General features: G+C 35.5%; 1 protein-coding gene and 1 long non-coding RNA gene across 3 annotated transcripts in view; both read right to left on the bottom strand.

Annotated features, from left to right (window-relative positions):
* LOC110401834 overlaps positions 1 to 2,181 on the bottom strand; it is a 3,810-nt gene extending 1,629 nt beyond the window's left edge. The window contains exon 1 of the long non-coding RNA XR_002440646.1: positions 1,753 to 2,181. This is a non-coding gene — a long non-coding RNA (uncharacterized LOC110401834). The remainder of the gene's footprint in view (positions 1 to 1,752) is intronic.
* LRRC4C (leucine rich repeat containing 4C) lies at positions 6,992 to 105,368 on the bottom strand. 2 transcript variants are annotated; one of them, XM_021403424.1, is made up of 4 exons: positions 105,284 to 105,368; positions 103,992 to 104,129; positions 59,494 to 59,626; positions 6,992 to 9,570 (listed from the first exon to the last, which is right to left on the bottom strand). In XM_021403424.1, exon 4 carries the CDS (start codon positions 9,526 to 9,528, stop codon positions 7,612 to 7,614), a length of 1,917 nt encoding a protein of 638 aa, XP_021259099.1. In that variant the 5' UTR covers positions 9,529 to 9,570; positions 59,494 to 59,626; positions 103,992 to 104,129; positions 105,284 to 105,368; the 3' UTR covers positions 6,992 to 7,611. The 2 variants fall into 2 exon arrangements, with proteins under 2 accessions (XP_021259099.1, XP_021259100.1); XM_021403425.1 differs by lacking the exons at positions 103,992 to 104,129; positions 105,284 to 105,368 and adding an exon at positions 96,348 to 98,226.

The following is a 144,179-nucleotide window of genomic DNA, read 5'->3' on the forward strand; positions in this document are numbered from 1 at the left end:
CATCCACTTCTGCTACATCCTTAAAGTCAAAGCTGCAATGCTGTCAGAGTGAAGCAATGTGAAGAATACAATTCTCTGCCAAGCACTTCTCTTAGGACATAAATAACATTTAAAAGAATAAAATAACTCCCTCTACCAAACTATTATAGCAGCATGCCAAGTTACACCTTTAAATTTAAAATAAACAAAAAGACCACTGTCAGTAGATTAGATACCATGATGTGCAGATGCATAACCATAAAATTCTGGCATTGTTTATAGTAATGTATTTCCGTAAACATGCTATCAGTTAAGTACAGTTATTTTATAAAAGACCCATAGTTAACTGTGGTCAGCAGAAGGAAAATGCTTTTAAAAACAAGCTGCTCTGACACATCACTGGTGTTGAATAAATACCAGTCTTGCAGCACCTCCATCAACAATGCATGAAGTGTGATTGCAGAAATCAAAATCATCAGTGGAGCTGAGAAATTGTAAGTAAACAACTTAATACAAACGAACATTTCCTTGTTACTGTGGATGCCTGAAAATCTTTAGAGGAGAAAGGGTGCTCTTCTTTTCAGAGAAAGCATCTTCCAATGCTCCAATAGACACAAGAGATGAATTACCTCACACCAGTGGGGCTGTTCTGCTGTTTTTCTGTGGCCAAACCCCAATCACTGCATAAGCCTGGAAACTGAATTTACAGAGTTTTGCTCTTAAGCCTTGAAGCACATGCTGGACATTTTGTACTCCTCCACCCTTCCATTAAACAGCAACACTGTGTAGAAGTATGCTTTAGGGACTGACTCTCAATAAGACACAAATTACGATACAACTAAATAATGATACTGACTGATAGCAGAAACTAAACTTCAGCCCTGCCAGGAAGTCAGGGAAGACAAGAAACAGGAAAGCTCAGACTTAGATCCTACTACAATGCATCACAGAAAAAAAATGTGAAAAAAGACTCATCTTTTGAGAAAATATGGTGACTGAAAACTGAAAGGCTGAGATTGTAAAAAGAGGCAAGGAAAAAGGCTTATAATCCATAACATAATAAAATCCATAGAAAATATCTTTGTTCAGTGGTAGAAAAAATCATATTCAAAAATTGGAAAATCATGAGAAAAGAAATTATAAGAAGGATGTAATTAGTCTTCCTAGCCCTTTGTGACAGCAAAGAAGAATGAAATTAAGGAAATGGTAAGTGCATATAAAACTTGCACATTCACAAGCTTCAATGTAGAGTTGTTTTTTATCTTCCCTTTTCATTTCCTTAAATTATATTTGTTTGTAGAAGAAAGAAGAAGCAACTTTGAGCAAAAAAACAAAAGTAAACTACCAAAAAATAAAACACTGCAGGAAACACTGTTTCTTTAGGCATTTGCTTTCTAGAAATTAAAAATCATTGTTATTTATTGTCATTTTTTTTTTAAAAGTGTAGTTCTATACAATTTGCAATAATTTTATAGCCTAGATATTCAAAGATATTGCTATTCTTTCTCCAGCTCTTCAGAATTTGATCAAATACTTAATCACAAAGAATGCTGTGTTCCAATATGGGAAAAGAAAAAATCACAGTATTTCAATCTCAAAGATGGATAGTTAATTAACATGGCAGGTGATAACAAACAATCATATACAAGATTCAAAAACACATAAATGATTTATGAACCTACTTTGCAGTATAAAATAGGAATTAGCTTTTTAGGAGTTAGAATACTTAAACACTTAGTAACCAGAGGCTCTACTTAGCGTTACAACACTGACCTGCTGTCTGTCCCATTGACTACTGGAATTCAATTTGAAGACAGGGTGGAGAGGTGAGTGCCTTATGAAGACTGCTTCAGAAAACAGTTGAACAGTGTGACGTGAATGGCAAACCAAAGACAGGGAAAGAGAAGACAATGGGTACTGTCAAAAAAAGAGCTTAGATTCCCACTGACTCAGATCAGTCAAGTATCTGTTCTTTTGAGAAATTAAATGAGGAAATTAAATCAAGCTGAATTATACATTACATAATTAAATTATGCATAGGAGTTGGATTAACTCTGTGATCTACTAACTCCAGTTCCATTTTACCAGGTTCTCTCCCAGGTAACTTATTCCATCATTCTTTATTTATGCATTCTCTGTTATGCATTTCTTCTGTTCTTTTTATCTCATTTGCAGAATCACTTTTTAAATATTACACACATCTAGACCCATAGGTCATAGGTTTAGCTTATTTTTAATTTTATATTATTATTCTTATTTGTAATTTAGTTGTGTTTAACAAATTCTGTGAAAGGAACATCAGCACTTTTTAGTAAACAGAATTCAACATTGTCTACCAAAATAAAATAAAATTTCCATTTTTTATATTAAATCTGGTGAAAATCTGTATGAAACCATCTTCTCCAGACTGATACATGACACATACATTGCATTTGAACTAGAGGATCAAAGTGAGGAATCTTTCACTGCATAAGCCATTTCAAGACTGAGGAAAGCCCAAGAAAATATTAAACATGAACCTGCAATGGATGAAGTGTGGATGGACTGTCTAAGAAACTGTTCCAGAGCTGAAAGATTACATTATACATATACTGCAACATTCAAATGAAAATGGAAATTTGTGGATAGGGCAGCCAGAAATCTCTAACATTCTTAATGATAGATAAAAAAGTCACTCAAATTTTTGTTTTCATATTGTGCTGTTAGAAAAGATGTAAAGATTACCTATATTATCTGACTTCCAGGAATCATTACATTTACTGTTATTTTCAAAAATGTTCTGATTTCTTTTTCTTTTTCAAACTACTTTCTACTTTTGCATAAGATTGGGTTTTCAATGTTCTCAAAAATGAGACATTATTTTCCTTTTTCTTGTACAAAAGATAGCCCTACAATCATCATCTAATGATGTCATCATTGCAATATCTCCTTGTCATTCCAAAATTGAGAACATCATTAGAATTACAGTACAGAAAAGACTTATCTCTTATAAAAGTCACTCAGGGTTCACCGATTTAGCCCTTTTGAGATTACTCTGAATAACATCCTAGGTATAAGTTTATAAAAGTACAAAAGACAAAACTAGAACCAAGACAAATTAAACACGGTGTTTTGTCCAATAAAACTCACACAAGCAAATCATGAGTTATTCTTTCTGAAGCAAATAGCACATAATTACTCCAGTATAGACCTCATTTGTTCCTAAGAGTTCTTAATACTGCAAAGACTTACGCAAATTTCTTCAAACAAGTTTACCATTTTGTTGAAGTATAATGACTTAGTTGTTTGGGTAAAATTTACACTGTAGACCTGTGGCTTTTTTGTTGTTGTTGTTAATTTTTTAAGGTTTAATGTTGTTTAATGTGCACTAAACATTAAATCCAATAAACAAGAAAAATAATTCCCTCATTTCTAGTCATGTGCTGCATGTCAGAAGCTGAGTTGTTTTACCATACTGTTAGGTGGGGAGTAGTCAAGGAAGTTGCTCCCATCTCACAGCTTTTCTACCATATCATGCTCTTTCAGCCCCAAAGTACACACAACCACAGTGTTTCCATGAGACACCACCACAGAAGGAGGCTGCAAGGCCAACAGACATTTACCAGATAGGTTTTCCGGAGTCTCCTCAGGCCCATTCCCTTCTCATGAACCTGCTGGAAGCACTACCATATTTCAGTAGTGGTAACTGTGGATGCTATTCTACCACAGTACCAATATATAATACCACCTCCAAAATAAAATGTCAACTACTATATTCAGCCAAACTGTAGACTGAATTTCATGTACAAGTTTGAGCTGAAGATTTCTTGGGCATCTGCACAAATGAGAAAAAGATACATTAAATAATTATAGCAAGGAAAACAGAAACTCAAATACTGAAGTCTAACTCTCCTTATTGCATCTTGAAGATAAGAATTCATTACTTCTTTGTTTACTTTTTTTTTTTTTTTTTTTTAATATGAAATTACAAAGTAGCTCCTAAGATCTCCTAGTCCTTCACTGCCTGGACTTGGAAAAAAAAATATGAAAATTTCAAAATATGCTGTACATAACTCATATAAAAATGGGACGATAGGGAGAATAGGTTGGAAAGCTTTTCCACTCATTATGGAATGACTACAGGAATGGTCATATCTGACATATAAAATCTGTTATTAAATACTTCTAAAAGAATAAGAAGCTAGTACATTTAAATGAAATATTAATTTGATTATCTTTTCTCAAATGCTGTGATTAACCTATAATGCCATCAGTGGGGAAAGGAAATCTTGAAAATACTACATATGATTTTAATGCATTAAAATATTTTAGCAAAAAAACACAATTACTTTTCATACATTTAGCCCTTCTCAAAGTAAAATAAAATGTCTTATCTTGTATAGTGAATTGAATGGAACTCACTTGTTTTGCTTTTCACATGCAATTTCTGTATGAGAAAAGATCTGCAAAACCTAATGACAATGCTTTGTTCTTTGTATTCATATAGGACAACAGGCAAACATCATCAAATCTGATCATATGATCTGAAAAATAACTTCTCATGAGCCCACTAAAAAGTAATAGTTCTTAAGGTCACTTTTTTTCCCACAACTCTTCTGCATTGTGTGTTCATCCAGAATGTCACCTGCAAGAGATAGTTCATTAGAGCTTACTATCAATTATTCTCTGCCATATAGGAGACTCAGGCTTCATATTTAACACCGTAGTCTTTGAAGTAGCAGCAGGCTGCATTAGCTTGATCTCAAAACTAAAACAAGAGAATGCATAGCACTCTTTTCATATTATTGCAGAACTCAGTTTAAAGTTTAAGCTGTGATGTTCTCTAACTCTGGTATTTAAATAATCTGCAAAAATAATCTCTGTAATTCCAAGGATAGGGAAGATATTGAGAAAGTCATAACTAGTATCGTTCCTCCTTAATATATATCTTATCGCAAGCAAACACACTAAAATGCCTTTTCTTTATCCCTATAATAAGTGAACAGGAATATAGTGTTTTTTTGGATTGTTTTTAGTATTATTCAGTTAGCCAGTATAACCTGATTAATACTCAATAAGAATGTTTATATTGTTAAAAATAGTCACTGATACTATTTTGCATTACTTCACTGTATTACTGTCACTGACACTGTGTCCTGCTTTGTAATAACCTCCAAAACCTAACCTTTAGGAGTTAGTAAAAACTACACATTTATAAAATCACGGTGACCATAAGTGCTTTAGCAAATAGATGTTAAATAGTAGACATAGTGTTTTAACCTTTTGATTACAGATTTAGGATTCCTGCAAACAATTTTTTCAATTGTCAGATGAGCATTGGCCACAGACATATTTATAACCAGAGGGATAGGTAAAATACAAATTGCAATGTGTTGGCAGGGTTTCTGTACAGAATTTATCACAATGCTGAAAAGAAATCAGCAATAAAATTCTGTAATGCACTTTGAAGAAGTAGGCAAAGAGAGGAATCGCTACTTCAGCATTTTACATTCATGTCCATCTTTGTCCTCTATTAAAATTCTCTTAGAGTAGATATTATTTTTCATGTAGTACATCAAAGGATAATGTCTTGCCAAATGTTTCTTTGAGATTATTATAGAACTTTGTGTTTCGTTCTGTATTATACTTATCAGACTCCTTGCAGAGTGTGATTCATTGTCACATATCTTCAGTGTCCTTTTTAAATCAGGCCTTCTTGCAACATTCACTTGCAACCTTGAGAAGTGTGCACCCAATGAGAGGTTTTTACCCCCTCAACTTATCTGGCAGATATTCGTTCTTAATTTTAGAGAACAGAAGTATACCATTCAGGAGGATCTTTTTCCTGCATGCTGTAGCATAACAGAATGGTCTAAAGAGATTTTGATAAGAACTAAGTACATTGTTCACCTGGAACAGGATCCTGAATCTCACAGCATGAGTAGTTAAATACAGAAATCAGTGAAGACATTTAGAACTGATATTTAATATATAATTCCTTTTCTTAATCTAAATTGTCTTAAAGTGCTTCCACTTAGTTGCCAATGTATAAAGTAGTTTAATTTGGAAGAACTTCTACACTTGAAAGAATACAGTGTCCTGAATCTGTTTTTTCTTATGCAAAGACTTCCTTTTAGCTTTCAACATACAAGGTATACTCCATCCTTACAACAAGCTAAATCCAGAGAATGAATATAAATAGAAAGGAAAAGGATGTACACTTCCTACTGGTAAACAAGTCTGAATTTTAATTTAAACAGGCTGATTATGCTAATTGTCATGCAAATGACATTAACCTATTCTCTTCTGATTTGGCCAAGTTTGTTCTTTTTGATTTTTGTTTTTGGTTGAGCGGTTGTTCTTTTTTGTGTTTTTGTTTGTTTGTTTTTAATCAAAATTCTTGAATTTCCTCATAGTTAGAGCTTCAAAAGAATTTTGATTTAATTTTGTACATAGAGATACAGCTCTGATTATGGATTGTATAGATATCTAAACATATTTCATATTTATGTCTAGAAGTACCAGAACAACTAAGCTGGAAACTACTAGCTTTGATACAAAAATGAATTTTCTTATTGGCTGACAGTTATAGATAGCAAAAAAACAGAACATAGTTTTCACCTTTGTCTAGTAAATTCAGTGATACCTGAAACTTTTTGTATAACTTTTCCTGGTATTGTGGAATATACATTGTGATATAAAAGAGAAATTATAACACCATTAAAAGAAATCATCATAATTTTGCAGTAAAATTTTGGCAACCTTGTTTGACAGTGTGCTGCTTATGTACACTAAAATGAAAACTATACTATTCTTCAGTAATGATCCAAAGTACTTTAATTATTCTTTTTAAAGCAATTCTTTTTTTGGACCATCAAAGCAGAATATTGTAAGAATTTTAACAAGCTTTTGATCTGTAAAGTCACACTAAAAATGAACTATATCCAAGTACAGAAAAAAAACCAATATTTTATTTATAATCTCGGTTTAGTGTTTGAACTACAAATTCTGGTTCTAGAATTGCTTAAAAGATCATGGGTTTTATAGGTTTTCACAAGTAAATTATTTTTATTTTTTTTTACTTTTTCTTCCTTTTTTTTTTTTTTTTCACAGAATGCTCCTTTTGGTAAATACAGAGCAAATCATCAAATCATTACATGGAGAAAAAAAAGTTTTGCTTGTATGTTTGCTCACTTGTAAAGTTGCTGCTAATATTCCATTCCCTGTTGAATAATTTCATAAAGGGCATGAGAAAACAAAAGAAGAGAGAAAGAAGTGACAAAATAGACTGAATCTCACCACTAGAATTCACCATAAAAATTCCCAAAGTGTAACAGAATTCTTATAAAACTTCCTAGGCCAGTTCTTTTAGGGAATCAAGATCTCCTATGAAAAATATGGCAAATGGGAACCAGGGTTGGCTGGGAATTAAAAAGGGAAGGAGGAGGGTAAATAAGTGCAGCAAAAAGAGGTTCTGAGGAATACACATAATTTTGTCTGCTTTAGATCACAATAGAATTTTTAATAAATAAATTTCTTTTTCTTTGTAAAGACACTTTTTGAAACAGTAGATTTAGCCCAGTCATTTGTGTCATTTGTTTTATAAACCATATTTTGTTTTTCCCACCCCCACCCCATAATGTCATAAACGTTTTAGATTTGAGTCTCTTGTACATTGTCTTTTGAGTTCATTCGGATCAATAACGGTTCATGCACTGAACTGTGTATTGAATTTATTGTGTTAACTGTTGTTGTGTGGTTGAAAGGAGACTTATAAGAGTTATAGTGATTTAGGTGCTCATGCTCTATTGCTGGCATGGGCAAGTGACTCTCTATGGGTGTGTCACCTGTAAGCTCATCATCCACGTTTATGATTTCTACAGTCCGTGTTGGAGCATGATGGTTCTGCCGGTGATGCTGTTTCCTCATTTTGTAGAAAATTACCAGCATCACAGCAGCCATGAGAGTGATAGCCACAAAACAACCAATTATGATTTTGGTAGTCTTCATAACCTCATCTATTCCTGGAATCCCGTTGTTTGCGTCCGTCACAGGAATGGTGAACGTTTTTTCTGTTGATCTTGTGCTCTGTGGAGTGAGTGAGGTTGTCATGTTAGTGGTCTCCCAGTTGGTAACTGGTGTGGGCCCAACCTGCTCTGTGGTCTGTGCCTCATCCTGAGAAGGTTCCACAGTCTCTACTGTGACAGTCGAAAAATATGTATAGCCGGGGTTATCCAGGGCAGTCACATTCAGTGTGGCAGAAGCTGTGGTATTCCCAACAGAGTTACTCACCATGCATGTATACAAACCCGTGTCTTGCACAGTTACCTTTGTAAAATTTAATGTGCCATCACTTAGCACAGCAATCCGAACTCTGTATGCTCCATGTGTCATAACAGACCCATTTGGAGTAATCCAAGATACAGAGGTCAGGGAGGTTGATGCCCGGCATTTCATCTCTGCAGCCATGCCTTCAGTGACGTTGAGGTCTGCTGGTGGCTCCACTATGACTGGAGCATAACATGTGAAGTAGTTCAGATCCAGCTCACCAATGTACCTTCCTTTCAAACTGGGAGGTGTGTGGCAACGGGCACAGCATGCAGTATTAGAGGGTGCCTTGTCTTTAATCCACCAGCTGAGCCAAAGGATATCACAGTTGCAGTTCCAAGGATTGTGATGCAAGTGGATCCTTTCTAGGCGGAGTGGTGTGAACAGGTCATGAGGCAGTAGTGTTAGATTGTTGTGTGCCAGATTGATCTCCACAAGTGATTGAAGGTTATCAAAAGCATTCCTTTCTATCACTTGGATCTGGGACTGTATCATCCACAATTTCTGAAGATGCATTAACCCTTGGAAGGAACCCGGCCGGATGGCAGTCAAGTGATTTCCAGAAAGGTCTAACTCATCCAGTTTTACAAGTGGGGTGAGGTTAGGAATCTCTCGAAGATTGCACATGGCAAGGTTCAAATATCTCAAGTTGGACAGACCTTCAAAGGCACCTTCTGAGATGTATGAAAGCCTTTTCAATTCCCCCAAATCCAATCTCCGGAGAGAAGGGATTCTGTTAAAAGCATAAGAAGGGATACTCTCAATGGGGTTGTTTCTCAACCAAAGTTCCTTCAGTTTTGACAAGTATACAAAAGCCCCATTTGGGATAGTGGTCAGACGATTGTCAAAGAGTTCCAAAGTATTAAGATTGGCCAGACCATTGAAGGCCCCTATTTCAATTGTTCTGATGTGATTCCTGCTGAGCTGCAGGATTTCTAAGTGCCTCAGATGCTTGAAGCTATTCACTTTAATGATTTGGATCTGGTTCTCATGGAGGTTGAGTAACCGGGTGTTGGTGGAGATGCCGTCTGGCACGTCTCGCAGATTTTTCCGTACACAAATCACTTTACTGAACTGGTTGCTGCAGGAGCAGACTGAAGGGCAAGTTTGAGCCCTCACTAGACCAGCCACCACAAGAAGCTGAAGAGCCAGCAGCACCACAAGCAGGGGGTCAAATAGGGCCCTGTTAAACCTAGGACCTATCATTATCTGCTGTGGATGTAAGGTCATCTTGTTCAACATTCATAATTTATCTAGTGTTGGTCCTTCTGGAGTTTGAATAGTCTGAAAGAAAGAAGGGAGAAGAAGAACATTAAATTAATCTCAAATATTTAAATGCACTCTCCAAATAAAGAGAGACTTCTCAAGTCCTTTCACTCAACTCTACCAATTTAATCAAACTGTAGCACAAATAGCTATGCAAAGTCTAATATTTCAGTTCCTGTACAGTTATGCCACCTGTAATTCACAATGAGATAAGAAATATCCAGACACTAGCTTTTCCTGCTCATTCTAAAGTATAATGCATGTAGTATGATGGCAGATAACTATTTCAGCCACACTCAATACTTAAGAGAAATATTCCAAATCAAGAAGAGAATTGAAAGAAGTAGCAAGCAACCTCCCTCTTCCCCCTCCCCCCCCAAAAAAGTAAGATAATAATCATCAGAATGTTCAAGGTTTCAACTTTCTGGACACATTATGAATAAACCAAAACAATGGATAATATGAAGAGGAAGTGGAGATTCCTGATTTTTTATGGGTGAAACTGTTTGCCTATATAAATGGGATTCCTACATCAGAGTCTGAATAAAAATAAAACTTTTAATACTAAACGTAGTAGATCATGGAAATGTGAGGGCAATATCTTTCCTATTTTAGATTTTAATAACAAAATACAAATGAAACACACTGAGCATCAGTTCTTCCCTATCATTAAACAGCGTCATCCAAATTCACAATATTTCCTCTTCAATTCTTTTGTTTGGCACCAGCAGCAGAGAAACACTCATTAGTGTATGTGTGCCCAACACAGAAATAAGAATAGCCATTTAAATGCTGAAAAATATCTCTGTAGCTGCAGGGTTGACAATTTCATTGGTATCTCTAAAAGAAAAATCCTACAGATCTTACTGTAAGGAGGAAAAAGATCTTTACATCACAAATGATCATTACCATTCTAAGTCTTTCAGTACTGATTCATTTGTGGTAATTCTTCAAGCTCCTAGCCTTCAGTTCACTTTCAATCTGCTGCTTTCTACAAGGTCCCTCTGCTGTAGAGATTAATGAAATTTCCTATAAATAAGCCAAAAGTGAAGTCTTATAAATTACAGGAAGCTTAGAGCATATTTCTAACCTAGAGCACTCAGATACATAATACATGTATTCAGTAAAATAAAATACTAAAAGGCAAAGGCTTTCCACTCCAGGCTCTGAATTGCTTCATTTTGTGTAAAGAAGCTATCTTTCTTTAAAGAATATATACTAACTTGCATCTCACAGATATTCATTTGATGAAAGACTTTCTCTAATTATATATTCAGACAATGTATTTTTTTTAGAATTCATTTCTGCATTTTTTTGAACTTGTTATAATGGTTCAGAGCTAGCAAGAGTTCTCATCTCACTTTTAACAATTTACTGCAGAAAAAAAAAGGCAATATAATGGATAGCTGTGAATGGAAATTGGAAGATCTGGGCTGTTTGTTTGATTCGCTCTGTAAGTGTTATTTATAAAACATCAGTCTTGGTATGAAAGATTCATGAAACTAATGTGTTCTGCAACCTTAAGCATGTCACTCAACTTCCTTCTCTGTGGCTTAAATTCTGTCATGTGATTCTGGAGAACACCACGGCTATAGTGTTAGATGTTACTGCTCCAGCCTCTCCATCCCTTGCCTCTGCCCATAAGAGTACTCCTGAACATTGGTTTCATGGGTTTAGGGTGACATACTTGACTCTGATGAGGGGTGGCTGCTGTAACATCTTCGTTTTCACTGTAGGCTTACAAGGTCATTCAGAAGGTGCTGTTGTGTCGTTATCCCTATCCCAAGCCTTTACTTGTTAAATATAGGGATGAACATTCCCAAACTAATCACTAAAGCATGCTATAAGACAAGGTTTTTTTAAAATTAGAAATCCACTGTAGTTAAAACTATCTGTAAAAAGAGGGATGAAAAGAACCATCTTTCTTACACTGTCATGAAGAGGAAATCTGCCTGTCGTGGTCAGACATCAATGAGTCTAATATCAATTTCAAGGCTCCTTAGCTAAGATCTGTAATCCATGAATTTTGATGCTGAATAATTATTAACCATCTTCTGTGTTAGCTCCTATTATTTTACCTGTATTTTTTGTCCCTAGTTTTGTTTTATTGAGTAGGTTTATCATTTTTCCTGCCTCATTTTTTCTAGTCTTCTAAAACTTATCCCTTAGTGACTTGGAGTGAATAAATCCACTAATGAGTAATAAAACAGATGCAGAACCACACCAAATTAATTATTCTACCACTGCACTGGTGCAGTGTTATTGTCTTCTCAGTAACTGAGACAAAAACTCTGCTCTGTCAAGCTTCTGAGCTGACTGTTGTCCTTGTATGGTTACTGTGGCCTGGGGAGCACATGTGGCTTGTAGAGTGAGAGCTTTCTGTTATGTTCTGTCTCATACCTGCTCACTGTTAAAGGCCAGCTTTGCAACAGGCCATATGACTTCTCTACCTTTCTTTTTACTACTTTGTACTCTCATTCCTGTAAACTGGATTTCCTGAAGGATTAAAACTATTGGATTAGTAAAACAAGAAAGTGCAGCAAACACTACAAAGGTCATACAAACATAAAAGTGTAACAAACTTGAGAGAGCAGGTGTCCTCAACAGCAACCAACATATGCATAAACTATCCTCAGCTGCTTAGCCAGCCTCCATAAAGCCAATCATTTCAACCCATGCTGCAAGACCTGCAAGGCACTTCTTTCCTGTTCCAACTTCTTGGTCCCACCATCTCCCATCATTCTCTTAATACATTCCTTTATCCAGGAAATATTTTTCCATCACTACACACATGCTCCATGGGTTAAAAAAATAATAAAGATAAAATCATTTTATTTGAATACAGTATTGAAGTACAGGGGATCTGATGATATTAAAAAGTCATGTTGGCCAGCAGAAGCTACGCCAGGCAACTTCTTGAAAATCCTCACTTCCAACCTGCAAGATTTGCATGAGGCTAATATACTGTGGTGAGATTCCTTGTGTCAGTAGGAACATACTAATAAACAGCACGTTATTTTATACTGGTGTCATTCCATCACTAAGACCTTAAGTATTCAGGAAGTCTTTGCTCAGTCATTTTTAGTCAGAGTTATTTTAGATAGTCTGGAAACACCTCGGAAAAAGAAATAGCCAGTGCAAAAACACATTAATTTAAAGTCTTGAAGAATATTATGGGAATACGTTAATGGGCTTTACATAAAGATTCATCTGGAACTCAGTACTAGAATAATTTGTTATTCGGTATCTGTCTATTTTGCTAGAGACACAAAGATTTAGCTTTATAAATGGAACAGAGACCATCAACAGGCTTCTTCAGTCTATCTTGACAACTCTGTCTTCTGGGCAATTTGTTTTCATCTGTCTAGTACTAAAATATCAACTCAGTGGTCAGTTCAATAACACTAGTGCCCTCTGCTGTATATATTTAGAATTTGTTTAAAATGCTAAGAATACCCTTACTGTTCAGACTACTCCCCAGACACAATCAGAATTACTAAACTCTTTATAAAGTAATATATTTTTTTCTTTATGCTCACATATATGTACATACATACACACACATATATAGCTTTTGTTTTGTTTTCTGTTTCCATAAAACTCAGAAAATCTTCACTCAGATGGACTCCTGATATGCATGTTCTCTTCTCTGTACTTACTTGATATTTAGTCCTGATATAGTACACATTTTCCTCTAAGCAAAAAGCATTGCCCTCTTAAGTTCCAACACAGAAGATGGAGTAAGGAATGACAAAGCTGATCTATCTCTACAGATCTTTTCTTAGGGACTGCTTGAAGTATACAGCTGTTATGGTACTGAAATTTAACTTTTTTGAGCATGTGTATGCAGAGATGTCAAGATGTCTTCCTTACAGGCATTGTAATGGAATCAGTGGTTCATTTTTCATTCCTTTTTTTTTTCCTCTTTTTTTTCCTTTTTTTTATAATTAGATCTTAGGCTTGATATTAAACTTTCATCACTTCTTGATATTTTACCAGTATGAAGTGACAATACCCACTGTAATCACTGAAGGATTTTCCTTTAACAGTGAACTTTGATTCCAAAAAAAGAAATCCTACACATTTCCCAAAGATCTATCTGATAAGGTCCTAAGTTTGTGAGATCTCAGGATGGATCACTGGCAGTTGCTTTTGGCAGTGCAGCTTTCTATCTAGTCTATAGGCCTTTGAGTAACAGTCTCAACAGTGGAGCAACATGGTGCAAAGGCCATGACTCTAACCTAACATATGGTTTATGATACTGTATAATCTAATACACTTCAGTTGATGCTGCTCATCTGAATTGAAAAAAATAAAAGATGTGTTGCTATATATCTCTACATTGAAAATATGGTAAGAAAGTATCAGATATCAGGTGATTAAATTATTACAGTGCAATTAAATCTTCACAACACTCCGTCAAGTTTATGCCAGAAAATTTCTGGATGAGAAACACTGACGTCACTTTTTACATCTAAGCCAATAAATATGCAGATATTTTCAGAAAAGTCACCTTTTTCTCACTTTATATGGCACAGTTATGTGTGCTGTACACCACACCCATTTAAAGAGCTTATTGAGAGAAAAACCCTTTGCAAAGATATCTGCATATTTTAGTAAACAAGCCACTCTACATTTGCAAATTAAATGGCAGATTTCCAAACATATGAATAGGATCTATGTGTGTCAAGCAGCTAATTATGCTGGGAAGTCTCTTCCGGTAGTATCAGCACTGGAGCATTGCAAATAGTTTCTGTATGGAACACAGCATGGAGAACAGTAATAAAATAGGTCTAAAGCCCAGGATGACCGTATGCAGAAGTGACTGTTTTTACTGTCTTTTGAGTAACTGTGAACGCTCTCAGGGCCTGAGACTGATCCCTTCAGGCAGCAATGGCAGCAGAGGAAGCCAAGAGAATTGCAGTGGAGATACCTGGAGGCAAGCACACAATCTGTTTTAGGTGAACAAAATGCTAAAACACACAAGGGCCAGCCCTCATCCCTGAACAGAGACTGAACTGTGGGCAGGGAGCTCCACTGGGGTCAGAAATCCTCCACCAACATCTGCTCTGCAAATGCTCCTGCAGCTTCAGATGTGTGTCCCCATATGGCTGTTAAGGGTTGGGCTGATGGAACCACATTGCTTCAGATTCACTCACCATACTTTCTTGTTCCTCTTCCTGCCTTTTCTGGCCTGAAATTCTTTCCACCTGACTGAACCTCTGTGGACTAGTGCTGAAGCGTAAAAACTTCGCATGCTCATATACAGTAAAGTGACGTCATTTTTTTAATTCATTGTTTTTGCCACAAACATTATATATAGAGCATCACAATAATAATTATACAAAATCAGCAAATAGATTTGTTAAAGTAGATCTCATGTCTCTCTCTTTCTAGCCTTATTTTTAATCATTGAAACTATATATAGTTGTGTATCTTTTCCTCCGTTCTTAAAAATCAGATTTCCCTTTCCACTGCTATAGGACTTTAAAAGTCTCAACAACAGCTTAGGGAGCCATTGCAACAATGCCTAAAAACCAGGGAGGTTTCAAAGCCCAGCAGCTTTTATCTATTTGTTATTTATTTGTAGTTAAATACAGTGGAGGCCAAAAAGGGCTAGATAGGCAGCACTGCAATGCAAACTGATTACATGTGAGACCAGATAAATCAAGACTCACAACACAAATTATTTTCCTCTTTGCATGTTTCATTGCTTCACTCTGGAACATAGTCAAAATTTCCTACAGCCCCTTGAAGCATGTAAGTGTAGGATGCAGAGTGGGTATTGCTGTATCACAAATGCTTTCCAGTTCTCTTCTGAAAACTCTCTAAGACTTAACTAACAGACTAAACAGAAAGTCCTAAATGTGGATGGACACATTCAATCCTCCTGAATCACCATTCATTTCAGGAGAGTTCAATCAAGGATGAGTTTGATCCAGTCTGTTCTTCCGTTCTTTTATTTCATTTTGTTATACAGAAAACAGCTTTATTTCACCTGATCTCATGTTTCCTCCAGTATGTTTTCCTAGGTTTATAGAGTTTAATTTAAATCAGAGTTTAATCTAAATCAGTTTCACATGTACTTTTATTTATACATTTTTTTTACTCTGAAGTTTGACTTGTACTTTGTCTCCTCAGTCCAACTGAAAACATTTGCTATATTATAGGATAACCAGAGGAAATATCAGGAAACTGATATATCTTTAGGCCATGTTATTTTTATTAAAAGTAATTTGTTGGTTTCTTTATTGATTGTGATACTTTGTGTGGATGTCACCCAAAAGGTGAAAAGAAAAAAGTAATTCTCTTCAGACTACTCACAGTTGTGTGAATGGAAGCAATCTATGAACTTTTCACAATGAAAGAGCTTAAATTCTTTCATAAAAGCCATCACGTTACAGCTTGGTAATAGTCCACCCAGAAACATTCTAGAAATTTAATTGGAATTAACTTTTAAAGTGGGTTAATTATATTGCATTAAATCTTTGTGTGGACACTCTTATTTAGAATTTAATTTAAGCTAAATTGAATCAAGGCCACTGTAATTTCAATTAACAGTGTCCATAAAAGAATGTAATGCAGTTTAGCTAGTCTCTTTTCAAAGTTAATTTGGATTCATTTTCTTGAAACCCCATGTAGACATTAGGAACTTTCATTCTGTATTGACTTGGGCTCGGTTCAAAACCAATTACGTGAAGGTAAAAACGTTTTCTACCACATCACCAATCCCTCAAATTATTCAAGTTTCGTTTTGCTCTTTTCACTAATTCATTTTATAAAACATCATTTCTTTTAACATATTATTTTGCTTTCATCTTGCATATTTTTCTAGGCAGATATTTATGTGGAGTGAACCACATAACTGTATAGAAGAAATTTTGTAATAGCCTGGATACCATAATTCTCTTAATTATTTACAGTAGCATGTCACTACATGCCACTTGTCAACCATGATATAAGCAAAAGTCATATAGCACTTTCAGGAGTTCACCTGAAGGTATGTATTTCTTATAAAAGATATACATCAGTGAACAACCATTAAACTGTAGTATATCAATAATTATCAAAAGGATGCTTTCTCAATCTGTTTTTGGTTTATTATCAAAGCAAAATGACAGTTACCCTTTTCAGAAGGCATCTGTGAACCACAAACAAGTTAGTAAAAAAGAAACCCTTAGTAAAAAATTATATGATATGCTACAGCAGTGCTCCAAAATACTGCAGTCTTCATTCCTGCCACACTAAGGTCACTATTTTGGAGCACTGTAGTACTTTTTTAAAAATTTTTTTAACAGACTAGCAGTGATTTAAGACAACATCTATTTGAAGGTACTACAATAATGCTTAATTCCAAAGGAACCAGTTTTAGTCTGAATTAGTTTAGAATATTATCAGTTGGTACATGGAGATATTAAGCACTGTACATTAGAATAATTTTCAACAACGGGCTATAAGATTTTAAAGAAGCAGGTAAAAATTGTCAGGTTACAAATATAGGATGTTAAGATGTGTGTTTTATATAGATATAAAGGCAAAAAAAAGTGCAAGACTGGTGGATTCCAACACTTCTGCCCTTATTCCTTCCAAAATTGTCTCCATACTCACAAACTATAAGAGATGATGGAAATGTCAGATCAAAACACCACATAGTCTAACAATGCTCACACAGCAATACGCATATAGAACCAGTACAAAGAAGATCAAACAGGAGAAATGGGTATTAGATTATATATCTGTCCCTACAAAAGTTTCATCCAACTGTTATGAAATGCAAGTTCAGATTTTAAAGCCAAAACCAATAGTGTTTAACATTCTTTTCTAAATTACAGTATGTTTATTAATTTACTGAATATGCTAATGGTGGATATTTCTTCTACCAAAACAAAACATCCTTTGATCATTACTGAGTTCTTGACCTCAGGAGCTAATATAATCTAAGAGAGAGAAATATCTTAATTTGATAAAAATATAGTATATTTGTGGATTAGCAGTACTTTCTAAACATTGGCAACAGGGACGCTCTAGTAAAAATTGAATTAATTTAGAAAAATTTTAAGATTTTTTTTGAGATAAGCAGATCAGAGGATTGCCTACTTCACTGGCATTAAGAATAGTGTTTGTGCTTTAAAAAGTGCAGTTTTTCCAAAAACATTTTGTAATATGCAAAACAGAGGAGACTGAAAGATAAAAGCAAATTATCTTAAAGTAGCAATGCAAAGGCTGCATTAATGCTTTTTTTTTTATATCAATTAGAATACACATCTGCCTAAATGCATCTACACTGTAACACTGTGTTAAGAAAAATGCTTTCCTATTTTAAGATATGAATTATTTGATACTGAGCTGGAGAAGTGCTGGGTAAGTATTTCATAACCTTGGTAACTATAGACTGTATTGCTAGTATGCATTATTCTAAAAGACCTTCTGGGAGAAAAGCATCCAGCTAACACACTAAAGCACCAGAGTCCATTTTACACCACTGCATTTGTAGTGGCTAACTGAGTTCAAATTACTCCCTCATTCTGTTAATAAACAAAGAGACAAAGTGAAAAAGAGACAGGAAATAAAAAGTTACGGCTGCGAATAGCCTCGAGTCTGGCAACTGATGGTTAAATTTCTTGTCCTTGGTAACTATGGAAACCCCTTAAGGTAAGAGTGGAACGCAGGCATTTTGTGGTCTGCAATTTACAAGCTGTTTATTTAATTATGAAGGAATATGAAACTGTTAGGGGCAATGCAATTATCATACTGTGATAGCATTTTGAGAGAAAAAATAGGTACAGAGAATTGTAAGAAGTTAATTTTTTGGAAAATTACTTGCTTTAGAACTTTTATGAATCTGCCATGCATTTTATTTTTTTTACTGCGAGTTGAGGTTCTTTGTTGTTGTTGTTGTTGTTGTTGTTATCCCAGAAGGGTCTGAGTAGCCAAAATTAGCAATATGACATTTTGCCATAATATCTCTCAGTAGATTCATAGCAATTATGTCCATTCTATGCCCCATGATCAAAACTAAGGTCAGGGTGTATTTCAATTAAACCTTAGGTTTTACCAAAGTGCAGCACAGCCAGAATAGCAAGCACATTATTACCAAATCTATCACTGCTGGGCAATGAACAGGTCACAGGTGCTCTTGCATCCACTATTTGTGCACTTTGAATATTACAAGTGGGAAAATGACTCAATTTAGGAGGCAGCTAGTGAAATAAAATTAAGAGTGAAACTATGTGATGACTCAGGGGGACTATAACAATTACCTACAAGTGTCTTCCTAGATCTCAACAACAAACTTTGACCTGATACTTCTGTTGTTGGAAGTTGCATGAATGTAGGGGCTGCAGAGCCTTCTGCACCCACTGGAAGTTTTGGCAGCTATCCACCATTGACTGGATTGATTTAATAAGACATCATACACAAACACATCCTCACAAGGTCTCTGGAAAAAGAGACAGGTTATATTCTAGTTCACAACTGAAGAAACTGATGAATTAATGCATTAAATTAGTTGGCAAAATTTAGCATATATCTGCAAGATAATATGCAAGCATGAGCTTCACACTCTGTGCTGACTGGATGTATTGCGCGTTGCTCTAAAAAATGACCATGAATTAGCTCTTTGTTACTGGCCCTAAGCTAAGATGCCTCCCAGTGCTGCTCCAGCCTAGCCACAAGAGCACAAGAGAGTCTGCATCTGAGTGGAGCATGGATGAACTTTGCTCCCAGCAGTACACAGGGGACTAAGCGGATATGCTGGAATCACAGTTGTCAGCAGCAGAGGCAGGACTGGGAGCCAGAACTCCTGCATCACATTTCCATTCAAAAGCGAACTTTATGTACATATGAAAGTGTACACTACTCAAGCTTTAGAAAACCAACATGCTATGACATTTAAAACTAAATTGGATTAAATATTAGAAAATGTTCTGTCCTATTCTGCAGATTCCTCTATTATTCTTATCATAATATTTGTATACCTTCCAGAAATGCATTAAATACCTTATATTTGATATTTTCACCTGCATATCAGAGTCACAGAATGATTTAGGTTGGAAAAGATCTTTAAGATCATCAAGACCAACCATTTACCTAACATTACAAGTAAACCACTAAAAATCATCTCCCTAAGTACCACATCCACATGTGTCTTAATTGCCTCCAGGAATGAGGGCTCCATCACCTCCCTGTTCCAATACATATCACCCCTTCCATGAAGAAATTCTTCCCAATATCCAGTCAAAACCTCCCATGGAATAACTTGAGGCCATTTCCTTGCATCCTATCACTTGTCACCTGAGAAAAGAGACTGACACCCACCTCCCTGCAACTTCTTTCTTTTCCTCCTACAGAAGAACTGCATTCAGATAGGTAAGTATGAGTTCAGAAAAATTTATGATGATTGCTATGCTATTCCTACTTGAAACTCATTGGATATCTCAGGAGAATCGTTCTGCTCTTCAACCTAGAGAACAGGCCACAGATGGTGGTAACATTAGATCACTTGAGACTCAGCTCAGTCCTTCCAACAGTGGGAATAGGCAAGGACCACTGGGGACCTACTGTTTCCAGTTCCCTGTGTATTATCTCCAAAGCTTACTCTAGCCAAGACTTTCCAATTTTTGTGCTATGATCTTCTGATTCTTGGCCGCAGGAAATCTTTCATATATACCTTACGTGAGAGGGGGTTTTGGCAAGCTCTGAACTAGTTTTTAAATATAAATATTTAAAAGAACCTGAAATAAAATTCCTGCCATAGAAATGTTGGCCCATGATGTCAGAGGGGGATGCTGGTAGTATGGCAGTAGAGGTTGAACCTTACCACCAATATTTTGTTCCATTTTGTTGTCATGTGACAGATGGAAGCAGAGGGGCAGTCAGACAAAACGGTGTCTGACAAGAAAGTGAGTATGAACCAAAGGTGTGTCGCTGAATTTCTCCATGTGGAAAAAATTGCACCAACTGACATTCATTGAGGCTTACAGTATGTTTATGGAGACCAAACAGTGGATGTGAGCACAGTGAGGTGGTAGGTGATGTTTCAGCAGTGGCAACAGCGATTGTGAGTCACCTCTACTGGTGCAGGTTTTTACAAGTGTGGCATTCAGGCTCCTGTTTTTCACTGGTGATAATGCATAGCTAATAGTGGTAACTATGTTGGAAAATTGTGTTTTGTAGCTGAGAATTTGCTTTATCAAACAGTGTTATTGTGCTCTTTGTTGTTGTTTCCATGGAAATAAATAGGAGGCATTGCTTTTGGAGCAAACCACGTAGTTAAACAAAATGGTAAAATTTCTAGTAACAGAAGGGCTACCTGCTTGTCCACCAATTCAGATTCTGAAGTACTGATACAGTATTCTAAATTCATGGGTTGACCACAGACTTCCACTTTAACAAGATCTATGAGGGATAATCATGGTAAAAACTGATTCCTACAGAAATCAATGGGAGTTTTTGATTTCACCGGAGTCAGGACTCTATCTCATGAGAATAAGAATTTGAAATGCCAAGCCAACTGCAGACTATTGCTGATGTAAGCACTTCGACTTTGATGGCATACTTTCAGGATAGATTTTAGGGTGATGGAAATTTAATTTTCATTTAATTAAAGTAATAAAGAGGAAAAGTAGTGACTGAGCTAGCTAAAAAGGCAGAGCTCATGTGTGTGACAGCATGCTTTGAAACAAAAGTCATTTAATATTATAAAATGTCAAGATATTAACATACTGGATTATTAAAAGATTCCAAGTAATTATTCTGCTACTTTAAAAATGTTTTAAAGCAAGCGAGGAATCCAAGGTTCAAAATAAATTTGAAAAATATCTGTTCAAAGCAGAATACATTTGATAATTGATGTTATTCGAGGATATAAGTATGCTTGTGTGTAGTAAAAGTTTCAATTTCTATGCTGACTTGACTAGATGATCTTTGAAGTCCCATCCAACCCAAGCCATTCTATAATCAGAGACAGCACTGACACCACCTATTACTAAGGATCTTCAATATCTGCCATTGTGTAATCCTGTTTTTAGTTTCCTACAACTTTGTAAATTTTTAACCATTTACAGATACAATGTTCTGTGCAAGGAATATACCTATACAATAGTCATTGAAAATGTACAGACATGCTCTAGGCAGCTTTGAAGCAGCTGACATCCTTATGGTAAGAAATAGTAACAAAAAAAGGAACACATTACTGATAAATACACAAGTACTAAATTCAGGTTGCTTTTTCGTTCTGTATACTGAGAGACACAGGGCTCCTGTGAGAAAAAAGTCATGTAGTTAAAGTCAATACAAATACACAGGCAGTCAGTGAAGCTTGCACACCAATACTTGCATTTGTTTATGCAAGGATATACCTAATATACTCTGTTAAATATAGTTCAAAATTATTTCTAAAAAATTATGGTTCCTACTAGGAAATAATGTTTTCTGCTTTAATTTCTAACTATTGCTCCAGCCTAAGTACATCAAAAATATAGCTGAATGACAAAAGTATTGATGCACCCAGATCTCTCTGGCTGATAACTATTTCCCGGATTCTTATCTGCATTCACTATTGCAGAACAATGCATGAAGATAAGTATACTAAATATTTTCAGACTGTCATTAGTAAGGGCCATTGAAATACTTCAAGAAGACAAATACACTGATAATGCATCCCCCCTCCTGAAAGTATGCTGGAGGAGATTTCTGGTATCATCAGACCAGTGTATTTCACACCAGCTCCATATGGTTGTGGGCTAAAAAGGACAATGACAAATGTAAGTGATAAGCAATGTAAGTGCTAACATTGCATTGAAATACTGACACCGTACAGTGTATATATCCCCAGCATTTTCTGCCTTACAAACCTGTATCAGATAGTGGGCCATTTAGTCTGGAAGCTTACATGTACATCTAAGCAAGTACACGTAGAGAATCTTTTACTACTTGCCTGATATTTCTGACTATAGCCACTTATGCAAGCGTGCCTAACAGTGGCTATTAGCACCACTAGTTGCCAATATCTGATGTTGAACTGCAAGAATGATTTTAAAACCGTGATCCGAGTAACCTGGGGAAAATATCTTCATTTCTTTACTCAACTTGCTGTCCACATGCTCTATGCTATAGAAAGCTCAAGAACTGTCAAGATATAATAGCAGCAACTATAACCAGTGAAGACTACAGTGATTTACATCTCACAGTGGAACTTCACAGAAATGCAGAGATCCCTTGTACTAGCCCCAGTTTCTAGACTGGAATCTAAATCTCAGAAGGATTTCAGTGAAGACAGGAGAGCGGCTAGGTATCAGAGATAAAGAACATGCACAGATTTAAGAACTTCCTCTAATCTTGCAGTCATAGATTGAAACCTGAGGTATCACTGACACAGAGAAAATGATGGAAAAAAACAATTTTTTTTGTATGCGGTCTTCTCTATGTCTCTGAGGAGGAACAAACAAAAAAAAAAAAAAAAAAAAAAGAAAGAAAAGATGTTTCTGTGGTTTCTTTTCTTTATAACTCTTTCCATTCCAGAAAGGTGAATGCAATATTTTTCTGTGTAATTCTACAGAAATTGACTGAATTTAGTCTAGTTCTCCATTCAACTGGCATTACTCTATGCAATTCAATGAAACCAGAATTATTTTTATTCTAGATGAAGTTTTGAACTTAATCCTCTAAACGAGACTGATCCACTTATTCATAAGGAATATCAGGAGGTTTAGATAGCTAATTGTTAAGAAAATGCAGCTTTTATGAAATAGGCATCAAAAGGTAAAAATAAAACAATTATTATTATTTTTTTTTAGTGCATAGTGAAGGAGATCTGCTTTCTGATTGCTGAAATGCTGAGAGAATGATAAGACTGGATTCAGTTTTAATTCTTAAAAACAAACAAATGAAACAACAGGAACAAAACACACCAACACAACAACAACAAAAACAATGAAAAAAAGCCTTTTCTTTTTTGAAATAATGAGTCATTTCCTTTCTTTTTCTCTTCTTGTTCCTTCCTACCATAAAATACAGAGTTGCAATGGTAACTATGAACTGAAAACAGCTAGCATTGGCTGTGATGAATTAAGAGAGGTCCTTATCTTCAACATTTATAATGTGTTATGTCTGGCGTACATGGAATTTAGGAGGCTTTACAGTGACTAATATATGATAATAGCTTACACTTACACTACAGTTGTACTTTTATCTAGAAGTATCTATACTTATACTACAGTAATATTTTTATCTAGAAGTTTGCTTGTGAGCTTTAAATTCTAAATTGACAGATAACATATGAAGTATATCAGAATTACCTTATTCTCCACTTAAATTCAGCTATTTCTGGAGAGAGACATAGAGGCTTTTTTACAGAATACCATGTGAAGACTGCTGTCTTCAATTCAAACTGAAGCCACAATGGGAACTATATCTCTGTGTTCAAATTTGACCTACTGTACTATGGTAAACTTTCCGAATGTTTTAGAAACTGTATTTTGGAAAGGCAGTTTGACTCATTCACTTGTATCATGTTAACGAGGAGAATTTGTGTTAGTACAGCACCAGAGCACTGCTGTAGGATTATCTTGGAAGAACAATCTGCTTTTATGGAATTCTTACAATAGCTTCTTCAAGCACTCTGTTTTGCTCAGTAGATACAATAGACCTTTTTTTCAGCTCAGACAGAAAGCTAGGTATCCAGCATGTGGAGACCACCATTCTATAACCTTCAGTCAACAGTAACTTATGCATACTGATAATCTAACAGTATTTGCAGAAGGACGCGCTAGAAAATCTCTCGTCCTTGACATCTGTCTTGAGAAAGCCAGGGCAAGACAGATTTCTAGGGAAAGAGCCATGAATTATCTTCTCTCCTCTTACAACTGAAGACAAATACTGCAAGAGAGTAGCCATCATTTGGTGGGAACTATAAAAATTTGGTATCTGCTGTTTAGAATGTCTTCAACAGCTGCTCATTCTTTTCTTACAACAGGTATTATGATACTGCTCAGTGGCAAGTACCGGGATGTAAAGTCCTCTATGTAGGTAACAACAAATACAAGAGAGCAAAGCTGTATCCTACCATCGCTCATTAAAGTTATTTATGGGGGTAGAGCTTGCTTCTGCTCCATGAAGGAACTTAACAATGTAACCTGCAGTATACTGCAGGCAGCAAACAGCCTTAATAGTTTCTCCCTAATGTATTAAGGCAGCATAGCAACTTTCCAATTTAATTAAGGGTCTGCTAGGAACTTGCAAACTTCATTTTTCCTTCTTAAAGGGTACAAAATACTCCTTTGTAAATTTTGTTTTACTTTCAGTCTAGTGTCCAAGTTGTCAGCAATCTTTTTTTCCCTTAAATATAGTACAAATTGCTAAATAGCTTTAAAATTATATAGCAGCAAAAAGAGCAGATTTTTTTTCTTTTAATGGTTTGAGGTGCTTTTCTTTTCCACAGGATCCCTCACATTTACACTAAATACAGCTTCATTTTTCAAAATGAAGTTTAACAAGCAGTACTTATAAGTGAGAAAGGCACTTACTAGACTAAATTCAATTGCACTTCACTATTCTTATCTTTTCTTATCTCCAATTTTTACTGAAAGGTAGAGTAAGAACATACTAGGGAGTGAGAGGAATAATTTCATTAGTTATAGCTGAACAGACAATGCAGACACAGCGGACAGTATACCTGAAAGTTGGTATGAGGCTACTACAGTCCTCTTGAAACTGTTTTTCATATTATTGATACAAGGATTTTGAACACAGATTTGCTGTAACTCCTCTGCAAATTGCAAGGAATAATAGCTGACTCCATTTACAACTTTCTCTTAACTTCACTCTATGTACTGTGGACGTAGGTACGGACACAGACACGGTGGTGGACACAGACTCCAAAGGGATCACTACTGATTAGTTTGGCATTCACTCTTTCCTTTCTCCCAGACTTCTGTATGAACTGTCCCAGGTAGAGGCCTTGTGAAGACCTTCTGTCTTACAAATATAGCATGAAGATTGACTGTAGAAAGTCTTGACTGTGCTGTAATACTATCTACTATCAAAAATAAAATTTACAGACCAGATCCACAGCTTATATTAATCAGTGTATCTTCACTGGCACAAGACCTGGCTCACTGCATCCTTTTATCTTATCAAACACCTCATCTTGAATTTCTGTCCGAGTGCTGGTAACAGACAACTAAGGATTAATTGACCTACACTTAAAAAACATACAGTAAAAAAGGATAACCACATATCTTTCTTCAGTTAATGAAATACTTGTCTCAAAAAAAAAAAAAGATTAATTTTTAAATATGTACTGATTATTTTTATATTTATATAAATACATGTTGGTTCATATTAATTATATTCATATAAAATTATCTAATAAATTATTGCTCAGCAATGTTTGAACTTAACAGCATGGTAAAAAAAAATCACCTACACAACTTTTCACATCTTTTTGTGTCTCTGTTCTTTAGAATGACTACTGGATTTGTGCCACGAAATATCAACAAAAGGATGTTTCTAGGAAGTGTAGATGACAGTTCTGAGCAATTCAGTGCTTGACACCCATGACAGTCTTCTCTCTGGAGTAAAGATATTAAATAGCACACAGTATTTAAGTTCCAATTTTTTTTTTTTTACTCCTCTGGTGATGAATTATGACTTGCTGAAGCCATACCAGAAGTAACTAAAAAATTCAGGATCAGCATTCAAAGTTCAAGCCTACTTTTTTTTTGTCTAATGAATATCATTTTCTAGATAATATTAAGTCTGCCTTCAGCTTCCTTTCACAATCAGGTACTAAATGTTCAATTGTTTTGAACTGTAGAAAACAAATGAATCATTTTTATCTTCCCTATTTGTCTGGAAAGTTCACTCAGGGATAACTCGCACCATTTACCAATGAAGTGATTAAGAGCATTTCAAAAGGGAAATTGGGATGATTGCTTCTTCATATTTCTATTACATTGCTGCCTGTCATTTGTCTGTTTGGGCAAATGCCATACTCCTTACAAATAGCACATTCTCTTATGCAATAAGCAGAAATAGTGCCTTTCTGTTTAAAGATACAGATCCATCTTAAACACAAGTTAACAAAGAATATTGGAGAAGGTCATAGGCTTCCATTATCCTGAATACTTGATCTTAATGAGGTCTGATCACACTTCAACTGAGTGAGAACAAAGTGTATAAAACTATCAGGACTGTATTAGAAAACAGCACCCATAATGTTTGATGTTTGATCTCTTTCTTACTCATACAAAAGCAAGCATAAGGTAATAGATTTTTTTTTGTTGTTGTAATTCAAAGCAGCTAGTTAGAAAATCTGGAAAATGTAAAAACACTTTGTAAAGAAATTGCACTTTGAAATTATTCTAAAGCTGACTGAAGGTCTGAAATTTATTTTCCAAGATTTATTTAAATCTTGGAAAATAAATTTCAGGTGTATTTTCAAACCAACTTTGTCCAAACAAGTCATTCTTTCAGGGATTTATTTTCTCTGTATACATGCCTACGTGCATTATTTGTACCTGTTGTATCTCAGCAATGCTAACAATCAGTTTTGAAGAGTTAAACATGCTATGAGAAAAGATGAGCACTGTATGTAACGTAGCAGAGCATAAGCATAGCATGTAGAAATGTAAGGAAGACTCATGCACACATATACATACTTTATTACTTGAGCAAGTCCATGGACAACTGTATAATATTAAATGAAAGGTTTGTTTCATTTTTTTCCTCATCAAACACCAAAAAGACCTATAACAAATGAAAGCTTTAATTACTTATTCTTTGTCATGAGGGCTTTGTTTTGTTTTGTTTTGTTTTGTTTTGTTTTGTTTTGTTTAAGACCGGGCTTTGAGACTAGCATGAGGGCCTCGTGAAACTCTAGAAAAACTATATAAAAACGGTGTCGATGCTACAGCCCAACTGTTTTTGTAATTATACATAAGAAGGAAAAGAATTTTAAAACAAAAATTGGTCTGTGTGATTATCCAATAGAAATAAAAGTAAAAATATTACTGTTCAGATAAGGTGTAGTGAAATCTAGAGTCAGCAAAAAGTACATTTAAATTTATTTATTTTCTAATTTTATGTTAAAATAGTGGTGTATTTTCAAACCAAATATGCACTCTTAAGCTATAGAATGAATCTGTATCTAATGTCTCAAGTGAAAGTGTACTGGAGTATCTCTGACTGGATTATTAGGGGGAAGTACTTCTGATGGCAGGAGAAATGATCAGTAATTAAAGTTTCAAGTTTTGCTTCAATTCAGGAGAAATGGATGCTAACATTCCATCTTCTGCTCTTCAGACAAAGAACGTAATAAAGTTACACATTCACCAGTTTTTAAAAGGGAAATCTAAAAGCATAGTCTAGGTAACACATATTTAGATCTTAGAATTCTTTAGAACTAAGGGCAGTGGTGGAGCGGAAGTGAATTAGAGATTGAAAATATAAAATAGGTATCTCACATACTGACCTGTGAGCCAAGATCATTCCCATATTCCTAATGCTTCACTCATTTTTTCAATCAATATATAATGATGCCATATGAATTGCTGGTGTTGTGATGCAGATGCAGTAACTTAAATGGCTATAATAAGGAACAGGAAAAGGCGACTAGGTTAGCATTAGTTGAACAGGTTTCTCTTCTCTTGCTCAGAACAAGTACGTCCCTGAGCTTCAAAATACAGTATGAACTGAATGATTTGTCAGCCAAGTCACCTTGTGGCCTCTGCTTCCCTTCAGGGTGATTGGAGGATAAGCACTTATAACTCAAGTTTTAGTTTGCAATTGTAAAATACGTCTTCTCAATACAGTTAAAACATCATCATACCCATTTCTGCAAGATGAACACAGTAGTGAATTTATATGTTCAAGTAGAATTAAAACTTGTCTTCTGTAAGCAGTTTAGGGATTATTTCAGGTTGCCCAAAGAAGGTGTGGATGCCATGCTGAATGGGGACCTGGCCAGCCTGATCTGGTGGGGGGGAACCCTGCCCAAGGAAGGGCGGTTGGAACTCGATGATCTCTTCCAATCCAAGCTTTTCTGTGAATCTATTATTCTATAATTTTATGATTGTATGACTATGATTCTATTTACCCTGCTTTCACCTACAGAGAAGCTGAGCAGTTGCATTTGCAATTAGCTTCAACTCTTATGTGAATAAGATATTCCTATAGCACAACTCACAGAGTTATTCCTGCAATACATGAAGCAGAAGTTTTGTTGCAATACTAAAGATTATAAATTTACATCCTGCTGCTGAAAGATGCTGGGGGGGTCATTACACAGCTAGAGCTGACTCTGATTTGATCTTGAAACTCAGCAGAGTAGCTTCCTGTCTCAAGATCATAGAGTTACATAGTCTTTTTTTTCTAGTGTCAGAGTGAGAATGAAAAAAATAGCTCATCTTGGTTAATTACTGCAGCCATATCTGGCTCATTAGAGCCATTGACTCATGTGGTGTGAAAAAGCAATAACTAAAAAGGTTGCACCCCAGCAAACTAAACTTGTAAAATGCTCTTTTGTAATTATGAATGAAATGGAAACACTTATTTGCTGTTGATTATTCCCTTGACCACCTGATATATATCTACAGTTTAAGGAGTAGACAATGACAAAATACATAGTGTTTGCTGTAGAAAATTAATTTTAATTTTAATTTGATTAGAAGCCATGCTTTCTTTTTAAGATGTCTTCTTAGTATTCTTTTTATTCTTGTTTTTTTACTATTACTATTCTTTTTAATTCATCTCCCCATTCCAAAAACTGCCAGTAGAAAATACTGAACAATAGCCTGTTATGCAATATACTGAAATGTACACAGTGGCTTTGATGATAACAAAGTATTCAGAAGCCTGGAAATACTTTTTGCAGAGCCTGGGGACAGAAATCTAAAGACTTTAATTCCTATAGGCCTTACAAGGGAATTTTAACCACCCTACAAGATAACTCCAAACAACTATCTAAAAGAAATCATTTTTAATTAGGTTCTAAGGAAGAAATGATTTCCCCAGTAAAATCATTAGGAAGACACTTTATTTCCACAAGAGGTTCATTATAGTGCATGTTTTTCAAAGAAAAGAAATGCAGTCCTATTCAATTTCTACAAGTCTCCTATTCTAATCTCTGTTAAAAGTTCTATCCAGACACTCTCCCACTCACATATATTTTCTCATGTATCGGTTACACATAGATTACACATAGATTCTTGGTGATGGAAAGGACTGAGGCCAGCATACTTCATCATGATGATATCTTCAATTCCAAAAGTAGGAATAAGGTATTTACCTAGTTTTGAAGATATGAGCCAGTTACTCTTTGTGACTTACTGCATTATCTGTTGCAATTTTCATGGAGTTTTTAAAGCCATCTTACGTTGGGTTCAGTTGAATAATACATAGAGCGCCTATTTCTAAGTTAGAATGAGAAACATGTTGTGATTTCCTCTATTTCTAATCTGGTCTTGTTGCTTTTTAATTCTTACTAGTGCTGCAGAAACAGGAAAAATGATGGAGATGAGAAAGTACAGAATTATCTTGTGAAATGGATATTTACACAGAGGGTCTGAAATCATTATCAGTCCTTTGAGAGAGTCCTGGGAGACTAGGATTCAACAACTTGAATAGTGTTCCATGCAAATGAAACAATTGCTTCTGGGGAGAGGTAATGAAATGGGAAGATGAGTGTCTTTGTTACCATTTTCTATTTCATAGAATAATCATGCCTTAAAGCTGCTAGGACCAGTTCCTCGGATGCTTGTTTGCAGTGTGGGTTTTCAAACAAATAATGACATTTACAAATGCTATTTTGTCTTGCCAAGGACTTGAGGTCAACTATCTATCCTATTAGTTGAGAGATGAATACACATACATATGGAAATACAAGGCATATGTACATCACAGGCACATATGCTTAAAACAGAAGTAGAATCTAGAATTAAGGTCTCAAAAGAGGAAATTAACTCACCCTAACATAGCCTTTTTGAGGGTAGTCAAATGATAAGTTAATTTGAAATCTAATTATGCTCTACTGCTAAGCACAAATGCAGGGAACTACATGTACCCAAGGAGATATTTCAAAGAGCTTTCCTCCATGGAATGTCTGCAATACCTATTTTTAAATCAAGGATCCAAGATTTTGCCTCCACTGAAATGAAGCTAATATCTGCACAATGAACCAAAAGAGCATTCTCCTAATTAGTGGTGTCTGTATTTAGCCAGACACAAACATGAGAGACTTCCATTCCAGTCCCCAGAATCAATCAAAAACTCCCCCTAATGCATCTTGTGGAATTGACAAATACATGTTCCTGTGTGACTGAAAAATCCCTGTTTTTCAAAGTGGCTAGCTCAATGTTTTCATTACAGTGGCTGATGAAATTTTTGAGCCCTAGTTCATCGTTTGGACAGAACAGCATTGGAAAACAAGTCGAATAACAAAGGAATAAAGATCTGCATAATAAAAAAAAAGAACAAATGAATCAGAAAATCTTTCTTCACTGAAGACCTGGGTGGTGGTGTTTTTTTTTTTAAACACAGTATCCCTATGTCCACAATATAATAGAGATTCTGGATTTTATGTTTCATTTGAAATGGCATCCAGCAGCCTACCAAGGATGAACAGCTTACTGGGGCTGAGATTCAGCATGCACTGAAACATCCTGAATCATTGCATGATCAAAAATTCCATATACATCTCTCACCCGTGATTTTGGTCCTTCTGAGATCCTGAAAATCAAGTGAAATTAAGCACAGAGAACATTTTAGTTTTATTATCACCAGCATATAGAATTTAAGAAAAATTATCACAGCCAATAGCAACAATCAAATATAATTGTTTTTAAAATTACATAATGACTAGAACATGGAAACCACTATCAGTATCTAAGACCATCTGTAGGATGGACAGTGCTTTTATAACCCATTAAAGCTATCTTAATCTGTACATCCCAATCAGGGTTCCACTGTTTCAACAAATTGGTGTTTCAGAGGAGCTTTATCTGAACACACAGTGTTCCATACCAGTGGTCCTGCAATCAGCAATAAAACATAATGAAACAATGTTAACAGCACAGTGTGCTAGTTTGAACAGCATGTAATTCAATAAGTTTTGGTAGTTTGGCCAAGGCAATTCTAACCTGCCTGTAGATTCAGATAGAAAGATAGAAAAGACATTTTCCAGCAAGTCTGAATTGCACATGTACTCTCTCTCACCACGTTTTTTCCCAGACCTGAATTGTTCCGCAGTCCAACTACAGACACAGAAGGGACTGATGCCTCTATAGTCTATAAAAGAAGTAACTATGCTTTCATTTCGTAGGCCAGCAGAGAAGGTAAATTAAATCCTTTTCTTCTGCCACATCCAATTCCCCAGTTACATTGTTAGGTACTTTCAGCTTCATTTGAAACATCAAGTATGGGTCATTGCTTGAAGCAAGATGCTGGATGTCATGGGCTTTGTGACCCGATCCAATACGCTGAAACCTCTACTTGTACAGAGCAGATTGCTAGATCTCTATTTAAGCACAGCTGCTGCCTTCACAATTGCACCCTGTGCAGTAGTGAGTCCGCTGGGGGGGATTCATGGCATGCACTGCAGGCAAGGGGGCAGAGCACCAGGGTGTGGAAACTGTGCAGTGCTAGAAGTCACCTCAGGGTTGTACTGCAGAAAAAAATGAGTGAGGTAGGGAGGGAGCTGATGACAGTCCACACACTGGATGATCGGTTTCTTTCTGAAATGAGGAAAGTAAAACAACACTCAGCAGTGATGAAAAGAAGTAAAAGAGCAGCCCTGAACTATCACTTCTCTCAGTGTTACAGAGACTGGCTGCATGCCCAAGGCAAAATTACATCTAAACTCTCAAAAGCAGCTGAGCGAGAAATGCTGGAGTGTGCAGAGACTGTCTACATTGAAGTTCCCATTCTATTTGATGCTAAAAGCAGCTGAAGATCCTAACCTCAGGATTTGGCCTAAATGTTATAAATATATATTTTTTACAGTCTTGCGCATCCTGATGTAGTGTTATTCAGCAATGCAGAAGTATCCCTATAGAAAACTTAAAACCCTCATTCAAGTAAGCTACAGCTGAGAAATGGTTCCCCAGTGCTCTGCTCTCACATCTGTGCTTCTCTAACGTGAGGGAACCTCTATGAGCAGCGATGCCCTTCCCAGAAAAGCTGTTGGTCTCTGATATTCAACACTGTGCGGTACTACCAATATTGGGAATCATGGAATCATAGAATTACCAAGATTGGAAAAGACCTCCAAGATCATCCAGTCCAACTGTACACCTGTCACCAATGTTCTCCCATTAAACCACATCCCTTAGTACAACATCTAAACACTTCTTGTACACCTCCAGGAATGGTGACTCAACCACCTCTCTCAGCAGCCTGTTCCAGTGCCTGACCACGCTTTCAGAGAAGAAGTTTTTCCTGATATCCAACCTGAATCTGCCGTGGCGCAACTTAAAGCCATCACCTCTCGTCCTGTTGCTAGTTACACAGGAGAAGAGGCTGACCCCCATCTCGCTACAACCTCCTTTCAGGGAGTTGTAGAGATCGATAAGGTGTTCCCCGAGACTCCTGTTCTCCAGACTAAACAATTCCAGTTCCCTCAGCTGCTCCTCATTAGACTTGTGCTCCAGATCCCTCACCAGCTTTGTTGCCTTTCTCTGGGCACACTCCAGGGCCTTGATGTCTTTTTTGTAGTCAGGGGCCCGAAAGTGAACACAGGGATGATCACTTCCCTGCTTCTGCTGGCTGCGCTATTTCTGATACAAGCCAGGATGCCCTTGGCCTTCTTGGTCACCTGGGCATATTTCTGGCTTACGTTCATCCGAGCATCGACCAATGCCCCCAGGTCTGTTTCTTCTACACAGTCTTCCAGCCACTCTGCCTCAAGCCTGTAGTGTTGCTTGAGGTTGTCATGGCCAAAGCGTAGGACCTGGCACTTGATCTTGTTAAACTTCATCCCACTGGCCTCAGCCCAGTGATCCAGCCTGTCCAGATCCCTCTGAAGAGCCTTCCTACCCCCATGCAGATCAGCAGTTCCTCTAAACTTGATGTCATCTGCAAATTTAGTGAGGGTGAACTCAATCCCTTCATCCAGATTATCAATAAATATACTGAAGAGGACAGGCCCCAGTACTGACCCCTGGGGAACACCACTCATGACTTAGATTTAAACACAGGCATCAGGGGGTGTTTGCTGATACTGTGAACATCCAGAGTGATCTGAAACTACAATTTTAATGATGAAAATTTAAAACCTAGAAACGCCTCAGTTTCTAAGCAGGCCCCAATATATTTAAATGAATTTAAAAGAAAACTGTATGCACAGGTTATTTTATAACAGCCATCTGTGCAGGTTTTTTATACTTTCCACTGCAGCAATCCGTACTGCCCACTCCAAGAGACAGGAAACTGGATGAGAATAGTCATGAGGTTGAGCTAGCAAGGCAGTTCTGCAGCTACATCCCTACAGGAGAGACATGGGAGTGAAGCTACAGATTAGTTGCAAGACAAACGGATATTTCATTCTCGAGGATGGGGCCCTGGGCAGCGTGGCAACTCTGCTCATGGCAAGGGGGATAGAACTAGATGATCTTGAAGGTCCTTTCCAACCTAAGCCAGTCTATGATTGAAAGTCTCGTCTTGAAAGTCTCCAGAGATGGGGCATCAACCACCTCTCTGGACAATCTGTTCCAGTGCCTCACCACCCTCACTGCAAAAGACTTTTTCCTTATATCCAATGTAAATCTACCTTCTTGAAGCTTGAAGCCATTTCCCCTAATGTTCCCCTGCGTACATGCGTATGGATAAAGCCTGTATGAAAAAACTGCAACATTATTTGCAATATCCCTTAAACAGCATTCAAAATATTCAGTAAAAGATGATACAGGATCCTCTGGACCACAGCTGTCAAAGTCCATCTTCATATTTTCTGTTACTTAGTATTCCTACAAATTTACACTTATCCGAGTGAATTGATTCCATTAACATCAATTCCCAGCTTTCAAAAGCTATTTTCTTAATTATTCCAGAGAAAGTTAACATCTATAATGCAAGTCTAAGTACCTGAACACAGAATGCTGAAAGTTTATTTCTGAAGTTGTGTTTTATTGATGATGCATATAAAGAGGATTTAAACATTCAAAAACGTAGTAGGATATAGAATTGTTTGACAAAATTAATTTTGTATCTGCTAATTCCCTTTCTTTTGAGCTTAGAGGCAAACTATTTTACCAATTGCTTTTGTAAATCTTTTTTGAGCTTTAGATCTCAGGTTAAAAATATGGCTTTCTCCTGTATACAAACAAAAATGAATTTTTGTTTATTAGAAACATTATGAAGAGTGATGTCAATCTTAATAATTACGAAAAGCCATTGGACGCATTATTACTATTATTTACATATTTATATGTTGCATTAAAGAAAGGAATATTACAAGAATGTAATAAAATTTAATTTAAACCCAAGAGATTATTTGCCTGTTTTTCAGCATTTCTTCTTTGCATTTTAAGATTTCCTGCAATTTTATGATTACAAATAATAGCATTGTGCTGGCACATGAATAAGAGAAACAGAAACTGATTGGTTTTTATTCATTGCCTAAGCTGAAGAAAGTGGAGAGTACATAAAGCACAAGCATTAGCTATAAAAATTCTGTCAGCTTTAATAATTTATTTTATTATTAGTAACACTGTGTGAGCAGGCATGTTTCCCAGGACTCACTAAACACAAGGAGGAGTCCAAAATTTAAGCCTTTCCTGTGATTGGGCTTTATTATTGTGTAGAAAATAACAAAACAACAGTTAAAAATATACATGTTTCTCTATAGACCTCTGTAAACTTAACTGCTGGTAGTTTTCCTCCCTTAGGATGCCTTATTCTCTTCTCTTCAACGGAGCCAATCCTACTTTTTTTATATTTAGGTCATGATAATGAGTTACCTGCCTTGGTGAGTCATTGTGCTGCTATTGACAATTGTTATGATTTTATAACGCAATATTATTTCTAAGTGTCAAACTATATTGCCTAACTGCAGTCAGTCATGATGCTATATCTGTACTTTGAAAATGTCTATTTGCTACGTTTCTATACTGTTTTTTGCTGTAGAAGCAGCTATATGTGTAAATATCCCCTGGTTTTTGTTATTTTTAATAATATTTAAAAACATCAACAGGCCTCACTGAGAGTTAATGGCTACCTCCTACATTTGATTTTATGCTTAGTGGGCTGAATAGTAAGACTGGTCAGGAATTTTACAAGACTTTTTTTTTTATTTAACAGAATCCTTGGCAAAAAGACAAATTTGTTAAGGCTTCCAGTGTAGCTGGAAGCTCAGAAAGCTTGTCAGCCCCATTTTGAGGCTGAATCTAAGACCATCCTTCTACTTGCTGCAAAGTAAAATGCTTGATGACCCTGGAGCATGCAAATTTGAAGCTCGGTGGGCCTGGCTAAAACTGATTATCTAAGAGCTTTTTGTTGCCTATCTTTGCACAAAGGCTTACGGACATTAAGGAATAATGTCCGTTTACTCAACAGCTCAGGAATCTTAATATTTTAACTTTTTTTTTACCCTCGCTTATTTCACATTATCTCAGACTTCCTAGGTCATGTGAAATTTGTAAACTTCATTATGTCATTAATATTTAGTGCTCATATTTTTCACTTTTTTCACTAATGAGTTCCTGTACAGTCAGTTTTAGTGATAAACAGATGGTGACGTGTGAAAAGAATGGGACAGTCTGCAAGAAGTTGAAGATAATGCAGAAAAATGTATTTTGTGAAGGGAGGAAAAGCTCCACAGAGAGGGATTGTGAAGTCATAATAGATAAGTCCATGAAAATTATTTGAGAGCAATCAAAAAATACATTAATATTAGGAATCACTAGAGAAAAAATAGAAAACTAAAACACTGACATTCCCTTTTTAAATGCTTTGCATTCCTACTTCTTGAATAATGTGCCACATTTTAAAAAGATACAGAACAAAGGAGAGTTTACAGTGAATAGCTGAAATGAAAGACATGGAGAAGATTCTGCATGGGACATGACCAAGTGTGCTAGGATTCTGAAAAATAAGCAGAGAAGGGAAAAATAATGAAAGTCTATAAAATAAAAAAGTTATATAGAAAAAAAATCAGGAATTGACCAACTTTTGCCGTTTCTCCCTATAAAAGCATTAGAAAGTTTAAAGTGAATGTATCAGAATACAAGAAGAAATACGATTTCAGAAAACATGTAGTTTTTTGGAAAAACAATCCAGTAAGAGTTGATAAAAATAAATCCACTTTTGGGTCATAAATTCATCTAGGCTCAAAATAGTCAAAGACTGGACAAATACCTAGCTAGGGGAAGAAACCTAGGTAGTTGATCTGCTCTAGATCTTTGGTGTGTTTGTATAATCATGGTTAGAATGAGAATACTGATAAAACAGGTAGTTGAGTAAACTTGCACCAAATACTGTACAAATACAAGCTACTAGAATGAAAACCTACCAAGAACACCTCAACAACAAAATTTCAAAGAAGTCCTAATTTTTATAGTGGGAAGTAAATCAATATACTATTATGCTTGTGTTCTTTTTCTATATTCTTTCCTACATATCGACTCTGTGCTACTACAGGAAAAGGATATAGAATACTGATATAAAGAAATGATTCCAGAAGCAAGAGACCAGAAATATTAGCAATACAATACATTTTAGGTGGTGAAAGGCCTCCTAGTGAAGTGAAAAAGGAGACAGCATGTTGATATCAGAAGAAAATTGAAAGAGCTAATACGTAACCAACATTGTGAGATATATATAGGCCTACCTTTTTGATTTTGAAATTCTGCATCAATTTTGGACTTAAATGTCAAAACAAATGCGTGACTAAAGCGCAAAAAGCAAATGGAGAGCACATCCCACAAGGAGTGAATAATGTTCAAGACAGAACTCTTAAATACTTAACATTGCTGATGATGGAGCTGCGAGAACATAATTAACCCTTTCCTAATTGGATTGGTATCTGCATACTGAGTGGGATCATAGGAACACAGAATGGCTGGGAAGTTTTAATGCTTCTGGTATCAGCTGGCTAAATAAGGTATTGCCTTTTAAAATTTTATATATACATGTATATATTTATCTACACACACACACCCCTCAAAATCTCTCTTTTAATTCAAGCAGTGTAGAAAGATTTGTTGAGGCAATGGAGATGTTTTCTAATAATGAAGTAAAATAAGAGACAATCCTACAAGTGGTCTAGAAGCTTGAAAGAAAACAGACAAACATATCTGGTAGAACGCCGCCAGACAATGCACTATTCACTATTGCAATACAAACAAAATATCTAAGTAATAATAGTATTCCACCCTACCCAGCCCTAGTACTGATGGAAGCAATTTATTTTCCTATGCCTAAACAGTTTATATCCTATCATTGCTACACAGTAAAATAAGAAGACAAATAAAAAACAGTGGATTTCTTTCTCCACACAACATGTTTCAAAGTTAACCTTCATGACTGGAGAATTCAAAGAACAGAAATTTTTTGACTGAAAGTGCTATACAGATGTATATTTGAACACACTTAACACACCTGTGCATGGTGAACACACATAAATTCTTCTTTCCTATTCCCACTGTTTCTGGATTAAGTTTCTGCCTTTTAAATGAAATTGAACAGCTGACAAAAAATGTTTCTTTTGATTGTTGTTTAAGTATTTACTAGGACAAAGTTAGACGCCCACAGGGAAATTATCTCTGTGTTTGAATTCTTGATTATATGATTGTAGCTGTTAAATTTTAAGGGACATGTTAATTGATACTGTAACTTCTTTTGCATTAAATACTATTTCTTTGCTTATATCCCCCAAATTCAATGTAGAAGAATATTACCTAAACTGTCTAACAGCTCAAATTGCAGAGCTGAAAAGAGAGAAATGGAACAAAACCTAAAAGTAGGTAGATAAGCCATTCCCTCAAAACTGCCTACCTTTCCTTGTTTTCTAATATTTATTTTTACTGCATGGCGTAATGTGGCCTTCTCAAAAAAGAAGATGAACTTTAACACAGCTTTGTTACCAGTTCCACTAATTTGACAAAACTGGGGCTAAGATCCCATTTGAAATGGTAAACAGTTGGGTGCATCTCATGCTCGTACAGCATAGTAGTGAGTTTACAGTGAATCCATTAATTTAGGAAAATTTAAATTCAGCTTTCCCCCCTAAATAAAGCTGGGTCAATATCATTAAGCAGTGTCAAAGAGAAATGGACTGCTGGCCATGTGTATTTTCAGAGCATGCAAAGTGTTTCTTTTTTACTTGTGACAGTAAAATTCTCAAAATAATTACAGGTAGATTATCAACTGCATTTCCATTTTTTTTTCCTACAGTAAAAAGATGGCAAACATCTCCTTAAAGTTCTCTGTCCTGCTTTGCGAATCTATCAGATTCCATGTAGTTGTATTTCACATGCAGTTCGAAAGCATTTCCATGTGTGTGCAAAAAAGCTGTGATTCTGAATTTGCCTTTGATGTCAATAAAGAGCAATATTTGATAATAATTTGCAAGTAGAAAATTCTAGAGCTTGCTAGTTTCATATTGAGGAAACATAAAATTACGTAAGTTTAGAAAATATACTTTACATGTAGGAATAAATAGAGGTAACAGTGCAGACAACCAGAACACCAGAGATAAAATGAACAAAAACATCAGTTTCTGATTGTCTGAAAAGGAACTTCCACTTACTTTCTTCTCAAAATTTCTGATTTTTCTACTAAGTTGTTGCTTGTTCATTTTTGCTTTTATTTACTGCTATTTATGTAAGACTGAAATATTTTATGATAGCATTGCAAGGGCACCACACAACATTTAGAGTCACTCAGCATTAGTCTTATGCCAGAGAAATCAATGAAGCGAGAGCAAAGCTGGTTCAATGATAAGTATCTCTCTCCTATTCAGCATAGATCTAGACGTAAACAAAAAATAATTCACATTAAAAAGCCACAGTTAACTTTCACTGAACTGTTTATCTTCTATTCTTAGGAGTTTAAAATATTTTTTAGTTCTATGTTGCAAAATTGCCTGGCTGTTTTTGTGCACTAACAGCTTATTTACATGGGTTTCTCTCCTTTTCTTTCTAGAAGAGCTGTCACGAAGATTAAAATTGTTGTTCAAAGCACATCTAAGCAAGAAGGTGACTTTAGGGTTCATTATCTGATTGATCAAACAACCTGCTAATTAAATGGAACTGGGTCTAATCAAAGTAGAGACAATGCAGAAATACTGAAACTGTCAGCTAGGTGCATGAGACTCAAGCTATTAAAGCAACTAGAGATCAGTATGCTTCTTAATTACATTAAAGCTAAGATTTTCAAACAAGCCCAGCAGAGGGAAATGGCTGTATACCTTATATTGCCCTGCATATCTAAGACCATGGTTTCAGGGTACCTGCATCTTAGCAATAAGCTCTGTTTTATATGACTGCTCTTACCAAGCTTGCTCAGCTCCTACAGTATTCACTCAGTGCAAAGTCTAGGTGGAATTATCTAAGTGAACAGCCTTATTCATTGTTCCATTGGTAAAGCAAAACATACCAAACTGGAATACCTCTTGTGTTCAGTTGAAAAAAAAAAAAACCACAACCTTTTTTCCATAGTTTAAAAGTAACAACCTGCAATAATATATATGCAAAACTGCTATGCCATCTGTCTCTTAATTCTATGAAAAGTAGCACTTTATTTTTCATTAATACAAAAACCTATTCTGAAAATACAAATAAGCAGTTGATGAGGCCTCATTCTTGGATGTGCTCAAGTCCAGGCTGGATGGAGTTATGGGCAACTTGGTCTACTGAAAGGTATCTGTACCCATGGTAGGGGGTTGAAACTACATGATCTTTGAGGTCCTCTTAGCCCAAACAATTCTATAATTTCTACAAATTAAAGCATTTGCTAATGTCTTTAGCTCATCTAGAATGAAAAGATAGGGTGAAGATACAGTATTCTGCTTGAATACTGCTTGTACGTTTTTCCATACTCGGATGATAAAGACCATGAGATCATTTGGGAATACATTTAACAGTGGCTGATAACATGGGTTGGAGCCAGAGGTAATATACACTTACATCTATCTGAACAGTAACAAGTTGGTTTCAATGATTTAAGACTAACCTATTCAATCAAGTGATAAGATACACTGCACTCAAATAGTTCTTAAGCAAAGCTGAACTACATCATTTTTCATTACAGTTATTATACATATTGCAGTAACATCTGGAGGTGCAAATAATGCCTGTTATGCTGAAAGATACCTCAGAATTCACTTTAAAGCTGAGAACAGATGCTAGACGATTTTTGTAATGCTGTGTAATAAATCAGGAGCACAACTATGAGCAAAAACCACTGACATCACTATTCTGCTCTAACTAGTAGGCAAAACTTCATTTGTTTAATGATGCACATAAAAGCTCAAAGGTGTGGCTCTGCCTGGTGTCATTCCTGGTTAGAGATACACTGTACATTGCCACGCTGTACATTGCCCTGGAGCTCATTGTGGTTTTTTTGCCTAATTTTATAGAGTGGTATCTCCAAATGGTAGAATGATAGAAATGGTAGAAATTAGCTGCTAACAGTATTCATACACAGTTTTCCATATATTCATTCATTGGTTCAGTAATCAGAACTTCTGATTACTAAGAAAGATATGTAGCAATAGCCAACAATACACAGAATTATCTTCTGTTAGGTGATTTGCACCGATTTGCCTAAGTAGAGATCTCTGGTAAAAATTCAGATTAAAGTACTTTCAGAAGTCAAAGTAGGATGAACACTCATTCAGTTTTTCAAAAGAAAAGAGAGTTATTCTTGCAAGACAATGAACTGCATATGTAAAGTTAACAAATAAAAATGAAACATGCCTTAACATGTATGTGTAAAGAACATTTTAAAAATATTTTACATTTTCTTTTGGCAATATCAGAAGCATTAGTTCAGAGAGAGAAGTTGTCTGATGTTCCAAAATTTAGTACAACTAGCAGTTTCAGAGTCTACTACTTGGATGAAATGAAGGACACGGATTTGCAGAAGAAACATCATCAGGTAAATCTATAAGGCTGTACAGTACTAAAACTGACAGAAGTGGAGGGATATTATTTAGATTCAGTCAAAACACCCAGTGAGAATTATGTACAAAAATATTGCTTTACTGCACAAGTAGTGCAGAGTCAAGAGAAAATCAAGGAATCAAAAGGGTAGGTAAAATAGGCCACAACAGCAATGTTGGGTCAAGCAATTATACTCATTCTATAGAGTCTGAATCGGCTTTAGGTGGATGTCAACCTTGCTCATTCCAAGATGCCTTTTTTCAATGCTGAAAATCTCAAGAGCTTACTAGAAAAAAGTCTGAGATGATAATCATTTTTCCTCCTACTTCAGTGACAAGGGATTCCCAGTTTGGGTTTTCCATATGCCTAGAGGTTTTTAGAGTTGCATTTTGCATCTTGCCCTCCGGAGACTCTGTAAGAGAAAGATATTTAAATACTTGAATCCAATGTAAATATGTTATTTACTTATTATCTCATGTATAGTAAGAAACATTTTTAAAAGAGGTATCATAGACAAAAGGGTGAGAGCTAGCAATAATGAACTATGCAGTTTTACTGAAGCCAACAGGTTATCAAAGTAAGTTGTTGCTCACAAAAATTAGAAAGGATTTTTTATTTGACTTCAGCTAGCCTTTCAAAAGCATGCAGGAAATCAGTGAGGCAGGAACAGATGACTTATCTTTTGCTCCCGCTTTATGCCTTTGCCAGAACATCACCTTCCTTCCCAACATGAAAGGAGACATCCAGACCCAAAATTCCACCTTTATTAGAACTTAACAGCAATAAAGCGAGTGCAGGTATTAATTGCATCAACATGGCAAAGATCTAGCAGCCTGTGTCTCTCTGTACATAATCAGAAATAGTAAAAATACCAGGAGCAAAGCAGTATACCTACACTCTTTTACTGAAATGCTGGCACTGCATGAAAACATTAACAATCATATTTTAAAACATATCTGGAACATTAAGACGGAAAAAAATAATAGGACTTCCCATAGGGTGGAAACAACATACAGCATCTTGGAAATTAGGTTATTAGATGTTATTTTGAAAAGAGGCATTGCCTGTCCTTTTTCTAGCCAAAGGGGAATCAGAGCAGGGAAAGGTGGGATGCTGTGGCACAGGCTACACTGCATATCAGTGGCAGAACAGGGAGAAGAATTCAGATCTCTGAGTTCCAGACCACTATATTTTCTCCACAACAGATGCATTATCAACTAAAGAAGAGGGAGTAGAGACACCCAGGTCAGTGAGTAATTGCTTGTCTTAATCCAGCAATCTGCATTTCATATTTCTTCACAGTACTGACAAACACAGTGCAAGATGCCCAGCCAAATGAGAATGCTGTTTTAACTTCTTTTGAAAAGTAAATGATCCTTGCATGATTTGCAGTTACTGTATTAATTATGAAAACATCTACTTACTTAGGACTTTCCTAAGCCACTCGGAAAGTAAAACCATTTAAACGTTGATTCAGTTTCAGCGCCTGAGTGAACTGCCCCCAAGGAATCCCAGCCACTGAATTGCTTGAAAACGCCCTTGTAAATTAGCAAGTATCACACAAACACTGATGGCAAATTCAATCATTTCTGTGTCACACTGCATCGTTATCTGCTGCTTACTTAGAGAGATGAAGTTCATTCTTCCTTAATTCCATATAGGCTAGTGAGATTATACAAATGTCTTTGCTTAAGTGGCACTGACTCTATTAATACTTAACTTCAGAGAGTGATAAAAACAGAGCAAAAAGGCTCAGGAATTAAACTATTACTTGCACAGCATTTCCCCATGCTCTCTATTTTTTAAATATCTATTATCTCTTCAACTGTACTTTTCCATTAAAAAAATCTATTGTACAGTAATTATGTTTAATGTAGTGCTGTTAGAAAAAAAGATATGTAGAAGACGAAGGACTCTCAGTCCCTATGGACTAACATTTTTAATTCACACAGAATTTACCAGGGTCAGAATTTTGAAAAACAGATGCCTACGTCTAGGCTGTCATTGGCTTCCTTTACAGCTGATGTTATATCAGCATTTCCATAAATCAGTGCCTTGACAGATGTTAAATTAAATTAAATAAAATCACTCTCTCATTTATTTTTTCACTGTTTGCTTCCCAAATAACAGGAAACTGAAAAAAAAAAACCCTCAAAAGTAAGCTTTTAAATGAAACTGGAATATCAGATACATTCTTCCAACAACAAAGTTAACAATAGCATGTGAAAATGTCAAAACCAAAGAATTAGATTCCTACTATAAACCTGCTCTACACTCCTACAAGGAGCTATTTTTTAAGTGCAAACTCTACAGTTGAAGGATAAAAGTTAAGGTTTGAATTTATTTTTTTTCTCATACCTTACAAAATGTTTCTTTTACATTTCAGGCCTTGTGACTTCATAATGAAATTATTTTGATCAGGACAGAAATGTATCTCAGTGATAAATGATTACATAAACAATTATTCAAACACTTTAAATTAAATATAAATATAGAAAAAAATGGATGTATTTATATTGCTTTCCATTTTCAACCTTAGATAATTTTTCTGAAGATTAGGAAGCAGTCTCTAATTACAACAAAAGACATAGACCATTTTATATAACTAACTTTGTACTGCACAGCTTTTCATTACAAGAGGATTAAAAAAGTTAAGTCTCAGAGGAGTATTGATGATCTAGTTAAAGTCTGCAAACACTATGTTTCCAGTATTCGTAAAGGAACATAAGAGATATGCAGAGTAATTCGTACTATAGTTTTACAAATGTTATTCCCTGAAAGTTTATTAATATTTTCCCCATTTTATTCCCTAAACTCAAATAATTCTAATGTTCTGAGACATATTACAAACCTCCTGCCTCTTCTATTCTTTTAGATTCATAACCTCACAGCATCTGGAGCTGCCTATATTTGTATAGAGAAGTAGATGTTCTTCCTCAGTTCTGGAGTGATCGTTTCTTGCCTGATAAATAGAAATGATAGAGCAACATTTGGACATAGAACTATAGCCCCAGTTGGCTGCCCCTCCTATGAGCTAATATTTCAGCCTTAATGATGTTAGTCATCTTATATTAAATATAATGGTGCCAGGCAAATTGTGAATGATGACAATAACTTGTGTAATTTTCTGAAAAGCCACTTTAGCTGTTAAATTGTCCTACTTCTTAATTCTTGAGGTCTTGGTAATGGAATTGTTTAAAATTATGGCAAGCTAAAAGCATAAATAAGCTATAAATAAAATGGAGTATTTTGCTGTAACACAAGGAGGATGCCATTCCTGAGTCCTGGTCTTACAAGTACTTAATGAAGTCATATATATAATTTTTTACTTACATATGAGATTTATTTACATTGTGAGGTTATTCTTAACATACAAAACTGAAGTAGATTTTAGTATGGGAATGAAATTGATTAACTAATTATTCTTCACTTATGATATTTAAGTAACCTATGACATTTATCAGAATAGAAATGATGACTTCAACTTCAGGAACCTGTTGAAATTCAGATTCCATCAGTCTACAAACTCTACTTACAATTACGGCTGGTTTTAACTTTTCTTTGGTATTTTCTATCGCAACTGCGTATCCTGCATTCATAAATGTTTTCCCTAGACTTAGCTGTGTTTGAGATTGTGACACACATATAGCATTTGTATGGTATTTTTTTTTCCCTCCAGTAAAAAGCATGAACCAAAAAAGCAAGTTGGGATTTGAATATTTCGTGGTACAAAAAAGTATTTATAAGAAATCCTCCTTATGTTTGGCTCATTTAAGACTCTGACTCAGGAATTATGCCTAGCCTACAAAAAGCGTATTTTCACTCCTCACTACCAAACTGCAGGTAAGGTCAAAAGGAAAATAATCTACAATTTTCAAGAGGGTTATTTAATAATTAAAAATTGAAGTAGTTCATATGGAATTCAATATTATATATTTTTAAATCATTTTGGTTATATGTATACACAATAATTATTATTTTGTAGAAGAACAGAGAAATGAACTAGCATAGGTATGACAAGATATGAAGCACCACGTGTGGGGAAAATAAAACAAAAAAGGAAGTCCATAACCCTTAGGATTTGGGGCTTAAATCCAGGAAATTAAATGAATTTAATGTTCTGACTATCACATAACTTTCCAAATGAGCACTGCAAAGGAAGACTTATTTTTCCTAAGGATTCATTAATTAGATCACGATAATCCAGTGAATTAAGTATAATTGTATTTATTTTAAAGACTATTAAACATAAGCATGGACAGCTTAACTGGCATATCTGAGAGTACATAATATAAAACAAAGGTTTAAAAAAAAGTATAAAAAAAGAAAAAAAAACAACTCAGGCATCTTAGTTTTCTTGAAAGCTGAGAGGAGGAACTTAAATTCTCTTTTGTGAAGAATGTCATTGGGAAAAAAAGAGATGGGGTCTCGACCATCACACAAAACTGCAGTAAAGAATCAAAATTCAGAACAGAGCAAAGAGCAGACCAAGTCTAGTAAAAACAAGGAGAACAAATAACAGATTTTATCTGTGAAGTGTGATTCAGTTATTAATCAATAAAAGAATCTAATGGTGAACTTGAGGTGGCATAGAAATTGCATGCAATATTGGGACTTTGATAGAGGACATTTGCTAGACATCCACCTGATCAGAAGAGCCAGAATGAGGAGGAGACAATAACTGAAATGCAAAGCAGGCAGATGAAAAGATGACACCAGGGGCAATCAATGGGAGGTTTGAACAGCTGCTTGAGCGAGTGCTGGAATCCATTAAATTGAATTACAAAATGTCACCAGTGCAGCAACCAGTCAGTTGCAGTTTACAGTAGTGTGACATAGTGGAGAGGTCATGTTTCATTAGGATTAGCTCTGTTTCCTTTTAACATAGTTCCCTGAATATCATGCAAGAAGTGATATAGTTCAGATTTTCAATTCACAAGCTGACAAGTTTCCTGTATGCACCACTGTCATTTTAAATATTCATTTGCACCATATATTATTGTTGTAGCTACACTTGCAGCAATATAATTTCATCTCCTACACTTTATATATCACTAACGCAAGCAGTTAAAATTTTAAAATTCCAAAAGTCTAAATCTAGATTATCATAGTTCTCTTTAAAAAACAGTATAGATGCTTATGTTGTTTCCTTGCACTTGCAGTCTTTCCCATTCTATTCAGTTCTAGATGTTCACCTTTGATCACTTGATGCTTTCAAGTATTGTCCAAACAACTCTGGACACCATCTTCTCAATTCCTCAAACCCTACACTTTCTGAAGATATACATTAAAACAGGATGCCACCAAGCAACCCATACCAGATTCAGTAGTCATGATAGTAGGTATATTTTTTCTTTCACTCATAAGAAAACAAACTTTGAAGAAAAAGCATTTCTTTTAATATTATCTCTTACTATATCATCATTTTCCTTTGAGGCTGTAGCTCCCTCATGACCACCTCATTGCATTGTGAGAGTAATAAGTAAAGCAACACTACTGAATAACTTATCAATTATGTGTGGGTCCAAGCACTTTATGAACTCCGGGTGTAATAGGCACTGTGACAAGGATGAATGAGATGAATATGGTAAGCTTATCTAAAAATCATTTTCTACAGTCTTGGCTCCAAAACACAGCCAATTTTTCCTCTTACGTATGTATTGTGCCAAATAGCTGAGCCTCCAGACAAAAAAAAAAAAAAAAAAAATGGAATGCAGCACTAAAGTACAGGTCTGAATTTTAGATATCACTGATCACTTAAAAGCCTTATAAGTTGAAACAACATAAGAATATTTGGACCCTCACATTATCAGATTTATTATTACTCATACAGGTATAGTAAAACTTCTGTGAGTGTTCTGGGGCTCACAGAAGTTAACTATTTAATGGAATCATACGATCATTTAGGTTGAAAAAGATCCTCAAGGTTGTGAACACCAACTGCCAGCCTGACTTACCAAATCTCTTCATGGAAACATATCCCTTAGTGCCAGCCACATCCACATGTCTCCTAAGTACCTTCAGGGAGGGGACTTCACCACTTTTCTGGACAGCCTGTTCCAATGTTTGTTCATCCCCTCCATGAAGAAATTATTCCTGATATCCAATCTCAGCTTCCTCTGGTGCAACTTGACATTGTTTTCTCTCATCCTATCACATCAACCGCCCTCCAAAGATGATGTGTGTGTTGAAGTAGCACAATGCCTTGCAGGAAATGATTTGATCTAGGGTTTAATCTGATTTCCTTGAGGTTTTCTCAGGAACCTAAAAGTTTTATCCGAGCACATCATATGGGTTGTAATTATAGAATTACTTTGTCAAATTCATTTGTTATTTGAATATATTATGTGTCTGAACACACTGATATAAGTGAAGATAGGAAGTAAAACTTTAGAGAAGAAAAAACATTCCTCATATTCTCTAGAAAGGTGAGAGCAGATACTGCATGACTGAACCAGACATGTAATGGCTCTCATCATAATTACATAATGAAAATATCAAATTTTACCTTGCTACAAACTTGAAAAGAATCAGTGAATATACCCCATTTTATTTCCTCTTTCAAAGCCCACACTCTTATAAGGAGGGATGTCTTACAGCATTGGAATCAGCTTAGAATTTCTGGTGGGAATCATTTACTCTGGTAAGCAATAACAGCAAGAACATTTGAGATAGAGCCAGTTTGGGATCAGCTCCAGTGAGATGCTGAGAAATAATTTAAGCATGCATTTTAGGTCTATATCCCTCAGTTGGCTTGACACACTGTTCCCCAAATATGTGATGTCTCAGGAAACAAGATAGTGTTTAATGAAACATAACAGTTATTCCTCAAGACAAAAATACTCTACAGAATAACCTGTGCGAAGTAAATTTTTAGTGGCTGTTTACCCAATAATTTCTTATAGCAATATATTTAAGCATACCCATGTAGAAACATATTGACAGTACAAGGCCATGCAGTTCTTAAACACTCAGAGTAATAGCTAAATATAGTAATTAATGATTAATTTTAAAGTCTAAGATTAGGAAAATTAATCACACAGTACAGAAAGACTTCACAAGTAGATAAGAAAAATTATACAGGGAAAGGGGATGAGGTTGCACTGCCATTTGCCACACTCTGTGATAGCTCATTAGGTTGGCTTTTGCCAAAGAAGTCAAACCTAAGTATGTGTGTGTAGTAGCTGAAACATAAAAAGCAAGAAGGAAGCTCCTGCTGGGAACATGGGGAAAAGAGCTCTTAGATTTCTCTACATGAGGCTAGAGAAATTTTTGGGAATATGTTCTCCTGTGGAGTTCAATAGCAAAGTAACCATTAAACAGCCAAAATCATGGCACAAGCAGAGGAGAAAGACAAAAGACAAAAAGCCTCTACAGCAGCTCATGTATTGTGTTCATGACAAAAACTACAGCACTGGATCTAATGGTCATTACTGGTATGTTTTTGTTCCACTGAGGTAGATTTGCAAAGAACTAAGAGCAACCACAGGTCTTAAAGTAAGGATAATGGACATTCTTTAGAGGAAATGCAGAATAATTAAAATAAAGATAGAAAAACTGTCCGTGTACGACTATAAAGGAAACAGGTCAGGAAATCTTCCTCTCCTGCTGCTGTAAGTAATAAAAGTTAAAAAAAAAAATACATGAGAAGAAAGTGCTTTCTTGCTTATCCAGAATGTATGGATTTATGGTAAAGGAGCAAAATCACAAATTCTACACTGGAAAGCCAGCTCGACAACATACTTTCTACATGTTAGATAATTCCCACCAAAAATAAAATGCCTGACAAGCCATTATGCTTACAGTGGAACAGGAGCCAACTCCTCCTATAGCAACAGTGGTATGCCATGATTTCATGAAATGTGCATCTTTTTCAGTTAAATAGACTACAAAGATAAGCTGGGATCAAATAGTAGGTAAGAATGTGCCATCTTTGCCCTGAGGCTCCATACAAATGGATTCTACATATCCCAGACTTCCATCTAATGTTTTCTTGTGCCTAGTTATCTTAAGCTGCTTAATGAGCTTCATGCATAGCTTCACACTCCTGCCATAAATCTTCTAGTAAAATAAATACTGCATGTTGCATTTCTCCTATGATTGATGGGGTTCCAAAAGAGAAGAGAAAAGCATATGACACATTTTCTTCACAGAAAGGTGGTGTCTGTGATTAGCAAGGGCACTGGATAAGTATTATTTTCTCTCACTGTGAGCCATAAATCTCTTGGAGGTCATACGAAGGTTTAAAAAGAAAGCTTTCAGGCAGGAACAGCTCAGGCCCTGCAAGTCTGGGAAATAAGAGAGACTGTTATTACTCACTCCAATTTTTGCACTTCCTAGAAAACTTAATTGCTGAAAACAGTTCAGCTCCTTCAAGATGAGGATGTCAATAAGCATAGTTGTTTTTCGTTCTCCTGTTATGGAGGAACTGGTTACTACTGAATGGTGGAGATCACTTAAATGAGCTGAAAGGGCCCTTAACTTACAGAAAGTTGCATAAATGCAATCACAAAGTAAAAGAGCTGGGAATAAATGAGAAGGCAAATACATCATTGTTCCACAGCCATTTCTCTTGGCAGCAGTGCTTTTCTCAGGAAGCTCCTGCCTCCTGTGTCCCCAGACACTGTTTCCATCCTCGGAACAGTCATTTGGTTGTGCTGATATAATTCCACTTGCTCAACAGACCTCGAGGGAATCAAGTTATAACTCCCACATCAACAACAAGCCTCCTCATGAAGGCAGATTAATTTTAAAACAGATTGGTAATCTATCTGTTTCATCATGCAACCTCATAAACATGGACAGGAAATAGGGACAGAATCAACTTAAGCACAATGACCTGCTGAATCACTGTCTCAGGACAGGGAAAGAATAGAGCTAGGGGACAAAGAAGAAGGACTGATTACTAATTAGAACACAGATCTGGAAGACAGAATGACAGTGTCAGTTAACCATAGTACCTATCCAGGGCAGAGAAGGACAGGGAGAGTCAGCAACAAGAGGAAAAAAAAAAAAAAAACATGGTTTGATGCAAATGAAATCAATGAGAATTTGGCAAAATTGTTTCCAAGAAGAATATTTTCTATGTTTTCCACAAGTTCTTTATCAGAACCAAGTATGATGAGGCTACTGAAGCCTGCAAGGACAGAACGGCAAGACCAAATGAATATAGAAGCATTGATTAAATTCAGAGTGAGGAGAGTAAGAGAACATCAAAGGAGACAAAAAGTATCTCTGCAGAATTGAGGGAGGAAAAAAAACAGAAGATTAATCAGTCCCCCTTTTAAATTATATAAATAAAAACAAGGTAAACAACAAAAAATTGTATTGTGAATACATACTTGTTTCTTCTGTAAAGAAACTCAAGGAATATAAAAAAGTGACAGCATAATTCAGGGCATCTGGACTATTTAGCTCTTTACAACCCTTGTCTTTTTACTACCTACTACCAGAGGAAGAAGAGGTCTAGGGAAGCACCTTCCTTTCTCAGGTGCACTGCTGAGCTCAGCTCAACATTCTGATTCCCCTTCAATGCACAGACCTCCAGCTGTTTTTACTGGGAGTTCTTGGCACTCACTGACAGAGTTTTAACTTCCTAATAACAGCAGGATAAAGACTGTGTATGCACTACATGTGAAACACACTACCCCCCAAAAATGTGTTCTTCCCATTGCAAAGACAAACATTCAAAAAATATCCCAGATCCTTACATAGGAACTAAATTGCTTTTGAAGAGAGAAGAAGAAGGTGAATGGCAAATTTCTACTTCAGTGAGGCTTTTCTGAGAAAATGAAGAAAGCAGAAAGCAGAGATGTTAATGCATGAGGACTTTTATTGCAGTTGTCACAGGAGTAACACAGGTTAAAATCTTAAGGTTAAACAGTTCCAGATTATTTAACCTAATGGTAGGTTTTTATATTCATTTGAAGACTTATTATAAGTAATGCGGATATGTATACAGAAGCATAAGGGTGAGCACGGTTGTTTATTTATGCTCAGAATAACTTCTTGTATACAGTAAATTCACAGTCATGACTATGGAATGACTAGGGAATGTGTGGCCTTTTTAAGTAGAAAACGTAATGTATAATAATGACAGTCGATTTGTCCTTGTATTCTGCAGAACACTAGAAATAACTGTGGCATTCTTGGTATTACACTGTCTATACATACATCAATGGTTTTATAAACTCACCATGAACTGAAGGAATTTAGCTTTTTTTTTCCCAAATAAACTTAACTATTATAGACAACAAAAAGCTCTTCTTTCTTCTTCTGAATTCTGTCAGTCCTTCACAGAATAATAGAATCATGAAGGTTGAAAAAAACCACTAAGATCACCTAGTCCAACCATCCACCTACCACCAATATTGCCCATTAAACCATGTTCCTTAATACAACATCTACACTTTTCTTGAACACCTCCAGGGACAGTGACTCAATTACCATACTGGGCAGCTCATTTCAGTGCCTGACCACGCTTTCAGAGAAGCTGCTTTCCCTAATATCCAGCCTGAATTTCCCCTGGTGCAACTTAAAGCCATCACCTCTCATCCTGTTGCTAGTTACACAGGAGAAGAGACCAACCCCCACCTTGCCACAACCTCTTTTCAGGGAGTTGTAGAGAGCGATAAGATGTTCTCGGAGCCTCCTCTTCTCCAAACTGAACAATCCTAGTTCCCTCAGCCACTCCTCATAAGACTTGAGCTCCAGGCCCCTCACCAGCTTTGTTGCCCTTCTCAGGATATGCTCCAGGGCCTCAATGTCTCTCTTGAAATGGGGGGCCCAAAACTGAGTGCAGTACTCGAGGTGTGGCTACAGCTGAGTACAGGGAGACAACCACTTCCCTGCTTCTGCTGGCAACACTATTTCTGATACAAGCCAGGATGCTGTTGGCCTTCTTGGTCACCTGGGCACACTGCTGGCTCACATTCATCTGGAGAACTACAAGACTGTCAGCCTGACTTTGGTGCCGGAAGTGTTATGGAACAGGTATTCTTGAGTGAGATCACACAGCATGTGCAGGGCAGCTGGGGGATCTGACCCAGTCAGCATGGGTTCATGAAAGGCAGGTCCTGCTTGACCAACCTTATCTCCTCCTATGACCAGGTGACCTGCCTGGTGAAAGAGAGAAAGGCTGTTGATGTAGTCTGCCTAGACTTCAACAAGGCCTTTGACTCTGTCTCCCACAGTATCCTCCTGGGGAAGCTGGCAGCCCATGGCTTGGACAGATACACTCCTTGCTGGGTGAAGAAATGGAAATGCCCAGAGAGTGGTGTTGAAAGGAGTTAAATCCAGCTGATGACTGGTCATGAGTGGTATTCCCCAGGGGCTGGTATCAAGGCCTGTCCTGTCCTGTTTAATATTACTTCTCCACCACATTAAGAAAAACGCATGCAAGTTCAAATAAGACGCATGTAATAGAAGATCATGTTTACATTTCCCTCACATCATATTAAATCCTTTGAAAATCAGATTTTACTCTTCAACTTTTAAAACATTTCTCACACTGTGATTTTAATCAACCTGAAACAGAAAATAAAAAGAAAACAATACAACTGCTGCAAATGTCTGTACTTCTAGCTTATTCAGATTTTCTTAGTGATCTTTTTATGCTATTTGAATTTCATAAGTTTGTTAATTGGGACACTGGAAAGGTCATTAGAAAAACATTTCTGGTGGCACTCTTTCTGAAACACAATTATACAAAATGAATTATGTAACTATAACAGAAAAATAAAAAAAAAAGCAAGGAAGAAAATCTTCCAAAACACAGAGTTCAGGAAAGGTGAAAGCTACTATTTCATCTTGAATTAATATGGAAGAGGTGCTTTAGCTAGTAGAAGCTGGTTACCTGACTATGACACAGTAGAGTATGGCAGGTTCAGCAATGGTGTCGTTATTATTTCAACACAAATTCCTATTTTTTTTTATCTTGTAAATTATAATTTTGATCTAAGCAAGTGAATAACCATTGATTTCAGTTTGGTCAAGTTGGATGCATAAATTTTATATGCAGCTTGAATTTGATTTGTTATTGCTAATATAGGTCAACTCTTATTTGTTGTATGAGACCAATTTTTCACTTTTTTTTTTCTTTTTGGACTATGATAACTTGAAATTCAATTATTAAATGAACATCAGTTCAGTCTCAAATTACTTATTCTGCTAAAAGAACACTTACTGTTCATCTTGTTAATTTTAAATCTAACATTTTGCTTCAGTAAAGTAAAGGATTACAGTAGCTTTCAGATCTGTCACTAGTGAAAAAGAGTCCTAACTCAAATTTCTTAATCCTTCATCTGTGTGCCTCAGCTTGTTTGCTTGTAAAATAGGAATAATGATCAAGAAGTACAAGCTGTGAAGATAAAAAAATGATCTACTCACTTTTAGAAAATATTGCTTTTAAGCATGATGTCTTGCTAAATAAAGCCATTTCTGAGTACAGTGTTCAGAGAAATTGAGCATTTTTGTGCTGATTGGTTATTTAACATCTTAGCGAGCATGTTGCCATTTGCATTATGATGTAGTGTATTTTTGAGTATTGATCAGAAGCTCACTGTGTTCAGGGAGGCATCTCTTGTTTCCTTAAGCATCAAAAGGAATTAATGACTGTGAAGTAGTCAAATACTGCTGTAATCAGCACAGAAAGAAAAATCACAGATATACATCAAGAAGATTAAATAAAGGAACCACCACCCTCATTTTGGCATAAATCTGAATAATGTAGAGCATCCTTTTATTCTTTGCTCATATAGCACTTTTCATTACAGATGGTGCCATACTATGTTAGAAAACTACTGGAAATAATACAAGGGCTGCTCCGAAAGTAATGCTTCCTATTTTATTCTTTTGGCCAGTGATTTCAGAGGTGGTACTGCAGAAGAGGTCAAACGTTCCCACCAATACTCCATTACAATTTGTTATTGTGTGACCAATGGCAGCACAGGGGCAGTCTGACAAAATGGCGTCTGACAGGGAAGTGCATACAAAGAAAAGGTGCGCTACTAAATTCCTCCATGCAGAAAAAAATTGCACCCAGTGACATTCATGGATGCTTGTTGAATGTTTATGGAGACCGAACAGTGGATGTGAGCACAGTGAGGTAGTGGGTGGTGCATTTCAGCAGTGTGACAGCGGGTCAGCTCCCCTGATGCAGTTTTTCACGAATATGCTATGCTTTATCTGTACAGAATAAAATGTAGGTATTACCCCCAAAACAATTTTTATTTGACTTAAATCAGTTCAAATATCTGTATGGCTGAAAAGAACAATTTACTGGATTAAAGTAATCTTCAGTCCAGAGAGGCACATGATATCTAGGTCTGCCTGGTGATGTGGGCTGCCTCTTTGCCATCTGTTCCTTAGCAGGAAGAACACAGGACTGTTCTGCCAGAGGGAATTCCTTCCCAAAGGCTGATATTTGGCAGATATAGTCTCCACATTGATGCTTTACAGAGCAGTAGGAGGCATTCTCAGCACCTGTGTCTCAAGGTGCAGCTCCCTTTTGTTTACCTGCATACATGTTCTTCTGAATTTTTACCTCTAGCAGTGTAGTTGGTCCTGTGGTTTCACTGTGATTTGTCTTTATCCTCAACACCAGAGAGGTTTAAAAATAAAAAGAAGTCATATCTAGCAAAATTTGGTATTAAAGTTTTACACAATGCAAGCAAACAGAGCATGGCAAGACAAAACAAACAAACAAAACCATCATCCTAATCATAACATTGTTCTGTTTTATGCTTACAATTAAGTTTCATTATATCCTTCGTGTAAATGCCTTTCAGTGTGTTTTTGCTCAAAGGCCATAAAGTCATGCTTCATAAAATCATGCAGCCTTCACACACCTCCACAAGAATAACTTTCTTCTCCAGCTACTTTGATATGGCTTTAAATGCCCTGGGGAGTTCTAGCTGCAGTCAGACACCTTGTGTATGTAAATCGGTTTCACTTTGCTCTTTTAATAATCATATTGTTTAGTCCAAGCAATTCATCTGGTAATCTTCAATTCTGGTTACTGTTATCAATCTATATCTTCACAACAGAGATTATACCATACATCAGATATAAATAAAAGCTGTTGTGTATCTGATCTCTGATGTATTAATAATTTCTCACATAGATCTCACCCCCTATACCTATACAAATGACAAAGCAATAAAAAGTTATCTACCTGATGCATCTGAGGGTAAGTTCTTCTCTTCCTCCCTCTCTCCTCCTTTTACATGATTTCATCTGTCACAATAGGTTTAAAGTAGTCTGGAGCTAAATTATTGTTAACTATCAATTATTTGCTGCTAAATAAACAGCTAATCCTTTTCAACTCCCCAAGATGTCAAGAGAATAAAGTAAATAAATGTTACTGAGTACTATTTATTGGGATCAACTTTTCTACCACGTTCCATTCAATTGCAGCCAAAGCAAAATTTCCTCTAAAATAAGTGTTAAAAATTACAGTACAGGAGCCTGGAACAGGACAGGAACCAGAACAGTCAGGAATATACCAGAACATTCAACCTTACAAAGAATAAATATCCCAAACTCCAGTACCTGATGAAGAATTTTCTGCCACCTGTCACAACAGAACTGGAGAAAAACAAGATGAGTTACCCAGTAGGTAAGAAATTAATGAAATAATTATGGAGAAATAACAATGCAAAACAAAAGTGGCAGATGAACAAAACAATAACTCTTGAGAGAGGGAGAAAAGACACACTGAACAGCTTGCATCCTGACACACTGAAGAGTTGAGCTTTTCTACCTGTTTTTAATGAAGAAAGATACAGCAAGTTTAAACACAAAGAAGGCATCACTTTTCCCCACAAAATATATAAAATTCATTACATACACTATTCTCAGCTGCTGGGAGCACAACGCATAAGGCAATGAGTAATGCCAGTGAGGACTGCCTGGTCCTGTCTATCACCTTTATGTTTGATTTCTCAGATCATTCCAAAGATCCAGTGGTCTGTTCTTCTCATGTCACAAACTGTAGGATTCTTTGTGAAATATTAAAGGAATTTCTACTAAGTTCTCCTCTGTCCATTTGTTTCTTGAGGGTTATTGACTTTGATTCTATCTGAGGGTTCTTTTTAGACAAATCCCTAGAGCTCTCTTGGTTAAAAGAAAAAAATACTGAATAGCACAGAATCTTCAAAGTTTTCATTTAGAGATACAAAGAATATTAAAAAATTACTTAGTTGAGCATTCCCTTTGCCTGCTAGCAATGGACACTATCTACATGGTTTTGCATGAAACATATCCCTGTTTTGTGATTATAGTCACTAGTTGTATAGAGCTAGTTGTGAAAACACAGGTCAGTACCTATAGCCATTCAAAACACATGCTGTTTTTTTTTTTAAACATGTCTATGTTATTAGGTTAAAAGCACTTCTGGTTTGATTTGAATATCTCATTTCTTCTGCTGTGTTCCAAACTCTGGGACATGCCTCAATCTCAAATGGAGTTTTTCATTATGTTTGAGGTCATAACTAATTTTGAAGCTGCATGTCCTTTCACTTAATTCGAAAGGCTTGAACTTTTCCACAAAACATAGAACAAAGGTGGTTACTTAGCTGTTAGGAAGGAAGAGGAAAAACAGAACAAGCATTGAATGCTATCAGTTTTCTTACAGATAACTTTTCTGGCTAACAGTGACTGCCACAAAAATAAAAGTTAAAACCATTCATCTTAATATAGACCAGAAATAAGTATTTATCACACAGAAACAGAACAGTGAATATATGTATTCAAGTATAGATACTTAGTACTGATATCAGATCAATATCACTGACTCAAAGGAAAAGAAAAGCCTTTTACCAAAAATATAAATTACCTTTTACCATCAAGATCTTAAGCTATATTAAAACAACATTCTTATCTTCTCCTTCTTTCAGTCAAAATGGCCTTTCCAACACTAGTCCGCTTTACACAATTTAACCAGTAATCAGAGACTGAAACGTCAATCCTCTAAGTATCCTGTTTCTCATTAAGAGTAGGGGTGGATAAGTTCAAACTCTATTTAGTATGTTGCAGATGAATAGATCTCAATGTCATCACATCTAGTTTCACTTTCTTTCCCTATTTACCCTGAAGAGTTGCAGCTTCTTTACCCAGTGTAAAGTCTGGCACCCAATTTGCTTTCTATGACATCGAGGTTAGATTTATCACAAAAGCAACAGCAAACACAAATTACAAAATTTTCATGACAGACTATCCATTTTATAGGTAGAAGAATGCACCAAGAAAATATTTGAAACACATCTTAGGACTGAAGCCTGGATCTCAATGATTCCAATCATTAGCAGCTATTCTTGTCTTTTGTTTACAGTAAATTGCCTGTGACCAATTGATGCTTTTTTTTTTCTAAACACTACTGGAACCTCATTATCAAAAAAGCTTATTAACTTATTTCTTCTACATTATTAAAAAAAAACCAACAAATTAAGTCTGGAGAACCTTGTGTGGAAAATCCTTGAAAGGCAGAGTATAAAATCAAATTTACAACCACTTACGACCGATTTGTATAAATCTGGGAGGCAAAATTTCTCTTTCCTATATCAACCAGTACTTCAGTCACACATACTTTCATAACTTCTTCTTGATAAAAGCAGTTTCTGTTCTTTTCAGTGTAGAATGATTTAGACTCATTTTCTGCCAGCTGTAAGTTATACAGAGACAAAACTCTCACTGAGTTATGTGAGTGTAGATCGGCCTGTTTTCTGGGAGCTGCCAAGCCTGGTGAAGCAGGGAAGCAATTTGTGAATTGTAGTGGAGCAATCTCTGAATGGTTTTAATTAATAGGTGCCAGAGAGCTGGACAGAGTTCACCAGCAACAAAAGGAAAGCTATTTCCCAGTGACATTGGAAATCCTAGCCTACTATTCAACAAACTAAATCATTCACACTACTAAGCAAAGGAAAAACTTTCCTAATTAAATGATGTTCTGTGCTTTTTGGGTATATCAAGACAGGTGGGGATAGTACCTTATGAAAACTTCTGCATCAAAGATCCCATTTCATTTTCCACCACTGTAATTTCCCACTGATAATATACTTATTTTCTGCATATATTAAGGCATGTTAATAAATGAAAGCAGTAAATCAGCATGTCAGATACTATGCAAAATATCACAGGACATGATTGGTTAAGGATGAGTACACAAAATCTGTGTGTTTAAGAAACTTAATTCTAACTGAAGACCAATAAATACATATATAGCACGGACATACTGAAAATTAACTGGGTTCATATATACACCATATAGATGAGCTTTTGGGACAACAGAGAGATTTGATGTTCACTGACTGGTATTTCTTGGCTGAACAAACGAAGAAGCATTACAGTAATGCTGAGGGACTACAGATCTATAATTTTCACATTCTCTTGAATTTCTGAAATGTTAGCCATACAAATATCCATAGTTAAGGTTCAGGGAAGAAAGAGAGTCTCCAAAAACACAACACTAAAGCTTCTAAGAAAAGAATGAAATAAGTCAACCAAACAAGATTATGTACAGGTAAAAATAAAGCTACTAAATCTTCTTGTAAAGCAACATTTTGGTATTTTTTATACGGCTTATATGCTGGAATTTTCTTGAGTCTTATAAGGAATTTTTGGTAAGTCACTGTAAACTTTTTATTTATGTTCTTGAACAAGTTCGAAGGAAACCAAGAAAAGCCCTTTACGATACAGCCTCCAAATTCTCCCTCACACAAGGAAAGGGGCAGAAATTCAGAGGACACAGTATGAAAATTCAAACAGCATTCCCTACTAGTTTTCTGCTACATGTTACATCCATGAGCTTTAAGAGCAGGCTGTGAAACAACATTCTAGCATGAATTACCTTTTTGGTAGGTTTACCGTCATGGGAGGTGATGCCTCTCCTTGTTTCCCAAACTACTCCTGGATCTTCTCATCCTACTAGCCCATTGGAGAATGTTCCACAGAGTTTCCTGGACCACCTCACAGCATTCACCCTTGGAAAGAAACACATTTTGAAAACCTGTGATACATTAATTAAATCTCCTACATGATAATCTAAAGACACTGAGAAATAATAAGTAATGTAGACTAAAATATGGTATAGAAGAGCTGTCATTACACTTTCAGGGAAGGTAGGAGTTGTAAGGTATGCTATTCCCTCATCATACTTGCATGTTTAACACAATTGCTGAAAGCACAGTTAATTTTGAGAATACTTTAAGACACAAATACCCAAAGAGATTTCAAAGGAAGCAATTAGTCAATGTGATCACCTAATCTTGTATATGAAAACCTTGTCTATTAGGAATGCCGACTGCATTTTTAAATGCTCAACAGTAATAACAAGCGTGTGCGTGTTACAGCTATATTTCTATAGTGAGTTGCTTCAACATACGTCCAGGGTATGGTTGGAAAGGACGTTTTTCACCTGTCTTTAACAGCAGCAAAACACACACTTCTTGATGATGAGGTATACCTCTAAGCATCTGAACCTACCTTGGAGAATTAAATGCATATTGTGATGAAAATGAGACAAAAAATTTAAAAAGAATTACCCTGCTAAATTGTTTTCAAGTTATAGCCTGGATAAATTGGGCCTATCCTATTTAAATCAATGAATAAATAAACTTTATAAATAATTATAATACATATAATTTCATAGCTTGTAAACACTGACAGGCATGAGATACAAAACAGATCTTCTATTTCAAATCTTACAAAATGACTGCTCATTTACTAAAGAAATACAAATTTCACTGCTTCTTGTTTATGACAAAAGACAATGGAGTAAATGGTGAGTCCAGATAACCCATACGTCACTGATTCTGTTTTTCAAAGACCCAACTGCTTTCTATTCCTTTGGCCTCGGCTGCCTAGCAACCTCCACAGAGCTTTCTTAGTCTATACTAATTCTGGGCAGTTTATATATTTATTTATGAGAATGTCTATAAGAAGGATACAGAAATAAAGAGCTGTTTGTTCCTTCCTTTTCACACTGGACCCTAAATACGTCACTTCAGTGGCTCAGTGAAGGACACAGTCCTTGATTCTGCAGTGAAAGGTACCTACCTCTTTGAAATCAATTGGGAACTAAGAAAATCCCACTTTCCATGAGACAAAAGATGAATCTCTGTAAGAAGCTCCTGTTGTGATGGTCAGTGATATTTCTTACCTTCCCTGTTGATTTGATTCTTTGACAAGCTTTTTCACCTTGAAATACTAGCTGCTTATGTAATGCTCCTGCTTTCATGCAGCCTGGAGCTTTTACGTAAGATGAAGACAGAGTTTGTGCTGCTGTACTGAGTCACTAGCAGTTCCTGCATCATCCAAGCACTGGAGAAAAATGGAGATTAAACTCTGATTCTCCAACTATATCTGTAATTCAAAGTGGTTTGGAAGGAGATGGGACTACTTATAATAGGTAGTTTGAAACTAGATATGGACTGTCTCTCAATGAACCACTCAGCAGCTTTTCTTGGAAGACTATTTCCTCAGGGTTTTTTTCTTTATTATTTTTTGAAAACTGAGGGCTGCATAGAAAATGTACTAACATTACATAAGAAAATACTTATTTTCTTGCCAATTCTATTCAAATACCACTTTGTAAATACTGCTAAATCAATTTATACCCTGATCAGCACGTCCCTCTTCTCTAATCAGGAAAAAAAAGCACCAAAACAACAACAAAGGAAGGTCAAGGATGAGCCCTAGTCTGCTTCTCAGGATAATGTGGTAAAGGTAGGACAAGTGATGATATCTTGTGGTGACATGTCAAAGATGTGGCTTTCGAGTCTCACTAGTTCTGACTACTGAACTCATATGGAAAAGTTTCTATTTACTTCTAAACCAAATTGAAACAACCTGAAATATAACAAATATGTTGTATATATCTCTTGAGACATAACAATTTGCCTTGATCCCTCCATTACATTTCTTTCTGATTAAGTTGACCAGTAGCTATATTTTCAAGTAAAGGAGCAGAGCAAATCAGTGATAGAAAATGAAGCTGAAACTAGGGCTTTTAATGTCTACTTTAATGTCTAGGTTATTTTAAACAGAATAAAAGAATAAACAACCACTGAGAAAAATCTACCAGGTACATTTAAAAAAAAGTGTATCAACATACATTAATTCTTGCTGAGTTAATACATACATTATGAGTTATACATACATCAATGACTTGCTGAGTCCATGACAATTATAAGATTATGTGAGGCATCAATATTCATTTACCCCAAATTTAACAATACAAAGTAGGCATTTTAAATAAATTCTTAATATTGTTTAGAAAAAAAAATGAATTGCAATATTGTCCCACAAAACAAAATACAGACAACTACATGAATAATAGAAAGAGATTCAAAAATAATATATTGAGTAAAAAAGGTTTTGTTCTTAGAGGTATTTATAAGCAGTGAAAACATCCATGGAAATAGATGTGCAAAGGGATTCATTAAACAGGAGAAACAGAATTTTTCTATTCAAGGAGTCACTAGAGACAATTTTCTAAGTTGTTTTACCTCTGTTATTCCAAGCAATGACATTAGTTTATAGTTCCTCACAAAACTCAATTTATACTCCTGAGACTTACTATAATACAAGAAATTCCAAGTATTAATACAAAACAAAGTAGTTGCTTATTAGTAAGCAGTTTCTTCATACTTATATTCACTTTTTACACAGTATCATTATAAAAGCAAAAATTGAGAGCCTGGCGTTTCCTACTCTTTTAAAGCATGGTCACAATTCACTTCTTGGAAATAAATCGAATGAAAAATACCGGAAATATATACTTGAGTATCTATTTTCCTATTTACTTTAGAGAGCAGCCTTCTTTCAATAAGTTCAAGAACATAAAAATTGAAAATTGAAAAGAAGGTTTTTTTTTCATGTACTTTTATATAAAATCTAACAATAGGCTTTCCTACAGAAAGAAAAAAAAAATGGGAAATATGCCAAAGTACTTATTGGATGAGAAACTTTGGAAATGAGCAAAAATTACAGAAAGAGAAATCCCTCAAGATACATTGAAGAATAAGCCGCAAGCAGTCTCATCCTCATTTCTGAAAACTGTCAGTTTATATATGAAATCTAGTATATTTATAGTGGGAAATCTCACTTGCCATGCACATATGTGTAAAAAATAAGAGCTATATTAAAAAGATTGATTTGGGCCAGCTTTCTCCCTTCCTCCGCTCTTCCAAAGAAAAGAAGAGAGATGCAAAACAGCTTAGCTTTCTGGATATGAACTATAACAAAATGCAGTGTTAAAGAATGTTTGGACAAAGGACATTATGAAGGAAACAAAGTGTTAAGAAAAATATGAAAGGAAAATTATTGTTAATATATAGTATAATCCTTGCTTGAATAACTTGCCAAGAAGAACTGCATAAAATCATTTGTAAAATCAATATTATCAGACCAATGTTCATTTCCTCGAGTGCACTCTTCTTACTTCAGGCTTATGCTAGTATTACAGATCCTTTGTCTTTAAATTCTATCTATTAATTTATTAAGGCAGTGAGTAACACAAGCTCACTGAAGTTATAATCAGGCTTCTGTAATTGTTCTCAAAGCTGTTATTTTTTATAAGTTGTAATGGGATGAAAAATATCTGGAGTAAAATAAAGACTTAAAAGAGAAAAAAACGCATGGTAGCATGTTGACCACGCTGACATAGTAAGTAAATGAGGACACGAAACTAATAGCTACACAGTTCCTCCTATTTTTAATAAATATTCAGCATTCGGATCTCCAAATATAGCACTAAGAAGCAGCATTCAACTACCAAATGAAAGGTGTCTATTTCAGATGATTGATGTTACTACATCTGGGCCCAAGCTGCAATTCTGTAAGAGCGCAGGTCCCATTTCTCATCTGTTTGCTCCTGTGGAAGTCTTGGATACTCAGGGATATCTGAAACAGCATTAGATGCTTTTACTTATGAATCTGAATCACTCACAAGCAGTTAGAAAATGTGTGTGAGCTCTGGATATTTATGTAAAATAACAAGTAAGAGTAACGTCAATAAAACAGGAAAATTGCAGTGTGCTATTTCCACATAAGACTTTCAACAGTCCCAGAGGGTACACAGAGAGAATGCTACTCTGTACAGTTTCTTAAACGTAGAACTATATCTTCATAAACATTCTTACCATTAAATACAAAGTTAAATCTCACCTCCAAATAACCGCTGACTAACTGTGCAGGAAACCTAACTATCTGTGTTTTGCTGATGATTTGAAAAGGCATTCTTGCCAGTTTCTATTCCCCTCAATTGTTGACATATTCTGTTATTTCAGAGCTCTATTTTGTTTTATACACTTATCAGATTATAACTTATATACACTAAGGAAGTGGCCAATTGTCCACAATCCTTGATTATTCAGAGCAAGGTCATAACTACATTTTTTTCTGATCTTTAACCCACTAAAATCCTCAGTAAGGATTATTCCCCTGTAGCAGTCCTAAAAATTTTCTGTACTGCACTTCTGATTTTTCTTCTTTCAAGAACACAGATGGAAACAAAACAAAGAATAGTTGCAACTCTGGTATGTTGATATTTTTATACTTCTGCATCTGAGTTAAGCAGATGGAGATTAGGTAATTCTGCACAGCTATTCTCCAAAACAACTCAAGTTAAGGTATAAATACCAGTTTCTAAAATCATATTCTGAGCTTTTCTATGTGACTGTTACAGCAAATAAATTCTCTCACATACATGTATTACTGACTGGAAATATTTTGTACACCTAATCAATAAACTAGTTAATCTGCGTTGAACCAATATTTTAGACTATTTGTTTTATTCAACCTAACTAATACACAGCTGTGGGTGATTTATTTCAGAGCAAGAGTATAGTGTGAGAAATAGGTCTGATGTCTTTTTAATGTATACGTGTTTATAAACACAAAATGGCATTAAAATATTTACCCCTGCCAATAGTCCTTCCATTTTATGACCAGATATTTTGACTACTAATATTAGTCTCGAGACACTTGTTTGACAAACGTCTGTTTATTTTACTTTTTTTTTTTTTATGAAAGACTTGACAAGGTTTGTCTATGAATACACATTTTGGTGCTGTACACACAAATACGCATTTGTGTTAGCTTTCATCCCTGCTGTGTTAGTACAACATCGTGTGACATTCACAGACAGAAAGAGATTGAAGAACATTTGATAGTGTGGTCTAGCATTTAAAATACAACAAAATAAATAAATTAGTGGTAACTTCAACTGCTAAATTCAGTGTGGCTGATGTGAAACAAAGAGATTGGGACATACATAAAAAATCTATCTCAGGTGTACAGAACAACAGGATGAGTGCTATTAAATTCTTCCTGAGTTCTACCATTATTTCCAGACTTAGATTTCCTTTCTCTACTAGGGTATCTGATCTACTATCAGCTTAGTGATAGTTTTAGGGAATTTGCTGTAGGTCCCAGGCCTTATCTGCTATACCATAATCTAGCATACTCGACAGTCATCAAACAAATAGGTAAAGATCACTATCTTGGGAAAAAAAAAAAAAAAAAGAAAGAAAGAAAGATGATAGTCTTGAAAAGACATACAGACACATAAAAATTCTAAAAGCATTTTTACTGAATTCCAGAAATCTGTTTTAATCATAGGAAAACACATGTTCATTTCTTTTAAAGCACCTAAAATGTTTTTCAAGATTAAAATTAAAGTTATTTCTAATTATTCCTGATTATTATCAAATTATCATACTTTTTTTTGCAGTAATATTCCTCTGCTGTTTTATATGCTATTTATCTTATCATTTTAGGAATCTTTTGCCTACTTAAGACACAGTTGCTGAAGGTTTTTTTTATGAAAATCAGCTTGAAAAACAAATAGGATTTCGTCTGTAGGAGATACAGGATGCCCCTTCTCACTACTCCATGTAGACATTCCCCAGTCATAAAGTATTTCCAGTGTTAGAGGATTTCAGATAATAATGTGAAAGACCTATCCTATTACTTAATCTATTTTCTGCCCTTCATAACCTCAAGATATTGCAAAAGAAGGTAATACCACTTGCTGCTGTTGCACAAAAAAATAGTTTTTTCCCAAGGTATCCTAGGTATGCGCAGAATTCAGCTGACAGATTACTTTCAGAAGGATACAAAGAATATAATTTGTCTTATATTAATGAAGAATACATATTATTTTATCCTGTAAGTAAACAACTATGCATCATTCCTATACCTGTGAGATTAATTGCAGGTACATTAATTAATAGCTGGGTACGGAGCTGGCTGGAGGGCTGGGCCCAGAGAGTGGAGGTGAATGGAGTGAAATCCACCTGGTGACCGGTCACGAGTGGTGTTGCCCAGGGGTCTGGGTGCTGGGGCCTGTCCTCTTCAATATCTTTATTGATGACCCAGATGAGGGCATTCAGAGCACCCTCAGTAAGTTTGCAGATGACACCAAGCTGGCAGGAAGTGTTGATCTGCTTGGGGGTAGCAAGGCCCTACAGAGAGGTGGACAGGCTGGGTCTCTGGGCTGAAGCCAATGGGATGAGGTTCAACAAGACCAAGTGCCGGGTCCTGCACTTTGGCCACAACAACCCTAGGCAACGGTACAGGCTTGGGGCAGAGTGGCTGGAAGACTGTGTAAAGGAAACGGACCTGGAGGTGTTGGCACACTGCTCGGCTGAGCATGAGGCAGCAGAGTGCCCAGGTGGCCAAGAAGGCCAATGGCATCCTGGCTTGCATCAGAAATAGTGTTGCCAGTAGGAGTAGAGAAGTCACTGTCCCTCTGTACTCAGCACTGGTGAGGCCGCACCTCGAGTACTGTGTCCAGTTTTGGGCCCCGCACTACAAGAAAGACATTGAGGCCCTGGAGCGTGTTCAGAGGAGGGCAACGAAGCTGGTGAGGGGTCTGGAGCACAGGCCTTATGGGGAGCAGCTGAGGGAGCTAAGATTGTTCAGTCTGGAGAAAAGGAGGCTCAGGGGAGGGCCTTATCGCTCTCTATAACTACCTGAAGGGAGGTTGTAGTGAGCTGGGGGTCATAGAATCATAGAATCATAGAATGGCCTGGGTTGAAAAGGATCTCAAAGATCATCTAGTCTCAACCCCCCTGCTAAGTGCAGGGTCACCAACCACTAGACCAGGCTGCCCAGAGCCACATCCAGCCTCGCCTTGAATGCCTCCAGGGACGGGGCATCCACAACCTCCCTGGGCAACCTGTTCCAGTGTATCACCACCCTCTGTGTGAAAAATTTCCTCCTAATATCTAACCTATATCTCCCCTGTCTTAGTTTAAAACCATTCCCCCTTGTCCTATCGCTATCCGCCCTCGTGAACAATAGTTCCCCCTCCTGTTTATACGCTCCCTTCAAGTACTGGAAGGCCACAATGAGGTCTCCCCGGAGCTTTCTCTTCTCTAAACTAAACAAGCCCAGTTCCCTCAACCTTTCCTCATAGGAGAGGTGCTACAGGCCTCTGATCATCTTAGTTGCCCTCCTCTGAACTCGTTCCAAGAGCTCCGCATCTTTCTTGTGCTGGGGGCCCCAGGCCTAGACGCAGTACTCCAGATGGGGCCTCACAAGAGCCGAGTAGAGGGGGATCACTTCCTCCCTCTCCCTGCTGGCCACTCCTCTTTCAGTGCAGCCCAGAACACAGTTGGCCTTTCGGGCTGCGAGCGCACACTGCTGGCTCATGTCCAGCTTCTTGGCCATCAGGACCCCCAAGTCCCTCTCTGCAGGGCTGCTCTCGAGGAGTTCTTCCCCCAGTCTGTACAAATACCTGGGATTGCCCTGGCCAAGTGCAGCACCCTGCACTTCGCCTTGTTGAACCTCATTAGGTTCTCGTGAGCCCACTTCTCCAGCCTGTCCAGGTCCCTCTGGATGGCTTCCCTTCCCTCCAGTGTATCAACTGCACCGCTCAGCTTGGTGTCATCTACAAACTTGCTGAGGGTGCACTCAATTCCATTGTCTATGTCATTGATAAAGATGTTGAAGAGCACTGGTCCCAAGACTGAGCCTTGGGGGACACCACTTGTGACCAGCCTCCACCCTGACATAGAACTATTAATCACAACCCTTTGGCTCCAACCAGCCAACCAGTTCTTAATCCACCGAACAGTCCATCCCTCAAATCCATACCTCTCCAATTTGGAGAGAAGGATGTGGTGAGGGACGCTGTCAAAGGCTTTGGAGAATTCCAGATAGACGACATCCGTCGCCCTTCTCCCATCCACCGATGCCATCACTCCATCATAGAAGGCCACCAGATTGTCAGGCAAGATCTGCCCTTGGTGAAGCCATGCTGGCTGTCTTGGATCACCTCCTTGTCACGTATGTGTCTTGACATGTCTTCTAGGAGGATCTGCTCCATGATCTTCCCAGGCACAGAGGTAAATCTTCCCAGGCACAGAGGTCGGCCTCTTCTCTCTTGTAACTAGTGACAGGACGAGGGGGAATGGCTTCAGGTTGCACCAGGGGAGATTTAGGCTGGACATTAGGAAATACTACTTTTCTGAAAGAGTGGTCAGGCTCTGGAATGGGCTGCCCAGGGAGGTGGTTGAGTCACCATCCCTGGAGGTGTTCAAGAAACATTTAAATGTTGTGTTGAGGGACATGGTTCAGTGGGGTTATTGGTGGTAGGTGGATGGTTGGACTGGATGATCTTGTAGGTCTTTTCCAACCTAGCTACCTCTACGATTCTATGATTCTATGATTCTACAGTGAAAATTCATATCTGCTGACTAGCTGTTGTACTTCAAACACATATTCTAAACTAAGACATAATGCTATTTTTAAATTATATTAATGATTATTATTTTTGTTGCTGTCAAAAATCTTAATTAAATTAGTGAAAGGTTGGAAAACGGCAATAACATTGCCTCTTCATTCACTCACTCATTCATTCATTCATTACAAAATCAACATGGAGCAAAAGAAAATGGGCATATAGTTCTGGAAAATAGTTCAAAATGAGATAGAAACTGACAATCCTCTTAGTTTCTATGCTAAAGGAATAGCCATTGCAGAAAAAAAGAATACCTGATTTACAAACATTCATTCAATTATTTTCTTATCAGCTACGGTAGTCAAGAGAAATGTCATTATATGAAGCTGATGTTTTCTCCAGTAGTAAAGGGAATGAGAATGGAGCATTTTATAAACACCTCCAAGGGACTGATAAATGATGACTATAGTTATCTGCGTCACAGGCATAGACAAGAAGCTTCTGGCCCATTGCTAATGCCATAAGCAACACAATCATTCCAACTATAATGACACCCATAGGAGAACACTTTGGGGCTAAACCACGTCTGTTTTTTCTGTTATATGCCACACTTCACGTTCTTTCAAAATACAGTATTATGAGTTTCTTCCTCCTAAACATATGCTGCAAAATAATTTATTATGAACTAGGAAATGAATTTATATATCCATAATTCATACACGTATATTTATATATATATTTATATATTCGTAATCCAGTTGATTAGTGACTGAATAGTGACAAACACTACTTTCCTGAAGAGACACAAATATGAAAAAAAAGAATACTACAGAGTTACCTTTACTTTTTTCTATGTGTGAATGAAATTGTCAAAAGTGAAATAATTATAGAGCTAGCTAACAGGTTTCTTGATTTTTATATATCATATATAGAGATAATGGTCCCCATACACCTACTAAGAAATATTCATAACACAGAAAGAATTTTCTGTACAACAGCCATGGCAGTGTTAATTAAGCAAATGAAAATATCTCCTTAAGAGCTGGCTTCTTTCTGTGATCAGTCACATTGAAGAGAAATAGGGCTAACGTTATGGTCTTATGAGTTCTTTATGCATTCTGACAAACCAAACGAGGTTTGTCAGGAGAGGCTCTAGGCAGCATGGAACTGCTGCAATTTTACATCTCATTGATTACCACAATGGGAATTGAAAACAATTCTCTGCTTTCCACATGATACAAAAAAATACTCTTGCAGATCTCAGAAAAATATTCAGGTCCTCCAGTAGAGAGAAAATGAGGAAAAGCAACTTTGTACAACATTCTTTTCTCTTGAATTTGTGTCAAGCCCATCTGACCTTTGTGAAGGGTAATAATAAAGCAAGAAGGTAAGACACAGTAAAGCATGTCATCCTTTGAGCACTTCTGCAATAAGTTACATGGAATAAAAGGGTAGCTCAATGCCCTAAGGCTTTGGGGATATGCTTATTTTGTGGTAAGTTCATCCTGCATACCGCCAGCATTACACAGACTGTATGGGAATGTGCATGTCACAATAAACAATATTTAAAGAATAATGATCTAACAAAGTTGGCAAGAAAATGAGTTTTTTTTTATTACTGTCATATCACGTCAGTCATTGGCTGGTTTGATCTTCTGGAGAGATTTTGTATGAAATGTTCAGGAAACTGAACATACTAAAATCTCAAATCATTCTTCTCCCCAATTCTTCAGTGATCTGTTCTTATTGGATCCAAGAATCACAATCCACAGAATATTACTATTTTATAAGGGATGGAATCACATTCTAAGCACAGCAAAACAAACTCCCAAACCATACTGAATAATCTATGGTGACAGCAGAAGTCTGCTCTAAGCAGAGATTGCAAATGACATATGTAGTACCATGTGCTAAGCAAGCTGTGATATTCACTGGCCCTTTGAGGTGCCTAGCAACCTTCAGTAGTATTCAGCAGGAATAAAAGATTTTCAGCATTACGCATAATTAGATACTTAAAGAAAATGCTTACCCAGGATCAATCCTGGAGCACTAAGGGACAGATTTACTGATGGGACTTTGTACGTTAGGTTGATGGTTGGACTTGATGATCTTGAAGGTCTTTTCCAACCTAGATGATTCTATTATTCTATGATTCTAACTCCAGCAAAGAAATATGAGAAATCCTAAGAGTTCCCTTTGCTCCTTAAAATCAAATGGATGAAGTCATACTTGACACATTAGAAGAGCAAGTCCTTAGCTACTTACTACAGCCAAATGACAAAACAAATTTAATGTAAAAAGAAAATCTCAATGTGTCCTGGTTTCAGCTGGACAGAGGTGGGTATTTTTTCCTTCATAATGTCTGATATGATGCTCTTATTTGGCTTTGGGAGAAAAACAATGTTGATAAAACACTGATGTTTTAGTTGTTGCTGAGCAGTGGCTGCACAGAACCAAGGACATTTAAACTTCTTGTACTGTCCTGCTAGTGAGGGGGCTGAAGGAACTGGGAGGGGACAGAACCAGGACAGATGACTTAAACTGGCCAATATCATATGACATCTTGCAAAAAAAAAAACCATTAAAAACTGTGAGGAGTTGGCTGTGGGGCAACTGTTACTCAGGGACTGGCTGGGCATCTGCTTGCTGGTGGTGAGCAACTGCACTGTGCATCGCTTGATTTGTAAGTACATATTTTCATCATTAATATCATTATTCTCTTTTTCTCTTCATTTCTGTCTTAGTAAATAGTTTTTATCTCAACCCACAAGTTCTACATTATTTTTTGTTTGTTTTTTTGTTTGTTTTTTCTTATTCTCTTCCCCCATACCACTGTGGGGGAAGAGTGAGCAAACAACTGCGTGGTGCTTAGCTGCCCGCTGGGTTAAGCCACAACACCATGTTAAAAATAGTGTTGGACTTCTCACCAAATTAGGTATCAGAATATCAACGTTTTGAATTTCACCATGTCTTTCTGATATTTTATCTTAAATATATTACTTATATTAATATATGAATACTATACCAATTCCACACATGTACATTCAATTCAGATATACTTTAAACACATTATCATATAAGCAACAGTAGTATATCAGGTGAATGGATTACGAAACAATACAAAACTCAGAAAACTAAGGTCCAGCAAATTAAAAATATCTGTGTTACTCTCATCAGGAATATCCACTCCCAGGAAGCTAGATGTAGACGTGAAACACAATCACTCCCAATAACTCTTTTTGGAACATATTGGAATCTTCATTTCGAATAAGACTAGATCTGCATGACAAAGAAACATGCCAATCAAAAGAAGAAACAAAAATCAATGCTGCCAAAGTCCGTATACCACCAATCTGCCAATAAAAAACAAAGCTATCAGATATTTAAGTTCAGTTGCTGAGATCAGCAGCAGAACAGAGAAATCCAGGAAAAGATTCCTTTTGCACTGAGAATTCTGCTCTTGAGATCATGCACGTTATCTGTTACTTGTAGAACCATAAAGCTCTAATAAAAGCAAGAGTTCACTTAGAAGCACAATAAGTAATCTCATCCACCATCTTAAGCACACAAAATACAAGAATAAATTTAGGTATAAAACGTCCTTTTATGGCACAGAGATTTCCTGATCCTGTGATTTAACGCAAGATAAAGACCAAACAAATAAGACTCAGAAATACAGTGTTGGGCCAAGCTCTCCGATTCCAGGTAAAGAAAGAACAGCACAGTCTGCTAAGGTTAAGAGCAAGAGTTGAATGCTAGCCAAAACCAGAAAGCACTGAAATGAGCATTTATTTCTTCTGTAACAGCAGGAATCTTGTTCACAAGGAATAGTGTGGTGCATATAACAACATCCATGACAATTATTCTCACCTACTGGTCATCCATTTGAGGGGGAGTTACTAATGCTAACAATAATATTAATGGTTTAATTACCATCCTCAGCTTATATATGTCACATTAGCAAGCTATCACCGATTACTTCTTGCAGTACTGCTACTTAACACAATGTAGTCCATTATAAACGTATTGCAAAACTAACAGCAAAAACCACACACTTCTCTTTGATTTTCCTTATATTTACAGGGCATATACATACATAAGTTAAACACTATAATGCCAATAACAAGTAAAATGTGTGAGAGACTGATTTAAAGGGGGGAGGAGTGAAAGAAAAAAAATGAAAGAAGACTACCTTTTTATTTCAATTGATTATGAAAGTTTGTAACACCAGTAAGGAGTTTAAGATTGCCTACTCCTTACTGTAACTGGACAAAAACACTCATGGCCTCAACTGTTACAGATGGACTTGAGCTGCCATGAAATGACTGACCTGATAATAATAATCACTGCATGAGTTCCATAAAGAAAACACTGAAGTTTGGACCATAGTCATTTCATGAATACAATGCTCACATAGTGTAGCTGACAATGTGTCATTCTGATATACCATTGAGTGCAAATGTCTACAGTTAGCGAGAGCATACTGGAATATGTATAAGAAATACAGTCTTGGGTTACTTGTGTAATATTTCATAAATTTTGATCCTTCCCCTATTTTTCTGCGAAATATGAAGAATAGTACCATTTTTTCTTCCTTCTTTTGCAATTCACTGAATAGATAATGTATGCATTATGAGATTTTTTTTTTTTTTTTTAGTAGAAACTGTTTGTTACTTGTTTCTGAAAAAGTCTATCACATTAGATACAGTTTTTTTTTTTTTTTTTTTAGTAGAAACTGTTTGTTACTTGTTTCTGAAAAAGTCTATCACATTAGATACAGACACAAACATAAAACACTGCAGTTCAGGCCAATTTGTCTCGCAAAGAATGCTCTTCATGTGAACACATAAAATCAAAATCACACACTATAATGCAATAGAATAAATGAAATACTCATCTGTACCCTTATCTTTGTATTCTACTACAGGTTTAGCTGTCTAAAGGGCAAAATTAAATCCAAAGTTGTTGTTCTTAACAATTATTTTTTCTTTCAATAAAGACATTATCTAAGACTTAAAAATAATAATAATAATAAATTTTTGGTATTCAGTGACAGAAATGTAATGACCTGAACATCAGGGCTACTAAACTCCCAATGAGTTCAAATTCGTGTACTGTTAGAATTTTTTAAATTCAGACTTTTCAGGAATTGGTTACTTAGAATCCCGCATATCCAACACTAATCATTAAAAAATATAGAGCAATCATTTCATTTAAAAAAGGATGCCATTTTTTTAACCAACTCCTATGAACTTGCATGATCACAGTTACTGAACATGGGTAAAATCTCATTAATGGAATTTTACAGAACTGCTGATACTATGCTTTGTTATGCTGTGACAAACATTTTGCATGTAAATTAATCAGAATTAAATACAACAGGTATGAATCTTTAATTAACTTTAGAACTTTAAATTAAATCTACATTCCTAATACAGATATACCGAATCTAATGGTAATCACACGGAGAAAAAATCTCTTTAGAGATTTAAAGCTAATTGACAAAACCAGAAATTTCTCTGAAGTTCAGCTTTTTTTCTTCAATGAAGAGGGAGGCCAAATAACTGACCTTTGCACCTACTCTTTATCTCCAACAAGAAATGACTGCCTCTAAGGAGAAGACAACCTCAGTTACTACAGATTTGTCATGTTTATTTCTTGCTCATGAAGTAAGTTCAAAGCAATACTGAATGAACAACAAATGTTACCAGTATACTTCACACTAACCTAGCCCGTCAACTTGATCATATACCCTACTTCAGTCTTATGCAGCTATGAGACCAGAAATACCCTAAGTCTAAACACCTTACAACCAAAATAATAATAACAAGTAGGATGTTCAAAGACGAAACACTGTTCAAGTGATTAGAACTTATTTTATGAGGACAGATTAGTCCAACAGAACTAAGTAAAAAGGTGTGACTTTATTATTTATAAATATCTGAAGATTATACAAGTTGAGGGGGAAAATCTTCATTTAGTACAAAGTAGGGAGAATGAAACACTGAGTAAGAATGATAGTACAAAATGAAGATAATAAACTGGATATTGGAAAAACATTTCAGGAGCCTGAAATCTATCCAAAAGAAAAGTAATTGTGAAACATTTGGAAATAAAGTAGATAAAGCATGAGATTGCAAGAAAAAATTGTATACTGATCTGAAAGGCCAAATGATCTATATTTGTAGGGGTTTTTCTGTTTTTGTTTGTTTTGTTTTTGTCTTTGAGATTATTTCTTCTAGTCAGTCATTCTGGAGTATCACTATCTTTTAAAAATTCTTTGTCTTTTTTTCTTTCCTTTTAAAAAGATTGTCAGAATAGATGTGATCTCATTTCCCTTCATTTTCTTCTGAATTTGTATGTTCGCTATGTTTACCCTAATGCTTTCTTTCATATTTGATTTTTTCTTTATATTTGAAAACCTATTTTAAGTAACATCTGGACAGAGTGTTCAACATTCTTCCTTTAAAATGTTACTTTCTGCGGCTATATGATTTTTATAAGGTCGCCCATCACAATAATATCTCAATGACCTTATAAAAGTAAAGTACATGGATAAATGGGTTTGAGATGGAGCAAATGCTAAATACTGTGACTTTTTCTCACATCCCTACATCCACATACGGAGCTCATTCATGAATAGTAGCCTAAGGCTGTCCCAAAGTTAGTGAAAAGCTTACAGACCTGCTAGCATTTTTATATAAAAAAAGATTTTATGCTAACATAAGCCATGAAAGTACGATTCAAAAGCTTTTGATGCCAGAAGAAAATAAGTACTTACCTCTCCATGTTTCCGAAGAATCTATACAGTTTTGCCTTTACTGGGAAACTGTATTTTAAATATCAGAAATATCTGGTATTTGTATATCTGTTTTAGTTGAAATGCTAAAGGGGAAACATGGTAAAGTTCCAGGAATTTTTGAAGTTGCACTCATATATTTTTTCAATATGTAGTTTTTTGTTTCTTCACTCCCTCACCTCCCCAGGCACACTCAAATGTCAAAGGCAAGCGGAAGAAAAATACAAAGATAGTCACAGGTACCGTAATACTATATTTTCTTTCAACAACTGCTAATATTTAAGTTAAATGAATATACTATCATTTCTCAATTAAAAAAAGATTATCTATGCCCACAGTCTCTGAAATATAAGAATTTTGTACCTCAATCCCTTCCACACTCTATTATACTTAATCTAGTCAAGTGGGAATTTCATGTTAGTCAGCAAAATGCCAAAAAAAAAAATATATTGGTAGCAATGAAAACATTGAATAAAGAAATAATAATTAAAAATTAGGTTCATTTTGTATTCTGTTTGCCTAACTTTTGCATTTTATTTATGATCTGTACTAAAAGTTATTTCACTTATTATTTTAAAAACATGTTTTCACATACTAAGTTAGATGAGCAATTCTGCTGCATGATAACTTTTGCTTTTTTTTTTTCAGTATAGCCCAGTGTGCATCAGAAAAACTACAAGTAAAAAGCTTGAAGGAAATGTATCAATCTTCAAAGACACATTATCTTTTCTGATACTTTCCATGCCTAATACAACAACAAAACTTGATGTATTTATAAGATAGAAATTTGTTGAAAGATACCAAGAAAGAACTGATGTGAGAGAAAGAAACCATATTTTGCTAGAAGGTGAAGAGAATGCATAAGTCAGTCTATTGTAGTCAAGCAGAATTTGGCAGTTGTTTAGTCCTAGTAACTCATATAACCCTCACCACCTCTTCGAATTGGTATTGTAAAATTAGTGATTGATTGCCCAAGAAAACAAAAAACAAATGAAAAAGATTGAGCATAAGTTGTCTCAAAGCCTCATTCACTTTCCAGGGACAGGTAATTAAGAAACAATTCCCTTTGCCCAGGCTCATGTTTGGATAACTGTAGGGAGCATAATGCTGATCACATGTAATGCTGACTATGTATGGATCAAGGAGGAGTTTTTCTGAAAATGCCATATATGATTCTAAGAAGAAGGTTCTTTTTTCCTCTTTACAGAACACATAGAACACTTCAAAAAGCCGTTTTACACAAGGTCCCAACTTGGCAGTCTGCTATTTAATCAGGTCACTCTCATCATGATTAGGCAGTTAACTTCCAATCCTCTGAGTAACAAATGCGAGTGGCAATACTGGAGTCATGATCCAAAACAAGCCTCGCTTTAAAACACATAAGGAATCAAACAACAACTAAAATAACAGAGCAACCAGCCCTTGGACCCTTCGGCTGCCATGTTTTGGGCCTAGGCGCTTAACTGCTGCCAGGTAATGAAAGGTAACAATGATTGCCACTGATGGTAGACTTTAGGTTAGAATTTAGTCAAACCAAAATATTGAATATGTTTATCTTTATTACACACTTGCAAAAAAAAGATAAATGAAGTGATTCTACTAAGGCATCTATGGAAAATTATATACTTTTAAAAATCACAGATTTTTTCCTTATTGAAAGAGGGAAATGAAAACTAATTTACTGAATGTACAAATAAACAATCTAAAACCAGAATCGTGTCCTCATACACTACTGTTTATTTTATCTCTTGTAACAACAGACTCCTAGAAACTTAGGGATAGAAACATCCTGAAGTTCAACAAGAAGTGTATGGTTCTGCTTTGAGAGTGGCTCAGTACAGCCTGAGACCTGGAAGGCTAGGTGGTAGCCCAGGGGGAGAGAACCTGGAGGTCACATTGGATGCCAGGTTGAACATGAGCCCTTTCACTGAGTACAGCCCACTGCCACTGCAAGTTTGCCAATCCACTTACTTGAATATATTAGGAGTACAATGGCTAGCACAGTAAGAAAAGTTATAAACTGTCCTTTTCTACCTGGCACTGCTGAGGCTGCACCTAAAACACTGCATCCAGTTTTGGGCCCCAGTATTCAAGAACGATGTGGAGATACTCAGAAGGCCTCAGAGAAAGGCTACGAAGAGGGTCAGAGTCTAGAGGGCATTTCTAAGAGGAGAGGCAGAGGGCACAGGGCTTGTTTTGTCTGGCAGAGATTAAAGGATGCTGCTCTATGGGCAGACTACAGTCACTTAGGGGGATTTACAAAGTTGACCACAGCAAATTCTTTTTGGACATGGCAGATCAAAAAAGGACATCAGCCAAAAACTGCAGGATAGTTTTTAAGATTGGATATTAGGACAAACAATTTCACCATTAGAAGGGTGACAGCACAGGAACAAGAACTGTTGTAGAGCATCCATTCTTGAAAGATTTTACTACAAACTAAAGAAAGTAAAACCTAATACGACCCAGTGCTTGTGACAGTTGCACTGTAGGTGGCAAATGGCCTTGATGACTTCCAGTGGCCCATCCCAACCAGTGCTTACCTGATTCTATGATATACCAAAAGAAATACTTGCACACACATACCCACAAATACTTTCTCTTAATATGCAGTCAAAATAATGAATAATTTAAAACATGAAAAATTATGTAAGCTGAAATATAATTATTTTAGAAAGTTTGAAGGTCCTTCTTCGGTGCTCTGGTTTTAAAAGATATAACAGAAATCACAGAAAAAGCATAAAAAATAAGCTTTTATATAAACGTCCAGTTTTCAGAAATAGGAAAAAATATTGTATGTTTTAAGGCACAAGCACTGATCTACATTTATAGGTGCAATAAATAAATTTTGAATTTGATATAATCCAATATTATGCATAACAATTAGAAGTTAAAGAAATAATAACCGCTACTTGAAAGGAATAAAATGCTTAGTTTTAAAACCATTTTCATTTGTTTAATAATCTTTCCCAAGGGCCTAAAAGGTGCTGAACAACTGCAGCCTCTAATGACTTTGTAATCCAATTTTGCACTTGGCTTATTACAGCAGCTTGCATTTCTCTATTATTGCTCAGCACTGTGAGGTAGAGAGATCTAGTCCTGATCCGGTAAAGCATTCTGATTCCTGCAAGTCGTATCCTGATCACAGAGTCTCTAGATATTTCCTTTCCAGGAAGAATAATTGAAAAAATAATAAAAAGAGCAGAAGAGTCTTAACACATTCCTAACAAAGAAAAGGGTTATGCAAAGAAAACGAACAGATTGCAATAAACTGCTTTCCTTAGACAAGGCAGTATCTGAGTAGAAACTGCAACAAAATCACAATCCCCTTCCTGGGATAGTTCTTGGATATTTCTTCCCCACTGAAGAAGCTGAATAACTGTTCAGACTAGCTTTTAATTTACTCCCATCTGTACTGCCAAGTCAAAAGAAAATGATTTGAATATTCAGGTTAGGCGACTAATGTGGGCATGAGTCTTTCAGTCATGAATCAAGACTTTTCAAAAACCTTTTCATTTTCATAAATAATCTTTAAATGTATTTTTTTGTTTGTTACTACATGTGTTGTTAATTAAAAATAGGTTTAAATAATGATATATAATACTGAAAATGCATGTAACACTGGTGCTAAATTTTGCTGCAGTTATACTATCCTTCACAAAAGCAAGCATGCAATGATTGCCTTTCATGAAAAGGGCATCATTTAGAACCAGTGTCTCTGGGTTACTGCATCTTGATGACTTCAGAATGCCTACAGTCCATTTTAATCTGTACTCATAATAGCAGTAGAAGCTACGGGGAAAAATAATGCAAAGGAAAAAGAAAAAAAAAAGACAACTCCAGAGAAATGAGTTTTTATTAAAAGCTTTGCACAAATGATTTACTGCATAAGGGTGCTCCATCAGGACTTAGATAGGATTTCATGCATACATGTGGAATGTGAGGAATATTACTCAGTGGCCTTTGGCAAGCTCTGAGACACAGCAAAAGAAAGCCAGCTGTTTCTTAATTTCACATTTGATATTGAATCTTGTTATATTTTACTCAGTGCAAAGTAGGTAGATACTAATACAATTAGTTACTATGTATGTTCTCTGTAGGAAAATTGAAGTAGATTTTATAAAAGAATCAGGTAAGGAATAAAGACAAAGCACAGCATGGAAATGCTGTGCATGTCACTCTAATATATTCTTACACGACAGGACTGGACTTTGACAGGATAGATGTGCTGTGTATATTTAAATTGAATCTAGCAATAAATGCAATTGCACAGTTAAGCTAAACTACATTTATCAGTTCTATTTAATAAATGTTTGCATAGTCTGTACCGTAAGATTGCAAAGTGATCATTTATCTTCTAGTCTATTCAAGCACAATGACATATAATCTAACAACATAATCTTTTGAAAAGGCGAACATAAAATTGAACTACGCTAATCTTTTTTATTTGAAAGACAACTCCAATGAAATACATGATTTACACTATGTTAGGACTCAACAATGTTAATATTCCAGGAGATGAAGTTCATAAGAGATGTAGCCACTGAGATTCTCTGGCAAAGGTAAACTATGCATGAGAAGTATTTAAATATAGGTTTAGTTGCCTTTAGTTGAGGGCTTTGGCTTATACCCAAGTAAAGATGCTACCACAGATTGTGATGGCAGCTAATTTCTATGCCTTCTGGAATACTGGAGATTTATAAAAAAATAAAATAAAAAAAAAGAAATTAAAACGTAAAATTTTAAAACATAAAATTGAAATTAAGGATTGCTTGTCCCAAAGCGTTAATACTATGTATCCTTTGGAGAGATATGTATAGATTCTTATTTCAGCACTAACTTTTTGAGCTATGAGAAATACTCAATTTATATTATTTTCCACCTGGTAACAGAAGCTTCCATCTAAAGATGACTGATGTGCTGATCACTTTCCAACACAAGAATGTAACACTAATTTAAGCCAGCATTTTCCATTCAATTCTTTTGTATTCAGTCAATACTTGCTCTGAAGAACATTCTAGTTTTTCCACCCATATTTAGAAAAACCTATTGTGTATCATGGTAAGATAGCTTGATTCCTGCCAGATATAAACAAAAAGGCAATAGAACTTTAGACAATTTTAGTCATAATGAGTCCATTCAGTAGAATCACAGTTATGCAATGCTATGTTTTCATAGCATTCTGGAGTTGTACTAGGATACTAATTTCTTGGCACTGCAGCACAATTATTTTCATCTATGCATTCAGGGAATGGAGGATATCTGCCATGGTAAAATTCAAAGAAGTCTTCTAGCTTTCTACCTTCAGTCCACTGTTGAACACATACTATTAGCATAAAAACAGAGCAACTCTGTTATTACAGAGGTAATTTAGATGGATTTGAAAAATCAATAAACATTAAAAGGGATATTGTCCTCTGAAAGTAACAGGGGATTTTAGCATTTCCTCCACTCTTCATCCAAAAAGTGTTCCTACTCTTTGAATGAGTAGGAAGGGAGTGCAGGATATAGGAGAGGCATATTTGATGTAGGTTTGTTTTGTAGAATGTAAAACAAAGCAAAATGCAAAAAAAACCCACCAACCCCACCATCTTCTTGTCTTCATCAAGTAGAGATTATGGAGACATCTTTTAACCTACCACCCACTACAAAATAAAGAAAAATACAGTATGTTTGGCAGATAGTGTGTCAATTATTTTGTTTAAATTCCTAGACAGCTAAGGCTCTGACTCATTCAATTTACTCAGTTTAATAAAATATGACCCCGTGGGTGTTGACTGTTGCAAAATTCACCATAACTATCTTCTGCCTACAATGTGAGAAATGAATTCTAAATGCGTGGACAATTTGGTTCATTAACTGTTGAAGTATTTTGATATAATTTCTATCCTTAACACTCCAGCAACATGGAATTTAAGCAAGGCACAAAACTTTGATAAAGGTTTCAGAAATAATATAAGCTTTATCCAAGAGTTTTAAAATGGGATGAAGTAATGCTCAAGAAAACAACAAAAAAAGCACCATGGATCAATAAACAATTAAGCAATTTGCCAAAGGTATTCAAATGATGTTTTAAAACAAAAAAGACAAAGAGTCTATGTTAAAGACAATTCTTAAAAGATACTTGATGTGCCAAGCAAAAGCAAGCACATTGGTGATATCGATTTAGGTGTCTTAATTGTGTTGTTACCTCCACAGACAGCTGTAAGGGGGGGAGGGGGGAAGAAAAAGAAAAGAGGAAAAAAAAAGAAAGAAAAAGAGAAAGAAAACAAAAAGTAAAAAGAAAGGAGGAACCTACAATTGCATTATTCCTTTCTTCGTTCTACAAGAAATCTGACTACATTCCACCCTACTGAATTTTTGGTTAATAATCAGTAATTATCAGTACAGGAATAGTAACACAGGAACCTGTTACGGGAACCTTAAATTTTGGCAAAGATCAGCTGCTGAAAACCTTTTCTCAAACAAGAAATTTTTATTCATCAGAGATATTTCTAATTCAGTAGGAGTCATGCCTTCCTACGCAAGCTCATGCAAGTTGACAATGTGAGAAATTGAGACATCGCCAAGCCCTTTGGTTGTGCTAGGAGACTCCTGGGGCAGAATGGTCACAGTAAATTGTCCTTAGCTGTGATTTTCACTTCCTGCCTGAGGCTCTGAATCTGTTGACCTCTGAGTCACATTTTTAAGGCCCTGTGCTCTCTGAAGCACTCTGCTTGTCTGCATATGAGGGAGGGGATGAGTACCTGCATAAGGAGAGGATAGGTTGAAAGGAAACAATTAAATTTTTTGAGGATTTACAACCCTTTCAAAAGCAACACGTAATTCCAGTTGCTGACTTAATGCCTTCCCATACATGTTTGCAATGTCTATGTAAGCAAATTCAACAGATGAGAAGCAAAGCATGCACTGTCATTGTCATGGCAGAATACTTCACACAAAATTTAAGGTTAGCTGCATCAGTCTAAGACAGCCAAAACTAGTTAAATCACTTGTAGATAGATATTATACTCAGCAATTAGCTATCTCAACACTGAATTTCTCCTATCTTTTCACTAAGACAAAGTAAAGATATCAGTTCCCTGAGTTCAGTGAAAAAAACAAAATCATTATGTTCGTGGGGCATTACAGAAACCTTTGATCCAGCAGTGGAAAGTTGTTCATCTACTAAATGCACAATGAATTCACATATAAGGCAAAATATAAAGGGTGTCCTCAAAGTTGTAAATTATGATAAAAATTATTTTTTATTTTTAATACCTGTGCACTGCTGTAACATTGACAGATTTGGTAAAATTTCAGTGTTTAGGGAAAAGAGTTTGGGCACTGTGCTTTTTAACCATTCCATTGTATAAATTAAAAAAAAAAGAAAAAAAGAATAATAATGTCAATGTAAAACATGTAGAAAGTCTGAAGAGGTTTTAATGAATACTTCTCATTCACTCAAGAGCTAGAATGTCAAAGGGTATTTCAATAAGCTCATGTTTGAAAGTAATTACTCTTAAGAGTAAGAGTTGACAAGCTTGCAATCCTGCTAAATTTTTCAGAAATGAATAATTTTTTTGTTTATATATTCAATTCAATTTAGGCCTGAGGCAAAGTAAGTGAGAAGGAAAAAAATCATGAAGAGTCTGAATATAAAATAGTTACAGTACCAGTAAATTGCTGGCAGATCAGGAAAAAAAAATCTTACTGAAGAATGGAAGAAAGAAGTTTTTTGAACTATGTGTCTAGAATTGTTTCACTAACGGAATATTTAAGGATAAAAGATGTATGTTTCTTTGTTTTCCTCTCTTATTATCCACTTCGTGTGTTACATGAGACTGATTGCAATAAAATTACTTTTACAGAATATCTTTTATTAAAGGATCTTTCATGCAACTGTGAATTAGTTTCACAAGACCTCTTCTAAATCCTATTCCCACTTCTTAAATCATATTAAACTGGTTTTGGTTTCGGACCACTTTAAAATAGATTCACCTACATCAGAACTGGAAGGCTCTGTCCTTTAATACGCAAAAGTAATTTCTCTGAAGTTACAGAGAGGTACAATGGGGTAAACAGAGTTTGTGTGATTTTTTTTCACAGAATAAGTTAGGTGCCACAAAAAAGACTGGAGTCAAGAAATCTCTTGTGATGACCACTGAAGTAAGTACATGAGACTGTCCATTCTACTATATTTAAATGTAGAATTCTCTTAATACCATTTACTCTTAAAAAGGAGTCTTTTGAAAGTAAGAGAGGGTAAGATCTGATAAAAGATTTGATATTTTTTCTTGCTTTTCAGGGGTGAGGGATTTTTTTTAGTTACTTGTTTTGAAAAAGTCTTTATTTCTAAACTTTTCTCAAATAAGTATTTTATTTTCCTAGCTGCCATATAGTCACTGTTATAATTCTTCCGAGATCCCCATGACTACTACTGTGTGGAGATTTCTATCCCCCTCCAACACAGAGAGATTTATGGAAGCAGGTGCTTTGCCAAATATATATTTTAAATATATGTATATAAATATATTTCCCTGCTATTTTTCTATAATGAAACCACCTGTGCAAAGAATCATCATGTTTAACACATCACAAATCCAAATATACTCCAAACCTTCAAGGAAAGTCTACAGCCTTAAACTTGTATGAATGTATAATTTTAGTAGCAGGTGCAATTCAACCCAAAACAGTGAAATTAATGACAACTCCATTAATACATTTTTTCTTCAGTATAGAATTTCCTTAGTTTCAGCAAGGCTTCATTATATTCCATAGATCCACATGCATGGAAGAGCAGGCAAGAACAGCACCTTATCTTACAAATTTTTAACTTTTTATTTAAAAGAGCTATAGAAATGCTCACAAAAAGGCAACTGCTGGCTCTTTACCAGCCCTCAAACACCTCTCATAATTGCCATGTTAACTCAAACATAGATTTGTTATGAACTATTTATTTGGAAGTTTTTCACAAGAAAAAGATCCACCGAACTTTGGAGCCCTTGGAAGTGGATGAGTTATTGACAGATAATATCCAGAAAAAAACCTCAATTTGGGGAATTAGGAACAGCCCAGACATATTTTCCTAGCATGCAAACTGAATACATATTGGCCCTGTAGTCATTTGGCTGGTTTCATGTTAAGTGTATGGTTTGAAAAGAACCTCAGAGAAGGGAATTCAGGGAGAAAAAGAAGAAGAAGAAACATCTCAGCTGTTTGCTAGACTTATTCTTGTTCTTCCAATTCCCAAACAGTCAACTATGGTAATAAATTGCTGGCACAATGATGCAAAATTTCAGCTATTTACGGATTATTAGGTTTAAAATCAAATAAATAAGTATTGCATAAACCAAGAGCAAGAAAATGAATGTTATGTAAGAAAAGAATGCCTCATGAAATTACAAAATCCTGAAGGAGCAGAGAGTACAAATTAAAACTTTATAAGAAAATTTAGTAATTTTGATTTTATAGGTCTATTTTGTAGTATTTCAATAGTAGGGAAATTACTGGCTTTTGTGAGAGCACTAAGGGACATGCAACCACTTTTCCAGAAAATCCATGACCACACTATATGGGACATACATGCAGAAAAATGAGTGAGGATTAAAGTATGAATTTTCAAAATGCTAATTAAAATACTGACAACACTGGCAGAAGTACTTAACCAGCATTAACAGTGCCTTCATGTAATGTAACCTAACACACAGTAGCTACACCAGTGCAAGGTCAGTGCATGTTAGTGTGTTATAAACTCATGCTATCTACACTGTTTATTCCGATAATAAAGCATGTGAGCATATGAGATCATTTAATTAATTTTCATAATCCATCCAAAAATAAGACTGTCCATGCAAAGCCAGGGTATAATAAGCAAAGCTAAAAGGAGCATAATATAAAACTTAACAGCAAGCTGAACAGCAAAGCTGGAACTGCAACCTTGTCTCTAAGTTCATTCTGAGCTTCATAAAACTAGAAACACTTGAAGAGTCAGCAAGCTTTCTGTGGTACCTGTAGTGGTGAAAAACGAGGACTTCCGTAGCAAAGCATTCAGATTCCCACTAGCTTGTATACAGATATTTCCACCTACATTAGGAGAGCACAAAACACTACACTTTCAGTTTTATACTGTCTGAATATCCACCATCACTTGGTAATAAATTACAGTACAGCCCACAAGGACAATCAGGACTATTAATTGCTAGTTTTTCTCTGGATATGCTGAAGATGTAATGCTGGTCTGCATCTCATGAATCACATTAATAGAAGGATGTATCCTATTATCTTATGCAGTGGCAGCCCAAATGAGTAGACAATTCAACTGAATATCAAAGAATATACCAGTGTTTTATATTTTCACTAGCTGCAGCTGATATGTACTGCACAGATGTAGAGTAGTAAGTAAGAGAAGGAAGGTCAAAGATGAAAAAGAAAATATGATCTTTTCAACCTGTCACTTCAAAATATGCCTCTTTGCACGCTGGTACTGGTCATCACAGAACAATACGATATGAGTTCCTATCTGGATTCATTTACAGAAGCCTCAGCCAGAGAGCAGCTCCGAGCCCATACATTTTGTCTGTCTTTGATTTAGGCTTACACAAATTGACTTATTTGGGTTGGAGGCTCGTGTTGTTGAAGGGTCAGTATTTTAGACATACAAAACCCAAAGCTTGCAAACCTTTCTATTCTTCTTTAGCTTGTCATGGGAACTATGAAGGATGTAGAAGTTTACTCACAGCAATAACCTAAATGATGGGTTAATGAAAGAACAGACAAATACATACGGTGAGTACTTTTTCAACCTCAGCACAGACTCCAAAATAAATCTCCATAAAACATTTCAGATTTGACAAATTAAGAAATATCAGAAGACATACTTCTTTCCAGTCTAAACAGATAGAAGTCTGAAGTACTGAGCTTAAGTCAGGCTACTTCCACAAAGAAGCTGTTCACTCAAAAACTTCTTGGGCCTTTTGCTAGCAATCTCAGTAGAAAGGGAATGATGGACTGGGCTCTTCTGTACATTGCAAAGTGGACATGTTAGTTAATGACAGGACTGGCAGTTTGGTTATGAATGCTCACGCTGCATTCCTTCTATACGCAGAATCATGGACCAAGGTTACAGGGACCTCAGAAACAGCTTGTCTGCCTTCTTGAACATAGCAAACTCAGAAATGCATACATCATGTTACAACACTTTTCTACAGACAGTCAATCTAAGGACATGGGATCCAAGAAGTTTTTTTGACTGGTGAATTATCTTCAGAACTAAAAATCTACCCTTGTTTTCTAATCTGAATTTATGAGATCAAAGCTTCCAATTATTGTTTCTTCTTATTTTGTTTACTATTAGAAAATGTTTAAACATCTAAATCCTTTTCCTTTAGCACTAAGTATTTATGTGTCTCTTCTTTCTTTTCAACATAATTTTGAAAATGTTTACAAACTGAAATGTAAACACTAATCCAATTTTTCTGTTGAAATTGTTACTCTGTTTCTCTTTTTATACAATGGCATAACATAGCCTTTTTTAACACAGTTTTGTTGTGGGAGCTCATGTGGAATTGCTTGCCTTTTGTAATCTCAAATCCTTCTCAGAATTATTTTTACAGATGCAAATCTCTCATTCATCTGTACCTGTTATTCTTGTACATAATATCTTGTAACCATATTACTCTGCATAATTGTCATATTTATCATATTGCCAATACTTACTGTTACAAGTAAAACATTTTCAATCTATGAGATTTAAATCACATCATTCTCAAAACTGTTTACTGATTAATTAATATTATTAACCAGCAGTCACTGATGGCCCAGAAATAGGGCCATCATTTCAGGATCAGAAATATAACAGAAAAAACACTATACAAAACACTTAAAAATGATAATAACTCCCTAAAAACATCTAAACATTCCTATATAGTCAACTCCCCGAAGTAATATCACTCAGATACTCTCATAGGCCATGTGGGTTACAAGCATATCCCAACTTTTGTGTGTCCAGGCTCCCCTACTTGCTTACTCCTCCTCTAGAGACACTTGTGGTCCAGCTCTGTGTGGTTCCTAGACTCATCTTGTTTCCTGCTACCTACTAATGCACCTGCTAAGCAGAAAACAGTCATGGCTCACGCACATGTTCATGAAGTGTGGGTCCCTGGTTGTGGCACCCTGTTCTGTCACTCCACGAGTTGGATGCTGGCTCCTTGTAATATCCAGAGCAGAGGCATCACAAGCAGACCACCCATGGAGAAACCTCTGGCAGTGTCAAATCAGCTTTTGCTCTGTTTCTATTACCTGCCCATCCACTCACTCTTACATAGTTTACACTATTTACCTTCACATGCCCATACTAACAGCTGTTCTTATCCAGTTCATTTTGCCAGCTGTGCCCTACACTTACATCAAGTGTTCACAGAATCATAGAATGGCCTGGGTTGAAAAGGACCTCAAAGATCATCTAGTTTCAACTCCCCTGCTGAGTGCAAGGTTGCCAACCACTAGACCAGGCTGCCCAGAGCCACATCCAGCCTGGCCTTGAATGCCTCCAGGGACGGGGCATCCACAACCTCCTTGGACAAGTCGTTCCAGTGCGTCACCACCCTCTGTGTGAAAAACTTCCTCCTAATATCTAACCTAAATCTCCCCTGTCTTAGTTTAAAACCATTCTCCCTTGTTCTGTTGCAAGTGTTACATGTTATTTTCTGTCAGGAATCTTCCTTCAATGATCTGTTTTAATCATTGATACAAATACTGTAAAGTGTTACAATCCCTGTATAATCAATTAAAATGTATTTCCCTACAATACATATTTTTGAATATCTGACTAGTACTTCCAAACTACTTAACAGGTATCCTTCCAGTACCTAAAGGGGGCCTACAGAAAAGCTGGGAGGGACTATTTAGAAGGGCCCGTAGCAACAGGACAAGGAGAAATGGCTTTAAACTAGAAGAGGGAAGATTTAGACTAGATATCAGTAAGAAATTCTTTACTGTGAGTGTGGTGAGACATTGGAACAGGTTGCCCAGTGAGGCTGTGAGTGTCCCCTCCCTGGAAGCATTCAAGGCCAGGCTTGATGGGGCTTTGAGTAACCTGGTCTAGAGGGAGGTGTCCCAGGTAGGAACTAGATGAGCTTAAAGGTCCCTTCCAACCCAAACCATTCTATGATTCTATACTGTCTAAAATGTAACTGTACAATATAATCACAGTAACTTCTATCTACCAACCTTGAAGTGTCATTAAGAGTCAATTTTTTTTTTTTCTGAATAAGGCTGTATTATTGCCATTAAACATTTCCCTTGCTTTAATTTTCTATCAATCAGCTGCATCTTATGTTAGTTTTTCTAATATTACCTAAAATTTATATGAGATTAGCTCATCAAGGGCATTGCACTTGTATCATTGGAACATTATCTGGAGATAAACTCTGGATAACTTTGCAGAAAAAAAAGATAACAAGACTGTTGATTTTAAAGTATGTATCCCTAATAGATGGGTTCCAATATCTTTTCACTTGCCTTTTCATAATGAAAAGTTTTGGTCATGATTTTTCCAGCTACAGAATAGAAGTTTAAATTGAACAATTCTGCTATTTCTGCATCACTACTAGCGATATCTCTTCAGAGAATGACTCCAATTAAAGCATCAATAAGAACAGTGGTAAGAGTCCCTCATTTCCGGTACACTCTCAGCCCACCATCCAAACACATCACTTCTCTCCTATCAACATTTTTTCTGAGGGCCTTCAGTAAATTATATATTATCGGCTGTCTTCACTTTACAATTTAGTATTTATATGGGTTGGGTTTTCCCCCCCCCCCTTTTTTTTTAACATATACTAGTTTGGTTTAATTTTAATTGCTAGTTTTTGGTTTAATTTTCCTTTGTATCAAAGACAGACTCATAATACACTATGAATTCTTTTCTCTGACAAAACAATGCATTCCTAGAGAACAGTTTTTATTTAAATATATCTTTTTAATATTTTCTCTAATTTTCTCATAATTTTCCTCAAGTTTACAAGACAAGTCCTTCTGAAGAAGCATTACTGAGTATATTTAATCTTTAATTTGCTATAGGCAGCCACCAACTTCCTCTTTCTTTGCAACAAAAAAAAAAAAGCATATGTAGATGATACATTAAATTAGATGCAACACTGTTTGTGACAGAAAATTATTTCTGTACAAATCTCAATATCATTTTGCTACTGCTGTATGAGACTTCATACATAGTCCCAAAGCTGAAATTTCCCATTAAAAAAGACAATAATTTTCTCCACAACTTATAGAAAGGTACTTAAGGACTAAGTCATCCCCTGATATGGTTATAAAGCAGTTTTTAACAGATACCTCCAGGACTTTACTGAAGTACGTAACTCAATCTTTAGGGCCAGACTACTCAGTGAAATGTACATTACAGAAAGACAAATATCAACAGGAATGTTCACTAAGGTGAGATTTTGCAACCTCTTTCAGGTCCTAAATAGAAATCCATTATGATTTTTAATTTCTTGCACCGAATACAGACAAAATTCACACAGGCGTTAAATGCAATAACAATCTAAGGGAAGAAGTAGAATGTGCACTGCATATGAGCAGCCTAAAAGGCTAATGTGATCATCATCCTTCCCCTATAGTAGTTATGGCATCAACAACCCTAACAAAAATGAACCTCAGTTCTTTAAGTGATGGCATAAATATAAAAGCTTGCCTCCGGAAAAATAATATATAACCACTTGTAAAAGAACCTGCCTCTCCAATAAGGGCTCACAAATACCGTAGTGGCAGAGAAAATTCTTATAAAACCAAACTGCTAAGTTAAAAATCCTTAGCACAACATGTATTCCCTTTGGCAAAGAAGCTCATACAATTTAATATATTTTTGTACACTTCATTTGAAATCTGCATGCACTGAGGGAGAAAAATCTGTGGTCCTTTAATTTAACCCTTTCCTGTCCTTGCAGAGCTTCTTCTGTAGCCTTTAAAAAGTGAATCCTTTTTTTTTTCATTTTTATTAAACTTACTATGACATATCACAATATTCACAACAATTCACCCCTAAAATATGACATTTTACAGAATTTCTAGTTTTGATACTATAAATTGAGGTTTTGCTATGTCAGTAACAGGGATTATTCATTATTTCATTATCAATTATTTCATTAATCCATTTTATACATGGATTAAAAAAATAAGATTCCTACTTGGAATGTAATCAGGAACTACAAAGGAAATGTGAAATGTTGAAAAATTCAGAGAGGAAACTGGAGGTTATGGAATATTAATTCAAAATGGCTTTCAGATCACCTTTCTATGTCTATGAGTATAAATCTTTGCCTTGTTGTTTACTTCTGGAAGTGAAACAGGTTTTATACTTCATTTGGGTGAAGGAAAAAAAAACACATAAAGGGAATGAAATTGGTTGCATGGATGAGTTACTACACAACAGCATGTTGCAGTGTTGCACTGGAATAGAAAAATGGACATTAGTGAATAAAAATCAATGCATTCCTTTTAATACACTCTCTGAAAGACAGAATTCCCGCTTTATAGAGAAATTATCACCACAGCCTATTCCATCTCCCTACTAATTGTTGGTTTTGGAGATTAAAAGGAAATCAAAATGCTGGTATATAGATGACGAAGCCCCAATTTTGTCAAAACTTTCATCCTAAAATACTTACTACATATTCCATTGAAAACAGCGGAATCTTATGGGCTTCAGTAATTTGATGAGTGGGCAGTAGCACAGTGAATTAAAAGTGACATAATTATCTCCATCCCCAGTACACCTGGCCACCCTTTTGGTTGGACACTAGGGACACTAAGGGAAACTCCAGAGCGTGTCTCCATAAGGTCTCAGGCAGTCTTTTGCTTAAGGTCATGACTGAGGTATAATGATAAGCAGTGCAAGGAAACCTGCACTGTTACTACTTACATTACACTCAACTCATTAATAATGACAGCCTATTTATGTTCTTGATTTTATTTCTTATCTAACACGAGCAAAGAGATTATTGACATAAAAGCAGAGAAAGGTTTGTAAACAAAATGAAAACATGCTGCAGATTTGAACAACATTAATACCTTTTAAAAGTTACTGACACTGGCTTTAGGAATTAGGTCTGACCCTTAAAGCAATCATTCTTACATGCATAGAGAAGAAAAAGCACTGACTCCTAGGCTACCAGGAAGTCACTTCATATTAGACTGCCTACACAAACATGAAGAGAAACTCCATCCATATTTCTGAGGATTGTTTTAATGCAAAGGAATTGGATGAATTCCACATTACCAAATAACTGAGAGATCCCTCAAAGACAAACAACACCCTGAATTGAGTTTGCAGACAAACACACATTCATTTTATTTATTCTCCTGTGATACTCCTAAGTAAGCTTTAACTACTTGCAAGAAAAAGGCTCAGGACAGGAGGTCTGTTTTTCTTTATTTTGATTTGAGGTTGTTTTTTTCGTTTTTAATTCTCCTGGTTTTCTTGTTACATTGCACCCCCCCAAGTCCTGACATAAAAAGTACAAGCTCTACAGCAAATACTATGGGAGACTATTCCGTACTTTGATACTGCCTCTCTCCCTTTCACAAACAGCAAGGGTATATTTTGTCTCAGCACTGCAAATTCAGAATTTCAAGAGTTCTTAGAGTGGTGCAAATATTTCAAATTACAGAAGCTCTGGTATATATCTGAAATGCATTTTAACCTGCCCAAGAAATAGATTCAGTCCTGGTAAGTCCATTGTTATTTTTAATTGTCAGTGACTGCTATACTCCACTTGCCTGCAGCTATCCAATTAACATATCACCACTACACAAAATATTGTAATGTGTTCTATGTCCTAACAACAAGAGCCTCGCACTTCTCTTCCATCCAACAATTTTAACCTAATTGGGTTTTCAGTGTATTAGCAAATGACAAGGAATGGATGTAAGTGGACGGATAATGCAGCTTTCACACTCCTATTCTGATTGTTTTGCAAAGTTCTGTAGAGATACTCATAGCTGTTGAGTAGATAGAAACAGAAAGAGAGACAAGGGGAAGAAAAGCTCAACTAAAGGAGTGGAAAACATGTAACTTCTGCCCTGAGATATTGCTATGGCAACATTTAAACAATGAACAGAAAGCCCTGCAGGATTCTGCTCCCGCTTCCTTGGATACCAAATGTAGATCCTGATTCTCTTTTATTGTGTGCATGCACGAGCGTCTGATTTTTTTGCCTTTTCCTCTAACTGACTGCAAAGTCTCCAGGCCCCATACCAGGAGCTATGCATTAATTCATTTGATGTATCACAGCATTTGCAACTGAAACACACCACTAGCACACTCATCTCCCATTTAGCATCCCTATTTCTAGCCCCAAGAAAAGAAACAACCATCACAGAAAAGCTAAAAAAAGGCACCTTGCTTTTCTAAATAGCATCATGAAATAAACCACTCAAAAAAGTCATAAGTTAAGCCTCAATGTCTTCTGCTATTACAGCAAACAATTACAAGAAGCGGAGGCAAGATCCTTTGTACGGATAGCTGTCTAGGACAGCTCCTTGCCCATGTTCCTAGAATTAGAAGAACACTGCAAGGCTGCCTTCCAGGTCACCATGACTGCTGCTATTGCTAAATCCTCCTGATCTGAGTCATCCTGGAGGAGCAGCACTTCATACTGAAGGAGGCTTGCTTTTCATTATTAATTTCATAAGGCAGTTGGCAAGGGGACAGATGAAGATGCAGAATGTGGGCCCCTGATAATAGGAGCCCAAAGTCCAGCCGGTTTGACAACTCCAGAAACAATTTAATGGGTAGTAATTAATTGTATTTCTTTAGAATCATTTCCCTCCCAGATTGCAAGTGGCACTAATTCTAGTACTCATTTATCTTCCCTCATTCCCTTTCAGGCAATCAGAAAGAAAGGGATTTCAAACAGGCAAAGTGAAAGCACAGTGGCACAAGTGAGATGGAGGCTCTCACATGCTGCTGCTGCACACATTGCAATCCTTTACTGAATATACTGGTTCTTCATTCTTGGGCAGTTTGGCTTGTGAATTTTCAGCTGCATCATGCTCTCTCAAAATATGCTAAAAGCCTGTTCCAGGTTCTGTGCAAAATCTTCCCATCTTGTATCACCACAGCTAGAACCTTCATGCGGAAAGAGATCCAGCTTTTAAGGTCACAGACAAATCATTTTAATACCTATATGTAGGAAGCTATGACAACAGCTTGGAAATCTGCTTTTCCTCCATTTCCTTACAATTGCTTGTATCTGTTCACATCTAGAGCATTCTTTCTTTGGTCTCAGCCAATGTGAAAGTTCATTTACAAAATTAACCTGCGGTTTGCCAAGAAAACTTGAAGTCTGAGATCTGTGATCTCAAATTGTTTTAGAGAACAATTACAAGTGAAGCAGGACTCTACAATACAGTTTTCCCTTCTGCAAAAGCTTTGGGTGCCTAGATATACCAGTTAAATATAATGATTCCCTTTACAGCACCGAATTCCATTACAGTCCAAATGCCCAGCATTATTTCCAAATGGATTGTTCACATTTTGAAGAAGAAACAGCCTCCAGGATCAGCACACACTGCTGAGTGGTACATCTGTACTCAAGCACATGCAAGGGAAGTAGCAGAGACAGCCAGTTCTTGACTCTGCCTGACGAGATGTGTTGCTCCTCATTTAGTTGGATGCTTAGTTAGATGCTTTTGGCAGTGCATTTTATGATCAGTCTTTTGGGCTCTGGATAAGCCAAAGTACAAATGCTTAGAAATCCTATACTCATCCGCATTATGAGACGGAAAGAGTTAAGCTCTGGGTTGTACCATGTGTCTTTTGGCTACTGTGTGTTAAGTGAATGATTCACTGAAGTGTGAAACTGTTGCCTATTTAGAAGCAGACAACATCCATAGCTTTTTAATGTTGACAAAGTTTGCCTGTTTCAGCCCAGACTGGTGGCTAAATTTTTCAGTGTTTCCTTATCATATCAAGAAAACCCTCCTGTTAGTTACTGTAGGAAATGAATGAGGCATCTATGGCAGCAGCCTATTGTCAAAAGACAGATTTGCTCTATCTGATTTTCTGTTTATGTATTCACTTGACAGCAATCCAGGGAAAAGCTTGGAGATGCCTTTTCCTTAGCCAGCTTCTTTTCCCTTCAGTAATTACTGAGCAGCAGCTTAACATAAATTTAGCTGCTCTATTACTGCAACTGCTGGTCTTAAGTGTAGCCCACAATAGGGCACAGGCTTATAATGATACATGAAGGAATGAAGAACAGAGTTTTGTGCTTATTTTCAGATGCTGACAAACTTATTACCCATTTAGTATCCCACCAGGAAACGTGCCCAGAGAAATAAATGAGGCTAAAGCACTTCACACTAAACTGATTTAGCTGTACTGAGAAGGATGAGAGCAATTGGAGCTGGAAGGAACAATTCTCGCTGTGCCTGCTTCCTTCTTTTTCTAAATACAACAGCACAACAGGTCTGATTCATTCATATGGCTGAACAAAAATTCCGAAAGATTTTCTTCGGAGCAGAACTGGACCCTAAATCTTAATCCCTTACAAGTATCTAATGCTCTAGAGGCATGACCTCCACACAGAAGTGCATGGGCACATTTGAGAAGCAGAAGGTCTCATTTCCATTACGTCAAAAAATTCAAGATGTCTAGTGGTGACATGCATGAATGCAGAAATGTAAAGAAATAAAAATGAAGTTAATATTTATTTATGTATTTATCCAGGGAAGCTGGAGCTCTGGATTGTGTTGCTCCACGCAGAAAGCCTGAGAAGAAGGAAACGCTGCCAGGAAAAAAAAAAAAAAAAAAAAAAAAACGGTAAAATCATGATCCATCTCCACCAACACCTCAGCCATCCTGCCTTCTTTCCCTCTCCTCCAGAATACTGCAGTTAGAGAAAAGTAAAATTAGTTGCAAAGCTAGTTCTTTACCTTGCCTGAGAAAAACATCCATATAACTTTGGTGGTTCATTTAATTATGTGCTTTTCTCTCTCCTATACCAATTTTGGCCTAATACTTTCATTTGGAGGCTCTACTTATGAAGGCCAAGGTTGAGGATGGTGGAGGTAAGGGAGAAGAAAAGGGTAGAAAGAGGACAACTTCCTACCTACAAGGCATGCCAGAAGAGTGGACAGAAGTAGCATGGTTCCCCACAGGAAAACAAGGACCACTATTTTAAATTACAAGTTATCCTGACTTTATTCCACACCCCCACAGCAGATTTCTCAAGGAAGGGAGAGACATTTACTGGAATGTTACGCATCATTGCTAATCTGTTAACACCAGCGTATACAAGCCACTCTCTATTATTTTCATTATCAACATAATAACAAAAATCTCTTAACACAACTGCATCCTCTCACTACATGTCAATCAAAGTAAATCTTTTTCAACTGTCATGACAGTCCTAGGGGAGTCTGGAGGATTCACCACGAAATTGCAAAGAATTTCCTAGGAGATCTGGAGGGCATGAGTGGCTAGTACAGCCATTCTCTAAACTCCCCTTCAACAGAAGAATGCCCTCTCTCTGCCTGTTACTATTTGTTCTCAGCAACGGAGTGTAAAATATTCCATTTCTCTCAGAGCAGCCTCCTCAAAAACCATTACCACTCCCTGTACCACCCCTTGCCCTACACGCCCCCACTTCTGCCAAAAAACATCCTTCACCTCCATGCTTGATTATAAAATTTTCCTGTTAATACACCATACTGATCTGCAATGTCAGATTAGATACCAGAACTGAAATCAGAGCTTATTTTAAACATTTATTAAATAAATAAGCAGACAAATCGCTTCTGTACATCCAATTCTATGCAACATGCATCTGTTTCTTTTTTTACAGACTGGGCAATCAGGCAGCACCCATCACTCACTGCAGGGGCTTTCTCAAAAGATTCCCTTGCTAGTGAACATTTACAAATGCCATAAAGCCACACGGGCAAGTATCTGCAACGTACTACCAAGGCTGGAGTTGCACTAACAGGAATATTTAAGCTACTGTGAGATTTCAGTTCTGTTCTCATTCTTCCTCTTCTCCCTTCCCAATGCCAGTTGCCCCCCACCCCTCTCCCCTGCCATTACCAAAATTGATATGGCTTCTTTACTCAGGTTGGGGAACAGAGCAAAGAAGTAGAAGGAAAAGAAGAAATGGGGGATCTTTTTTTTCTCTAAGAAATAATAAAATAAGAATAAAATGGAAAGGGTACTTACTATATCCTCAAAGACTATCCAGCTGGAAATCCGAGTGGTTATGAAAAACCAGGGTGGGGGAGGGGTTATGAAAACTATTTCATTACAGCAACCAAACCAAAATTAAAAACAAGACAGGAAAAGGAAATAAAAGATATCCAACTGGAATTTCCAAGCAATTTCAGTCCATACAGGTGCCAATCCTACCCAACACTGCTGAACTCTCTCCTTCCAGCAATTCTGCTTTTTTCTTCTCTGTCCTTTATTTTCTCTGTTGTTTTCAACTTTTCTGCTTAAAATTGCTGTAGTGGTAACACTGATGTTTGCTTCACTGGAGAAGAGGGGTTTAAAACAACAAGAAAAAAAAAGAAAAATTATTGCAGAGGATGAATGGTCTTTCTCTTTCCTGAAACTTTTCATTCCACTGTGGATCCTTCGCCTACTTTCCTTTTTCTGAGGTTTTCTGCCTCTCCAGCTTCTCTGCTCTCCATTGCTTGCTATTTGTTTTTTCTCTGGAGAGCAGAAAGAGCTGTATTTCTGTTTAAGCAGCCCTCCATCTGTATTCTTTTAATGCAATTTTGTTGTGACTGTTAAGATCCAGGTCTTGCCAGGCAATTTTCTTCTTCCCCCTTCTTTGCTGCACTATCAATTATCCAATCCGTGTGTCTCCACATTAGAATGGGGATTCCCATTCTTCTTTTTCCCTATCCCCCACACTCCTTTAAAATAGAATCTCCGTTTGCATTTAATTTTTTATTTGTGTATGTCAATACAATAACTTTTAGTGTCTCTCCCTCCTCTCCAAAGATCTGATTAGATTTCCAATCACAACCCAGTGCGCAATTGGATTTTTGATTTCAGCAAGAAGCCAGCAATCCACAGCATCAGCACTCTCTTCCTCACTTCAGACTCCACGTTATATCCTTTTGCCTTCCCTCCAACTCCTCTGCATTTTCATAATTTCACATTAAATGGAATGAAGGAGGGAGGGAGTAGAGAAAAAATCAAGGTTCCCACCAGCTGTCAAGAATAAATCCATACCCTTATTTTTTAAACACTCAGGATGGGTGTTTTTAACGCCCACTCTCCCCTTTGCTCCCCGCACTTCTCAGAATCTTTCTGATGTTAAAACTCCCCCGATGGGGCACAAAAGAAACCTGGGGAGGCGTGTTTTGTCTTCTTAGCCGTGAGTTTCGCAAGCACTGGTTTCCCTTTGCTTTTCATTTCAGCTTCCTCTCCATCTTTTGTCCAGCAGCTATAAAGATCCAGCAGCACCAAGACGGATAAACTTCTATTTCTTCTTTGAGGAGAGAGAGGGAAAGAGAGAGGGAGAAGGATAAAAGCTCTCCAGCCTCTGCCTCCCTTTTCTTCTCTTTCTATGTTTCAGTGCAGCTCCGATCACATTTCCAATCTCTGCCTGGTATATTTCAGATCTACAAGTTGGATTTCCCTTCTGCACAGCAGTGAGTTAGAATCCCATCTTCTTCCACACGCCAGTTATCTTCTGCCTTTTCTTTCTTCCTTCCTGCCTCCCTCCCTTCCAAGATGACACATTCCCAGGAGCACAGCCTCTTCTTTCAGTTTTTCGTTTCATGCCTGAAATGCATAGCTTTTTGCACAGCTAAAACCCTTTCTCCCTCCCATTAGCTTCAGCTTGAATTCTTCCTGTGTGTGCATGTACGTACGCATCTATGTATATATCCAGTTCCAGACAGCTCCTGTTGTTCCTGCTGGGAGTAGATCCGCTTTTCTGTCGCTCTGGCTTTGTCTGACTCCCCACCTTTCAGTGGCACCCTAGGATTTGCAAATGTCCCGGGGCCAGTCTTCCTCGCTATACTCCTCCTTCACTCCTTCTGTTCTCTTTCTCTCTCTCTTTTTTTTTTTCCCTCCCCCCATTCCCCTTCTTTTCTCTGCTTGTGATCAGTAAAATACAATTACCCAATTACCTCCCATCATCTTAGCACTGATTGGTCAATTGCATTAACACTTGATGTCAGGGAAAGGGTATTGGAGCTGCTCTGACGTGGCTCTGCTGCCACCTGGTTGACAGTGTGGGAACAAGCTCCGAGTTACCTTAAGAAACCTCCAAGTAAGAAAGCAGTAATTGAAAAGCAAGAGATCATCTTAAGGAACGGAATGTCAAAACTCATTTTCTTAAAAGCCTGCCTGATTCTGACAGATCAACCGCTATTCACAGGTACCAGCCGAGCCACAGAGATAGAGGAATGACAATAAAATGAAATGAAGTACAAAGCTAGTTTTGGGGAAAAAAAAAAAAAAAAGTAACATTGGAAATCTTGTACAACTTGTACATTGAGACAATCAGTTTTCTAATTACAGAAATAAATATTTGTTTAAAACTTGTACGCAAAACCTTGTACACAAAAGTTACCTAAAACTCCATTTTGGCAGATGCTTCTTGACAAAAGCCCTATGAAGTGCCTCAAGGTTTTAGTGGGTCTGACTGCTCCAGCTAGTTGTTTAATCACAGGAACACAACAGTACGATGCCTAGGCTCACCTAGCAAATCTGCTGCAGCTTGATTACTATGACTTCTAACCAAGGATTCTGAGTTTTCTAAACTGAGTCATTAATCTGGGCTCCTCAGGCATGAGAAGTTTGTTGTCATTTAACCAAGATATGTTCAAAGTACTTAAGTATGTTTACATAAAGTGTTTGGAATTGGGCTTATGCCTTATATTTTTAGGGATCTAAATTATAAATAAATTTTACAGAAAACCTTGTATGTATAAAGTTAGACATGCTACCCTTTGCAGGATCAAAGGAAACAGAATATGGATGATGTATGTGCCAGCATTTCTCTCAAAATTAGAAAGAAATTATTTATAGATCAAACTCCTCCACACAACCCCCAAAAAAGAATTAGTCAGGCGCTTTCATGGTAATTATAGCAAACTTCATATATTAAGCAGTAACTCTGAGTTATTCCATGCATATAATGATACAGCTAACTTTCTGAATCCTCTCTCAAGAAGTCAAATTATGTTTGATATCCTTACTCATTCTGCAGTCTTTGGTGTGAAACTGGCATACTTGAAAATAAAAGAAAATGAAATTTTAACTTATATGTCATATCATAAAGTTTCTGTAGAATTAAAAAATCCATAAACTAGCTGAATTCAGTAAATAACACTTTCTGAATCATTAACATTGACTTTCAGATTTATTCTACTGACTCAGTGGGCTTTCTGGTGAGAAAGTTCTATGATACAAGTTAAGAAAATGAAACCAAGTCTTTAACCACTGTAATACCATTTAGCATCTGATCTTACTATCACTGACATTAATAGCAACAACAAATTCCCTACTATGGGTGAAAGACTGTGTAGTTATAATAAATATTCCAAACAAAATCGTCTTTCAAATACACTGAAAAAAGACTTTGGGAATTTTGGAGAAGGCAGTGAGTGTGATATGAGATGAAGTTGCTGACAACTAACAATCCTTTTTCTCAGATGTTGAGCTTATTTTGTTCCTGTCTGATTCATTGATGCTGCTGATATATTTTGGGCCTACAAACTTTTTATGACTCTTTTTCTTTTGAGTGCTTTAAATTGGGGGGGGGGGGGGGGGGAGAAGGAAGAATAAAAATGTTCCTTTACCCAGAAGGATAAAATTGTCACAGCCCAATATTTGTTTGCTCCACTTTTTCTTTATAAAGTGCCCTAGCAACTTCCTGGTAATACTAAGGAACTTGTGAGTAAATATGAAGGTTGCTATACCTGAATTAAAAAAATATATATATGAGCACTGAAACCAGAAGACACAGCTTTTGAGAATCTAATCAGAATTTAAGACACAAGCATCTGCAAAAGCTACAATGTCTCCGTGGATACAAACTACTGTATTCATAAAAAGCTACAAAATATTTCATTACTGTCAGAAATATTCATATTCTGCATTTTGATGCCATTCAAATTGCCAATACTTTAGTAAAATATATGAAGATATGCTTGCATTGATTGGACTAAACACAAAATTAGTATCGACTGTAACATGCTGTAGGCAAGATTGTAGGCATACAATCTTCTATCCTAAAGTTTGTTATTTTTAATGTACCGGTTATACTTCTATCACCTAATATGCATAGAAAATAGAGTGATTACATTCTCAGACCATAACTATAAAGCAATCTTATTTGTCACATTCATGTGATGACACTACGTATTATATGGAAAGGTGCATGTTTCTTTACTAAACAAAATCCAAAATGCAATTGTATTATCTGTTTCTCAAGCACAAATGCCACCTATGTGTCAGATCTATTCAAAACAAATATGTAAGTGTTTTCACAATACATCATTTACTAATGAGATATTAAAAGGGTATCATTGGGTCCAAACTGAATTATTTGTGTGACTTTTTATGAAGTATGTTGCATATTGATGCCTTCAAATGATATTATTTATATATTGCTCTCAATCTGCTGCAGGTTTTCTAGGTAACAAAAACAATTCCATACATTTCAGTTCACAAACCTCATTTAACACAGCGTATTGATATCGAACAAGAAAGAAACCTGGAAATCTTTGGACAACAAAAATGACGCAGTATTTCTAAGCAATGCCAAGGTGAGAAAAAGGAAATATCCTGGGGGCTTCTGTTCCTAAACTGAGGAGATGCTATTTTCCATGCTCTTTCCCCACCATTGGCCACATTCAAGTGGAATGCAAGTGTTAAGAAGAGCAGCTACTATCTGGTCTTCCTCAGCCTGGGAACTGCCCTGGACACTATGGAACAAAATTCCAGTCACACAGTGGAGGTCACTAGGTCCTGGCTCTTCTTCTGGACCAAGATCATCGTGAGTCAAAAAGGTAAACAGTGAAAAAAACTAAGCATAGATTGGCAAGGAAACTTTGGTTATTTTTCAGCTAATGGAATAAGCTTGCCTAATCCTTAGTATGGTGGTGAAAGCAAATCTCAAATGTATGTACTGGCAAATGTTCACACAATGAACATGGACAATGACCAAACGTCATAACAATTCCTTATTGATAAGTGATGAGTTAAAGAACAGAATTTCTGTCTGTGAATAGCACTGGAAGTAACTAATGGAAAAGACTAGATACAGAATTGTCAGTCATTTGGTGAATGAGAAACATGACTAAAGTCTAAGAAAAGCAAAACCTAATTTTTAAATAAAGGAAAAGAGAAACCTTAAAATTGAATAAGAATAAACAAAGTTCAAGGAAAAGTGCAAAACCAGACCATTATGCTTATACAAAGTAAAGAGAAAAGCAGTTCCCAAGTTGTTCCAAGCCAATGGCAGCCCTGCCTTCCTTTTAAATAAATATGAAGAAATCATAAATGAAGCTGTGGAACATATTATTCTTTCTATTTTATTAAACACTGCTGACAAAAAGCTGCTTGCACATGGAGACAGGGCTTCAATCATCTTTTAGCCTACTGCTTACAAAGGAGAACAAAAAATGCTGACAAACATACTTTTATCTGTGGGGATCTATGGTATAGCTCACTAATTAATTTAGGGATTCAGTAGATGCTGAAAACCTCAGATTATATACAATATATATCATAAATGATGTGATTTTTGTAATATAATTTAATCTTATGGTACATATTTACATGTGTATGTGATTTTATTGATAATTGTTCAATTGTTTTGGTATGGCAAAAACTAAAATAAAATCAGGTATATAAATTAGCAGCTGAAAAAAATAGCAGTTGAATATAGTGCTATTTCATTTATTAATCTTCACTTATATTTGGTCTGATGTTTGCAGTTCTAGTTTTAAGTTTTAGTTTATAGGTAATTTTGACTTGGTCATAGAGTCTTAGAAGAAATAAAAGTTTATCCTCCATTCAGGAAGATCTGGGTAGAACCATAGCATGTGCTTTTAGTGCATAGGAAGTTCAAGTGATTGTTCAACAAACCCATCTCTTCATAATATCACAGTATCTGTTATTTCTAGTAAAGATAGAATTGAATGTTGTTTTCTGTTGTGTACATTTGAAAGAAATTGTTAATTGTCCAGTTGGGTTAACAGAACAAGCTTCAACAATTCCTCCTACTGAAAAAACTCAGGGACATCTTTGATGTCAACAACTCATCACTAAAATGCAACGTGCTATATAGAAAGACTTTCTAGATTTTCTGTTTTATGTTTTATTGTCAGTGTTTCCATTACAGCAGAGTCAACTAATTCACCAAGATAAGCATGAGTCAGCAGCATGTCTTTGCTGCAAAGAAGGGTAATGGCATCCTGAGCTGCATTAGGCAAAGTGCTGCCAGCAGGTTCCCCACTACTCAGCAGTGATGAGGCCACATCTGGAGTACTGTGTCCAGTTTTGTGCTGCCTAGTGCAAGAGAGACACAGAACTACTATAGAGAGAGTAGCAAAGGGCCACAAAGGTGGAGAGACTAGAGAATGGCTTCTTTGAGGAAAGGCTGAGAGATGTGGTGAAGAGAAGGCTCAGAGGCAATCTCATCAATGTATACCTACAGGGAGAGTGCAAAGAGGACCAATCCAGGCTCTTTTTTGGCTCTTGTGCCCAATGACAGAACAAGAAGCAATAGGTACAAACTGAAACATGGATGTTTTGTCTGAGCATTAGGAAACACACTTCCCTCTAGCACAGCCCCAGAGATCCTGACATTTTCCTATAGCTTTAACTCCAGGCTTAGAATTCAATTATAGACAAAGTATTTCCTCTCCAGGACAAAGTGCCACTGACATTAAACTGGAAATTCACAGGGAAGGATAACCTGTTTGATTTCAATTATAAATGCAACTGTAAATGACAATAGATCATGGCCTTTCATTTTATTGTCATGCCCCACCTAATACCTCATTTTGTCAGCAGAATGAAAAAAGATGTATAACTTACTGCTACTTTTTTAAGACAACTTCACGAATGATACATCACTCTGGAAATAATATCTTTACACTGTGAGAGCAATGTTTTTCTTCGGTGAATTTAAAGTACCAAGTGAATGTATCAGACATTTAATTTCTTCTACTGTGGGGTTATTGTGACTGGAAAACACAATTTACATTTATTGAAAATAAAATCTTAACTATATATGCCTCAAAAACATAATGAGTAAAAATTTAGCAGCAAAATTGCTCTGCCTCATCCTCATGTTTAGCATAAATTCAAAGTGAAATTCTAGTTTGGGGAAAAGAGCTTCAGAAAAGACCTCCCAGACAAGGCAAATTTAACACAGCAGATTTCTAAATTTTCACTGCAAAAAAAGGGTAATGACTTGCTTTATCCATGCAAGATCCTAAAGCAAGTTAGCTATAGCTTTTGAAAAAGTGGATCAAAGAAGAAATGGCTTGTGCAATGACATCACTGGTAGAGAACACTGTCAAAATGAAAGAGGAAAAAAAAGTAGTTCACAGTACAAGTAACTATTATTAGTAATTACTGTAGTAAATAAAATAACTCTCCTTTTCAACGTGCATTTTCAAGTACTTATAACTTCCTAAATAAATTACTTCCAACTAAATATCTTCAGTTTCCTCTATACACTAAATCTGGATATAACTTGTAAATATAAGACAAATTAGCACTTAACTCTCAAATTATCATTTAACTCTGCTACACTTTTCTCATAATGTATTTTTCACTTAACTCTACTATGTAAATCATAGCATACATAATAACCTATTTTCTTACCATCAATCCTTGGAGGACTGTGGCCACTGGTGAGAATATCAAAAACCACATAGACAGGATCCACACGTATTGTATTTCCAGAGTGCTTGCATGCTTTCAGGATAGATTATTCCATTTCTTGTACACCTGTCACTCTACCTGAAAAAAAATAGAAATTATATTTACTGAATGGGTGAAAAGGACTAGGAAGAGTGAAGAGTTTCACAGCCTGAGTGCATGATATAAGACACCAAATTAACAAATGATGTGCACCATAACATGCAAAGCAAATTTGAAAAATGTAGCAGTAGAGAGGAAACAAACAAACAAAAACCCACTTAAAAATAGTTATCATTCTTTTCAGTATCTGAGCAATCCGTAGTTGATACTAAATAATTTAAGATTTCTGAATGTGGTATGATACAAACATACTTTGACAGATGTTGACTCAAATTAGATGGATTAAAAAGTGAGAGAGCAATTTACGACCTAGCAATGAATGAAGGCAGTAAGCACCATATTTATGCTCGTAAGTGCTCTGAAATATGGTATAAGTTGGTAAAAGATCAACTTGCACCTGAGTTTCCCAAATTTTCTCATGCAGTCTTCAGCTCTCACTTTTATCTCTACATTCCCATTAATTCACATGGAAGTTGTATGTTGTTTTAAAGAACATATGAAACCCGAAATATCTAATGATCTTTCAGCATCAGTGTAAATAAGTGGATTAAAAATCATAAAAAAATAATCATAGAATCACAGAATCATAAAATGGCTCAGGTTGGTAGGGACTTTAAAGATCATCAGGTTGGAATTTACCTGAGTACTGCTACTCTAGAACAGACCAATAGTCTGTCTAGTCCATTGCAGCATAACTTCTATAAAGAATGTGTATTCCATAGTAATTAATTCCACAATATTCATTTCATTAAAAAGTGAAAGTAAAAGAATAGATTTGCACTTAAGTAGTGAAAAAGTTACATGGAGAATATGTAAACACGTGTTATGGAGGCAGTAAGACGAAATAGGTTTACTACAGATCTTTGTTCCTTTAGGATATGATTCCACAAGAAATTCTTAAAGAAAGTTGTGTTTGAAAATATTTCTAATGATTTATTGAATGTATGTTAGAAATGTTGATGATAGTTTAAGAAATTCTGCCATGGCTGGTGAAAATGATTATAAGAATAATGATTATTTAAAGTGTGTATTTAATACTTTTATCCATTAGTGATACTTTAGGCTCATTTTTCCTATAATCTCTCCAGTGTTCTTTCCCAATATGCATGATAGAGTTTTAAATTGAAACCTACCTTACTGAATCAAATCTGATCTTCAAGATCTATGGAGGAGTGTCTTGTAAACAGGATTTATGGTGATGATGAAAGTAAAAATCCTGCAAGAAATGAAACATTACTTTAAGGAGCTGTACAGTGATGTAGGACTGTTTGGGAAAAAAAAAATAATGGTGATGTAAAAGAGTCTGAATTTGTTGAATGTCTATCACAATAGTTTTCTTTTTTTTCCCCTACATTTCTCTCTCCTTATGCATTTCCTATCAATATTACCTGTTTTACACTCCTTTGTACATGTAAGTGTAAATTATCTCCAACAAATGAAAAAAAACCACAAACTATTATTTAAGATAGGAGAAGTGGTACTGGTGTCAAAGTTTTAGGTACTACAGGCTTTGGGCAATAAGTAGGGGTAATACCAAGAAAACTGGGATACTAGGGTGAAGTTTTCAAACTTTACAAAAATTATGTACAAATACGTTCAGTGAAAATTGGGAGGACAAGGGACAGGGTCTTTAATTAAAAGCAGATCAGGTGGGACTTTCTCTCAAAAGTTCACTTTGTTAATCCAGCTCCATTTAAAATGGGTTCTCCAAAGAGGAGCCAGCTTAAATTAATTATGAGTTTTGGAAAAGACATTCAGTAATTCTGTGTGAAAAGCATATTCATAAAAGCATGAATTACCCATCTGTGGTTCTAAAGTACATAAAGCTCACTTAACTAGAATTCCTATTCTAGAAATTTGGAGGAGATATTTAGGTTCAATGTAGAAATTCAATGCAAACACTACCAAAAAGGAGGCAGAAAGCTGTTTTAATTTTGTATTAAAAACTTCTCCCAGAAACAGCCTAAGACTAATATTATATAAAAACTAATTTTAGAACAAAAATACTGATAACATCAAACTACTCCTAATTTGATGATGTGTAGAATAAACAACAAGGGTTTTTTGCTTGTTTGTTTGTTTGCTTTTCTTTTACTATGCCCCCTCTCTCCTCAAGTTATATCACTAATAGGAAAAAAATAAAAAGAAACACAAGTAGTAATAATTAACTGGTCCCAAAGTGATTATTTTTACACAAGTACTGCTCCTTAACATTCACTTAAGAATTCAAACAGTTATTAAAATGACACATGGTAAGACTTAAATGTTGTTATTTTCAAGCTTGTTTTGTATTGATTTGTTTTTTAATAGTCAAAAAAAAAAAAACAGGAAAGGATATTTTCATAAAAGAGTTTTTCACACTTCTATGACTTCTAAAATACAGAATATAGAGAACATTTCTAATTTATTTATTCTAAAAAACCATTTCCTCTGGTTATCACAAAGTATGTACTTAATCTATAAATGAATACTCTAGAACGAGAGGTGAGTCTAAAATTTTTCTAGTTTTTAGGCAGAATGTCATGGTTCCTGTTAAATTAATGCTTTACAGATAAGAACTTGAGCTTGCTAAAATGTGCTGACACAAATTTCTCATTTGCTAAAGTATACAGGTCTAGCAACATCAAAACATCACCAAATCTGACTGTTCTACAAACAAAGCCACTAGGACAGATTTTAAGTGGCATTCAGTTGCTGAAATACATGGATTGGAACATTTTGAGATTTACAGAGTTTGTCTAAGTGCATTAATCACCTAACTCCATATGTCTTCATCTTTAAAAGCCCTTCAAGCAAGAACGCCATTTGTTTGTTTGCTAATATAAGAGAAAATAATACATCCTAAAGGTATAAAGTCCATATGTAATTTACAAAACTAAGGAATATTTGTTACAGATAGTCAGCATCATTCATTTCAACTTAATCACACCAAGTTATTTGCGGCTATTCCATTTTTAAAAAGTCTTAATTTTTATTTTTTACTTCCTTTCAGCAGAAGAAAAACAGCATCTTTTCACAATGGTATTAGGTGGGAGGCTGAGTATGGCAGGATTATGAGTCAGCTATAAAACCTGCTGGTCAGTAAAAAAAAACCCAAATCCTGTAACAGTTGCTGAGGTTATTCTGTGCAGACAGAAAATACATTAGATAATATACTCACAGCTTCAAATTTATTTCCAGAATATTATATTAAGATACAGAGAATATCTGAGATACAACACTCCTGCCTTGCTGCAGAAAACTTCAAATACTGCCATCTTATATATTCCATCTTTAACAAGCTGAATGATGCTTGCTCTGGGCTAGTTCTGTATTACACCCATGCATTCCTTTGGGATTTGATTTTGTAAGGCTTTTAAGTGAGATATCTATAGTGCAATCATACTGATGAAGACCTGTATTCCAAGCTCTAGAATGGCAAGGATTTCTGCTTTTGTAAAATGAGAGCAAGTATATACACTCAAGCCCTTTGTCACACAACAGTGTGGGAGTAGAAGAGTTTATTAGGCAAGGTGCTAGGAGTGAGAGGGAAGTAAGATCTAACTACTTGCAGCTATAACACATTATTATTCATTGCATGGTGTGTCACTCTGACTGTCGTAATGCACAGAAGAAGGCATACACTCAACAGCACTGAGGGATTGCAGAGGCATGGGTCATTTTGGGGAAATACTTCTGTCACGATTCAAGCACAGGTTTGCTGCTCACTGTTGAATGGTTCTAGCATCACAAGCTATCAACTAATAACCAACAACAAACAAAATTACAAATCAAGACATATCTGTGAAGGTTTCCTGAGAAGGAGGTAGAATTCAGTGTTTAAAGTATTCTGTTAATATTATTCAACAACATTTGTTAGTCTTTGAGAATGTGATCTGAACACAATCTAGGCCAAATGTGCAAACAATTGCATGGGTATGGGTGTCAGCAACACTTTACACTGAGGAAGAAGGTTAATAGAAGATGGTAGAAGATGCAGGGCCAGAGAAGGCATAAGTATAAAATTTAAAATCACCAAGGTAGAACATAAATAAATAAAGATCAAGATAAGGAGTTCAGATACAGGCATCATGTTGAAAAAAACAGACACACCAATTCAAAAAAAAACTGTTCTCAAACATAATTCTCGGGTTATGAAGCATTATTGCAATCAGCCTGCTGGAGACCTTCTTGCTTCTAGCAGTTAGTATCACTGCTTAGAAACCTCATCTGGACTTCACCAATGTTAACGTGTTTCTTTTAGAATACTGTGAATATCAAGATACAAGAGACTTTATACTAACTCACACTGTAATCTTCCTTTTTGCAGAGACATTTCAACAGAAATGAGAGATGCAAAGAGTATTTCCTGGGAAAATAACTATTGGAGGAGCTAAAGATCATGGCTCCCTATTAGTATCAATTTGTTAATAACATTATAACATTTAAATCTATGAATTTATTACCTATAAACTGTGAAAAACAAACAACTTGCTCTATGAACACAAATCTTTTCATCAGTTTGTCTAAAATCAACACATAGGAAGTACAGACATTGGAAATATACACACCTCTGTAGAGGAGCATAACTTCTGGTAAATGATTCACATAGAATTTTCACGCATAAAAAAAGAAAAATGGCATTTCTATACAATCTCTTAAAATTTTAATAGGCACAATACAATCATTATACAAAAGACCATCATACCAAGGGACTTGAAATAACATTCTAATTTAATCAGAAATTCAATGTTCTAAACAGTACAAAATATGTCCCTCCTACTCTGACCATTTCCTAGCTCAATGAATACTTGGAGAACAGGGAGAGAATATATCAGAACAATGATACTGCTGACAAAGGTGTTAAGAAAAGGTCAGGATGAATGTTGAATAGAAAACTAGAAAAAATTTATACATTCATATTCTCAATAGCAATACATTTATAAGTTTGATATCAGCTATGATTGTTTTTTTATATTCAGAATTGCTATTCAATGATTTTTAGCAAAACTTCTTAAGAAAAAATCAACATGAACAAAAAATTGACACTTTTTTAATGGAACAAAAAAGCAACTTAAGTAGAGATACATTATATTATTTCAGCTTGTTATGCTCTGTGTATAGTTTTGGATTATTCTTTTTCATTACTCTATGCAGGGGACAATTAATATAATATAACTATTATCTTGGTTGGAAGAGACCTCCAGGGGTCACACTCTGAAATCTTCCCCAAAAAAGGCTAATTAGATCAGGTAGCTCAGGGCTGTGTCCAGTGAAGACCTGACCACCTACAAGATCCCACAGTCTCTCTTGGCAATCAATTCTGGTATTAAATCAACTCCACAGTACTTTTTTTCTGCTATTATTAATGCTAGCTAATGCAAGCAAACGCCATGAGAGGAAGGAATCACAAACTCCTTCTTAGCTCTCCTTGCTTGCAAAGCAACAGTGTTCTTTGCTGAATTGGTGCTGAATTTGCCATCACCAAAATATACAATATGCTTTTAAATTTGGAACCTCTCTCATGTCAGAGGAATAAAGACAGTATTAACTGTGGTAATATGTGCATATAAATGATCACGTGGAAATAAATATTATGCTTTTAAATGTTATAGAGATCAAAATTCAAGTTAGAACAACTGGAATCATCCAGTTACAAAAGTTCATTTCAAATTCCAGTCCTTAAAATATAGATGAAGTATAGCTGGAGCAGTTCACCTGTTACTTAGGTGTCATGGTTTTATGATTTTTGATGGGTATTCCACATCATAACATCATGTAGTGTACTGGGAGTTAAAGAGTTAATGCTGCAGTTTCATGGATTGTTGATATTTCCGATCTCTTGGTCTCAGAAGAGAAGAATGAACTACAACTCCCAGAAGACTTCACTGTTTCATTTCCGTTTTCTGTTTGGAGGGAAAGATGAAACTGACTGAGTCACGAGACTGGCTCTTTGCTCTCTATGCTCCCCGGCTGTTTCGCTTACAGCATTAGAGTAAGGATTTCAGTTTCAGAAACTCTCTCTCATTTTGTTTATTAGCTTCAATTCCAATCATATTGTATTATACTGTATTATCTCACATTCCAGTATTATATTTAGTAAACTAAGTTTTTTTTCCCTTAGCTTGTTGCTGCTGTTTCCCTCATCTAGGCCTGTCTCCCTGCCTTTTCACTTCCCACTGTTCTCTTTCCTGGGGCACGGGCCTGTGCATCCTTTCACCTCCTTTGTCACAGAACCAGGCCGAGCAAGGCTGAAGTGTGACACTTAAGTCTGTTAGAAGAAGCTTTATTTTCTATTTCAGATTGTTTTGGATCATTCCAGATTAAACTAGCCTAATCTGGATAATCTAAATTTATGCTGTTATTAGAAAGAATATATATATATTTTTTTTACTGTAACAAGTTGAGCTAAAAAGAAGTTTCATAAAAGATGCAATCCATCAACTGTTAGTTTGTTGTTGACATTGATTTTTTATTTTGATTTTAAAAAGTAAGTATTACTCTAATACTCTTAGATGTAAGACATTTTTTATTTTTATTAGAGCAATTCAGATCCAATCCGGATAAAATGAGAGAAAGTGAAATTTAGTTACAGGTAATTTTAGAATATGAATATAAAATTGTTAAAATATTACTAAAATATTCTGCTTTCAACAGACACTTGAAAAATAGCAAAAAAAATGTAAGACAGTCTGTGGCTATGCATGGTGCATTTCCATTGAAATGGGAAGACAATTGTATCCGAAAGGTTAACTCTCAGACATCTCTAACTATTAATTGTCCGTTCCTATTTGACAGGAAAGTATAAACAATGAGTTTGTTAGAAATACTTTCACTAGAAAGGTTGAATTATTTGTTCTCTTATACAAAATGACTGTCTGCTATGCTTTTACGTACTTATATTTACACATATATATGCATTTGTATACACACACATACACATTTTTTTGTCTGCTCTTGTCAAGCAGAGTCAGAACAATTTTCCCGGTAAATATAGCTTTAAGCATCAACCCAGAAAAAAACAAATCTGAGGTACTAATAAAATTTTGCAGATTTCATATGAGAAAAAATGAAATCATCAGAAGACATGAAAACTCTATTAGGAATCAGCATATAGATTCAAGCCTTTCCCAGCAACTTCCATCCTTGTGCCAAACGACAGACAAGCAGAAGAGATTTCTCCTTCTGCTGAAGTCTTTCTACGTTGCTTGCCAGCACTATCGTGGCATTAGGGAAACTGAAATAGAACTGAGTATAAAACTACAACAAAAGGAGACCAAATTGTTTCCCTACTTATTATCAGTTTATGAAAGTAACTGTATACTGTACTGTACTCCCAAAGGATCATTTACTTCATATTGACTCATCAATGAGCTTTTTCTGTACAGGCTTCATCAATGATGACACTGATATAAAATTCAGTTGAATACACTTCTAGCTATGTATGTCTTTTTCCTCAGTGTATGTGAGACACAATCACAGACTCGGGGAACACTAACTGAAATAGCAAAGCAGTCTTTTGACTTACATTAATCTCCCATTCCAGGTAAATTCAGCAAAGTCAACTCTTGATTTTTTTCTTGCTTTCAATAACCACTCTAGCAAAGCTTTCCTGAAGGCAAATATGTTTTTATGTAATAGCACCTTGCAGCAGAAAAAGGTTGCACACAAACTTTTCCAAGCATTTGTATTTGTAAGACCTCAAATTATAAAGCACACATTCTATACGTGCATTTCCTACGTTTTCCATCCTAATCTTGTCTTAATTATATATGAAAATCAATTCACCCTTGAATCATTCCCAAGTTACTACAAAAACACAAGACAAAGTGTAGAAATGCAAGTGCTGATGATTTTGCTACAAATTCATAGATTGAAAACAAAACAATTGTATCAGTGACATTGTTAAGAGCAGTACAGTTATTTTCCTACAGATTCTCATTGTATTATGAGTCACATTGTAAAAGAGTAAAATAGATGAAGTCATACTCTGTTAATATGGAATAAGCATTCTGAAGACTACAGTTCTCAGCATACACACGGTTCTTATTAACTTTCTACACACATTAGTATTTCTACAAAATACAAGAATCTGCAATTCTTACCACAGTAATACAAATGAAAGCAGCCTGGTAATACTTTAGGAAATAAACTGTTGCCATCCATGGGATTTTTGCAAGTCTCCTGAAAATTTCAGGCAAAATCCTACCTGCATCTTTACAGTTGTAAAGCCAACATAATTATTCTGTGGAATCTTGCCTAGTTAATTTGTACTCTTCATGATACCAGGTGCTGTTCTGGCTTACTGTGAGGGAAAGTCTGATATATGCCAAGCATGGCCTATAGCAGTCACTTGGCTATGGTAACTATCTCAGTAACAAGACGGTTAGGAAGGGAACACTGTCTCCTTCCTTCCCAGGTTCTCTAGAACTTCCCAACAGGAAATGTAAATGTTTCCCAAGCATGAAAATTACACAAGTTTGCCTGAGCTCAATAGCCTGGAAAGAGGAGCAGAGATTAGCCTTCTGTGATCGCAGTTGCTTCTCCTGCTCTGACTGATGAACAAAAACAAAGTCAACATCTATCTCTTCACAACTGAGCTTCATAGTCTTGGGAAGAACAGCTTCATTTTGACCTTCACCTAATTCAGTATATTACTTTGCAATTCAGCTGCCACTCAAATGAAAAGATGTGCTAGGATGAAAACACATGTAAGGATATACCATAAACTTATATTTTTTTTCCTTCCTGTGCAGAACAATAATCTGCCTTTGAATTTACAGATCTTGTCACTAGAACTGCAGAAAAAAAAAGAAAAAAAAAACTCTGATTTGCACACATCTTGTTGGACTGGCCATGTTCTAACAATTTGCATAAAGTAAGTCTCAAGAGAAAACCAATTCATTTTCTTTGGCCAAAAAAAAAAATATATATATATATATAATAAATATATATATATATATATAAAGCAGAATATCTCAGAACGGCTTTGTGCTATTCTTGCACTTTATTTCATAGATCAGCTCTCAGATAACCACAAGCAGTTTATTTGCCTCTAGACAGTTATGGTCTTTAGTTTAAGTGCCCAGTTTAATTAATTTATCCTATTATTGTCATTGCAATCTATGGGATAATAATTGCATTTCTGTATATTCTGAGGGTATGAAGATAGGCTGAAAAAAGCAGAAATATATTATTATTTCCAAGTGAGAGAGCAAACCAGTCTGCTTCACAATTTCAGAACTATGAACGGATTTTTACCTTGAATGCCAGTAAAAATATATATGTATATATAGATATATAAATATACATCATGAGAAAGTAATACAGAAATTTTGCAGTGTTGGAATGGGAAGACAGACTATCTTGACTCTACAACCTGTCTGCCTTATTCTGAACTCAGAAAATGAGGACATCCAGCAGGTAATTTTTTCTTTTTTTTTTTTACTGCTCTACCTCTCTTACAAGGTCAACAATCATACTTTTTGATAGATATTTTTCCTGGCTTGTTCAGAAAGACTTCAGTGATAGATAGATACAGTCTGATATTTCAGTCTCTCTATCATAAAGTGATACACAATATTAAACTTTAAAAAACTCACTAGAGCCTGAATGCACTACATATCTGGTCCACTGTCAATAAGGACCACTCCTTTCCACCAATTTTCCACATGCAGGAAACTCATCTTTCCTCTATTTCCATGTATGCAGTTCTTTTCAATGATAAGTGTCTCAATTTTTTTTTCTCAAATGCTTGTTTCCTAGACCTTTCTCAACATTGCCATTAAATAGTGTATTAAGTCTGGCTAGGCAGGAGTTAGTTTTCTTCACAGCAGCTCGTATGATGCTGTGTTTCAGATGTGTGATCAAAACAATGCCAGTAACACATTTATGTTATAGTTGTTGGGGAACAGTTTGCACAGCATCAAGGCACTCTCTGTTTTTCATTCTGCCCTCCACAGAGAACAGACTGAGGAATGTGCAAGACGATGGGAGGGGTCAAAGCCAGGTAGATGTCCCAAAACAATGACAGAGATATTCCACCCCATAAAACATAATACTCAGACATAAAATGGGGGGAAAAAGGGTGTTCAGGGAGGTTAGCCACCTTCCACTCAGGAACCAGATGGGCATCAGTCTTCTCATGGTAGATGGTTAGTGACTGTCTTTTTCCCCTCCTCTCCTTTCTCTCTTCCTTCACTTCTCCTTCTCTTAGTAAATAATTTTTTAGCTCAGCCCACAAATTTTCTTACTCCTATACTTCCTTTCCTTACCACAATTATTTTTAAGTAATATTTGCAAACTAGAAGTTAAAATTTTGTAAAAGCCAACTCACAAATCAAAGGCTTGTTTGAGAACTGTAATATTCAAAAACTTGAATTCGCATCCTAGGCTTGCATTTGGAAATTCTTCAGTTTCCTACTGAATAACAGATTTTTTTTTAAACTACTTGAATGGATCACTTAATTTGGTTGGGGTTCAGTTCCACCTCCTCAGCACTGAATATGCTCTCACTTCAAATAAACTTTTTAAAACAAACATTTTAAAGATTTCTCTTGGTTTGGCTAATGTGGTAGTGTTAACATGACAGAGGGTTGTATTTTTTTTTAAACTGAGGAAAGCTTTTCTAATGCTATTAGAAAAGTTATTCTAAGTCTTACATTTTCTCAGCTTTTATATAAAATTAAACTAATCTGCAGAGTTTTAAAGCTCTGTGAGTCATAGCTAATTGCAAATGCACATTCACTTTCAGAAGATTTAGTCCAAATACAACCCTCACACAATGAGACATTCACTTAAGTTCATAGCAGCTTTGTTTCATATTCAAACAGATTTCTATGGAAAATATTCATATTAAATTCATTTACACAAACAAAAAAAAATAAGAAGGATTAATAATCTCAGTGAAAAGCATTGGAATTTTGAAGTATAAAAACATCTGTTTGAGAATTTGCTATTTTTAGGACTCTCTACTTGCTCTTTAATTTGAACACCGAAGCAAAGATCTTTATCATCTTCGTGGCCCTCTGCCAGGCTCCTTTTGGGAGATCCCAGTCTTTTTTGGACTGGGGAGCCCAGAACTGGACACAGTAGACTAAATGTGGCCTCACCAGGGCAGAGCAGAGGGTTAGGATCACCTGACTTGACCTGCTGGCCACAGTCTTTTTAATGAATCTCAGGATACCACTGACATTCTTGGCCACAAGAGCACACTGCTGGCTCATGGCCAACCTGTTGTCCACCAGAACACCCAGGTTCTTCTCCACAGAGCTCCTTTCCAGCAGGTCAGCCCCTAAGCTGCACTGATGCAAGTGGTTATTCCTCCCCAGTTGTTGGACTGTACATGTGTTCTTGTTAAACACCATCAGGTTCTTCCCTGCCCAATTCTCCAGTTTGTCCAGGTCTTGCTAAATGGTAGCACAGCCTTCCAGTGTGTCAATCACTCCTCCCAGCTTTGTACCATCAGCAAACTTGCTGAGGGTATTCCCTATCCCTTCATTGACATCACTGATAAAGATGTTGAACAAGATTTCCTACTGATAAGTCAGAAGCAGGATACATGTCAAATAAGCCCTACATCCAGATTATTTTTATGTAAAACTGTTTAATGTAAAGATTATAAATTATTAGATTTTATTTAGTAACAAATAAACTTGTGGCATACATAGAACATCTGAGTAGGCAAAAAATATTCAAGTCTTTCACAACTAGGTGCTTTCTGAAGTTCTACATTAGTTTTGAATTTTTACAACTTACGGCACATAAATGTCATTCTGACTTTTTTCACAATCCATTTATGCATGTTTAGCATGACTGAGTAAATGCCTAAGCATCTAACTTTCAAGGCTTTCTTTGATCTTGTATGTACATTGCTCCTTGTCAGAAGTATTGTGTTTAGATTTCACTGAAGTGTACTGTGACAAGAATAACCAGAAACAAACTACAACCAAATCTTGCTACAGAACAACAATCTCCATAAAGCATGAAACATTTCTACAAGCAAGTCAGAAAAAAAAAATTGCCATCTCTGGACGCATTCTCCAACTCCTTGAAAATCACCCTTAAGTATACAAAATAAGCAGAGAGAAACTTCAGGATAAGCTTATTCCAACGATGGAATAAGGAGCTATACACAAAATTCTGTTGTTGTTAAACTCACCTATAAACTAGGTAACTCGGCATTTTTTTCTCCTCTAGCAATGATTAAGAAATATAATAACCCTATACCATGGAGACATTAATATTGTTTTCATGATCAGTATTGATTTTAAAAATAATAGGAGAATTGAAGCTGCATTATTTAGTTGGAGGGAGTTTCATTATGAAATAGCTGAGGTATTCCAGAGGATCTAAATAATTAATCAATAAATGCAGTTGGTTTCATAGATAGCTGTCTAAAACATTTGATAATCACTCCAGTATTTTTAGTTAAATATGTTGTCAGACATTTTGTTTTATTATTTAGCTTATAAACAATAAGGAAACACAGTAAAAAGGATCAAAAAAGATTTGAAATTTTTCCACATTTACAAAGAAACAAAAGGCATTAGATTCTAGCAAGAGCTGAAATAAAATGCATCGTGGAATGGACTGAAAGTAGAATATTTTCCTCTATTCAATACTCAAAGCAATTCAGCATTAAAATACAATTTTTGTTTCTACGCTTTCATGCATGAAAACGTATGTTAGTCACTCATCATTAAAAGCACAGATGGCAGACCACCACTGAGTAGTTTTGTTAAACTTTGCAAAATAGATCTCAGAATACATTAATGATAACTAAAATAAAATATATTTGAGTTCATTGGGTCACAAAGAGCTGAATAAACATGTTGATACACCCTTGGCACTATTGAGAAATGGGTTTTGGCCTACTTGAGATCTCCCATATGTCTTGCAAGTCCAGTTACTGAGGTAGGATAATCATTAAATTTGCATAAATAAATATGACATGAATAGGAGAATCTGCTTAGGTAGTGACAGAGATGACAGTAGGTCACGTTCTGACAATTTCAATGGAAACAATCTAGACAGAAATTGCATGAGCCTTGTAAGTCTTGTATTAAAATCCACAACATAAGTCTCTAATACCTAGTACAATAATTAAAAAAAAAAAAAAAAGAGAGAATAACGCCATCAAAAACTGCACAAAACTACCACAAATGTACTAGAGAAGAAAAGAGAAATAATTTCAGCTGGTATTCTATGAATTAAAAATGAAGAATACCCAATAAATAATATGATTAATATTAACTCATTTAATGATCACTTTGAGGTCTGACCAGTTCTCAGGTGTCCCTCTTGGAAGCTTGTTCATACTACAAACTTTTTTCTGTTTCTCCCTCAAAAACTGAATAATCTGACAAGTAAATTGTTTGCAATTCATGGTTTGCAGAATATTATGTACTGTGTTGCAATGAAAATACATTATAACAGTATTGTTGCATTATTGACCTTTTAGTGCTTGTTTGATCTGTGTCCCAGTAGTAGAAACTCTGTAGTTCTAAAGGAAGTAAAGCTGCAGTACCTTCTACAAGAAAAAGAAGTTATGGCTCATTGTATGGTCACAGTTCCATTCTGGGTAGTTAAATTCCTCTAAAAACCTATATATAACCTGTATTAGTTAAATCCTCCCCATCCTACTCCACCTTTACTTTTCTTTCTTTATTTCTTTTTCCTCTGACCCAAAATTCTTTACAAAAGGAATCAGCTAGAAAGCAGAGGTGAATTCTTACATTCATCTGAATATAACTTTGTCTATTATATTTTCAAGAGATATAATTCAGAGCTACGGCCTCAAGTTGCACCAGGGGAGATTTAGGCTGGACATTAGGAAATTCTACTTTTCTGAAAGAGTGGTCAGGCTCTGGAATGGGCTGTCCAGGGAGGTGGTTGAGTCACCATCCCTGGAGGTGTTCAAGAAACATTTAGATACAGCATTGAGAGACACGGTTTAGTGGGGTTATTGGTGGTAGGTGGATGGTTGGACTGCATGATCTTGTAGGTCTTTTCCAACCTAGCTAATTCTATGATTCTATTCTATGATTCTACCTGTACATATTATATGTAATAGGCAAGAAGAAAATTACCATATGACTTGAACACTTTGCAAATCTTTTATAAATAAGCAACAGCTTGGGATCACACATCATTATCTAATTAAATTTAAAGTCATAAATATTTCAAAGACCCCAGGGTACTGCTTTGATTTTCTGTTGCACAGATTAGTATTTACTTCCTGTTGGTAGTGTATACACTTTCAAACACCAGACCACTGTCAAGTGCTGGCCAGAAATATGTTGAGGACAGACATGGTAGCCTTGAGATATAGATTCAGAGCTATTGCAAAGATCTTACTGCAGAAACTCAGGAAATGTATTTAATTATGTTCTCTTCTCTTTGCATGTTTGGATCATAAAACTAATGATGTGCTATTTGTTTATTCAATTACTATTTGTTCATTTTTGTAGTGAAAAATTTTTCACTATCGGGGGAAAGCATTTTCAATTTAGCAAGCCAAAAAATCTTAATTTTTTGCAAAATAAAAATGAAAATATTTTTGGGGGGAGAATTATTTTAGCAAAAGTTCTGAAAAAGAAAAACTTGGCAGAGAACAACTAAGAATTAAAAATGGAAAAGCTATGTAGTTTTACAAATGAAGATCAACACATCAACAAAAAAAAAAGCCATTTACTGACTTCAAAAACAAATTTCATGTCAAAAATTTGAAAATAAACAACCAGAATTATTAAAATTAAAACATTTTAAAATGTAAGCAATCTTGTTTAAATAATCAGTATTGTCTCCCAACTAACTTCTGCAGTTCTTTTAAATGGAAAAATATTAATTTTCCTAGCATTCTTGAATGATTGATTACGCTGTTTTCAATGATGTAGAAGTACTTTTGCAACACTTTTCGGAAAACTATAAATAATATTATTAAAAGGAGAAGTGAAATTTTAGACTACAGCAACATGATAAATACTCCAGCATTAACGGTTTTCTGAGAACTATCATTACAGAGGGAGCAATAATACAAGATCTTGATTTTTTTTTTCCTATGTTCATATAATTTATGAGTAGCCTAAAGTATTACTGACTTATCCAAATATATGCACATAAACTAGGTTTTTGTAGTTGTTTGTAATTATCCTTTAAATTACATATGTTAACATATGTACAGTTTTGGTCACCATAACCACAACTGTTCAACTAGCAATACTCAGAAATATCAAACAGCTAATGCCATAAATCTTGTGTCTAGAAGATCTCAAGTTGAAACCACAGAAATATCTTCAAACTTTTATTAAGGTCAAAAAGACAATTAAATATTTCAACTATTTAAACAAATATTGTTTCCAGAAAATTTCCAAGACAGGATAGATTTACTTGGAGAGTTTTTGAGGACTAGACAACCCAATATCTAATGCTACACAAGTTGAAAGGCATCTGGCTTGGACATATTTTTGTATGATTGTTAGCCATGGATTTAAACCAAGATTCTCCCAGTGAGATTAAACGGCTTAACAGCCAGATGCTGCAGAGCAGTATCTGGCATATGTAGGGGTGATAAAGTTACCAACTTTGAAGTGAACAGGAAAGACGGCAAATGTTCACCATCATTACAATCAAAACAGCAGAATGTATAGGTAGTGTGTGGCTTAAAGCAAGAATAAATACCAACTGGAACATGGACACCTAGACTATATAGGATACATATGATACTCAGTTATTCTGTTTTCAATTAATCAAATTTATACAAGTGTAATCTGGAAAGTAAGCTGACTTCTCTGCAGTCCACTTAGGAAGATCAGTAATTTCTTCTTGTTCTGAAAATCTTGGGAGTTAGTACTCAAATTTTAGTCAGAAGTATTTAAACCAAGCAAGGAAGTTGATACTTTTCATCTCATAGACCAGCAACATTGAAACAAGACATGGAAAATGGCCCAAGCTTATAGAAGTATTAATAAATTGGTCAAAATTATAGCATTTAATGGAAAATATTCAATTTTCTTGTAATTCTGATGAGATCTGCCTGGTACAATGTCTCAGACAGAAAGATTCCTCCAGATTTCCAAGATCAATGGCTACAGGACATGAATAGGCAAGTTACTTTTGAGACACTGCTATATTTATTTCTGCAGGAAACAAAAATATTTTATTTGCACTGTGAAGCAGTTTTTCTGATCCAATTTTTGGTATAGATAAGTGATATGAATGATGACCTGATCATTTTGTACTAAATAATGCAACTTGTAAAAAGTGCTGATTATTTAGTTAGGTTGTATAGAAATCAATTAAAAATGAATCTACAAACAGTATTTCTGGGAGAATGTTCCCAAATCTTCTAACAAAATATCCGGCAACTGAAAACTACCCACAGGCAACAACCCATCCATTATTCTATTATTTTCTTCATAATAATTAGTCTTAATTCATCCGCAGCAACTAGGATAGCACCTGTTATTCCCCTTACAATTACAGCACTAATGCTTTTCTCTCAAGCAGTTTACAATACAGATTGGCAGGCCAACAACCATGATTTGATAGTTGAGAGTATGTTACTATATGCATTGCTGTAGTATTAGCAGTATAGAAAAGCCTTTGCTAATAAACTAGTGAGAGAGGATGGTTTATCTACCCCAGCAAGAACACGGCATTCTTTAATATATATATATGAAATAAATTAGTAGATTTATCTTACCTTTCAAGGGAAGGATGCCTGTGTCATGGGCAACATCAAGTTGCATGGCCTAGCATTTTTTTGAAGTGATACAAACACTGTGACACCCATAGAGAAAAAGGTTACAGTTCAACTCCAAGAAGCGGTCCCTCTGGAGCCCTCTTTTCAGGGTTTACTGAATGTCAGTAGCTTTTGTTGTTCCTGTCTGCCAGGCTTGTGCTACAGATAGACAGCAGGATTTCAGCATACAGTTTGGCTCTATCTGCTTCTAAATTCAATTAAAAATGCCCATGGCATTTCTCTGCTAGGAAAGGAACATTTAGCACTGCCACAGACACACATTCCGAGAAGTCATTTCAAGACACCAGAGTGCTTTTTAAAATCTTTGCTGTGTATGCATGAATACTAGAGTCCATAAGTACCTGCACACAGTCACTATTAGAAAAAGTTACTGATGACCTCAAATACACTGACCTAGAGGTGACAACAGAAACAAAACAATGCTTACAGCTGCTTTTGATTACAGTTCATCTATTCTGACAGAACACCTCCAGCCATGCTCAAATTTCACACAAAACAAACTTGTCCTTCTAAGTTTGAGGTTTATTTTCCCTACACATATCACACTAATTCAAAACAGACCATCACAGCACTATGATCCACTTTGTCCAGTGAAGATTTTCCAAGAACATATAACTAATCTGATATGCTATTTCAACTCCAAATCCCACCTTGTCACTTCAACATTATTGACATATACACTAATCCGTGGTTATACCAACCTTTATTTTTTGAGACATACAAAAAGCCTCACAACCACTGGAGCATTAACAAGGACGTTCTCTTTGTCCACATATCAGCTATACCTCATATTTGCAGAAGAAAAGCACCATTTTAGGTCATCTACAGATTCCTCATGCAAATTAATTATCATAATTTTCTAAATCATAATGAACAAATTACAACAAAGTTTTGAAATGTAGCTGAAACGGAATTCTTTACCCCATGTGAATAATCAGTATATCTTGCAAACACAAATAAAAAGCTTCCAAGGAAGTGCAGCTTTTCTTTTACTGAATACTCTCATCATTGCCCCCATTTTACTCTTACGTTACTTCATTTTCACTCCTCAGTCAAGCACAAGCAATATCTTCACTGTAGGTTTAGTTTATTTCAGAGCTCCTTGTTGAGATAACAGTAGTAAAACTGAAATTCTGATTGTATAAACAGAAGCTGTTTAAGATTTATCCAAACTCTGCCTTCATTTACTCTCAAGAGAACTTCATAGGAACCAAATCATTTTCACAGTGTAAATAACAGCAGATTTTTCCATTCTGAAGTAATTTTAATTGGCAACAGAACTTATTATTCAGTCTTTAAGACAGAAATAAAGACAAAAAATAACCCAATCTACCAAAACTCTTCCCTTCATACCTTAAACTCACTGGGAAACAAGACAGTTTATGTGAGAAATATATTTTTTTAACCCCTTAGAAGGTATTTTTCCATTTACATTCATAACCATCAGTCCTGGTAGATTAGGTGCTATCTGATGGTGGCTGTTTAGTAGCTTTCATAAAAGCAGTGGTGATGTCAAATTCATGATTTCCATAGAATTTTTAGAGGTATCTGCTTTTAGCTGATTCAGAAAAGAAGACAGTGACTGGTTGGGTCACAACTCACCCACTGAATGTGATTCCTTCTGACTCAGTTATTTCAGTAGAGAAGGAAGCTTTCTTCAGCTTCTAGTTTTTAAAATATCTGCTATGACTCATATGAAGAAAGAAGAAATAGAAAACAACAATGAGAGAAGTACTTGAAAATATGGAGGGTATTGAAAGGGAAATAATAGTATATAAAACCTTTTTCATATTTCTTGCAAGAAAGATATATTTATGGTCTGAGTTTATTCAGGTCTTAATAGACAATTCTTACTAATCACCATGTTTAAACACAAAATTGAAAACAAATCTTACAAAATTTCCCTGACAGTCAATCAAAATTCAAGTAATTTTTTCTATCTTGGAAAAAAACCCACACTGCTAAAGAAAGATTATTAAGTAGAGACAAGTCTTAAAAGATAACTGAGTCTTGGTAATCTTTCTAATTAGTCTATCCTTCCTCCTTATTTACATAGTCCCAGAAGGATGTTCAAATAAATGAAGACCACTGTATCATAGAATCATAGATTATCCCAGGTTGGAAGGGACCCATAGAGATCATCAAGTTCAGTTCCTGGCTCTACACAGGACCAGATCACATAGCAAGTTCTAGAAAAATTCCACCAACCCTCCATTATTTAGTGTATAATCACTACTTGTGGAAGCTAGTACTGAAGGCTGTGGCTATGCTGGAGGCACCTGGCTATGTTCCTGACTGCACTCAGAACAGAGAATTACTGAAAATGTTTTAAATTCACTTACCATGTCCTTCACCTGTTAGAACTATCCAGGTGTTATTCTGGTTCCTGTCATAAATCAAAGCTAGAAAGGTTGTATGATTTTTCAGCGGTTGACAACAGAAACAAAGTCAGGGTGGACAGCTGATTTGTAACAGGATGCTACCAAGAACACCTTTTTTTTTTTTCCTACAAATATGCTGGTATCAAGATGAGAAAAAAGCAAGAATTACTTTCTGATATGAATAACTCATTTGGTTATAAATGCATGACTTTATTTAAAAGAAGGGTGGAAGTAAACTTTTAGACCTGAAGCCTGACACTTCATGTCTTCCTGTCCCACTGCAATTAGGCATGAAGCTCACATAAGAGTTTGGAGCGACATCACTGGCACATGCTCACACGTCTGGGGAATGTGGGTCTAAAGAAAAGGGGAATCAGTTAACTCATTTATATCAATCCCTTTCTGCCTCCTACTCTGTTTCTGAATACCACCTGCCACAGATTTGAGAGACAGTCTGTGTTCAGCTTTCAACAACTGCCTGACCTTTCCTCTAAGCGTATTAGCCTACAGCAGATCCAGCCTCAGCAGCCTTTTGGGGCCATGGACTGTGTTGAGTTTTATCAGACCGTCAGTGTTCTGAGCCCCAGGCATATTCTTCAGTGCTGCTCTTCTTACCACAAAGTAATTACCTGGCCTTTCTTTGTGCTGGTTGGAATTCACAGGTGGAACTCACTGGAAAGGTTAAGGAGTCAAAAAAATCAAATTAGAACTTATTTTCAGTTAGTTTTCCTGCCTTCATACCAGCTAGAGTCAGCAACTTAATAAGTCTGATAGGCAACCTGACTGTGACTATCAGATGGTCAAGGGATCACCTGCATGTTTGTCAAAATGCTAAATTTTAGGGAAGCATGTTCTCTGGATATTAAGGTACATGGGCTAGAGACAGATGTCTGAAATGACACAGGAAACACTGGTGTGGGAGGATTTTTTGTATAAGAACTAGAGACATTTCTCTCTATGCAGAGTGGCTGATGACTATTAATGTTAAACACTATTTCATGTTGAGTTTTAGTAAGGCGAAGAAGCACTTGATAAACAAACAAACAAAAAAAAGACAACACTTCTCTGAAGAGCTGATTTATATGCTCTCAAAATGACAGTATTTGAGTAACTAGCTAAAGGAGCATAGTCCAGAAGTCCTGGAACACACCACACCTCTTCAAAATGTTTGTGTAGATTATTCTCTCAGAATTTTATTGTGGTTCAATTTCTAATAATTCCTTTTAGTGGATGAAGATACTGTGCAATTATTTACAATAACACATAGTCCTTTCTTTCATCTCTACTGATATCTTTTTTTCATCAAGTATTAGCCAAGACAACAATTACTTATAAGGTATACTCATTTCTATTTTTCCATAAGGGGCTCCTTATAAGCTTGATACATGAGTATGACTAAGATTTCAAATGATATAACAATACGTATGTTATATTAATGACTAAGGTGAGGAGATTAATTTATGAAAGCTCTCTGGAATAAAACATCTGATCATATGTATCATTTTTTTAAATTTCTCCATTGTTACTTATAGACCATATGTAGTAATTCACACACAGTCTGTGTGTATATATATTCATATCTATATATTGTGAAGTGTATGGAGAATTACTAGCACAATACATAACTAGTCTCCCATTCATGCAAAAAAAAAAAAAAGCCAACTTGACTACTGACGTGAGTACACTAAAAGTTCACTATTATCAGATTTTTCCTCTTAAGCAGATCTTTTCTAAAAATAAGCTATTAAAATATTATTTTCTTTAAAAATTAAGTTCTCCTCCCCCCTCCTCTGCAGTATGCACATCATTGGAATAAGTTATGTACATTTAAGAATGTGTCTGTGCTATATAAGTAAATAATTTTAATTTGGCCACCTGCTGTAGACAATTCTTCAGTATAATACATCTCCAAAGCCATACTCAGGCTTACACTCAGCGGCATTAGGGAAGATATCAAACAAAAGTTTATGAGGGCAGCAGATGTTCATTCCTGCTGTTTGATGGTGGAGACATCTGAAACTTTGGTCTTTTACCACTAACAAATCCAAGAAGAGCCACAAGAGCAGCATGCAAACCTTCTGCAATCACACAATTATCAAAAGAATTTATGTGCAGGCAATTCTAGGAGATTCTGTATTAATTTATTCCTCTTTGTTACATTTCTTTTCCTTGCTTCTGAACAAAATTCAGAACTGACCTATTGGTCAAGCTTACTTTAAGAAAACTAAACACCCAACACTATGTAAAATTTTTTGAGTTGACAGGTATCTATAAGTTTGGAGAGTTCTTGCTATAATATATTTTCAACAACAACAAAGTGTTTTCTCATCTATTTACTCTTGTTGGACATAAAGTTTACTGAGTAGAATGGTTCCCTCCATTCATGTTAATTTTTTTTTTTTGGAAATGTTTACATCCATATCCTTTTCTCAGATTCAATAGCTGGCATCAGACAATTTTATCTCTGCTTTATAGGAAAAAATATAGGATCAAAATATTCAAGTACCTAAATGTTTCATATGCCTACGTTCTGTTTTCTAGACAATCTAATTGATTGCCAGTGGGTCTTTGGCTTCTACTCAAGTAATTAATTTCTAATTATGAGGCTTAGGCTCCTAAGACACATAAGAACCTTTAGCAAGTTTCTATTAAAGGTTCATGAATAATTGCGTTCACAAAGATTAGATGAACAATTATGTGACAGATACACTAGGGGATGAAAAGTTATTAGCACCATTTGCTTTTAGTTGTCAGCTGGTGCATCTCTATCCTCATCTCTGAATCATTATTTCCATACAAAACAATTCCAAGTAACAACCTTTCTAGGAATACACAGATGATTTTGTCATATCAATAGAAAACTATCTATGATTGATCTTATTTCCAGGGTTTTTTGGGGGGGTGGAAAAAGGAGGATCCAGAGACTGCAATTATGATGATGATTTCAGTGAAGCAAAAGTAAATCCCAGATTTAAACAAAGAAAATTCAAGATTTAACATCTGCTAAGATCCATACATCAAAATATATAGTGAAAACAATTATCAGCAGGTGAAATCTTTTAGTCACTAAATTTATAGCACTTACAAAGAAGAAATTTCACTTTCTTCCACTATTCAAATGATTGTATATGTGAAAAGGAAGAGAAGATGAAAGGAAAAAAAGATGAAGTACAACCAGCTTTCTTATTTTTTTATGTTAATAGTCATTAATAAATCAAATCCTGCAGTAGTAGATTCTGTCAATTGACTTGATTTTCCTTTAGATTAAGATTTTAGTGATCAGTGGATAACAGAAAGAAACATAGAATCATAGAAACATATAATGTATTATCTTACATTAAGAATTCAGTCTCCCATGGCCAGTACTCAGAGCGGAATTATATTCACTTGGTATTTGCACAACTTTCTTCTTAGTTCACTTCATAGTACATATACGTATGTAAATTTTAAAGGGCAAAACACAGATAAGGCATAAAGAAAAAATTCTCAACTATATTGTTCTAAGAAAACTGAAGTCCAGAACATTCAGTTGGAATACTGTTATACGCAGAAACAAAATGAAAGGCACAACAGAAGCAAATTTGTCACGACTTTACTAGCGATAACAATAATATTTTAAGAAGTAGAAATTTTTCTAATTTTATGTATTCATTTGCATCTCATTTTCAAGATAATTTTGTTTCTAGCCAAATACTTTTCTTTCGGTATTTACAAGATTTCATTTTTGTTGTTATGAGAATGACTTCTTGTATCAATAAAGCAGCGAATCTAAGTGAACAACCAACCTCCAAACAAATGTACACAATCAACCTAATTTCCTTAATTTCTTTTTTACCTTAGCAACTTTCCACATTATTTGAGCTCTGTTTTGTAGAATAGGATAGAACTGACAAACCATTGCAGCCTAGAAATGTTCTTTGAAATACACAGTTCCTAACTATTCCCCTTAAACTGCATTTACTTCTTTTTTTCCAAAATGAAGGGAAAAAAAGGTCTATGTATGAGCAAAACTAGAATTTTCCAAAACACCACTCTATCTGTTGTTGTTGCTGTTGTTTATCAGCTCACTTATGTATAAATTATATCTTGATTTTTTTGCTTCAATTTTATCAGACACCAAATGCATTTAAATAGCCTTAATGGCATAATAAAGTACTATCAGCTAAATAAATGCAACACTTACAGCTAGCAACTGACTAGGCCCAAGAAAAGTACTATTTAAATTCATTCGAGCTCTACTTTTTTTTAATCTTCTAGGTAAATACTCACAGCTAGTTGGTACAATCTCCACATCAACCTATTTGAGTTTTCATAATGCAACACAATTGCCTTTCTGCTAAACTGTTATAACTTCTCGTAAACACGAGCGTAAGAATGATCTTACTTCAAGGTACCACCTTCCAGGATAAATTACGTATCTGTGCTTTTGCACTTAGTGACTAAGTATATAAGACAAATAAATAGATGGATTATATAAAACTGTATCAAGGACAAAATGAAGTATTGATAAACTTCATAAACCACTGTATTACTCTGGTGTGCCACAATACAGAATGACATACGGCAGAACCAAATGTCATTTTGAATTCTATAATGTGTTAGTGACTTGAATCAGCCTAGTGATACCTCTGGAATCCTAAATAATAAAATAAAAATCTGGAAATGTGGTGTCTACTAATGAAAACTTTTAGCTTTTAGATTTAGATTACATAAAAAAATAGAGAAAAAAACTGTAAATGTTATTACTACTTTCCTTCTTTATCCTTAAATCAATTAAAATATAACTCTCAATTGAAATAATTGAACACTTGGAAAGAATGGGGGCCAGCAGAATTTTCAAAGGAAGGCTAGGAATTGACATACATATTGTTAATTTTGGGAATTATAATTAATGCTATTGATTCAGGTAGGAAGACCAGATATTATACAATCTTATATATGAACACACATACAAGTAGTAACAGAAGATATTGTAGAATGCTAAGAATGTATTACTGAGATCTTAAAATAGTATACCCATAAGTACTGCTTTGATCCATTTACAAATACTATGCACTAAAATCTTTGTTTATGAACAATTACACAAATCAAGAACTTTCAAGAGATTTTCTCTATAAACATGGAATAAAAACTTTCATTTTTTCATCTCAGAAAAGACATTTAGTCAAAACTGACTTTATAATTTTGAGTTATATATATAATTTTCCTGTTTCCAGCTAAAAATTATCATATCATAATGATATGGTTAACTTAACAGAGTAGCACAAGCATTAAATAAATCACAGAATTGCAGGGGTTGGAAAGGACCTGAAAGATATCACTGAGTCAAACCCTCCTGCTAAAGCACATTCCCTATGATAAGTCACACAGGTAGACATTCAGATGGGTCTTGAGCTTCTTATGTCTAAGTTTTAGACCATTACTCCTTGTCCAATCACTACACACCACCAAGAAGAGTCTGGCCTCATCCATTTGCCTCCCACCTTCATTTAGATATTTATAAACATTTATCAGATCCTCTCTCAGTCTTCTTTTCCCCCGGCTGAATAGACCTAGGTTACTCAGGCTTTCCTCTTAAGAGAGGTGCCAGGCCCTTTATCATCTTTATAGCCCTCCACTGGGCTCCTTCGAAGAGATCCCTGTCTGTTTTGAACTGGGGAGCCCAGAACAGGGCACAGTAGTCTAAATGTGGCCTCGGTTGGGCAGAACAGAAGGGGAAGATCAGCTCTCTCAAGCTGCTGGCTGAATCATATGTGGCAGGTGTCATACACATTTTCACGTTCATGGGATCAGGGCTATACTTTCTGTTCCAAAATCTACAATCTTCACAAGTTGTCAGGACTTGACAAGGGGCTCATCGTAATCAAAAATTAATTATTTTCTCCTTGTAAGTTTTTGACATCTGGATTTCATCTGAAACATGAACCTAAGAAATGAATAGATCGCTATTAAAAAAGAAAAAAGATAATCAGTTTCCATTTCACACAGAGCAAAGAGCATGAAAGTGAAAATGAATGTTTTAAAATAAATTAAAATAAATTATTTCATTAACTTGACTTTTAGACCAAACCAGTGGTTGTTAGTGTATATAATGCTATTGAAAATGACAGCTCCGGAAAATGATAGACTTTTCTTTAGCCAGAATGCAAAGAGAGCATCTCACAAGTTTTCCAATGAACTAAGGCATATAAGAACTATTTCCAGAGATGAAAGAATACTAATTAACTCAGAAAGCCCTCAAAGGACTATTAGGAAGAACCTATATTGATAGAATTTTTATTCTATATGTTTTAGCTCAGTTCATCTATTTACAGTTATCCCAATAATCACTTGTAAAAATTTCAGTGTGACTCCAATGAATGCTCCAGGATCTCTACTAAATGTGATATCAAATCAATCCACTACTCAAAAAAGACCTTAATACCCTACATGAAAAATCCTTTCTATTGTCAGTCATTAACTAGTAATTGCTCTAGCCCTAACACAATTGATCTCAGACACCTAACTCACAACAATGCTTCTTCCACATATTTGATTCCAGACAGATGATTTTTGAACTTTAAAAGGAAGGAAAACTTGCAAGTTTCTGTGTTCTTCCCACTCAAGAAGTTGAAAATTGGTGACTCACATTCATTTCAGAGCAGCAAATTGAAAAATTTCATAGACTATTTATCTAACAAAGTAACATGCAGTATTTCTTCATAGCCTTGATATCAATTTACACTATTGGTTTTAAGGTTCACTGAATAAGATTCATGGCAGAAGAACTTTTTCCTCATTTTTACCATGGGAGTCAACTGAAGCCCGAGATCCACTTGCCATATGTTAAGGTGCATACTAAATTAACACTGCTATAGCAGAAAATATTCCAATTACAAAAATATTTCCACAATCTTTAATGTTACACAAAAATTAAATAACTCAGTCAAGAAGCAGCACCGGAGATATTATTATTTCTAGCTGAATAATGGACAAGCAAACAGAAAATCTACCATCTATGCATATATTCTTTTATTTTAAATAGCAGTACAAAAGAATGGATCAGTTCAGAAAAGATATTGGGAAAATAGAAAGCAGGAAGATTTGCTGCAAGCCAGTTGGAATCAGTTTCTTCTTTATTTGATTGAGTAATGTTTTAAAGGATTCAAGTTGCAAACATGTTGGAGTAACCTGGAGATCATTTAACAGTTTGACAAATACAGAGAGCAAGAGCTGAGGCAAGAGCAATGCATGTGGCTCCCAGGAGGATAATCCACATGAGTTATAACATTTTCAAATGTACTGCCTAATTTAAGTATTAATAGGACACAGGTGCCTTTGCTGTTGCATAAAAACAGATGCAATGAGGCAAACTAGGTTATTTTTAATAAAGTAATTTCCATTTTCAACAACACCAAGTGAAGATTCTAGAAAAAGTTTCTAAATTCCAGAGTGCCTGATGCTGCCCACTAATACAAACACATGTATAGGGTTTGTAAACTTCAATTCTATGGCAGATTAAACATCACTAGGAGATAGAATCAAATCCTTGGTGCCAAAAATTAAATAAAAAAAAAACCACTACTATTCGAGCATATCCATTAGACTACATGTCTAGGAAACAAAGAACTCTGTCACTGAAAATATAACTGGCACGCAAATTCACCAAATTAAATCAATATCATAAACAGGAAGAGGAAAAAAAACAATAAAAACAATTAGATATATTTTAATAATATCTTTAGTTGGCTCTGTAATTTAAAAGACAGATAATTTTTAAAAAACAGCAAGCTATATTTACTGCAGATTGCTGTCATCATTATGATACAGTCTGAGGGTACGACTGTAAAGCAATGCTAGAGTAGGTTTAGCTGTACTTAACAAAAACTTTTTAAAAAAAAAAACAACTAAACATTGTTTCTGCATAGTGTCAACAACATACTGGTCAGGGTGGAGTCTTCTACATAGAAACACTCTGAAAAAGCATCTAGTATTGGCATTTAAAACCTGTGACCTACATAAGCCTTTAATCTTAGCAATATGTACTTATTGAAATAGCACACCAAGAAAATATCGCCATTATTCTTAGTGTCTTCAGAACATTATAATCTGAGGAAACCTAGTAAATTTTTAGTAGGTTCATCTCTATTTCTTCAACTTACTTTGCAATAGCATTCATTGCTAAGAACAACTCTTCTATTCCAACAGAAATAGTTCAAGATATTTTGGCTCTAGAATATAATTGTCTTCTGGTACTAGATTATACTCAATAATAATAATAATAAAAATAATAATTTTAAAAAATCTAGGAATATGTTTATTTCTCTGTCATCCAGAGGGATTCCCATTTTATCTCCAGTACAACTCTCTGTGTGCAAAGAGCTGTGGGAACCTTTGAGGGTAAAAGGATCCATTAAAAAAATAAAAAAAAAAATAATATCCATTGTCTCTTAAGCAGTATAACTTACAGGAGAAATAGGGAAGACAATGAGAATATAGAAGGGTTATTATGTTTATAATTTTCCATCTCTTATTAAAAATCTAGATCTGGATGAAATCTGATCAGAAGAATAATATATATATAGCAATGCTGAAGACTACAAGAACACTCTGGTAATTGCAAAATATCAAGTGCAATCTACATCTTGTTTTTTTATACCTAATATGGCTAACAGAACAATTGTTATGAGACAAAGGACCTAGGGGATGGTGAATTTAGGGGTCAATTCTCAACATGACTGAATTCTGCATTTGCAAATGAACAAATAATTTAAAACAGTATTAATCAGCAAATTGATGAATTATTAAATGAATTTGAAGAGACAGTATGTTCAAGACCACTACAATAACTAAATCTTCAAGCAGGGAACCACGATAATTATATGATAAAATCCTTGATTTTTCCATGCGTCACTGGGTTATGATGACAATATGACAATGCTATACAGAATTTCCCTTCTTCAAATAGTGCATCTTGCTTATAATAACTAGATAATTTTTATCAAACAACCTAGGAGACTCATTTAAGTTTCTAAGTCTGCTATAGATTTCCTGCGTAATTTTGAATTTAATTTCAGTGTAGTTCAAATCTCCATCTGTTTTGAGAATGCTAAGATACCACCATAATGAAGATCACATAAGAAACTAGATGCAAGTATTGCAACTGTCCTTAGCAACAAAGAACAGGGTCTTTCTCTCCTTAGGAAGATTGATAATAATGGATATGCAATCTCAACACACTAATTAGAAATGTTTTCATCAGGGACTTGCTGTGTATCTTGATTAACTGTTTATTTACGGTGGAAAAAAATAAATTTCAGGGCCACTATGTGAGGACTCATAGGTTTTTTGTTTGTTTGTTTAAAATTAATACTTCAAAATTGTTACAAGATTTAACATAAATTAATCAAATGTGCATATTTAGAGAGTGTACACACACAATGGAAAAGACTTACTAAAAGTACACTCATAAGTGTTGTCATAGCCTTCTGTACCATTTGCAATGAGCAATTTGTTTTGAAGATGTGAGTTCTGATGGGATGAATTTATTGAGATTACAGAGATTAACTTGCTGATATTCTTAAAAAAGATTATTTTATCCTGACATTTTTAACTGAGATCAATTTATAGAACTTCTCTTTAATTCAGACAATCTTTATATTCTTTGTCCATCACTAGTTCATTTGATCACGCTTTTAGCGTCCATAAAAGACCATGGAACAAGGGTGGAGGAGAATGAAGTGAAGAGACCAAGTCATAAAAAGAAATACATTTGCTTCTGTTTCTGGAGTATGTGATGTAAGCTTTGAAGCAATATGCTTGCTAGCATATATGCTTTTAGATACTTTGCAGATGTATGCTTTTTATGTCTGGAATAATTCATAAGGTATTCCAACATGTTAAACTTATTCTACACAACAGTAAATATATCGAATATGGTTCATAATGTGGCTACTTATTTTGCAGAAGAGTATTGCTTCCCTTTGTGTTCCCTGCAATGTTTAGAGAAGTAGTCAACACTGTATACTAAAAATTCCAGCAGGCGCAGTATGTATTAATTGTTTTCTCTATCAATTTATTTTATTTGCACAATTACCTACTTTACCTTCTACTTCAGGAATGTACAATGATAAGATGTTTTAATTTTCTCTCTCATAAACTGAAAAATAGGCTCTCTAAGAACAGAATAATAATATAGTTATTTATATGAAATATTGATCCTCTGGAAAAAAAAAAAAAAGGCAAACATACCTTCTCAGTTTAGTATATTTTTTTCATTTTGCTTAATTCAGTGTGAACTGAATGAAATCTTTTTGCTTCACTGACTGTTCCTTTAAGCACATCCTGGGAGATCTTGGTTTTGGAAAAAGAAGTTTTAATGCAGGGCAAAGGCCATTCATCTTGGTCATTATCATTCTCAGATGCAAGCATGTTGCTCAGTGGGATAGCATTCATGAAAACTACAGTCAGCAAAGCTAGCTGTTTGACAGATGGCTCCCTAACTTCAAGAAGGGCAGGCTTTCTGAGAAACACTCTTCTTACTTCTTCTGCATAAGACAGGAACAGATGAAGGTCACTATCCATGGTCTAACCACAAGGGAGGATTTGAACCTGATCTTTAAAATAGTTTTTATCAACTGTATTCTGTGTAGACTTCTACTGTACAGATCAAGGTGTTTCAGGGGAAAAAATGATATCCGCATATTCACTTGGCAAATAATACATTATTACACTATTACTTACAAGATTTACTATAACTAAGCAAATATATATAAGTGCCTTGGGAATCATCAGCATTTACCCAAATATATATATATACATACATATGTTATTTTTCCACTTCACTCATTTCTGTTCTTCTTTCTAGACCTAGTCTAGTGTACTGGTTTAGTAGGAGAAATATTTCCTGAAAATAACTAGTACATCATAAATATTTATACTATGAAATTTTCCATTCCTCTTTCATGTATATTTTTTCAGAGTAGATGCTCAAGTCTAAGACTTGTAAGTTAGAAGCGGATTATCTCTCTGCTGTATCAGAAATTATCAACTTCCTTTCATATTTTAACAGTCAAAACTCACAGTAAATTGCTGTTTATTGAACTACAGAACTATTGCTGTAATTTAAACATAAAGTAATTGCAAATAACCAATACATTCATGGAGATACCACACTGCTTTCAGGCCACAAATGAAAACATGTTGAAAAGCATCAAACAAACTATTATTTACCCAGTTAGTACAATCACATTCTGTCTATTTTGAGTATAGAAAGAAAACAACTGAGGCAAACCATAAACAAGTTCTTTTGAAAAATATGAACAGTCATCTTAGAAGATTAGACTGTGCTTTCCAATCATTAACTAAGTTGAAGGAAAATGATGAGTTATGTGGTGATACAGAATTTGGCTAATTCTTAATCTCTCTAAATTGAAAACTCAGCCTCTTTCTTCCAAAATTTTGGTAAATATTTAAGATGAAAGCCAACCAGTTTAATATTGTACTAGAAGAAATGACAGTATGTGAATTAAAGGAATCTTGGTGGGTTTTTTTGTGTTTTATTTTTTTACTCTTATTTTCCTATGGAGATAGAAAGATTTTTTCCAAGTCTTGTGAATCAAAAGTATGATTTTTAAAGATTATGAGGAAAATCTAAGTGAGGTCCATGTTTATTTATTGAGACTTACAGTAATGGGATCTAAAGCAATTTTAGTTGTACTTTACTGTTGTAGTTCCAAGCTGGCAATGCATTTAAGCAAACGTGTACTCTTGATACACATATAAAAACTGCTAATGTTCTTAAAGATAAGCAATTGCCCAAGTAATGTATTGAATTGAAGACAACATCTTAAGTATTCCAGTTAATACTTCATGCTGAAGTTGTAGAAAGGCAGGAACCCAAAACTTTTTACAAGACAAACATATTAGCTATTTTCTGGAATTCACGACCAATTTAAAAAATCCCAGTTAAAGCATTCAATAATAACAAAAATGTTAATTCAGTCCATTCCCTCAAACAAATATCATGGACCAATCCAGTGGAGTAATCAGTATTTTTTTAGTGTTGAAACCCTGAGGAGAAGAAGAATAGGGGTAAGGAAGACATTTGCTATGCAAATTATGCAGTCTATGAACAGGTACACTCCTACTTTGTAAACAACCAAGAATTAGTCATACTCTCGGAGTATACACTCTTGTGGTAATTGAGTGCGTAAAGTAATGAAAGTTCTCTACCACCAACACACCCAGAAATCAAACATTTGGGAAGAATTTCTCCACTCTTCCAGTAGCTAAGGACGTTTAAAACGAAAGGACATTATGAAACAACATGAGACAATCTTCTAATTGATGTCTTAAAGCATTCCCATAACATTTGTAACACTAAAAGATAAGCAGCTTATGTGCACGCAAGACGGCAATATGACTATAACATGCTGGCTCATATGGTTTGTCAGATATTAGGGAAGCTCTGTGCATAAGAATTTTAAAACTCCAAAGATTTCACAAAGAACACAGAGAATAAAATCTTACAAAAACAAAATTCTCTTTGTTCAGAAAATAGTTTACAGGGGTTAATAAATTCCTGTTTTTTCCTCCTGAGTTTAGATGGGAATTATCATTGTTGCCTAGTTGTATTTATTTAATCCAGATGTTGTACTGATGCTGGCAACACTGAGACATAAAACACTGCAACCAACAAATTTTAGACTCCTGCACCAAGACAGGAGGGGATCAATACCCGTTGTTTCTTCCTTACTGCTGGCAAAGTCTGCTAGTGGTATAGGAGACTCACTGAATAGGATGGATTTGGGATGGATTTGTTCTTTTGCTGCTTGTTTGCAGTGGATTATTTATCACTTCTGCCAACTGAGTTAGTATATGGTTAGTGATTTGTGTATGTCTTTGATACAGCTACTTGTAAAACTTCTACTCTAGACACAAACATTGCAACAAATATATCTATGTTATGAAGATGCAGAGATTAACCAAGTACAAAACAATCAGAAAGTAGAATAAAAAGTTAACAAATAACCCATTATCCCTTTATGAAGTCTTTGGTCTGCTGTACAAAATACACATTGTCATTGGCTTTTTATGGTTGCTATTAAAAAGCCACCTGACACAATAAAATCTTCATTTATACTGGTCTTATATTTTCATTCCACAGACTATAAGTTGCTGAATATGATGAACAGGTACTGACTGAATCACAATACTTGATCTTTTGAGATGCTTTAAAAACCTCAGCAAATTAACATCTATTAGATCATGAACTCCTAACAAGAAGTAATATATTTAAATGTTTATATAATTTCTGTTAGTAATAGAAATAATGTTCACAGTAAGAGCAAAAAATAATGATTAACAAATCTTGTAATCTACTTTTATTAAAAATACATAAGCTGAGTCACAAAGCACGAAGTGTATTTTAACGTGACCAAAATCAAACATTTTTTCCAAGGTACTGTGCTGGTACCTTATATCGAAATCCTACAAAAATGGTTCTTACCACATAGATAGTATGAGTGTAGGTCATGACTTCTTGTAAAATAAAGTCCCACCGTAAAGACAACAATTATTATTATTTTTATATATGAGCTATTAAGAAGCTATTAAGTACAAGCTTACCTAATGACACCTTAGAAGTAGGCCTAACTCCAGGAAATAGGCAATAGAATGTAGTTAAAGACAAACCTGGTAAGTTTGGCATAGCACAGACACAAAGTGAATGTTTCAAGGAACATTCTTATAGATCTTCCATCGTAAACATGCCAAAAGTCATTTTATTTACTATACCATATATCTTTAACAAAGGTTAATCTTTGTAAAAGACTGCAGCAATTTGAAATACTATCTGCTCAAGAAACCAAGAATACAGAATGCATAAATTTGTTCACTTTGACCTGCCATTCCCTGTACATTTTCTGAATAAAGAAAACTCATATCGAAGATTGAAAATAAGTGCTCAGTTGTCTATCTTTACACTAGCTGAAAATCTTTTTCACTGCCCATGAGAAATATTAGCAGAAAAATGTTAGGTTACAAGGAGCAGTCATATAAATGAATAGAACAATTCCAAAGACAGATAAACTGTCAGGGACACAAAGAAATTCTTAAGAAATCAAGGATGAGAATAACACATAATGAATTATCTATCTCTCCAATTTGTACAAAACAACATAAATAAGTACACTTCTATTCAATAGTAATAGTTTTCTCCAATAAACGTGATCAGCAAGGTAATTTTGATGTGGCTTCCAGAAAATAAGAACTATGAATTTGTATTATATTTGAACAATCAAATTTAAAGGATTTTTCATAATACAGCATTTTGACAGGATATTTTAATTATATATATGTGCAATTTTACTTCTGAATATTTTCCAACTTCCTTCCTGAAATATTAATTGATACTTAAGGTATTTATTATTAAATTATTATTATTAAAAAAAAAAAGCCAGAAAGAAGGTACAGAATATTTCAGTGTTAATGTCAAACAGTAAAACTAACAACCAACCAAACAAAAAACAACAACAAAAAACACCATCTTTCATAATTTAAAAAAATCTGTTAAAAGAACTGTTTTTTCATTTGCTGCTCTAATTTCAGGATAATATACTGTTAAACACAGAATACTCATCCATTGTACTTTCTTCCTCAAAGATGGCTCTTCCTCACAAAATGACACAAAGTTAGAAACTGTCTTTATTTGGACTAGTTACTTTAGTTTGTTTGTTTAATCTTAAACATATCTACACCTAGCAGATATGTTGAAAGCGTTAAAATCTAGAGCAGACAGAAATCCATTTTCACAGCACACAGAGATAATAACAAAACATCTTAAAGGCCAGGATTATTAGAAATGAATGAAATACATTACAGAGCAGCAATAACTTCAGTGGTTGGTTTACCAACCAGTGGAGTGGAATTAAAAATGCATTAAAATTTATAGAAAAGAAAGTAAATAGCAGAGAGTTTAGATTGGTTTTGACATAGTTAAATGAAGCATTATTTCTCTTTGTGTGGCTAATAAAATAAAACTCTATAAAATGGGAGAAACATTCAATTTTGGAAGCTGAAAGGTGAAAAAAATCCACTACTAATTAAATTTACTGCTTATTCCCTCCACTGCTTGTCAGTGATGCATTTCAGAAGAAAAATGCAATGATGGATTCTGCTCTCTGCTTTCCTGGAACATTAGCTACTGCCTTAGAATTTAACAAATGCGTTCTGTTCAGCCTTTGCAGATACATGTGTAAAACAAAGAAATATATTTGCAAGGAAAGATGAATTGGCCTACAGAAATAATAATGACATCATTATATGATCCCTGTGTCCCACAAGTTTCCCAAAGCTTGTCAGACTATTGGCCAAATTCTTCACAGCCAGAGGTGCATGAAACAATATTAGTGGAGATGTAAGAAGGACAGGTTTGAGACATGCTTCCTGCATTGGAAGAATTTTATGAGGAACTCTGGGAATGTGCTAAGGAGAGCTGGTTGTCCTACTGTGGCGGAAGCTGGCAGTGAAGCTGCTGAACCATGCATCTGTGGAGCTGAGCACAGGATTACTAGAGCTCATCGAAAGTCAGTGTTTCTAGGAAGGTACAAGACTCGCTTTATGTCTGAGAAGTTGTGGTGTACATCCTAGGGGTGATATAAGGTAACACATTGCGTATCTCAACTGTGGAAATAGATATTAAAGAGAACGTGATCAAAAACACCTTTTTTCCAACCTGCTGAAAAATCTCTTTAATTTTCAAGACCACTCCAGTTATTTCTGGCTACTGTAGTTCCTCATAAGTCTCTAAATATTTCAATCAGAGCAAAATGAGTAAAAAACTCTACTGAAAGTTAATCACTTTCATTTTGCATTGACCAAGTAAACAGTAATATATAAAAAAGAAACAACAGCTATTCATTGTAACCAATGGAAAGAAAAGAATAATATTATAATCGTAAAAATACAAGGGCTGCTCCAAAAGTAATGCCTCATAATTTATTATAGCGGCCCATGATTATAAAGGCAGTAGAGGTTGAGCCTTTCCACCAATATTCCCTTACATGTTGTAGAAGAGGGGCAATTGGACAAAATGGCATCTGCATGGAAGTGCATATGAAGTAAAAGTGTGGAACTGAATCCCTCCATGAGGAAAAAATTGCACCCACTGACATTCATTGACACTTAATAAATGTTTATGAAGGCTGTACAGTGGATGTGAGCACAGTGATGTGGTGGGTGGTGAGTTTCAATGGTGACAACAGCAACAGTGGATCACCTCCACTGGTGCAGATTTTTATGAGCACAGCATGCAGGCACATGCTCATCACTGGTGAAAACATATACTTAATGGTGGTGATTACATTGAAAAATAGTATTTTGCTGCTGAGAATTTGCTCAATCAAACTGTGTTATTGTGCTCTTCGTACCTATTATAGTTTCCATGGAATAAATAAGAGGCATCACTTTCGAAGCAACTAACTTGCATTTGATTATGACATAAAGATTATATTCATGACATCTACAATTCTAGAGACTTATTTTACAGTTTCAATACTTAGCATGATCAAGATCTTCTCTCTCTACTTCTAGAAGCACAATATAAAACTTCCTGAAAATATTCCATAAAAATTTTTTGAAATATTCCTAGGAATATTCTTATCAGTTCCAGAAGTCTGATTTTTCATCTCTACAGTCCAGGTTTTGTCTTCACATTCTTATTAGACCCTTCTTAACTCTACTCCCACTGAAATAAGTGACATAATATTTCCAGGTGCAATCAGTATTTGAATACAGTGCTTTCATTCAAAGAAAAGAAAAGGAAAGTTTGTCCTGAATTAAATGTTCATGCACCTATGAATTGCTGTACTGTCATGGGCATTAAATTATAATGAGAACTGGCTCTGTGTATCACTAGAATAAATCCAAGTGTTTATTCTATAAAATATAAATAAGGAATGAAAATAGCACCAGAATCTTAAAGCATTGAGATTTTAAATGTTAAGTTTGGTAAAGCTAAGTCTACTACATACATTGTATTACAGAAAGAAGAATATGAAATGTGCAGTCAACATATAGAAGTAAGTACTGAAGCAGAAAAGCAGGATGCTGCAGCCATGTAAATTACAATAGTATGATTTCATGTCTCAGCAATACTAACTGCTAATCTCTGACGATCATAAAATAAACCTCCTATTTAAGAGCAGTAGGAGGGATTAGAAGTACACAGCTCACAGTGATGCTGAAATGTTTGAATCTTAACTTCATCAATAGGAAAAAAAAATAAATAAAGAAAATAAAGAAAATTTCAAAATGCTTTGAAAATCTGAAAATTGCATTTTTAAGATGCAGTGTTGGTCAACTGATGGGCCAAAATCCTAACGATGAAATGCTGAAAGTTTCATTATCAGTGAACTCATGATAAGGAAAACCTCACAATCTTCTCTTAATCTTTGTTATAGTGTTTCATGGAGTCAAGGATATACATCCATAACAGTGCTATGGATAATCACCACAATCAAAGCAAGATGTAACTGCCTTAGTTTTTCAGAAGAAAATTTCAGTTGAAATCTGAGACATACATATTCCTAGTGTCTGAAGAAAGATCATCTTCCTAACTACCTTGCATTCTCAGCTTCCTAAAGACTTCTAATAAAAATGAACATTCACCCTTTTGTATTAAATACAAGGTCAGACGGAACAAGTGATTGCAAATGACCATTACTTTCCTTTCATCAGCCCAATTAAGGATTCCAGCTGTCAGTATCTAATGTTGCTGCACCATTAAAAATAAAAGGACATTCAGATGCACTGATCTGTATCAAAAGGGTTTTAACAGAAAAAAAAAATAGTAGAAATAATAAAGGACTTGATTTTTCACTCTGTAAAATGGAAATGTAAGAAGGAAGAAAGTTAGAGCACACTCCCAGTCAGTTATCCAGACATCATTTGATGCAAATAAGTTAATTGTTGCTGCACTCTCCATTACTCTCACCTCTAACCAAGCACCCTGTCTTTGAAAAAAAAAGTGAAACTGTAAGATAACCAAAGAGCTTGTAAGCTCCACCAAGTCTAATAACTACAAGGAGATACGGAAGGTATTTAGTGGGGGTATACAAGTATTTTTGAAAACTTGGCTTTTTTTTTTTTTGACACTAAAAAATAAAACAATCTGACCAGTGTAAATGAGGAATAAAAGCCTGTAAGCTCACCCAAATGTACAGAACACCACAGAATCAAACAACATAATGATAAAGTATCTTCATATAATAACATTTGATCAATTTTTCATTCATTTCAATTTGGAAGTTTTCCAATCAATCTCAATGCGAACTTATTTTTTAAAATCATATCTAGAAAAAATTGTTATTTAACAAGCAGTAATATAATCAGTCTAAAATAGAAACATAATTATCATTTTACTAACAACAATTCTTGTCCTTTCTATAACTTCTTTTATTGCTTTAGCTATCGAGTTGTTTTTTTTTAATTTCATTTATTTCTCTATTTATAATCCTTTACAGTTTATTTTGCAATTTAACAGAAGAAAGAAAATAACTTTAAAACAGACAATGTTCAACATAAAATTCTGATTTTAAAAAAAAGTTAGAAATGTAGTAACCAACATTTAACATTTAAATGTTTAAACAATCCCTTCTTGCATCTGAAAAAAATAAGTATAAGAAAATGGAATAATGAGAATAATCAATAATGTTCCAATACTATATATTAGACAATATGGTAACAGCTAAAACAAATATACATTCTACATTCCATATATTTGCTGTGTTCGATATATTCCTACTACTGTTACAGCCAGATTAGAAAATGTTGTTTGTTTCTTTAAAGCTAGTTATATTCTTTCCTACCTGGACTTGTGCAAGGTGTTTGGCATGGTCCCCCACCACATCCTTATCTCTGCATTGGAGAGATACAGATTTGAGGGGTGGACTATTCGGTAGAAAATGAATTGATTGGAAGGCTGTAGACAGAGGGTTGTGTTGAATGGCACAGTGTTCAGGTGGAGGCTAGAGATGAGCAGTGTCCCCCAGGGGTCTGTCTTATCAGTTGTTTTTCATCTCTAAAGGAGCAGCTACACAAGAGGGAGAGTCTGCTTATGTCAGGCAGTACAGGGGTGTACTCCTATTTCAAGTTCGCAGTAGAGGGATAATGCCTGCAGTAAGTCATGCAAACCTAGAGAGTAGTCTTTTGACCTTTGCTTGGTTTCTTGACTACCGGATAAGATATTCAGCCTGTTGACTTTTTTCTTAAATGACAGATACAAAGGAAAAAGGTAACTGGTTTTATAACATCTTTGAAAGTCAGGCTTCTTTCAAGGTCAAATGAGGATAACCAGATTGAAATCACATTTAGATAACAGTCTACAGTTTTTGAAATCATGTTGATGGTATACATATTATTTTTATCAAAACACTGCATGAAGTATCACACTTACTGCAATGAACTCTGTCTCTTCTGTTAGCAAAACTACTTTTATTGTTGCCATCTCTTAAAGTAAATATAGTTCTTTCAAAAATACAAATCTGAGGATTTTAGTACAGAAACCTTACAAGCAGGATTTACTTTTCGTATATTTTATTTAGCCATGCAGTCTAAGGCTAAACACTTCACATCATGTTGCTAAATCATTAAAGACTTGGAAACTCTTCTTATGAAACTATAACACATTATTAGTGATAGTTCAGTAAAATGTATAAAGGCAGTAAAATACCACCAAATTAAGAGTTATAAAATGGTAAAGGAAACTACAGAGTTAACATAAATAATTTTTTTGTTATTCTCAGCTTTACTTCAGATGCATGCCACCTAAAGAATGAAAGATTTCCTGGTTTGGTTGTGTGGTGGTTTACTTTTGAAACACAAACTAATACCTCTTTGGTATGAGAGGCAGCCATTCTAGAAGGAACATGAAAATAAGACTGACATTTGTTGACATCTTGCATTAGATATTTGAATCCAATTATCATCCATCATACAGAATGACAGTTTGAATCAGTATTTTCAAAAGAGAGACACAGAAAGAGTATATATTTCACTTTGTAGGTTTCTGAAATATAAAAATAAAATCCAAGTAGCAAACATCCACACTTACACTATTTCAGCTCATTTTGAAGCATTTTGCACCTTAAAATGCTATGGCAGATGGTTTTATCATTAGGTAAAACTAGGTCCTGCTAACTATTAGTTTTTAAGAATTTCATAATATCAGTCATGAGCAAACAGACCTTGTTCATAATGCTTCGTCATACTTCTAAGATCTCTATTTAGATTCAGATAATCTAGATTTTTCTTCCATTTTCAAATGAAGAACATATTCACTTTCCTACACCCCAGACCTTGCTGTAAAGTATGACTACTTTTTTAAGTAGTTTAACCATGCAGTAAGGATGAAAACAGACCTTCATCTGAACATAGCCTAGAAAAAATGGATTGTAATTAAATCGAATTATCTTGTTATTGACTGACCATACCTTATGAGGCATAACAAAGGCTCTTCTGTAGATAGAAAGTCCCAAACATCACAGCAGGCTTTTTTGAGGCTGCAATACTTGCATGATGGGGAATGGCCTGCCTATGATCAGCACAGTTCAGAAAACACCAACTCATCCTGCCTGATCACAATCTAAAATGACAATGATTTTGATTATCTATTTGGAATAGAAAATACCACCTTTTTTTGTTTTATCCTTAAACAGAAAAAAAGCCAAAGAATCCAAGATTGTCTCAGATCACAAAGAAAACTTGTTGCAGACTGCAGCTTGAGCCATCCAAGCCTCACAAAACTGCTGGTTCTTCCTTCTACACCATCCTACAGTTCCTGACCTCAGCCTGCATCCTTGGTTACAGGAATGACATTCACATTCAGATCAATCGTGCTGTGTGAACACAGACTGCGTACACAGA

Source organism: Numida meleagris, chromosome 6 (genome assembly GCF_002078875.1).
Source record: "Numida meleagris isolate 19003 breed g44 Domestic line chromosome 6, NumMel1.0, whole genome shotgun sequence".
Lineage (NCBI taxonomy): Eukaryota > Metazoa > Chordata > Aves > Galliformes > Numididae > Numida > Numida meleagris.

Coding starts and splice junctions, on each gene's coding strand:
- LRRC4C (XM_021403424.1), bottom strand. CDS start 9,528: ATGTTGAACAAGATGACCTTACATCCACAGCAGATAATGATAGGTCCT.